Raw genomic sequence first — 105,747 nt, forward strand, 5'->3', positions numbered from 1 at the left:
TTGTGTGAATGACAGTGAGACATCTACAGACTACAGTTTCGGTTGTTTATCAACAAAGTCTGATAAACTCTACTGATCTCTCTGTGCTAAACCTGATAAGAAGATCCAAAACTGGATTTGTAGTTTGTCAAAAACAAATAGGAGCTGTTGCATTAAAAGCTGACACACATATGCCAATAATAATTATCATCTACAAATGAAGTAACTATATTATTACAATATTATTAACATGTTCTACTTTAATATATTTTAAAATTTAATTAAATCCTGTTATGTAAAGCTGAATTTTCTGCAGCTATTACTCCAGTCTTCATTGTCACATGATCATTCAGAAATCATTGTAATATGCTGATTTGGTGCTCAAGTAACATTTCTTATTATTATCAATGTTGAAAACAATTGGGATGCTTAATATGTTTGTGGAAACCGTGTTTTTTTCAGAATTCTTTGTAACAATGTAAAAGTCTTTACAGGCACTTTTGATAAAATGTAATGCATCCTTGCTGAAGAAAAACAAGTAAATAAAAAAAAAAGTATTTAGTTAAGGTGTTTAAATACTTCCGGTAAACTTGTACAACATTCAAAACACAATTATATGTGAGACTAGAGAAGTTGTTTTCAATGCCAGTTTAAAGATTTCACCTCAGTGCAACTCTCAAGCTGATTAAGAAATAAGTGAAATTGGGTTTGTAGTTGGTAAAAATGCTTTGAATTTGGCAGGAGGAAAAGTGTAGGCTATGTAAGGGGATGTGGATGTTCTCACTAAAGGATTAATGGCAGATAGGTAGGGAAATGAGAGTAAGAGGGGATTTACACACTAACACACTTCTGCCTTTAACTATCTAGTTATAGAATTCATTGTCTGTAGAGTCACAAAGGCATGTCTTGTCAATTTCTGGAGTCTGAGCGTGATCCCAAGTTCCCTTTTTAAAGCAATATAGACATAAATTATGCTTAGCATAAGTACACAACAGGAAGCGAGTGACGTTTAGTTAAAAGGCTGTAATTGCATAGACACACGTTGCATGTTAACGAACCGCAGTGTCTGGATTTGTTCAATACGGTTTGCAGCATGTGAGCTACATCAGACTAATTACCCTGAATGAAACCCTGTTAAAGGAATAGTTTGCCCAAAAATGAAAATTTACGTATCCTTGGGCCATCCAAGATGTAGATGAGTTTGTGTCTTCATCCAAACAGATTTGGAGAAATTTAGCATTACATCACTTGCTCACCAATGGATCCTCTGCAGTGAATGGGTGCCGTCAGAACGAGAGTTCAAACAGCTGAAAGAAAACATCAAAATAATCCAGAAGTAAAGCACATGACTCCATTAATTAGTCCATCAATTAATGTCTTGTTAAAGTAAAAATCTGTGTGTTTGTAATGAACAAATCCATCATTAAGATGTCGTTAACTTCAACAAAGCATTGCTTCTGGTTAAAATATGAGTCCTCTATCCATGGATTTCTAAAGTGAAAGAGAAAGAGAAATATGCACAGATCAAGCACCATTTACAAATGAAAATAGTCTAAAACAGTTCTAAACAGATATTTTAATGTGATAGAACAACAGGGGATGGATTTGTTTTCAGTATAGGACGCATTATTATGCAAGTACATTTTCAGCTAATTTGAATTTTTGGGTGAACTATCCCTTTAATATTCAACTGTTTTCATCTACAATGACAATTGTGGTTTCGACCAGGCATACTGTATGCTGTACAAAGCTCTAGTTCTGCCCCTGGTGTATGAGTGCCTTGAATCCTCAGCAAATATCACTTCCTTGAAAATGTTGCCACACAAACACGCTCAGAACTTTCCAACATAACCAAAAAAAGTTCTGCTGCTGAGATTTTATAAATACTCCCTTAACCAGAGGCTGGTGTGCATGCCGTGGCAATCCAGCCCGGCATCTTTACGTTTTATTACAGGGGCTCTCTGTGCCTAAAAAAACTGAAGCACGGTGAAATCATTCATTTTCTGGTCTGATGTCATCTCAGACTCTCCATAATTGCCAGAGTCCGGCGTCATGTGTCTATAATTGGTAGAGACACCGCAAACTCTCTGAGAAGACACTGTAGGTGGGTAATGGTGGATTCATTATTTTGACGTAAAAATTGAAGCGGGAGGTCATCAAAAGGAAAACCATTTTTCAAGTCTCTTCTTTTTTCTTTGTGGTTTGAAAACCAGGCCTTCCAGGCAAGTTCTACTTGTTGTCTGTCTGTTGCTGTTGAGAACCGGTTGCAGTTGCTGACTGATGTGGGGTGCTTGCAGAGGGTAATGATAGATCTGTTTTCCAGAAACCTGCTGTAATTCAGCACATTTTAAATGTATGTTGATAATTTTATATAATTTATGCAACCATAGAAACCACAGAGGTTATTTAGGGTGAAGGCATTGGAGGACGACAGGAAGTGCACACTTATAAAGGTAGTGACGAGGAAGTGGTGAATATTTGTGTATATACAAGCATGAAATGTTGCTGGTGTTATATTGAGGGTGCATTTTGCGCACATTGTGATGGGAAAAACGCCACAACATGTTTGCTTAGTTATTTTAGGACATATGTCATCTGAGGTCACCCCATATGGAATGAGCTTTATTAGTTTAGCTTCTCAAACATGCTTTGCACATTTGAATGAATAACAATAAAACCACACGTCACAATGTTCCTACAGAAAGAGTGTGATGAAAAGTGTAGGCGGGTTCATGAAAATTCAATATCACCCTCCCACAAGCTGCAAAATAAAGCCAAACAGTGCATTTTAAACAAATATTCAGGGTTATTTAAAACTTAATGTCTATAAAATGTATCTATATTACCACAGGAAATATAAAAAGTTAATTCGTCAAAAAGGAGTTAAATCTCTTTAAGTGAATAGAAAAAAGATGCAGTGGGAGTGAATAGGTAAGACTGACAGTCCTTAACATTCGGACAAGCAACTCGTTTTGTGTTCCACAGAAGAAATAAAGTCATGAGATGACATGAATGAGATAATATACATTTCTGGAACTATTTCTTTAGTCATTCTTATCTGTTTTGAGTCCACTGCACTGCTATCCCCCACATTGGGACGTTGATATTACATGACACAGTGCTGCCATCTGCTGCTCACCTGTTGAGTTTATTGTTCAGTAAATTAAATGCCCCAAACTATCTTTATTTTTCACACGCGGTCTGATGCTTTGACTTAATAACGGGGCTATCTATTAATAACTAAGTAATAGGCTTGCAATGTCCAGACAAATAAAAGTTGTGAAATATCGAGCTACTCAATAAACATTAAATAACATTCAGTAAACATACTTACAAGAACGCTAACATTGCTGCGAAATATTGTAACGTCGTCCTTTATAAAGCGTTACCACAGTGTGTTCTTATTGGAAAATGATGCTAAGCGATTCAAAAAACAGACCCAAGCTACAAAGTTCATAGTATGTCTGCTGCAAATGTCTTTCCTAAAAAACACTGAACTTTTATCGCCCCCCTAGTAACGTTTATATTTAGAAGTTGTCATAAATCCAGATGGATTTGATTGACAGCTCCGACTGTCTCGAAGGCCCCGCCCCCTCTGCTCTCCTGACCGTGCAGAAGCAACTTATGCGTGGGAACAAAACTTCTTACATTTCGCTGAATTATTAAGATTTATGTGACATAACGTATTATAAACACATCACTTTTTCACTTAAAGCATATTAATGCGCACATAATGACGCGAGAGGAGGACCTGTTGCGGATTGCTAAAAAACTAGACAAGATGGTGTCTAGAAATAACATGGTGAGATCCTAATTTTGATGCAACGCTTCACGCTTTGTTTGTGCGATCTCTGTTCATGCTTATGGATAACTCTTTTAAACTTTTTGCATGTGTATTCATGCTGTTTTAATAATGCTTAATTTAGATACAGGCGTGCACAAGCGTTGTTTAATTTAGTTTTTGAGACCGTAATGTGTGTGTGATAGGACTACAGAGACGCATGTGACAGCAGGTGTTGGCTGAGGATTGCGCAGATCTAACGTTACTTTAGATTTATTCAGGGCCGCGACAAGAACGAGGATCAAAGTGTGATCAGTATAGACAAAGTTTTGTTGACATGTTTGTATGCACGTTTTGTTAATACTTAACAACATGTATGCATTGGATTCCTCGTAGTAAATGGCACAAGGTCGTGGAGGCGGTGTGTTTTTTGGCCGACATAAGTTACATATTTTCACACGCACGGGCAGAGAATTTAAAGGGTTGGTTCATCCAAAAATGAAAATGAAACTTCTGCAGTAATTTACACACCCTCATGTTGTTCCACTATGACTTATGACTGTGGAACACAAATGCAAAAGTGCCTGAGATTTTGCAACAGTGACATTGAGTTATTAAAATGCATTAAATAATATTAAGAACAGAATGAATACAGCTATTAGGTAATTAAATAATTGTTGAAATAATTATCTATCTCCCTGTCTGTATAGGACGGAGCTCTAGATCTTCTGAGAGAACTGAAAGATTTCAACATGACACTGAAGCTTCTTCAGGTATGTTTGCTGGATCAGTTGTATTGATATACTTTATTGATTCCTTACGGAATTATAACTGCAAATCAAAAGTATCTCAAACAGCCTTAAGCACATGCAATGCAATCAATATGGACTGTGCAAAACAAAAAATCCATGGCAGAACAATATAGAATTATAACAGACAATTTTAAAATGATGATGATGTAAGAAAGACTTAATATAACAGCTAAGAAACATCAGATTGATTAGTACATTTTGCTGCATAAATGCTCTTATTAACATCACAGTAGGTTGTCTGATGTCTTGTGCTTTTGTCTTTGAGAGTCAAGATTTACTTTGTTCCAGGATACAAGAATTGGCATGTCTGTCAACGGAATAAGAAAACATTGCACAGACGAGGATGTTGTCAACTTGGCGAAGATTCTTATCAAAAACTGGAAGAAGCTTTTAGGTAGGTGTAATGATTTGATGAAATAATATAGTTTTTTTTAATTAGATTTATTAAGTTTAAAAAAGTTCATTTATTATAGTCTGGCTTAAAATGTAACGTTTTAATGAATTTATGTCTTCATCAGAATCGTCTCAAAACCAAAAGTCTGAGAGGTCGAATGAGGTGAAGAATGGCAACCATCCAAGCAAGCCATCAGGGTCACCCAACAGGACCTCTCCTCAGAGAGAGTCCAGGTATGTTTGCAGATAACAGGGTAAAACATGGAGCTATTCCAGACACCGCTTTTGTAAAGTGTATTTGACCCTTCACAAACAGCTGGATTGACAAGCAATCTGACCAATCGTAACACCGAATCCGCCATCTTGCAGACAAACAAATCAGACAGGAGAGTGGATTAATGTTGGTGGACTTAAGGTTGAACAATTGTGTATATTGATGTCTTTCCACGGTTGAAATATTCTCATGTTCATTTTATGCTTTAAGTAAATATGAAAAGACGGTCGGTTCACATGCCGCTTGAACTGAGGTGCTACAGCGATCTGTCACAAAAAAGAGCCACAAAATGGTATTTATTGTTTTAATTTCTTAAAAATTACCAAATTTGAAAGCTGAGTCTTTGTTTCATACTAGAAGTAACCTGCTCTGTCTTGACTGTCTGCGCGTTGTCTGTCTTCTCAATGTATTTTTTACTGTTTTTGCGAAGGGTCAATTGAAAGCTTTGGGAATCTCTTCCTATAAACGTACCAGAGGGTGGTCTATTTTTTATACTAACACTGATTTATGCAAAAGGGGAAATAAACAAAGACTTGTTTGCGTTATGAAGTACAGTATAACCTGTTTATCTTCTCAGTCCACGAAGGTCAACAACGGAATTTAAACCTGACTTAGACTCTAACAAGAAACTCGATGAAAAACACAGAAGAGAGAAACGTGATGCAGAGCTCAGGAACGAAAAACGAGAAAGTGAACAGAAAAAAGAGAAACAATCTATTAACAATAAAAAGGAACGAGAGAGGTGAGAAAATCCTGTCCTGAAAAAATCCCCTCTGGCCCTGCAAAACCGTGCCATTAGATTGAGTTTTATGTGCATTCTGTTTAGGAGAGATGCATTGAACAGTGATCATCTTCCCTCCCCAATGACGCATTCATCTCCGCCTCCCAAGTGTCCTCCGGTTGGGGAAGTGAAGAGAGAGAGGTTAGGGCTTGTGCATGCAGTTGAAGCATGTGACTGCGGTTAGGAGGAAGCACTTATACCACATAACAAAACATGCAGCCATTTCTGATGATCTAGAAAAAATATATTTTCTTTAAAATTTCACAAATTAATAACTGCATTTTTTTTGCACTTTTTCTACAACTGTGTAGTTCTTCTGCTGGTGGAATATAAGAATTGGCTTTTCAATTCATGTCCAACAGGATATTGAATTAAATTTAAATTAAACAGGAAGTGGAATTTACTGAATTAAAAAAAAAATCAACATAGTCACACAACAGAGGAATTTATTTTGCTATATAGCGAAACAAATATAAATGCATCATTAATTAATGACTAATTATGTCTGTTTTTTCACTGAATTGTAACATACATGTTTATGTTAACTGATTAGACATTCGCTACAGTCCAAATGTTTGGGGCGAGTATGATTTTAAAAAATATTTTTGAATAAAGCCTCTTATGTTTTGACTGTCACCTGATTAATTTAATGCATCCTTTCTGAATAAAACCTATAGCTAAATAATTGAAACAACAAAACAATCACGAAATGTCTGTCAATTTATAAAAAAATGACACTAGTACACATTCATTTCTATCTTCCTAAAATTCAAATTTGAATTGCAGTTGTGCATTGTGTTTGCTACATCCCTGGTGAAATTATTTTTTTTACGCTTTTGCCATGCTTTTGCTACCATGGTTGTCCAGCATAAAAGTGGAAACAGTAATGTAAGATGGATTTTCACTTTTGTTTAGGAAAGATGCTCCTGTTGATTTTTTCCCTCCTGCTTCGATCAATTCCCACCCTCCTCTAAGACGCTCATCAGTAGATGTAAAGAAAGAGAGGTCAGAGCGTTTTGCATGCTTGGACGTGTATTAGTTAAGAATGTGTCATTGAAGTGCAAAAAGTTCTACTTTCTAATGTAGTCTGTTGGTTATATTGCATACTACCTGCAGTGGTAGTTGATACAGCAACAGAAACCTTAAAACTGTTTAAAAGTTTGGGGTCAGTAAATTTTTTAAAGAAATTGATCATTTAAATTTTTTTAATTATATTTATATATATGTATATGACCTATAGATGACACATTCTTTTCAAAATATATATATTTTTTTACTAACCCCAAACTTTTGAAAATAATTTATATCCAGTTTAAATGCTAAATTTGATGTTTGCATCTCTTGTACAGAAAAGACACTCAGGGTCATTTACAGTCTTCTCTTCAGTCTCATCCTCATAAACGTCCCTTCATAGATGGAAAGAAAGAAAGGTTGGACACTGTGCTAGAAGTGCATGCAGTGTGTGACAAGAAAACATCTGCTTTTAAATAAGTGATCTGCTTCGTGTTGAATCAACATGCTTGTTTTCATGCAGGAGAGATGCACCTCATCCTCTTTTTCCTCTTCATCATCACCTTCATCCTCCACTTCCTCCTATTCCTATTCCTAAGCGTTCATCAGAGGTGAAGAAAGAAAGGTCAGGGTTCGAACTCGATAACATGTTCAGAATTTGTATTATTTTTAATAATTAAACATAGGGAGTCAGTTCCAAATATCTATCTTCACAGGAAAGATCCTCCTGAAACTTTACCTCCTCCTGCTCCTATCCTTTCTCCTCCTCCTCCTCCCAAACGTCCATCGCTAGAAGAGCCCAAAGAAAGGTGTGGGCACCTTTCAGTTAAAGTTTTTAAAGAGGGTTTGTGAGTGAATAGAAAAGCACAGTGTAATATATCATTATTGCTTTTGTTTTGGAAAATAGCAGTCTAAATAATTCTGCGTTCAATTGATGGGAAATTGTAAATTATCATTTTTAGTTCACTAGATGACCTAGTTTTACACATGCGCTTCAAGTTTCTCTTTGTAATGCCATGGTTTAATTATACATTTCTTGCCTAGGGCACAAAAAGCACCTGATCCGAATGCGCCACTTCCTCCTTTGCCTTTTCATCTACATCCTCCTCAAAAACGCGAGATGAAGAAAGAGAGGTCAGGGCTTGGTGTGTTGTCTTTTTGAGTAAACAAAGTACTGCTAGTCATTTTTAGCATAACACTGTGTTCTAACCAAGCCCAATGTTCCTTGTCTCATAAGTAATCGGTGACTTTCTTTGCTTAGAAAAGAAACAGCTGAACCCAGTGCTCCTCTTCCTCCTGTTCCTCTCCATCTTCAGCCTCCTACACCTACTAAACGTCCCTCATTAGACACAAAGAAAGACAAAGAGAAAGAAAGGTTAGGGTCAGGCGAACTGAAAAGCATGTTGATATTAAAAGCTGTGTGCCTGTGTTTTTACTTAATTACTTCATCACCTGAAAAATAACTAAAGCTGTTTTAATATAGAAAAGACACATCAGACCCGAAGCAACGGACTTCTGAACACAATGAGAAAGATAGGTCAGAAGCATGATGAATACTAACTAAGATCATTGTTGAGTGAAATTAAACTTGAAGTTGCAGTGTTTTGTCTTAACTAAACTGTTGATGTTATGAATTTAAAGAGATATTACCACCCAAAAATAAGGATTTTGATATAATTTACTCACCTTAATGTTGTTTCAAACCTGTATGACTTGCTTTCTTCTGTGGAACACAAAAGGAAAATCTTAAACATAGAGGTGTCGCTCTTTTCCATGCAATTCCAGTGAATAGAGTCTGGAGCTTTCCTGCTTCAAAAGGCATTTATAAAGTATTCCTTCTAAGTTGTGTGCTACATTCAAAGAAACTCATACAAGTTTGGAATGACATGAGGGTGAGTAAATGATGACAGAATTTACATTTTTGAGTGAACTATCCTTTTAATTTCATTTGGGTAAGTCTTTGTGGGGATAATAATTGATCACCATCCTGTAGCACTGAGACAATGCTTCTTTTTCAGAAAAATCACAAGCGACAGTAAACCACTCAAAAGGCCATCAATGAAGATCAAGATTGAGAGGTTCGAATAGATGTTTTGCAACAGAATGAAGGCACAGGGCAGCAGAAATGCATGCGTTATTCTCGTTTTGTCTTGGGTGTTTGAGGACAGTGGTGATTTGCAAGACTCATGGTTTCTTTGTGTTCATTAAAACTATACAAATTGTCACCTTTTTTCCCCCATTCTACTTTTGATTCTAGAAAAGACTCGACAGATTCTAAAAATCTCCATTCTACAAAGCTCAGCCTGGATGGACGGAGAGACAGGTCTGCTCATGCATCACTCTTCATTAAAAATGCTGAAAAGATCTATGAGATTTCCAGGGCAAAGAAAATCAGGTGTTTGTGTTTTACACTTTATCTGCAGTAAGGACTCTACTGACTCCAAGTCAAGCCATCACCTTTTGAAAAGACAATCAAGTGAACCTAAATTGGAGAGGTAACCTGCTACAGCAATGCAATAGTAAAGTATTTAAACTTACTGTTGTTTTTACAAAGGTAAAGGCAAGTTCATTGATGTTCGCCACAGAATGTTGCATGTTTATGTACTATAAACTCTCATGTCTTATATCTCCAGGAGAGATTCTACTAACTCAAGGTCTGCCAGCTCCCCTCAGGCCAGGAAATCTAGTGAAAGGCAAGAACTATATTTACAGTAGCCTCATTTAGCTGTGACCAGCATGCCATATGGTTTTATTATTCTTCAGGGAGTTCTCTACCAATGGTGGCATTGTGTTCTCTTTCTCATCGTTTTGGATGGGCTCAGATATACTTAAAATTCTGCCTGCTTCATGTCCCAGTTGTAGTGCACCACAAAATCCATTCAAAGAATAAATCAACAGATCACAAAAGTAATGTTGTTTCACAGATAGCAGTAATAGATAATACTGTTGGGATGTGCAATTTAAGTGTATTGTTTTAGTCCATGACTTTCACACTACATATGGTATATTTGTATTATTTTAAATTTAATCCTCATGTTGTGTTCTAGTCATTTTAACTCAGAGAGGATTTTCTTTTTCCCTGAAAATGCTAGTTAGTGTTATGGCATTGGACTAAAACCTAATACCTTTGCATACACAGGATATAACTTCCTCCCCAAAACAAATATTTTTTGTACTTTTTGGGGTGATCTTTTTTCTTTATCTCATTACACTTGGCGTAGTGTTCCTGGTCAAAAATAACCGGCCTACAAGAAATTACACAAATTTCTCATTATGCTATATTAAAGTGCCCCTATTATGCCTTTTCGAATATTACCTTTCATGCAGTGTGTCATGTAGCAGTATGTGAACATAAACTTTCTGCAAAGTTGTGAAGCACGATATATAAAGTTATTGTCTATCAGAAAAAAGAGTCGTCTCGCAATCGCCTAAACGAGTCGTTAGGAATTCGAATCTTATTCTGTTACGGCTGTACGTCACAAAGTAACACATTTGCATAATGTCCGCCCATGGGCTGTCATTCGCGCTGTACATGGTAGGCCAATCACAAAGGACTGCACCATCTGCCCAATCACAGCAGCGAGGGCTCACGGAAAGGAGGGGTTTAAAGAGACTGATTCTTTGAACTGCTTCGCACGAGTCGTTTAGGAATCATTTAGAAATTAGGTAAAATTAAAGCAATTTTTTGAGAAAACTAAAGTGTTTTTTGACCTTTGATGCATGTAAACCTAAAACAATATTAGCAACCTTAAAAATGGCATAATAGGGGCACTTTAATACCAAATAATGCTTTTTTCACTCAAACATTTAGGTGCATAAGCTCAGATTAATGATCATTTCCAAAAAGGAATACAAAAACCTGTGCTAATATAATAAAAAGTTGACAGAAAGATTAAATCCAAAATTTAGGAAAGTTAAATTAGGTAAAGGATTTTAAGTACAGAACAAGGGTTAAAGCTGGAATATACCGTACTAAACAACTTTTAAAATCTGTGCAGATTTGAAAACACTAGGCATCATAAAGTTGCTAACTTTGAAAAAGGTTACAAACTCGACATCATACACTAAACAACGTAGGATCAAGGATCAAGTCATTCTGGAGACAACAAAATCATGCAGAAACATGTGCCTTTTTGCCAGGAGATGCATGACAAATCAAAAAATCAAATATGTTTGATTATCCGCCAAATGGATCGAATCATTATCTGAAAAAAAAAAAAGTCTGTGTCCATCATAAATAATGTGATTTTGTGGTCTGTCAGCTCCGACTGACATTTGGCATCTGGAGTTTACACCTCCAAGCTGTAAATCGTGGCATAAATCTGCACAAAAGTTGTGTAGTGTAATCCAGCTTTAAGTTTAAATGAAATAGAATTGTCAGTTCCTGTTTTGGTTTAACTGAAAGTCCAATTGTCACATGGACATTAGAGAACTAAAGAGTCCTTCCTGTTTTCCCCATACAGCAAGAGTAAACCAGAGACCCCAAAGACGCCCACAACACCCACAAGCCCCCTCTCCCCATCGTTTAGCTCTGGTGTGGGTCCTTTATGTCCTCGTCTGCAAACTGGGGATCCCATCAGAGACAAATGCATCGAAATGCTGGCCGCTGCGCTACATACAGATGGTACACAAAAACAAACAATGACAAACACTTGACACCCACACAGACATGTTGACATATATTGTTTTGATGCTCATTATTTTGCAGATGATACTCACAATATGCTTTCCTTCTTAGATGACTACAAAGACTATGGGGCAAACTGTGAGGGCATGGCGGCAGAAATCGAGGATCATATCCTTAGAAAACATACGTGTTGACTAGGTCAAACTAAGTGCAGAATCTTCTTGAAAATGTTTAATGTTTGCAAGTTGATCTCCTTAACTGTGTTCTTCTGGTTACATGTCTACCAAGAGATAAAAGCCACAGATATGAAATACAAGAACAGAGTTCGCAGCCGCATAAGTAACCTCAAAGATCCCAAAAATCCCAATCTGCGTAAAAATGTCTTGGCTGGAGCCATCGAGTTGAGACGCATCGCCACCATGACTGCTGAGGTGGATTGCACAGGACCTCTTATATAACTGAATTCATTTGTAAAAAAAATTATATATAAAGAAAATAATTGATTTCAAAGAATATACACTACTTTTTTGTTAAGAAAAAAAATACAGTTTTCTGTGTCACATAATCTTTCAGAAATTATTCAGATATGCTGATTTGATACTCAAGAAACATTTGAAAATTTTAGAAACACCTTTTATAAATTTAATGCAACCTTGATAATTAAAAGTATTAATTTTACCAGACCTCAAATTATTAAACAGCAGCATATCTTCAAATTATGTTAATTATTTTTACCATATTTGCCCAAAATAATGATGTATTTATGCTTAAAACAAGAAAACAGATTATAAGAAATTTTTGTTTACAGTGCAGTTGCAAAAGTTAGCCCTTGAAATAAGGTGTTGACAAACAGATGATAATCTGAAACTAATGCATAATGTACTGTTTATAAATAAACACTATGTTCCTGCTGTTGTAGGAGATGGCTAGTGATGAACTGAAACAGCTGAGAAACGTGTTGACCCAGGAGGCCATCCGAGAACATCAGATGGCAAAGACTGGAGGAACCACCACTGACCTGCTGCAGTGTGGCAAGTGCAGGAAGAAAAACTGCACCTACAACCAGGTACATCAATGAAGCTTATTTTACAATTATTAGTTCCAGATATATCTAATGCATAAGAGCCTAGAAGAGTGTCTAGTCATAGTCTGAGCAATGCACTCTTAAAAAGGTCTTTCAGGTTGTCCCTTTTGAAAGTGAGTCCTCTTGAGCCGATTTTACAAAGAACCCTTGAGCCATTAAACGAGCCTGTGGTCATTTAAAAAAAAAAAAATCATAAAAAAGTTCATTTGTAACAAGAACTGTATCTTATTGAAGGGAAATGAAATGTGCATATAAATTATAAATTTCCATTTTTGCCTGTCATTATTTCATTTGTTGGGAAAATAAATATACTCATTAATGTTTTGTACACTTACAGGTGCAAACCCGCAGTGCTGATGAACCAATGACCACCTTTGTGTTGTGCAATGAATGCGGTAACCGCTGGAAGGTCAGAAATGTTATATTTTTTAATCTATGTTTTGGCTCATAGATTAACTATGTATTTCTAAACAAACCATTGTGCAGTAGAGCAATGGAAGTAACACAAGTGTCTTTTAATGTTTTTTTCTAGTTCTGCTAACCTGAAGCCAGAACTCCAAGAACAAAGACCATGTAGGATTCCTCATCTTTTTATTTTTTAATTTGGAAGAGAATGTAATATAATGGTTTATTCTACCAGCAAATGGCCCCGAATTTATAATATATAAATTAAATCTTTAGAGGAACACAACATAGCAAAGCGTGTGTTCTGTTTATTCATAATTGAAGTGAAAATTAATTACCTAGGAAATGTAAATCTGTTTAAATTGTACGCTTTTATACTGTTTTATGAAATGCCAGAATTTTTTATTTTTTTTAATTAATCAGTTTATTGTACAGAATCTTATTGGGGTCAGATGTTAAAAATTAAAAAGGAAATTCAAATTTGAACATTTTACAATTTATGAAGAGAATCCTAATCTATTTCAGATGTAGCAGCTATACTGTTTAGTACAACACAAATAATTATTTTAAATGGATCTAAAACTCTCTTTTTTAAATTATGGTGATGCATAAAATATTGTAGAGAAAAAAACTTGGTTTAATTCAAATAATAAATGTAATATTGATTTGAATAAATTATATTGATTTTTTTATTTTTTTTGTAGTAGTAGTAGCAGTTTTTCATAAAGGCCTAGGACCGTTCAAGCACAGCTATTGTTGTCCAAAGCTCATCATATAAGCTTGGCCTCTGTTCAGTCAGGTGTGCCTGCGCCAGTCAACCTGCCAGCCCTGTGAAAGCAGAAAATCCCACACATGTAGACGACACATGTTTTCTCTCTCTCACACACACACACACACACCTGCACACAAACAAACACTCAGAGAAATAATGAGATGCAGATCTGCAGTACTGATTGAATCAGCAGCTCCACATCATGCTGTGAAATTCTCAAAAATACAGAGCGAGTCACTGCTGGATTACATTTCCCAATGTTATTATTCTGTAGACAGTTATACTGCTGACGTATGTAAATTAAATACATGTAAACATAAGTTTATGATGCAATCCATTGTCGCAATTGCTCACGTATTTCTAAAAACATTCTAAAACAAAGCGTGTCGTTATTCATGGTCATTTCCTACTGCTGCATTTCTAGCCGAGCTAATGATGCCCCTGCCACTATATTTTGGGTTTAATAAGTACCCTGGTTTCTGCTATCCTCAATGCACTGTGTTTGAAATGAGATGAGTAACTCTGTGTGAAATTATCCCTTTTAGCTCCGAATCTTCACTCAAGTTTCATTACTCAGTTTGCCAGGGTGCCCACTCATTACAAGTGAATGGAATTAAAGGCTGTTAATGGATGTTCCACTTTTGACAGCATTTCCTGTGGTAAAAAGGAAATGCCATTGAGAGGACGGCATGAAGTAGTGGATAACTATGCCGGCGCTGTGCAGATTCTCAGAAGGCACAAGTTATTTCTCTCAGGCTTGAGCAGATAATTGGATGCCCTGCAGGTAAGAGAGCTCCTCAGTCATTTTAATGTTTAGATTGAGTTATAGTTATATTACGGCTTTGGCATACATGGAGAGCCATTGGTATTGCTGTAAGCATCAGGTGGTAAAATTGCAAATGAATACAAAAACAGATCAAGGTAAGATTAAAAAAATTTACACAAAAATTGGCGTAGGATGTACACTGATAAAATTTTTACTACAATTTTCACTTGGTAAATTTCACAAAAATCACAGATACCGCAAGTAACGTATTGAATTAAACATTACATTTTGAAGTAGAAAAGATTTAAATAGTTTTGTAAAACAATATTTGTTACGTTTACCGCTTCGAGTTTCCGCTTTATATTTTTCATTTTCTTTTCCCTATACATGTTTTTCTGTCCAAAGGCAACAACTAGGACTCATTTTGTGATTGTAGTGATAACCTAATAAAAAACCCATTAATAATACTTTAATATTGTTTTTCACCTTGTTGCTAGGCAGATTGTTTTTGTACATTGTAATGAATTGTAATGAGTTTTAGGATAATAGCATTAGAGGTAAAAAAAAAACAAAAAAACGCTTCAAATCTATATGTAATGTGCGCACATTTATTTATTTGTTGAGAAGCTGTGTAATAAGCGGGACTGAAAATAAAAAAAACAAAATCAGGTTGTTTTTACAGAATAAAACTGGCAGCTGTGGTTACCAAAATTAGTCAAATGTAAGTAACTTTACAGAACAACCTATAATTTACATTTTAGAACTTTAATTTTTTTTTATTTTGAAAAAAAAAGTATATCTACATGACACTAATACTAAAATCCTGATAGTTTAACATACTAAAACTGATCTGTTTAGCTGTGAATTTGTTGAATGAGCACTGTGCTACGTCCGAACTGACTGCACTGTATTTTATATATAATCATTTTTATTTCTAACTGTACTAAATTAATTTTAAATCAGATTTTAAATCATTTTAAACATTTTTTAATTTCTGGTTTTATTGTTGTGATTATTTTTTTTATGATTATGTAAAGCACTTTGAATTACCATTGTGTATGAAATGTGCCATATAAATAAACTTGCCTTCCCTTGCCTATAATGCAACTGCACATTTTCCAGTTTCCGAAACCTTTCCAGTCTCTAAAAAATGCTATTTTCTTGACTACATAAAAACTCTTGTCAGACCAACAAAATTACCCCAAATGTTGTCCCAACTAGTCAAACACAGTTGTCTGAACAAAGAATTTCATATTGTTGAAATGTTAAGGCTTTGTGAGTTCTGAAATCTGTTTTTGCAAATGAACTCTTCATTTGTTGATTGCCACCATTCTTGAGGTTTGTGTGTCTAGTTTTGGGGCCTAGAATATGTTCAACCACTTATATCCGTTTATTGGATATCTTAGTCTTGTAAGTTGTCTTACTGCATCAAGTTACCTTGTTTTTTTTAACGTTTTTTTTCAACTATTTATTTTTTACAGTGTACTGACAGCCACCATAAAAACACAAGCTGAGGTAAATACTAATTTATAGAAGGTACACATCATATCCACAAATACAAAACACCATCATGGTAACATGCATGGCACTAAAATAATACAGTAAAAATAACATCTATTAAATTTAAATGAAATCTATACATTACATTTTGAAATCTATTGGAAATAATTGTTACGAAGTATAACAGTTATTCAGTTTGTTGACCTTTGTGGCAATGAAATAAACAAACGCTAAAACACACACACACACACAAATGCTCATAGCACACACATAACCATTTCTAACTGTAGAGCTCTAGCCCCCTTGCTGAGAATGAAGTGAGTCAGCTGTTCCCATGACAACTACATTTCACTGAGAGAATCCATTAGGACCTCTTGGATCATTTTTGCAGAGGTATCAAAGGACTGAGACTCATTCTATCAAACATCTAATGTATTCCATTAGACTTTAGCCATCATGACTTTAGAGGGAGGATGATTGCTCTTAGTGCCCACTCATCTTTATAAAATATTAAAACCGGATTTGCTGAATCCTCCCTATAAAGATAGTCCCCTAGATGCATCTAAGATCGAAAATAAATACACTTGTGCTACTCAAAATCATTTAAGAGATTGAATTATTATAAATCATTGGTACAAACTGTCAGAGTTTGGCTGTGAAGGTATAAACTATGACTAGACTGGAGTCTGGCAGGAAAAAGGCGACACTATCTCACGTGAGAAGATAAAAGCCAATTAAATACGAACCAGATGTTCTGTTTAGTGCTATTTAAGGATTCAAATCATTACATTTTAAGTTTCTCCTGAAGGAACTAAAACAACAGCATGATTTAGCCAACTATCCAAGGCTTGAAGATGCTCATAGCCACTACATCTCTGCCAGGCAGACAAGAGCATAATTGACTCTCGGGCTTCTTTTCATCCCTAAACTTTAATGGCATGAAAAGCAACATCAAAATGCCTTTATGAAGGCACTTTAGTGACTTCTAGAAGGACACCTGTGGTTGTATGTCTATAAGAGGATTGTGATAGTATGGCTCAAAAACGAGTCACGATTGTATTGGAAACGTGCAAAAGAGACAAATAAAGAGAAGCACTATTGTGATTCTAGGCTGATGTTGGTCATGAGTTGATTTCTCCCCTGAATAGAGAAAAACATCATAGCTAAGAATGCTTTCTGAAATGCATATCCATCTAGATCCATCTAAGATAACAACAGAACAATATACTGTTGATGTTACGCTCAAAGATAACGAAACATTCAGAAGTTTTGATGCTGTTATCATCTCAAAGCTATTTTCTCCTTCACCAAATGCTATATTTCATTCTGGATGTTTGGAAACTGCTGGGAAGAATTGTAGTTTTGGGTGCTAAAGTGACATTGTTGAGTTGCACTCCTGTTTATCAGAGCAGAAAACTCTAGGCAGTAAAAGATAGTAGCTCACAACGGATGTTATGATGAAATGCAAGCTCAGAGTGATGAATATAAGGTTTTGTCCTTGGAACTAGGAAGGAATAGGAATAGTCTAAAAATGAAATTTACTCACCCTCAGGTCATCCAAGATGTAGACGAGTTTGTTCTTCATCAAAAGCAGATTTGGAGAAATTTTGCATTGCACCACTTGCTCACCAATGGTTCCTCTGCAGTGAATGGGTGTCGTAAGAATGAGAGTTCAAACAGCTGAATAAAAAACGTCCCCAATAATGCACAAGGAATCCACATCAGTTAATGTCTTGTGAGTTGAAAAGCTGCTTGTTTGTAAGAAACAAATGCATCAAGGCATTTTAACTTTAAATCGACACTTCTGGCCAAAAATATGAGTCCATTATCCATAATCTTTATTCTGTGGTAAACGCCCATTCTTTTTGGTCTCTCACACCAAAATCCACCAACATATTTGTTAAGAACTGTAAACAGTGCTTTGTCTGGGCATATTTCTCTCCTGATTCAGAAAATACTTTTATTTTAACAGGAGAAAGCAATATTATAGAAGACTCATATTTTAACCAAAGAGTTTTATAATAGAAGTATGTAGCTTCTCACTTAAGACATTAATTGATGGATTGGAGTCATGTGGATTAGACGTGGATTATTGTCACGCCTTTATCATTTTTTTGAACTCTCATTCTGACGGCACCCATTCACTGCAGAGGATCCATTGGCGATGTAAAGCTAAATTTCTCCAGATCGGTTCAGATGAAGAAACAAATTCATTTACATCTTGAATGGGTAAATAAGTTTTCATTTTTGAGTGAATTATTCCTTTAAGAACTATTCTAATGGAAGAGTGTGGTTGCAAGACCCAGAAGTACTGTATAGGCCTATATATTTTTGCTCTTTGATACCCTTTGAAAAAGTGGGGCAAGTGAGTGCATTTCTATAGCAGAAGCTCACCCCTGGTGTGAGAGACTGGATGGTCACATCTAGATGTAAATGAGAGGTGATAGACAGATTTCTCAGTCTCAACGTGTTGATAGCTGCCAGAAGATCTGTTCCAATATGTGGGCAGAAGGCTAGTTAGCCCCCGCTGGCCAGTCTCATCAATCTAATGCACCAGTCACCCGTGATCTAATCCAGCAGCCCTTCCAAAAACAAAAAAGAGAACCATCAAACTGTATATGATACATGTTTTTCTATGGAAATTTAATTTAGAAGGAACTTAGCCAAACAAAGAAACTTGTATAATGGACAGAATGGAGAGTCAATGATGCAAATAAAAACTGAAAGAACAAAATGGTGAGTACATATTACATACATTTTATTTTTTACATGCATTGCAGCCTTATAAACTTTAATTGCAATAAGAATGCTAACAACAGACATCTGCCTTTCAGACACGGATTGGAAAAAAACCCCCAATGTAGTCAGTCAATCACTCACTCACTAAAGGGAACAATTAGGCGGGGGCTTTATACTTGTTGATTATGGTAAATAAATAAATAAATTAAATATAATTACTCCCACTAGCCTGAATTTATAAGTTCTGCTGATGACAGAAACACTGATGAGATGCTAATGGCATTCGTGGCTTGTTCTGTCCCTCACATGAATGATGATTTAGCAAACCCATCTTCTTATCATGCACTGATCCTTGGGCAAAACGGGGCTTCATAACAATCCAATACATTATGCAATCTGGCTAACCACACTTAATGAAAATATAACAAGATTTACTTGCACATATTACTACATTGAATGAAATCTATGGTGTTTACTTATTATTCAGTGCTTGATGTTCTGTCTGCACTCTAGATGTATGATTTAATAAGGTCTTTAAAGACAGAATGATCTATCAGTTAATTCACATCAAGTGCTAATCTAGATAAGGCCACTTAAACTTACTTGGCATTCAAACCAGTGATAAATATAGCTGCAATTACAAATTTGTTTCCAGGTTGAGACCCTGCATTAAGCGTTTCAATCAGATTTGCATACATTCATTATAAAGCTGTGTCAATAGCTGAGATATGATTATGATAATCATTTGCTTTTGTTCTATATTTATTATTTGATCTAGTGTCAAACCACAGAGTAAGAGACAGTGTTATATTGAAAATAAGACTTGGTGGCACACATTGGCAGGTCGTGTGGTATTTTTTTCTTGGCAAGGATTCAGTTTTTTATGTCAAGACATCAAAATCATATGAACAGCCAGAAGATCAAGAAATATTTCTTATTCTGCCATTAACAGTTTTAAATATTATTTAAACATCATTCTAAAAGGCTGAGGATTTTATTTTGCCAATATTCAATCGTTTTTCTGTCTGAATGACATATGGTCAGTTCATTCACAACTAAAGGACGATTTGGCTTATGATCAGATGGTTTAATGGGTGCTTTTGGCTCTTGAACTTGTCAGACTAAAGCAGACTTCAGTCTGTTTGTGGCTAAGCTCAGCATCTGGTCTCTGACAAATCTGCCATAATCACACATACAGGTATAATAAGTTAGTTAAATTGAAAAAAGTAAGCATCTTTAAATTGTCTTGAAAAATTTATACTGAAAACGTCCAGGAATATTTTGTCGGAGAAGAAATGAAATGGTCTGTGTGAGTTAATGATCCAATCTCTCTCATCAAGGCATACTTATAGAGCCATCTGTAACAACAGATGCTCTCTCAGTTTAGATTTCTACTGGCCAGCTAAAATGGGGACCTATGGGGCATTAAGCAAAACAGCCTGAGTCCAGATCAAAGCTTGTGGTTGCTCTGAAAATCACTGTCTAACATCTATAATAGAGTGTCATTCATTATACTAATGTCATGCGAGTCAAATGTAATTTCAATCTCATCGAAAGTTGCCAGGACATGTTCATATGGCACTCAGAAACTGGATAATTCACTCCAAATTAATTGTATAGCACTTTTTGGCCTCTTAAATCATGGACGATTTCTGTTCTGTGTGAAATCATTGCAGAATGTTTCATCATAAAAACAGTAATCTGTCTATTTGTTCATCTTTGTTTCATTCTCTTAACAGCCTCCATAAAAAAAAAATAATCTTGTTTCCTGAGTGATACAAAGCTTATATATGCTTAAAATGTAATTGTAATATTTATCCTATCATGAATTTTGGATAAAAAGTACAATGTTACAACAGCAGAGAGCCATTAGAGAGGATATTGTCAAGTGCATGAATTTGATTTTCCTCTGTTATATAATTTCATTTCCACACAACCCCTGCGATTAGAAGTCACAGAATAGCGAAGATTCTTCATGGTTGAACTGATCATGTTATCACTTGAACAGGATTTCATGATCAAAATGTGTGCTAATTGCAAATTTAATGTGTTCTTATTCAGTGTTCTTTTCCTAAGTGGGATCTCAATGGGGAAATAACTTATTATGCCTCCGAGCAAGTGGTTATCATTAGTGTTTTACTAAGTCAGTTAAAGTTTGTACTTGTGAGAAATGTGACTTGGTACAGTGATGTATAGACAGAATAAATATAGACGTAGAGGAAAAATGCCGGCCTACTACAAGTTGAATGAACTCAATGTCTTAAGAGGTACTCAACAATGTCTTAAGAGGTACCAAAACAACATGCAGTAACAGCTTGCTACTATGACTTAAATACAAATCCTCCAGATGGCATCCTGTTTTTCAGGAAATTAAGCCAAGAGAAATGCTTGACAAAATCACAATCTTGACAAATCTGTCACCTCAAAGCAGAAAGGTCAAGAACTTATAAACCCCTAAATGCAAAAACAGCAAAGGTTAAACATGGGTCATATCCATTAATAATTATAATGTTGGAAGTTTGCAACATCACTGATTTATATGTGTTTTGGCAATTTTCTTTCAGGCTGGTGATAAAAATGGATCGAGTTGAATGAATTTATGATCGATACTGGGCTGTAATGATTAGTAATGGTATCTATTCAGTGTGTCATCAAAATGTCATAAATGTTGTCAATGTACCATACGACAGTCACATGGTATACCGTAATGTAAATAATGTGCTGTAATTTTAATGCCATCTGTCTCCCTTCTTCAGATGCATTTCTTATCAATCAGATGTTATCCAGTCAATCACTGTTTCCTCTCTCCTACTCTGACCTGCTCTATGTTCACAAACTGCAAATATCTTGCTTAAAATTTACAAATTATTAATTATATTTGGTTATTCCTATAGGAAAATGCAAACAAGTTCTTTAACTATATCTATAGAAACGTATAGATTTACCAAATGATTAACTGATTAAGTATCAAGAGCAGTTCTATTAAATCATAGACAAATGTATTAAACTGAACAAGAAGAGATGCAAATGAAAAGTTTGAAAGAAAGAGCAGTTATACTGAAAATTAAATGTTTATAGATTAATCAATTTATTTATTTTTGTAGTGAAAAGTATGCTTTGTGATTCTGTGTATTGTACTTACACATTTAAAAACTTTAATGTTTTTTTTAAAGTGCGCTTTTGATTATCAGTTGTGATATTAAAATCACATTCAAATCAAAGTTTTAAAAATGTAACACTTAGACCCTTGTGAAAACTGTAGCAACTTTTTTTTTTTTTTAATTTCTATTAAATTATTAGTCTGCCTTTACATTGCATAATGCACATCTACTCAAACAAATTAAAAATTTCTCCCATCCATTGCTATCGTTATCATTATGTCAATCACTGCAATTTCGAAAGAGAATTCCATTTCTATATGAGAGATTTTATGTCACTCCCGAAACATGTACAAGATTTGTGGCCATTGGTCCTAATAGCAGCATGAAAAAACTTTGATATGTAGCCCTCACTTTATAACCACTTAAAAGCTGTCACTCACTCAACAAGTTCCCTCAAAATCAATGAAGCTCCGTGCAATGAATCTCTTATTTGCATCGTGTCTGTATTTCATTACAATGAGAGGTTTCGCCTCTGTGAAGATAAAGATATTAGGCCTCATTCATGAAACGTTCGTAAATATAGGAGTAAATTCTGAGTAATTTGGGTAAAACGGACCTTCCCGAAAACTCTCCTCTGGATTCACAAACGCTTCGTAAACGTTCGATTTGATAGTTAAACATGCATAGCTGTGTTAATTAATTCCAATCATTCATAGATAGCGCGTGTGCAAACTCATTCACAATTACCATAATCCCCGCCTATGAATTACAGATACGCAAATTGCGTGTCCAGGAACGCAGTCTACTTCCTCAGGTTTGGCTCCAGTATATTGCATAAATGCAAAAAGACTAAAAGGCCATATGCCTAACAAAAAATATTAAATAACGCGTGTAACGTAACAAGTAATTAACTTCCCTATTGCTGTTCAGTTGTTGTAGTATTTGTCCCGCCCCTCTTCCATTGATTGGACGGCTGGCTAAAAGTGACAGTGACAAGCACTGCATTTAAACCAAAGCTAATCAGTTTATCAACTCTCAGCTACAAAAAAATAAATAAAAATAAAATACTAAGCAAACGAACTTGCAAAATATTATAATGGCCCAGAAATCAAAGGATATGTCTGTGATTGGCTACATTGCTCAACGCTACAAAAAGGCGTTGTAAATAGAAACTTTTGATGTTCTCCAGAGCACAAACACTAATATGCAATGGAGAGGTTTCGCCTACAGATTTGGCAAATCTTGCTTTTGTTTGAGGGTGCAGGAACAGTGTCAATTTCGAGTCATATGCTGAATGCTTGAGATTTGGCAGCCCTAAGATAGATAGATAGATAGATAGATAGATAGATAGATAGATAGATAGATAGATAGATAGATAGAAATGGAAAATGAACGCACTTATAATAGTAAAATAGCATGGCTAGTACACGTTTTTAGGATTGCGAGTGACACTTTTGAGTGCGGGTGCGCAGTTGCCATGTGTTCCGCTAGTCTTTCCATTGTAGCCTACTTCTGGAGAAAGTATGAGCAGCACTTGCACAGCTCGCTCAGTTGGAAGCCGAGGACGCTCCTGAGAAGAGCAGAGGAGAGGAGAAAAGGAGGGCTTTGATGAAAAGTGACCAGTGGAGTTGATGTCCTTACAGCTGCTTTTCTGTATCTTTCTCTGTCTTTTAGATTAAAGCTAAAGGCTACGCTTATAATCTTCTTACTTAATTAGAAGGCGTTTGGCGTTATACAGGGAAAGCGCATGATGGAGCCTCTAGCAGTGACTGTTGGTGATTTTTCCGAGCGGTATCCTTTAATTCTGCCAAACTCGAGCTTTATGGAGGAACCCGCGGGACTTCTGTCCAACTGGAGCGGAGGCAGCGAGCCGAAGGCGGTGAAAGACAGCACCGCGGTCGCTATCGCTGTGTGCATCACCGTGCTGTACTCTGTCATCTGCGTGGTGGGACTGTTTGGAAATATTCTGGTTATGTACGGTGTGGTCAGGTAAGAGAAATAGTTTATTTCAGTGAATGTACTTCAGAAGTCTCAGGAAGTGGGAATTTCATTATTTAATAATTTATCACATTTTGACATTAAGTACAAATATAACCCACTTTGCCCTAACTTTGTTGGTTTAAGTGCACAAAGTCTAAAGAGAAAGATGCACGCATGCAAATGTGTCGCTTAATATGAACCCCGGGAATGTAGCCTTGTAGCTACAGAGAATGTGGTGGAAATGGATTTTTGTTTGGAATCTAAGCAAGTGGTGGAAGATAAGAGACAGGGCTGAGGAATCAGATTTTGTGGTGTGCTCATTTGAGGGTGGCTGTGAGAACCTTCCACTCAGCACCAATGGAACAGAGAGCAGAGCTAACCAGTTCAATTTATATCACCCACAGGTATGCCAGTTTAACTCAGGGGTAGTTTTTGGAGGAAGAACAATTTTCACAGCATGTATAATTTAAAGTTTACTTGTGAAAGCTGGTGGTGGTGATGGCGCAGTGGATAAGCCTTTGGTGTGAGAGACCCGGGTTCGAATCCACTGTGAGACACCAATGTGTCCCTGAGCAAGACACTTAACCCCTAGTTGCTCCAGACCTCTGACATATATAGCAATTGTAAGTCGCTTTGGATAAAAGCGTCAGCTAAAATTAATAAATGTAAATATAAATGTAAATGAAAGCTGCTGTTAGAATCTGGTCTCATGTTCCTTTAATGTATCCTTACAGTGCTGGGTTGTAACTATGTAATCTGGATTATGTAATTAGATTACAAAATTCAATACTTGTAATTTGTTTATATTACTTTTTAAAGTACTCATAATCAGACCACAATTACTGTTTTTTTATTGATTATGTAATTAAATAATATTTTAAAATGGCAGTAAATTATTCATAATTTATTGATCCTCCCTAATTCTTCCTTTTATCTTCGTTTTTATAAGCCTATTGCTTATATATAGGTTTGGCAAGTCCTCCAGTTTTGTGGAACTGCACACAGACCAGCCACTAGTCAGGTGGCTGTAATTGCACAGACAATTGAGAGGCCTCCGAGCATATACAAATAAAATACTTTTACGCTTTCATTAATTATTAGCTTTTCATCAGTTTACAAATTACCTGCAGTTCCTCATAAACCCCAGTTTGGGAAAAAACTGATGTAATGTTTTTTTTTCAATTTGTATTGTTGATAACAAAGAACGGAATACATTTTCTTTCTCTTTGCATTTCATATCAGTATGGAACATTATTATCCTATTCAAATTAATGTGATGCACAAGGTAGGTCAAAAGTAATCAGATCATATTAACTAAAATGAGTAATGAAATAGATTACATTACTAACTAATTTTTCATCATCTAACTTGAATTCAATAACTGACTACAATTTGTCATCTTCCCAGCACTGTATATATATATATATATATATATATATACACAACCTATATAGAGAGATAGAAAGAATGAGTTTCTTATATTGAGGTTCAATACACAACTCCACAAAGCCAAAAGGAACATATTTGGCACAAAAGGCTTCATTAAGCTAAAAAAAATAATCACAAAATATGTCAATATCAAATATGGTACGCAATAAAACAAAAATACATTTCTGTTTAATGTTAAGATGTAATTTTTGAAACTCCTTAAAGGTTCTGTCACTGTAAAAATGAAAAGATTCTTGAAGCACCATTTGGGGCTCCTCAAAAACCCAATGTAGAACCGCTAAACCATTTCTAAATGTTATTTTTTAACTATTTTAAACAGAACCCATAGGTTCCTTCAAGAACCCTATAAAGACAAAAGCTCCAAAATCTGTCAAAAGCTCCATAAACTCAACCAAAACTTATAAAGAACTTCATAATACACCATTCAAATGTAAGTAACTTGGCACTACCAAACATTATTTTCCATAACAGGTCTGTGACAAAAATAAGTTCCCTGATACAATGAATTAGAATGAAACGTGATTCATGGCAGTGCTAAATAAGAGTACAACTGGACAAAACATAGCAAACCAGTATTTCCCTATATGAATAAGGGACTAGTGTAAAATTAGAGATGCAAACATGAGTCATGGATATACAACAAAACATGTTATACGCTCGGTACAAAAGACTTAATGGAACTTATAATAATGGATATATTCATCTCACCACACGTATAGCCATGTACAAAGAGAGGAATAATCTGTAGTGTCACTAATGGATGTGCTGTCTTCTCTCTTCTTCTCTGTGAGACTTCAAATGTCAAGTCCTCAAAAGAGATCACAGTGTGTGGGCACCAGACAAATCTCAAAGAGAGGATAATCAATGGATGCCAATTTATGCCTTTGGCATTGGATTTTTCTTTAGTAACTATGGTCACATCCTTTCAAAGGATACCCCATCATTCATCAGCCTACTACTAATTTGGATAAAAAGAGAGAGCGAGAGAGAATTATGATCTGATCATTGTATGATATCACAGAGAGAGACCTTCATTTAATGAAAGCATGTTGTTCGTACCTGCTGGTAGATGTTGTTACTACACTTTATCACAATTTCTGCACTGACAGCCATTCAAATTTTAGTTTTTAGTCATTATAGCCAAATCATCCATTATATCTCTAATAATAATAATAACTAAAATAATGATTGTTAAAAAAAGTGGCACAATTTTTTTTTTTTACTAGTAGCTTAAAAATAAACAAAAATATCCCAAAAACTTTGAAAAAATACTATATTGTGTAAATGTTGTTTTAATGGAAAACAAGCATAACAAACAAAGTTCTGAAAAAATAATATTTTATAATGGTTTTATCAAATCACCAGAATATAAAGAATAATGAATGTGCCAATGCGTATTTTAATTCTTGACATAAAAGTTGATTACAGTGTGAAAGGGTGTTAAAAGAGCACATATAGTTCTATTTTTTCAATTTTTGGAGTTGATCATCATGGTAATCATATCTGATATTTATAATGAAAAGGTCAAAACAGAGAAGAATCTCAAATCATGCACAATCAGTGCAACCCATTCATCTGCATCTGTATTCATCAGTGTTCATATCGTCATCGCAAACCCAGGTGCAGCAGCTCGATATTCAAAATTTATGAAGTGTTCATCTTGCTGAATAGCTCAGACTAAATGTCTCTCTTCTTCAGGTACACAAAGATGAAGACAGCTACCAACATTTACATCTTTAACCTGGCTTTGGCCGATGCATTAGCCACCAGTACTTTACCCTTCCAGAGTGCCAAATACCTCATGAGCACCTGGCCATTTGGGGAGCTCTTGTGTAAATTGGTCATTGCTATTGACTACTACAACATGTTTACCAGTATTTTCACTCTGACGATGATGAGTGTAGACCGTTACATTGCTGTGTGCCATCCAGTGAGAGCCCTGGACTTCCGCACACCCTTCAAAGCAAAGATCATCAACATCTGCATATGGATTCTCTCCTCTGCTGTCGGCTTGCCAGTCATGGTTATGGCCGTTACTAGAGTAACACCCACAGGTGAGAACAAAATGAGTGAAAAAGTATGGTATTCACCTTATATTAATTGTTTGATTCAATTTGTTAGTAAATTTATGGCCGTCACTCAGTTCGATCACACATAATTATAGCATGGTTATAATATTATTTTTTTAGCGAAGTGATCTAGATGTTAATATTGAGTAATATTTTAGATATACAGTTTAAAACAAAACCACACTGAATTGCATACTCTCAGAGCAACACATCATAGTGTTAATTTCCTGGATGAATTGTTCCCTTTAAACAAATCGGTTAAATTAATAATTCAATGACTCATTAGGACTTGGGTCCTGAATGAATCAGTTTTTTTTTTTAAACAAATCAGTTAATTGCATTAAATGACTCGCTCATAAAGTCAATATCTGTGTATGAAATTGCATACTGTCTAGTATAGGGGTCACAACACTCGGTCCTGGAGGGTTGGTGTCCTGCAGAGTTTAGCTCCAACTTGCCTCAACACACCTGCCTTGAAGTTTCAAGTATACCAAGAAAGACCTTGTTTAGCTGGTTCAGGTGTGTTTGATAAGGGTTGGAGCTAAACTCTGCAGGACACCGGCCCTTCAGGAACAAGTTTGGTGACCCCTGGTCTAGTAGGTACTACATTTGGTATGAAACTTTGTTTGCAACATTAATTCCCTGTTTTATTCTGTAAAGCTGCTTTGATACAATCTGAATTGTGAAAAGTGCTATATAAATAATGGTAAGGCTATGTCCTATATATTATGAAGGAAATTTGGACATGCTACATATATCACGTTGTCATTATCATATGACCTTTCAGCGTCCATTGTGTCGCTTTACTGTCATTCACAAATCCTCTCCAGAGGACTTATGGGACAGTAAAATGCCCATCAAATGCGCACTTAAGATTTTCACATACTGGTCTATGAATTCGGATATACTTGCCTCTCGCATACTATTAGTAAGGATGCAGGAAGTCACTTGTTGTCAACTTGCGCAATGATAAAACGTGCACAGACTAATAGATTTCAGTGCTCTTGGAATGCTGCATGGCCAAACAGATTTTAAGTAAATACTGGAAATAATTGTTAAAAACGTCATTGAATTAGAAGTGATCAGTAAATTCAACTAAGAAATGACTCTAGACTCTTACCTTCTTTTTACATACATTCTTCACAGGCAAAACAGTCTGCACATTGAAATTCCCAGACCCAGACTGGTACTGGGATACTGTGACCAAGATCTGTGTTTTCATTTTCGCCTTTGTGGTTCCCGTCTTGGTCATCACTATCTGTTACGGCTTGATGATCCTTCGTCTTAAGAGTGTACGCTTGCTGTCCGGCTCCAAAGAGAAGGACAGAAACCTCCGGCGCATCACCCGTATGGTATTGGTTGTGGTGGCGGCCTTCATCATCTGCTGGACCCCCATCCATATCTTCATCATCATCAAAACTGTGGTGGAGATCGACCAGAAGAATCTGCTTGTGGTCGCCTGCTGGCATTTGTGTATTGCTCTGGGCTACATGAACAGCAGCCTCAACCCGGTCCTGTATGCGTTTCTGGATGAAAACTTCAAGAGGTGCTTCAGAGATTTCTGCTTGCCCTTTCGTTCCCGCATGGAGCAAAGCAGCTTTTACAGAGCCCGTAGCGCCACGAGAGAGCCCATCTCGGTGTGCGCCAAGTCTGAATCGATGAAACAGCCCACATGACTAGACCTGGAACAGATGCCTCCTGATACACAACCAAAGACACAGAAAGATCTGCAGTCTGAGGTCACCCAGATCTCCACTACTGGGTTTTAAGCTCCTTTGAGGTAAATACAACTTGACAACAAGCCCATATACTGAAGGCAAAATGCCATGTTGGTTCATTAGTAATTTTTTTCTACCTTTCTTAATTTCACTTTGTGGAAAAGCAATGGATGGCTCGCTGCAAAATGTTTTCCTAAGTGAGGAAATGAGATCATTTGGACCAATGTACAGTAATCATGCTTTGAGAAAAAATTAAAACCATCAAAGACGTGGCCTTGAATGGTCAACAGGATATCGACATTCATTAGTGGTATATGACCCATCAAAGTGGATTCCCATAATCAGATTTTAAATGAAAATCAGTGCATTTCCTTGGAAATTGTGGGAACTTGTAACTGAAATACAAGTGTCCTAACAGTCAACTAAATACACAAATTCAATTTCTCAAGCAACAAAATATTCTGTAAGATTTTCATTTTAAGAAAGAAGCAATCTTGCTTCACTGAACAGTGAAAATGTACAGAGGTCTTTTTCCACTCCATAATAAAAGGATTTCATTAAACCTGAGGATAAAGATATATGGAGAACGAGAGAGGTGTCAGATACAGACAATGGAGCAAAATTTCATCTCAAGGTTGCATGGATGACAGGGCTCCTTCCCTCAAGATGGCTGTTAAAACACACTGTTATATAAACTCTCGCCACAATGTTCATTTCACGGTGCATTATAAGGTGTCATTTTGTAAATTTGTGCTACTAGTAAAGGTGTTCGATGACCTTTGACTATGAAGTTTACAGTGTTCATACTTTGAGCATACAGTATGTGTAGATGTGCTCTGAGACTATTACAGAGGGGCTTTTAGATATTTTCATCTTAGTTCTTTGTAATGAACTATTTAGTGCAACCGTTCTTGTATTTCATTGCCATTAGCACAGAATAGCTGTTTTTTTTAACCTTCTTTAAATTCCAAATTTGAAATTACATTTGAGTCATTTTGTGATATTAGCGATTGATTCTAAATGTCAGCTTTGTTGTAAAAGGAGAGTGAGTTTAGTTTCTTTAGCTGTTATAGACCAACTTTTTCCAGTCAAGGATGTTACGTATTAGCAGTGAGTATTGCTTTACTGTAGAACCTGTATGTACTTTTGTGAAACTGTTGGATATTTCCTCATGATTATATTTTTATTAGTGCTGTCAAACGATTAATTGCAATTAATCACATCCAAAATAAAAGTTTTAGTTTACATAATATGTGAAAACAAATACAAAATTAAAAATTTCAGTAGACGGCATGGATGTTGGGAAAGATAACCTTTATCTAAAAAATGTTCACTACCCACATGACGAGCAAGACTTCTAAGATATAAAGATTCATCATCTCATGAAGATTCATTTCAAAGATACATTTATCATGTCATTATTTATTGAATGATAAATAAGCCTGTCAAACTTTTAAGGTGTTTTAAAGATGAAATAAAATACTACTATGCTAATTTTCTGCAGGTACTTGTAAAGATTGGCGACTCAAGCACTGTTACATAATCTCTTCAGCAGACAACCTATAGACCCCCTGTTATGAAATAAACTGGATAAGTGCTTTTGAAACAAGGTAAAAATAAAAAGAGGTTGTTGTATAATGACTGTTGTATAAAGACAAAATTGTTTGTATTTTTGCTGAGTTTTGTCGTCTGTGTAGTCATAAGAAACAAAATGTCATTTTACCCAGGTTAGTAAAAAAAAAAAGGATCGTCAGTGAATAAAGTCATCTGCTTCCATTGTATGGAAAAACAATATAGTAAAACTGGGTGTAGGGTTTTTTTTAAACCTTGAATGATCAGTTTAAAATTCACTTTGGTTGTACACTTACTTTTAATGAGGTGAATGGCTTCTGTTTTTTCTCCCCCTTGCTCCCTCCTAAGGTCTTGGAATAGGCCCGTGTAAGTTTGGAGAGCGGTACGTAATTGCGAGAAATGGGCTTTAGGGGCAGCAACAAATGCACATGTACAGCCAAAGCCACTGGAAGACAAGCCTGCAACTTTTAGCAAAGTTTTAACTTTTAGCTGCCGCTTTGGCAGTACGCAGGGAAAGAAACCAGAGATCTTTTTTTGAATGGATGTCATTGGAGGAGCCTAAACCGCTTTAGTGAGGAAACAGCTTATCATTTAAAGAATCGACAGCCTATTGGCTAATCTTCAACTTGTTTGTCATTAAACGGTAGTTTTGGATTGAACTATTTTGAGAGTTTACACTGAAAAAAAGCCATTTTTTAAGAGAAGTCACTGACAGCTAGAATTTCTTTATTTCTATAGTATCCGTAAACAATGTGATTGTTTATCAAGGCACACGTAATCCAAGTTGACCATTACGCTTTCTCCAATGGTAATTAATACAGACCCTTGTAATTTACAATAATAAGACAAGGTAACATTACAGCTATCCACTGGAATTACTACAGTGCTATATTTACGACAATTACACTCACGTAACTGTAGGGGGCTCCAAAAGTCTTAAAATTCTACAACATACTGTCTATTAAACTTAGCGAATTTATTTTGTTCTTTGTATATTTAGTTATATTGTTAATTTGGTCAAATTAAATAACTAGTCCACATTTATGTCACAATGGAAAGAAACCAAAAATAAGGTATGAAAATCAAAGGGCTCCAAAGGATCTCTGCACTTTTCACAAACAGGATAAAAAAAAGAGGTCCTGAAAGTCTTATATGTTGATTGCCAGCAAGTCAAGAGGGAAAATATGCTGTTAATAAGCCCAAGATGGTTTATTTTTGCAACATAATTGAAAAGAGGGATCCTGTTTACTGTGACTTTCTAGATGCGAGAGGAGCGGAACAGTTCACTCGTTAGATTTGAAGTAGCACCCTGACATTTAAAGCACTGGCGTAGGCCTATTCCTTGTGCTATAGTAGGTATAATGGACTCTGGAAATGGCTATTGAAGGATACAGTCTCAACTGGCCAACAGACACAAATACAGAATCTTAGATGAGCAAATGGCCTGAATAACGAACAACATTATGGTCAGCAAATGTCGCTTATATGCGTCTCCGGTTCCTCGTGATTTGGCGTGTCAGTTACATAATGGCATAAACAGCAGATCAGAGAGCAACGCTGTTTATAGTGGGTGGATGGAGGCACAGTAATGACAAGAGACACAGCATGTCAGCTAGATTGATCAGGAGGATCACACTCTGCACTAAATTGCGCTCAACCCCATTCAGTGTCCTTATGAGATGCGTTATTAACAAGCTGCGGGCTAAATCAGAGTCAGTGTAGATTTTACCTTCAACTCACATTCTTATACATTTGGCAAGTGATGTATAACATGTCCACAGGGTAAAGTGCTAAATCAAAAACTTAAAGTAATATTTCTTTGGAGGAGAAAATGCTTAGCCTCTTTAGTTTACTTACTTTTTTTATTATATATTTATTGAACTGTCAACTGTCACACACAAGCTAAAGCAATGTGTGTATAAATATTAAATGCATTATATATTAGGTCAGTCATGCTCTAAGCTTAGCAGTTCCCATATAATTTATCTCAGGGAAATATGGTCAAATCATACGCATTTCCAGCAAGACCAATCTTCCATTAAGAGTTGCTCTGTTCAGTTTCCAGAGATGCTGTACAATAACGACTGGTCTAATGGTTAAAGGCATCCTGATGTTATAAACGTACAATGCACATATCATGCCTGAAAGAACAGAAAATATATCTAACCCCAACAATTACAGGCGAGCCAGTTTTCAATTTTGAAAACGGTGCACTCATTTTAATCGAAAATAAATAAAAACATGAAGCTTTCTGTTGGCCAACGTGGCAAATCCATGTGACCAACTTGAACCTGCTGCGAAATCTGTGAGGTGAGGAAATATTTACCACTCCAAATTCCTGATAGCATAGGATTGCTTTTGCAATTTCACCAGTGAAAATTTGCTTCAAGAAAAAAAAAAAAAAACTTTTTTTTTTTAAAAGAATTTAGAGACAAATACTGAGTACACCTTTAAAGAGCAGTGCTTTTAAACAATTAATGAACTGCCTGCTGTGAAACTTTTTCAGTTTTGGAACTGCATGGAAACAATGAGTCATTATACTTTCGCGAATAAGGACATCCCTCTCAAAACATTTAATGTAGCTTGCTGGCATTAAAAACAATATTTAAAGCCAGTGCCCTGTCCACTTCTCAGTGCAGCTGCCTCATGCCGGGCATCAGACAACATTGATGACAGCATTAAATGGTGGTCAATTAAGTGCTTGCAGAAGAGGCTGTTAGCATTTCAAAGCTTTCAGAGAAAGTGGGCCTTGAAGGGCTTTTCAACTGAAATACCCCACAAAGTCTCCCAGCACGACTCACTGTGGGCTGGAACATAAAGAGCAGACCAGGAGCACAATACCATTTCCCCTACATGGATGCTGAAGTGGTGCTTTGATCTGCAAATTTGATCAATAGTTACCAAACCATTTCCAGCCTCAAGTGTTTTCAACAATTTAGGACATACTTATGTAAGCATCAGCTCTGACATTTCATATAGCGGAGTATACGTTTCTTTTGGCTGCATGGGGTAAATGTAAACAAACAAAATCTGTATCTTGTTTTTCATCTGTGGAACATAAAAGTAGGCATTTCACAGACTGAGACAGCGGCTGTCAGGCCAATTAAAAATATAAATTCATGCTTTAAACCTTTTAAAGCAAAACACTTTGTAAATGTAAGCAATTAAACTGAAGAATGTCATGTTAATCTTGAGTGCATCGCTGCCATCCAGTGGATAAACAGCACAAAGAAACACTTAGCACTTCTAAAAGTGAAATGTTAATTTAAAAATATCCTTACTTTAAAGTGCAGCTACAAGAAATTATTGTAGAAACATTTAATAAATTTAATCCTTATGTCTGAAATTAATTGTAGAATAAGATGACAATGAAGATATCTAAATTCACAAATTAATAAATTTTCAGCCTAAAATCTAAATTTACTTACAAATATAAGCATACCATAAGACCCCACACACAAGACCCTGTAAAAGTAATAATCACTAGGTTTGAAACTAGACATTAAAAATAGACGTTTTTTGCTTTAATCTCCTCTAAACGTGCGCATGTTTTTAACGATTAATCATACATCAGATTCTGTAAAACCTCATTTTTATTAAGTGTCCACAGGGCCAGCAATGCATGGATAATGGATACAACAATTGTTTCATTTAAGAAATTAGGAAAACAGTTTAACACTGCAGAGTACAGGAAAACCAAATCGTTTTTTTTTTTGTGAGTGATATAGATTAGACCTATCGTAAACCTTTTATTGCTCAGACCAAAATGTGGAATTTAAAAAAACGTTTTCCAGGACTTATCTAAAAGACTTATTAAATCACCTTTCAGCTCATACATGCATACAATCACGACAGGCGGTCTCCAGGAAGCATACTAAAGATCTTTGTTAAAAAGAATTAAGATAAAGCAAAGAAAAAGTAACAAAGTCCATAAAAAAAGATCTTTGATCATCTACCGGACCGTATCCAGTGAATGTTTGGGCTTCCCATAAAGCGGGATAAAAGGTTTAATTAGATGATACTCATCCTACCCTTACCCTCATTCGCTGGCTTAGCTCAGCACAGGAAGCATTACCAACCCCAGACTGCCCCGATCATGATCAAGCTACAGGTTACAGATACCACTGATACAGTAGTTTGACTCAGCTGTCTTTCGTCGAGGAGATAAAGATCAGCTCTCCTGCTTGTCTTTGACCAGCAGGACTGTGTGCTGCCCTCCACTGGACACTGATAGAATTACACGGTTCTCCAGCTGCTTGCCAGTCATCTCCACTGGGCTCCATTCATCATCCTCTTCTCCTGTACCCAGCTGCAGATTGGTGCCCATGCCCCAGGAAAACACAGAGCCTGGCCAACATACAGCAGTGTTAGAAAACTAAAACACAGCTCTGATGATCAAAACAAGCCAACGGTACATTGTTATTTGGTCCTAAAAATAAACTGCTCTGATTGGTGCAATTAATGTAATGTAATAAGGTTGAAGATACATTTGTGAACACACACATTGCGTCATTTGTATTATTATGTTACATTATGTATTAAAATGTTACAAAAGATTTATTATTTCAAATAAATGTTCTATAAAACTTTCTACTAAATCAAAGAATCCTGAAAAGCAAAAACATTAAGCAGCACAACTTTTCAACATTGATAAAAAACATTTGAGCACCAACTCAGTATATTAGAATTTCTGAAGGATCATGTTATTTTAAATAGTAATTTTTCACAATATAAATATTCAACAAATAAATACAGCCTTGGTGTGCACAAGAGATTTACTTAGAAAAAGTGCCTAAAATAACAATGCCATTCAAAAGTTTTGGGATGGGTATGATTTTTTTTTTTTTATTTCATAGTAGAAGGACCTCTCAGATACAGGTTAGTTGCATTTATACACAATTTGTGTGTGGTTTACAATGCATTCCAGATTTTGCAAAAGAACTTGTAGTGGCTAAAATATTTAAGATTAGTCAAAACGAACCCAAAGCCAAAAAGGATCTGTTTTGGGTTAAAGTGGTCAGAGATCATTGAGAGTGAAATTTATAAGAACCAGGACAGGGTGCAGTCTCACCTTGTTTAGTGACAGCGTAGCTCACAGAGGCACCACAGGCAACCATTTGAACATCACTGATCCCGGTAACAGGTGTGGGCTCACTCTTCTCCCCCGCATCCTTCCCCAGGCCCAGGCGGCCATACTCCGCCCGGCCAAGACTGTACGCTTGTCCTGTGGATGAAGACAGCAGTTGAACAAATTCTGAACCACTGGTGGAACACATCATTTAAAATAAAATCCAATTTTAACGTAAAAGCAACACAAATTAGGTTCACGAATGAATCACCTTCTGAATTCAGGCACAGTGTGTGATGCTGCCCCCCAGAGAAACCCACCCAAGAGGTGGTGGAGTTCTTGAAAGAACTGAGTTTAACAGGAACAAAGCAGGTGTTTGTGCTTTGGGTGCCTGTAAAAAGGAGAAAGAAAAAAAATTCTCTAAAAATTCAGCAATAGACCATTTAATCTTCAGGACTGAATGAGCTAGAAGTCGTACCAAGCTGGTGGTAATTAGAAAGGCCAAATCCATATACGTGCCCCTCTTTAGACACAGCAAAGGTGAAGTACGCGCCACAGAAGACATCCGTAAAAACGACCTTCCCCCGTGGCTTAATGATAACCATCTGTGGCTCCAGCAGCCTCACTGAGGAAGTAGTAGTTATATAAACACCATCACAAGATATTTATAAGCATTACCCTTCCAAAGTTTTGGGTCAGTGAGACTTTTCTTTTAAAGAAATTAATACTTCTATTCAGCAGATGCACTAAACTGATCAAAAGTGCACAATGATCACAAATACAATAAAAACCAAACAAACATTTTCTACATTAACATATGATAAAAAAAAATCTAAAACTTCTGGCAAAATTGTACTACAGTACAGTTTTTTTTACAGTATATTTTATAACCGTCAACTGTCATTCAAATTCCAGTAGTGACAGTTCAGTCAAAATGGAGATACATACTCAATCCCTTCCTGCCTCCGCGGTTAGCAAAGTGCTCAGCCACACGACCCAGCTGTCCTTGTTCTCCACATCCTGAGGTGTACAGCTCTCCATTCACAGTCAGCATCACCAAGTGGTCATTTCCTTTAGATAGAATGCAAAAGATTACTATGCAGTTTACATAGACAATGGCGTAAAAATCTACAGCTTGAATTCCTATGACCCACCTGAGACTATTTTAAGCACGGGCTTGTCTATAGGAACTTTGACAGGCAATGTGCATTTTTTCATAGGCTCCAGAAGTCCAATGACACCATTATTGTCCTGCAATAGAAAAGATAGGTCAATCAAAATAATCACGAATGCTGCGTGATTATTTCCAATAATCAAAGTAAGGACTTAATCGCATTATGATGTTTAGATGTCAAGATCAAAGCTCTTACTCCCGTTTACATGCAATTTCCATTATTCTTATTCGCTAAGAATTGTGTTTTTTTTTTTTTTTTTACTGCCATTATTCACATAGGCTGCCCCACTGCACAGCACAAATGATGGACTCAGAAAGAGCAGGTGTGTTACTGGTTGCTGTTTTAATTTATTTACGTCTAATGCAAAACACTTTTGTATGGTTGTATTTAGTGCTGGACAATAATTCAATATCAATATGTATCGCAAAATAATTTCTCTCAATAACGGTGGTATGATTTTTAAACATTTCCGATATACATTACCAGTGTTTCCCATACATTGATTTGTGTGGCGTTTGACTTGGTTGAATAAACATGAGCACTGCATGTTTCAAAATCAAAACGCGGCGTGGGTGTTTTATATGAATGCATCTCTGAAGGGAACCGACTGTCTTCAGAATAGTTTTGATGGCATTTTCATTTTATCCGATAAAGTAGCGTTCATGAGCGGAGCTGCTTAGATTACAGCCATTACCAGGGAAACCGCTAGTTCTACTGCTCTCAACATTTTCAATAATGAGCCTGTCTCCAGCATGTTTTTGTTGTTGCTCAATTTTTTGTTTTCTGTAGCAACTCACTTTAAGTGTTTTTTTTTTTTGGGGGGGGTTATAGAAATTAATGCTTGTATTTAGCAAGCATGCTTTAAATTGATCAAAAGTGATGATAAAGACATTTATAATGTTACAAAAGGTTTCTATTTCAGATAGATGCTGTTCTTCTGAACTTTCTATTCATCAAAGAAACCTAAAATAAATTCTACTCCGCTGTTTTCAACAAATATTTTTTGAGCAGCAAATCAGCATATTAGAATGACTTCTGAAGGATCGTGTGACTGGAGTAACGATGCTAAAAATTCAGCTTTGAAATCACAGGAATAACTTGCATTTTAAAATATTTTCAAATAGAAAAGTTATTTTAAATGGTAAAAATGTCAAAATGCTACTGTTTTTGCTGTATTTAGGATCAAAAATGCAGGCTTGGTGAGCAGATGAGAATTTAAAAAAAAATCTTACCGTTCAAAAAAACTTTTGACTGGTAGTGTATGTTAGCATATAGTTTGAAGTTAAAGATATTAATATTAATAAGATGAGTCTGAGATGTTTATTTGACAGTGATTTCACATTTCTTGTTTGTATGAAGGCTAAATACAAATAAAAGATGAACATTAATTTTTGTGCTGTCCCCCCTATTATATAGTTTGCCAAATTCATTTTTCATAAGTTTTGTAGGTACAAACATATCTTGTGGGCATTCTTGGCAGTTTTTATGAGGCTTTTTTAAAATAGTGTTCATATCGATATCGGAATTATATCGTATCGACCGAAATTAAGAAATATATTGTGATATAAAAAAAATTTAATAAAACGTTTCTATGTGTACTGCGTTAGTCTAACTCAGACTTGTTATAGCACTTGCATGCTGTTGCTCTTTTGTGGATTTGATTGCTTCTAATGTCCTCATTTGTAGGTCCCTTTGGATAAAAGCATCTGCTAAATGACTAAATGTAATGATATAGATTTTGGCCATATCGTCCAGCCCTAGTTTCCCACGCTTTTTCACCACCATAGAAATGTGATGGCAATTCGTTTGCTTACGCTGCCATCGCGTTCTACTCGCTGTTTGTGGATGAGGGTAAGGAACAGAGACTGGTGGCAGCGAGTTGTGTTTTCTCCTAATGCAATGCTTTCTTCCCTGTCATCATTTCTAATCTCCGTATTATTAAAGGTGCACGTCACGTCATTAATGTATGTCGCATGTGCACTTTGGTCAGAGCGGCAATAATGCGATTAAGGCGTTTACATGCCTCTATATTTCGATTCAAATTGGCATACATTAATACGATTATGCTTGATGCGATTATGAGCTTCATCGTATTATTTAAATCGAAGTATCTGTAAGGATGAAAGAAGCTCAGATACTTTGATCTCCTGAGAAACAGACAATACAAACATGCACGGGCATCTTTGAGACAGAGTGGAGGTGCAGGAAACTTCCTTCCCTTTGGTCCATTTGTTTCTTCTTAAACCCCTCACCCATCCTTCCTTCTACTTAGCCAGCTCAAAACGGTCAATAGAATGTAATGTTCTACATTAATGCAAGTGATATTCACAGTCATGTTTGGTATCATTTGAATTGTCTCAGGGCAACTGGTACAATGTCTCATTCTTATAAGTAGTAAACTAAAAGGTAATACAGATCCTAAGAGTTTAGAGATATGTTGCACACTGTAGAGGGCGGGTCAGTTCCCAGGGTCTTTCATGTAAATTACCTTCTGTCCCAAGAAGTGATAACTCTACTTGATCAATGCAAATTCCAATTGTTAGCTCCTGTCTCCATCTCGGGGGATGTTGGTCTTGGTCTGAAGTACTTAAGGAAATGTTGCAAAAGGATCGGGGCCTTCTGTAGAATGAGCCCATAGGATGAAGTGTGTTCACACAATTCATACTATGTATTTTTCTCAAGTCAGGTATGCATGTTACTCTTAGATTTATTTTTGAGAATTTGATGTTTTGTATTGATATAATTTGATACCTTTGAATTGGCTATGTAATTGACATAATACATATTTACCTGACTGATAATAAATTGTTACATTTGAGTTTATTCTGACTTACTCTTAAATTATTTTCTCAAGTAGATTAAGTGAAGGCGTATGTTACCGCAAATCTGTGTCCAGGGTTAGTACATACTAAATCTCTGGTTAGATGGAGCATGGGGCACATCAAGTGAGATTATAGATTTCTGACTAACTGCTTGACTTTAGTTAAGTTGTTATAGAGTTACATTAACTATGGGGGGCTAGATAAAATATTATTGGAGTATTAGTATGGTTTGGGCATACTTCATAGTACTGGACATAATCTCTGGTTATTGTCTCAGTTTTAATTAAGTTGTACGTAGTTATATTAACTATCGGGGGCTAGATAAAATACTAGCATAACCTCTGATTATTGATTGAGCTTTAAGTTGTTACATGGGTGACTGCAGGGGGCTAAACAGAACCACTATTTAAATAATGGTAAGCATGGGCGACCTATTAAATAGTTAGTCATAACCTCTGACTAATGATCAGACTGGAGAGTTTGTGATCGTGGCGTGTGATACACCATGAGCGACAGATTCCGAATGAACGAATAAATATAAATTCAAGAATTAACAAGAATAATCAAATATCAGAAGAATACTAATTAGAAATAGACAAACAACCAATTTGCATTTCAACCTAAATACGAGGTCATAATAAAATGGAGTGAGATTTGAACTTAACCTAGATTTAATAGCTTTGCGCGCTGAAGAGACAGAACACGCAGGAAACCTTCACCCACGATTGGATACCGTCCTTGGACCAAATTCGTGGATCTTACAAATTGCATTTACATGAGGTAAAGTTTAAATCGCAATATTGCCAAAATCTCATTATAATCGCATTAAGAGGGTGCATGTAAACGCACTCAATGTTTCTACTCCGCTGGAGGACATAAAAAGGCTATACTCACCCTAAAAGAGCCCCAGACATAGACGGCCCCCTCCTCTGTGAGGGCAGCTGTGTGACTGTCCCCTGCAGAAACCTGCACCACTTTTTCACCAAGGTCCACCTTGGCTGGTACCATCTCTGAGCCCTCCTCAGATGCGTCACGGCCCAGAGCGCCCTCATCATTGCAGCCAAATGTATAAATCTACACAGGGATTAGAGGAAACAAGAAGGACATCAGAAAGATATGATAAAATAACATTGAACTGTCTTGTTAGTGGGCTCTGCACAAAGCTTGTGATTAATTTCTTTTGTACTCCGCTTACATTTCCTGTGTCGCTGAGGCAGACTGTATGCATTCCTCCAGCCACGGCCTGCACGATACCCTCAGGAAGAGTCACCAGAGCTGGTTTCTTCCTCTCAAGCACATCCTCTCCCAGGCCAAGCTGCCCAACATCACCCTGCCCCAGAACAAGCACCAGGCCCTTCTCCTGCCCATGACTACTGTGAGAAACTACAAAAATCACCACAAAAACAATGCATGAGATTTCAGATTTAAATATTACAGAAAAACAACTTGTGCATTTCTGTTATTATTTGACTCAATAAGACTGGCTGTGATCTGTAGTACCACATTCAGTCACTGATATGAAGCTCAATATTATAGCTATAATGGCAAAAAACTTCAGATGCTGTGGACTCTTGCATATCCATGGTAAGAATTCTCTTTACAACCATTTGTAAAGACTACCTCACAATTAAAACAAAGAAAGGTTTATCGTTTTTACTGTAGCTTAAGAGAATCTCTCCCCTAAATGGCACAAAAAACAATTGGCTAAAACAGCTACAATGTGGGTCAGTTTAATCAAAGATCTGGTTATATGAAAATAGAGGCTTGCCTTTTTGTTTTTTCACAACCGTTGAGTCCTCAGTTGCTGCAATTGTTTGTCTCTTTACAGATTTTTTTGCAGGCATGGTGACTCAATTCTTGACAAAACCTAAAACTAGAAATGTTAACAATAAAGCAACTTCCTATATACATATAAATAGAAAGAAACGGGTGTGTGTTAGTATATTAGATACACATATACACACAACAAGCCAAACTAAACAGCATTTGAGGCCTACACGTAAAACAGGCCTTGCTTGCTGAAATGTCTAAAAAAAAAATTATATTTTGCCTTCAAATCCTCAAACTCCTATGAAACAAATACAACTTTCCAGGACCTGCACTGCTGTACAGGGCTTGTATATTGACTGTATACCGTCTCAGCTTGTTTGGGCATCAATTGCTAAAATGTTGCCAAGTTAGGCATCTGGCAAGGTTTTGAGACAGCCATTCTGTTTTCTGGCGCTGACTTCAGGCTCTATGACTGACAGCAGCAAATGTTTGATGGCGGCTTATTGGCCAAACATGGCATTGGAAAGAACAGGCTCTTACTTTTTAGGGTTTACACATAATTCAAATGCAGGAAATGCTTTAAACATGGCGGAATAAGATCTGAGCTCAAGTTAAAGTTCAACCCGCTGAAAGTTTAAACAGATCAAGCCTTATGAAGTGACAGTGGCTACATGTTCAACCTCATAACCTTTGGTTTGCCGATTAATTATTTCAGAGATCACGTCTCATAAGATCGACTACAGTTTAAATAAGATTAAGATCAATGAATGAATTAAACCGGGTCAAACATGCTTGTTCTGCACACAGCTCAGTCCAAAGCTCTGTTTGTATTACATTTCCTGGGTTTCTGAGAGACTTCTACTTATTATCTTACCGTCGGAAGGCAGCTGAGATGAAAACCTACACTTATGAGTGAAAATTGCCCAGGTTCAACGCTTTTGCTTGTTCGAGGAGGTTTGTGAACATAAGTAACACGCGTGTCCCACTCCAGCACTACTTCATGTGTTTCAATGAAATCGCACTAATAAACAAATTCGCACGCGCCACCTATTGGAAAGGCGGATTGGAAAATGTTGTGCTTGATTAACAATCGTCATTTCACTTTAAAATGAAATGTTTTTTTGCCTTAATTTTTTTACATTATTTAATAGGCTTCAGCTAGTTATGGTCAATTATTTTAGAATTAATTATATACTTTTAAGGCATTCATTAATATTTTAAATTAAAAGTGTTTATATTTTCAATCAATTTAATTTAATAAATTTTTTGTTATTGTTTTTATTATTAGGCTATTATTATTTTTTTAAATTTGTTATTTAGCTTTAAAATATTATTTTTTTATTTCAGTTTTAGTAATTTAACTACTTCAAATTACATTTATTTCAGTTAAAAATACTTTTAGAAGCTGGAAATAAAACAAAGAATACTGGAGTATGCTTTAAAAGGAAAATTCTATTTCAGTCTTTCTACTTCAAGGTTTCATTCAGTGTTTAATTCACTATTACTTTCCATTTCTTTGTGAAATTTACTAGCAATTTCTGAGTGAAAATTAAAACTTTTTTCAGCATAGTTGCCAAGGCAACATTTCTCATTTTGATTTTTCATGTTTATTATTATTATAATTCTTTATTTCAATTACCCAAAATATTATATTGTTTTAGTTTTGGTTAACAATAACACCGGGTCAAACACCAGGAAGCCTCTACTGAAGTAAAATGAATAGACAATTACATAAATTAGTTCTCATACCTGTTCCTGGCCCTTTCTCTCTAAAACCTCAACACACACGTTTGCTAGTTGTGGCACATTGTTGTCTCTTTTGCAATGCATTATGCACATTTTTAATTGCAATTTTTCAACTGTGATGTCTCATTTGCAATATAATTTCTCATTATTTGGACATTACATCTCAGAACTGTGAAAAGAAGGGCCTACAAGCACCATAAATTGTCTTTGAGTAACATCTTTATTTCAGAGGTTCTGGACCCCAGAATATCTGGCTTTAGAAATTTACACCATTACTGTGTGCACAAAATGATACAATCAATATGTCATAAAGCAGGCATATAGAAGAAAAATGAGAGTGACACAAACATGATCAGTAAGCATTTTAATTTAGATTTAGAGGTGTTTACATATAAACAGCAAATTTACTGTCAGTTTCTAAAATTCACATATAATTAAAAAGCAAGAATATACAACGCTACATTACATTGTAGTGTTGAATAATACACTAATAATTTTGTGCTTAAAAAAATAGTAACCTATATGAGTTGCCATATATTTAAAATATTTTTCAAAATAAAAGGAAGACAAGATATACACAAACAGTCAGGTTCATCTACAGAATGGATCTGTACAGCAGAGCAATTCTTATTATCCTACTGGCCAAAAAAACAACATAAATGACAAAATAATTGAACAAAATTAAGAAGAGTTCCTGCCGCAATAACCTCCCTAGCAACAATACTTCACAAAATCTCAATTTTTAGAGCTGTATCAGTGCGTGTCCGGACTAAAGTCATTCTCCTTTTAAACGGGCAATAAATAATCAGGAAATCCTTTTTATTTCGAAATAAAATATTCTGTAAACACAACTTGGACACTTCTTAAAACTGAAATAGCTGGATCTCACTTTTACAGAAGGCAATATGATTAAAAAAAAGATCAAAATAGATCACAGTTTTGCTGTAGATCAATATTGAAATATGAAATGCTTACATTCTAAACTTGTGCCTTAAAGTTTCTAACATTATGAACGTTCCAAAGAGTCAAACTAAGAGAAAAATTACAGCAGCCTATACAAACATACACAAATACACAATTAACATTCAGGCTCAGGCCTTACTCTTGCAGTTATTCTGTCTGCCCCGCTATGCTCAGTAACTAACACTTACTGTAGTATTACTGTATTTATTATTGTCACATCATTATTATTACTATTATTTTTAACTTTGTTACACTTCCCTGAACGGAAATAATGTTTATCATAAGAAGTAAAAGCAGAAAAAAGGCCATTCAGAGAGTAGAGAGAGGAATATCTGCCATCGGCACAAGTAGCATCCTCTAATAAGTCCTTCATCGCCTCTCTGTCTTGGCACATGGGTCTCCTAAAGTCCAGGAGAAATACTGCATCTGTCCCCCAGAGGTCACCCGTCCCACACGTCAGTGGGTGGACAACTGAGAAACGGTCTGTTTTGTTTGTTTTGATTGGTTTCTGAATGCTCCAGGCGTTCCTGTGCATCTGAAGAAGTACATTCATAGTAAAAGCAGTCTGATGGGAGCTCTGACACCCTGAGGCTCCCCACCTAAAAAACAGCCATTTCTTCCCAATATCCACCGGCCTTTAAGTGCTTCATTTTCCAGTTAAAAGATGCTGTTAAGGACGATGGAATCTAGAAATGATATAAAAATTAAAATACATGGTTAGATGCTTTAAACAAGAACTTAGTGTATTTATATATGTTGCAAGTAACAAAACACTTGCCTTGTGTAAATTCTGCTTTCCTCATGCACTTCCATCTCGGAGCTCTTAAACTCGTTGAGCTCTTTACGAATAGCAGCCTAAACAAACAGGTTAGAGTAGGTTGATCACGTGTAGAGCAGATATAGATCAATAAGCAAGACATTTAAAAGAAATCAGTGCCTTTTGAGACTATTTATAATCTAAAAGACTAAGTCAAAGTCAAACGATATATAAAGATCTTTATATAGACACGTGTGTGTGGTTGCAATTTTTATTTTATTTTGTAGATGTACCTTGTCTGCGGGAGTGAGTTTGGTCCATGGCTTGTCAGCACGGCGGTCGTAGTCCTGAGCACATGTGACCTCCACGTACTCGTGGAAACGTAATATTTTTCGAGCCTGTAGTTCAGCCACAGTCGGTCGTTGACTCAACTAAACAAGAAAACAGACAAAAGGCATGTCACAAATGCTGTCAGTTTGATTAATATTCCTTAGAGCATTATTAGATTCATTCTCAATTCTCGATCAAAATCAACCTTAATATTATATTCCAGGTGAAATGTAGAGCGAGCAAACCGAATCGTACCTTTCTGGTGAGTCTGCGCTTGATCTCCCTGACCTCTGCTTGTCTGTCAGCTTCATTTTTGGCTGGAGAGAAATGAGAGATAACATCAATACCAATCAGGCTGATTCAAAACCAAATTTCATAGAAAAATTATGAGTATGATAAACTAGTATTGCATTAAAGTACAAAAAAGTGGAAAGCAAAGTATTTTGGATCTAATTTCACTTCCTACGGAGAAAATATCCAAACTAAAACACTTAGGCTCATTTGAGGACTTCACTCTATTTAGCAGAAAGTATCAGTAATGTCTGCCGGCATATGAAACCAATAGAGACAAATAAAATAAATATATGTTAAATATATGTAAAATATATGTTGGTCAGTGTCAATCCCTCAGTGAACACAGAGGGAATAAATGAGTAACTAATGAAACGAGGAAAAAGGAACAGAACAGAAGCAGGAAGATAAATCACAATACAATAACTGGATTGAGTATAAAGAGGCAATTTACGCTGGAGAATGTTTCTTTGTTCCAACTCCTCAGCCGTAGGTCTCTGGCTCAATCGCCTGCAGAAAATATAAAAAAATTATTAATATTCTCTTTGCACATTATACAATATTTAAGTACAAATTGATATCAATTTTAGTTATATTTAAATAATATGAATATCTATTTAAATACAAATTATAAATAATTTGTAATTTAATATTTATATATCGCCAGTAGGTGCATATACACCTGGATAGATTAGATAGATAGATAGATAGATAGATAGATAGATAGATAGATAGATAGATAGATAGATAGATAGATAGATAGATAGATAGATAGATAGATAGATAGATAGATAGATAGATAGATAGATAGATAGATAGATAGATAGATAAAATTACTCCAGACTACCTTCTTGTTTCTTGCACTACCAACCTACAGCTTGTATTCACAGCTGTATTCATATTCAGTACAACACTTTATATTCAGTACAACAGTTTTTCAGTGTAATTTGCATTTACGTGGGTGTGTGTGGCTGAGAGGGCTATTACCGTGTGAGTGCGGAACCAATCTGTGTGCGGATGGCCTCCCACTGCTCCTTGCTCTGCCACGACAGACCTGTGTGCTCTACTTTGGCTTGCCTCTCAGGAGCCTGCCTGTCTGGGGCAGAGGGCCGACTGCTCAACTTCAGCGCCAACGTGTCCTTCCTTTTCACCCTGCTGGCCAGAGCACCTGCAGCGAGCAAACACACATGCGCACAAGCATGTAGTCAGAAGTTCTGGCTCTCTTTTATATGGACAGATGTCTTAGTATACGATTCTGCTAAAAAAAAAAAAAACCCACTGAAATTAATACAGACAGCAGAAGGCACTTTCTAAACACACAAACACAAATGTATTTAAAACAAAATGCACTAATGTTATTTCAAACTTTATACTCGTATATAAAAAAAGAATGAAAAAATACAAATAACAAAAATATTAAGCAGTACAACTGTTTTCAACATTGATAATTTTGAGAAATGTTTCTTGAGCACCAGAACACCACATTGCAATAATTTCTACAGGATCATGTGACACTGAAGACTGGAGAAATGGCTTCTGAAAATTCACAAGAATACATTTCAAATATATTCTTCAAAGAGATAGTTAATTAGTTAAAGTTGTATTGATTTTCACAATATACATTTTTTTATTGTATTTTTGATCAAATAAATGCATTAGTCAGTCAGCACATGCAATATATAGTAATAAAAGCTATTCACATACTTGGTGGGCTGTCATCCTCGTCTTCATCTGATTCATCGTCCTTGTATAGCACGGGCCCGTCTGAGTCGCTCTCCTCCGGCTGTTGATCTTCCTCATCGTCCTCCTCCTCGCTGCTGTTGTTTCCTTCAGGGATGATGCTGATGCTCAGATCCCCCACCAGGCATCTGCGGCTACGAGGCTCAAGTTCTGGCTGGGACTGAGGGGATGGGAGGTGATCAGGTGGAGGTTCCTCATCGTCCTCTTCCTCCTCCTCTTCATCCGAGTAGTCATCTTCATCCCTGCATAAATAAAAATGTATTTCATATAGGATCTATATGCATGCAATAGAAAAAGAAAAATTAGGAAAAGGTCATCAGAGCTACATAACGCAGGACAGATTTGAACCAGCATCACCCAAATGTTTATGGATGGTTTTTTATTCATATCAAGAGGCAGCAAGAGCATAAAAAGGAAGGCCAGAAAAATAAGTTAATATTTCTAAAAGGTAATAAAAATAATAAATAATTTAAGTTAATAAAATTAATGTTATAGAACTACATTTGACTCACGTGATGTTTTGGCACAAACAATTCTGGGGACCACAAGGAGAAATTATATGATATCATGACCCCTTTTATATGTAATATATTATTTTCTTTGAGGAGTTTAAAATACAAGTAATTGTAAGTGTGTCTCTATATACAGTAGGTTTAGTAAAATAAGCTTGCTTTGTAATTTTTTAATAAATAATTGTTGCTGTTGCTTGTGAAACAGTTTACATTTACATTACAGGCCCAATTTTATATTTATATTTTATATTTATATTCCTCTTATATACACACAAAAAATATAAAACTACAAGCTTAAAGAGAAGGATGTGCTAAAATTTGGCTTCAGCAGTAGAGGCTGATGCAATGTAATATATTTTCAAGTTATATTAATTATACAAAGATGATCCGTTCACAATAAGATCTATAATACATTATTTACAAAATTGAGTGAATTTTCATTTCATGCCAACTTGAACGTCATTAAGATTTTTTTAAAGTGCTTTTTTCTTAGTTTTTTTAACAAAAAATTTTTTTTTAAATTTATAATTATATTTTTTGATTGACGGCTCTATTAATAAGTAAAGAAATTGCCCAGACTTCACTCACAGTTTGAGAGGCTGGATGGTGACTGGCAGTGGACGGCTGCCCTGGTACTCTGGTGGCGTCTCAAACAGAAGTGAGTGGGCACGCTGGGAGCCATCTGGGTGTGGGTGAGCGGGTCCTGGGCTACTGAGCGCCCTCTGGATCATGATGTGTAAAGGAACAGGGGCTTGACGGGCTGGCGGTTCCTCCGGAGGGCTGGGAGGGTCAAAGTGGACAGGAAGTGGCTGGGGCAGGGGGTAGGGGTAGGAGTGTTGGTGGAGGAGATGATGGGTGTGGGCCCGTGGTGGAGAAGGGGGGATATGTGTGGGGAGAGGTGGGGATGGGGGAGGTGGGGGCAGCTGGTAGCCCCCGGGGATGTTGGCCCTCATGTCCTCGGACAGAATGGAGGGAAGGGAGGAAATGGTCAGCGGGGAGTCCTCTGCATTGCGTTTGGTTACAGGCGTGGTTCTTTTTGGGGGCATAGGGGGCGAGGGCTTGGCCGGTACTAGGTTGCCACCTCCTTGTGTGAGTTCAGCTGTAGTATTAAATGCACAAAAAACATTGTAAATGCAAGTAACAATTTTCAAACATATGTCTCTGAAAAATGACTGTAAAATTACTCAACAGAATTACATGAACAGTCACCTAAAAATTATAATTCCGTCATCATTTACTCATCCCTTATGCCATTCCAAACCAGTATGCCGTTTTCCATTCTTTCAGACAAAAAAAAAAAAAACCCAAAAAAGGAAAACTGGTCAATGAAATGAGTTGATCCAGTTCACAAAACCAGTCAAAATAATTCCTTCTCAACTCCTTGACCAACTGATTGAGCTCCCAGGAGCAGTATTGTTATTTTTAACAAACTATTAAAATCATTTTCCTTAATTAAAATAAAGCTAAAACAAAGCAAGTGTAAACTTAAATTTTTAAATGTTGCCTAGGTATAAACAAAACAAAAAAACTTCAAAGCACACAAAATTAAAATTATTAAACTAAAACTGAATTGTAAATCAAAACTAAATAGAAGTAAAAACTAAAACTACAATGAAAACTGCAAAAATAGAGCTGTTAAAATCTTCAAGGACTCAAATCACCCTGGTAACCGTCTATTCACTTCGCTTCCATCTGGTAAGCGCTTCCGTAGCCTGATGGCAAAAACTGAGAGACTTAGGAGGAGCTTCTTCCCCCAGGCCATCAGGCTCCTAAACTCTAACTCTGTGTCATAACATCACTTGACTCCATGTAATATCACCATATCAATAAGTTATTCATAATTTTTCTCCACGTAAATATCATATATCAATAAGCTATTCTTAATTTTTCTCTACCTCATATTGCTGCTATTCAAATACCCTGTACAACTTTTTGCACATTCCTCTTATTACTATTTAAGTCAACAACATACTGACCTGCACATTTATATTTATATTTTTTATCTTATCTTATCTTTTATTTTATTTTATTCTTTTATTTTATGTTTTGTACTTTTCTCCTCCTTTAATATTTGTATTCTATATAATTGCACTGTCCTTGGAGCGGACCTGACCTACATTTCACTGCTGGTTATACCCTGTATAATTGTGTATGTGACAAATAAAAAACTCTTGAATCTTGAATCTCTTGAAAACTAAAAATATAAAAAAAACAAAATATCAAAATAAAAAGCCCCCCCCCCCCCCATTTTCGATTTTTTTTATTTCGTTAAGTGATTTAAAGCTTCGGTTCATTTTTGTGAAGCGCTCCTGTTCAAGACGGCAGAAAGCGCATCATGTTTGTTTTCTTTGTTTTATAAAAGAACTACCTTTTGTTGGCATTGTGAGTGCACACAAATACAAGTAGAACCCTTACAGTTCCGAATGATGTATTACTCTTACCTTTATCAAAAAAAAAAAAAGACGGCGTAGGCTATTTTAATTTGTTTCCACTGAAAACAACAGTGTTTGCGCTGGTGTCTCCATGTCCTGCAGAGCGCGCTTTAACTTCCACTCTCCGCACAAACTTAGATATAGGCTAGCGCACATTATTATTATAGCAGGTTTAACGTTTAAACATTGCTATATGCTTGAACTGTTTTAGTATATCTATAGATTTTATTTTTTGGGCAAGTCGTGATGATATGAGAAGGCTAAATTGATCAAACATAGGCTATGATCAGCTCATGCAGCTGGCCGCTTGGTCGTTACTTAAAAAAAAAAAAAAAAAAAAAAAAACTTATAGGCTATTTAACGAACAAAAATGCAGTTTTTCTAAATTAACTTAATAAAAAAAAACAAAACGAAATGTAATAATTTTGCCATTACACACAAAACTGAACTATTTCAAACTGTAAACTGTTTTAGGAGAAGGGGGGAAAAAAGACGGGCTCGGGGCGGTAATTCTGATAAGCTGTTGGACGTGGGCCGGGCTAGGGCCTGAGTGTTTCGGGCCAGGGCCGGGCTAGGGCCTAAATTTGAGGCCCGTGCAGGGCTCTAGTTATATATAGTTACCATATGATTTTAGAAGTCATATGGACTACAATTATGATGCTTTTAAAGTGCTTTTGTATAATTTTTGAAGTTTGAAAACTCAATGTAACTGCATTGTAAAAAGCATTCAGAACAGAAAAAAAACAATCCTTTTGTGTTTCATAGAATACACAAAAATCATACAGTTTTGGAATGACACGAAGGGGTGAGTAAATGACTGAAATTTCATTTTTAATTAATAGAAACTTTTCACATTTCAGATTAGTGGTATATTAGTAGAATCAAATGGCTCCCATCCCGACTCGTCAATAATATCACCGAAGACCAACTAACTCTTAAAGAGCACATTCTAAGCAAGCAAGTTCATTGACAAAAAAGCCATGTGACTGCTAAATCAATGCATTCCAAAGCCCGTGTCACATGACTTACAGATGATTGGTTCTACGTAACTGCCAAAGATATGGTGTAAGTATAATGAAGTACAGCGGCCAAACATTATTTCTGTGAAGGAAGCATAAGTTAAGCTAAACATGCTTTGGATTAGCCTAGCTGCCTCTCTACGAATCAAATGCATGAATTTCAGCCCTAAATCGAAGCAACCCGTAGGCTTTCAGCATGTGATGAGGTGGACTGGATTCATTCCTTGTTCTCTAATCTCACAGCTGCCTGTGGAGCAACTGTTGCCTGGAGTAGCTTATCCGAACATATGCTAGCATCTGCTTTGGCATGATGGGGCATTTCCAGCAGCGGTGGCTAAGATCGGCTCAATTCCACTTGGGGTCTTCTAGCCGTTTAAACACCTGTTAAATAATGTACCAAGGTGCTGCACGCTTGTGACAGCTTTAATGCCCGAAACATGCAGTTTTGCACTTGAGAATGTGAGTGAGAGAGAAAGAGTAGAGCAGAAGCAGCAAGGGGGCGCATTAGTCCCACACTCAGGTGGTGCACTAAAGGCATGCTTTGCTGAGAGTGAGAAAGATGAGGCTAGCGCACACGGCAGCAGATGAAGGACGCAGCTTTGGCGACAGGCCCGGCCTCGACGTTTACCTGTGCGCATGCCTCCTGCCCGCCGGCAGAGGTAGACAGGCAGGGACAGGTAGACGTCATGGTCACCCTCACGCTTCCAACAGGACCAGTAGAGGGGGAAATCGCTGCCGTCACCCCCATGCAGGGTGGAGGCTGGCGGTGGACAAAAACACACAGTCCCCGGGCGTCAAATAAACACATATCTTCACAACGCAGGGACGACTTATCCCTCTAAATGTCTGTAAACATCACGCCAGTGTGCATGACGGTGACACTACACACAGAAGATTTTTTAAAGTCAAAATTGAAATCAAAATTGACCTCATTTATTTGGTCTTAATGCACATTCCTGGTCTTATTGGTATTCATTCATCAGGCTAATCTAAAAAAAAAAAAAAAAAAAAGAGATCCTGATTTCTAATAATATTATTACATGAAAAACGTTCTTTTTTTTGGGTGATGTCACTTTTGCCAAGTGTTATCCACTTGTTAAGTCTGACTTCACGGTTCCCATAAATGGCTGAGATCATATTCTCAATAGAAATAGGCTTGGACTGGGAAATAACATTTGTCATGAATTAACAAAGAGGACTAGATAACATTAACCAATAGCCAAATAGATAGCTATTTGTTTTATACATTCATCAACCTTTTGGGCATTTAACAAAATTTGTCTAGTTTTAAAATAGAACCAATTCCTTGTTTTTGTCATTTAAATTTTTTTTTGTTAAAGGGGTCACAAACTGCCTTTATTATTATTATTATTATGTACTGTTCTCTGAGGGCCACTTATAATAAGATCAAGATTTTCACATCAAAAAACTCATAATTTAAAAGTAATAGGCTATTTTCTATCCTATTTTGACCCCCTTCATCAGAACACTGTTTGAATAGGCGTGCTGGATTGGAGCCTCGGAAATAAACGTCCACTGCTATGATTGGCTGACAGTTGTGTATGTTTGACAGCATACATCCTTCATAGATGGACGCTGCTGTGATTTAAAATCTCAAATACTCAGTACATATCAAACGATCTGTAATAACAGACAAAGCAATAGTGATCACGTAATAAAAACGGTTACTCACACTTGTGTGGTGCGACATTTCTGTCAAACTCAATATTGTTAGCACAGCATTATCTATCAGTTTCAATCTTTCTGAAAATCCTGCATCGAACTGTGCTTTGTTTGTAAACAAATCTGCGGTAAAATGAAGTGAACAAAGGACCAGGTCCTTACTGATGAGGTCTGGCACTTCATTAAAAATCTAATTCTTCTGCTCTTTCCTAATATTGGGATCAGAACGAAGGTCTGTGTTTCTCCACAACTTGGCTCTGCACAGCGTCTTGTTGTCTTCGGAGCCATCTTTATCATTTGGTTTCTGGGTAGACCGGTGTTTGCCGCTCTTGTCATTTACTTACTATGTGCACAAATCGGTGGGAGGGGCTAAACAGGCAGTGATGTAGAAGCAGGCGTTGATGATCTTCTGCGGAGGTGGTGTTTAGCCACACTATTAGTGGCTATTAGTGGCACATCCCACAGCCTATCATTTTGGCAGACTGGCATCAATATAAGCTGTTTCTAGGCTAAAGAAAAAGTTTTAAGTTCTGAAACTTAAAGAATGTTTTTATAGCACAATGACCTCTTATATGTAAAACGGATCAAGGGAATTTTGATTTCTCAGTTCATGACCCCTTTAAATATTGTTTCACTTGGAAATACGTCACATTATAAAAGCAAAATGGGTTGCAAATGGCAATTCATGTTGACTTTAAATGAATTATGCAAGATAAACAACCAGCTAAAGCCATAAATATGAATACCCAGATGATCCAAATATGTCAACAGCACCACTATCTTCAACAAGTTAGGTTGAGCTAACTAACAACTGTCATTATACCAACAAAAATGGTATGCCACAGCACTGTGCAACCAACCATGTTAGTTACTAACACAAATGGTGTCAGAAAGATCTATGTACAATATCTACTCTTATAATGCAGCAGAGCTACAGTCTGGTGGCTGCGGTTCAACAAAAAGATCTGGACCGTTCCAGTGTACTGTGACTCAGCACATTGTTTATAAGCAGTAAAACAACACACAAGTGAGATGTTCAGCTCTGCCTTTCAAAAGCACTGACTGACACGCTCATTGACTGCTTTCCAAATGGACAGCAGGAGGCAGTGTGGAGATTTAATGCTTGAGACACAATGTTTAGACATTTCAAACCATGAAAAGCTTGATGCTTTGGCATAAAAAAATAAAATGTACTCTGTGCCTACAGACAAATCACAGCCATGCTGATTTTCAATTCAGCAGGACTGTTGTGTTATACTGTTGTAATACACCATTCCTAAATTAAACTGAATGTATTGATTATATTTCATAGTTTAAGTCAAGCACTAATAAATTATATTCAACATCAGATACTGATATCAGCAAGATTAAATTTTGCATGCGGTTGTAAGCAGCACTTCTCATTTGATTTAACAAGCACATTAAAATGGACAAATTCTCCTAAATAAGAAAGTGTTCCCATTGAATTGGAACAAACATGCCTATTGTTTTTCTGCAATAATCAGGGACAAATGACAAATCCAAGATTACAGCATAAATGAAAACATTGTCTTTAGTAATAACTCAGAATCTCGCAATCAAAGACTACTATCAAGCTGATCAGCTTAAGGGTCAGAACCCCAAAAGAAAAAAAAAATTGCTCAGCAAGCAAAGAACAGCAGAAATGTATTAAATACATGGCTGAGTTCTCATGATGTACGACATGACACATGTACGTGGATTTAATGCGATTAACACTACAAATCATGTTTCTTTTTTTTGGCACCACTGCATGTCACACATGCTTAGAAAATATATGAAAGAAAAACAGACAAAGGAGTCTTGGTAAAAATGCTCCAACTAACGTATGTGACCCTGGACCACAAAACCAGTCTTAAGTCGCTGGGGTATATTTGTAGCAATAGCCAAAAATACATTGTATAGGTCAAAATTATCCATTTTTCTTTTATGCCAAAAATCATTAGGATATTAAGTAAAGATCAATTCCATGAAGACAGTTTTTTTCCTACCGTAAATATATTAAAACTTAATTTTTGATTAGTAATATGCACTGGTAATGGCAAAACTTTAAAGGCAATTTTCTTTATAGTATTTAAATTTTTTTGCACCCTCAGATTCCATATTTTCAAATAGTTGTATCTAAATATTGTTCTATCCTAACAAACCACACATCAATGGAAAGTTTATTTATTCAGATTTCAGATGATGTATAAATCTCAATTTTGAAAAATTGACACTTATGACTGGATTTGTGGTCCAGGGTCACATAAGCATCAGTGTGGTCTCTTTATGAGATGCTGTAGTGTGTGCCTGTGAGCAAGGGCAGCAGGTTTGCTTTCAATATTAGTTAGACTATTTTAAATATCCCTCAAACTACACTAATACACAGTTACAAACAGACAGAAATCATTAATACTGCAATCTTTATGTATTAAAGGATTTACTTGCTATACAAGTTGTCACAGTATCTAACAGCTGAAGTGTGAAAGCATCTGAATATTACTGAAATTCCCATTTTAATTCTAAGCTGCTTTGACTCACTGAGCACTTTACTCATGTCCTCATATTCACCATTACAAGTTTGCCTAAAACAGTTGCACAGCATTTTCACCTATATTGTCAACCAAACGTTTCTGTTTAGAAAAAGGATTTTCTTATATATAATTTATACACTAAAATATTTTAGAATATAAATACTGTAAATAAATATATAAATAAACATCATAAATCTAAGTATTATATCATAAGTAGTAATTCAAATATGTACATTTTAATGCTTGATGAGTCATCTGTGGTGATCTGCAATGTCCTTACCACCCAAATCTACACCCATGCCTGTGCATTTAATAGGGAGAATTAAATATCACAATTGTATCAGTGAGCTCACATGAGGAAGCAAATGAATTGTGTCTAGTAATTTCACTGACTTTTATAGGGGTCATCATGTTATCTTGTATGACATTTGTGACCACTCACCCAACATGGCGGGGTTGTTGCTACGGTTGATTGGCTTGGGTGGAGGGAGAGGGGGTTGTTTGTTGGGCTGGGCTGGGACATTGCCCATAGAGGATGGTGCTGAAGAGGTGGTAAGGGGAGCGCTGCTGGAGGCCTGTGTGTTGGCGCCTGCTGAGGATACGTTTCGTAGTGGTTTTCCAGCCGTGCTGACAGCTGAGGAGGAGGAGGAGTTGGACGATGCAGAGGAAGAAGAGAAAGCAGCTGCGGGGTTGTTGACAGGGGTGCGGGGCAAGCTGTCAGCACCAGGTTCTGGGGTGGAAGTCATCAGCCATTTGGGTGGCATGACGGAATGCTTGGGGGGCAGGGGCTCCCGCAGTGTGTCCCTCAGAACCTCTGAGTTAGAAACGTATTGACTGCTGTCAGACTCTGTACGGGAATACATAATATTCAGAAAAACCAATTAAAACGTTTATTTTGTGTTATGCTTAGTCTGAGCCTCATAATAACTCAAGCTGATCTGAAATTAGTGTAATGTTTAATAAGTTTCACAGTTGAACTGCTACAATGAACTGACTGAAAAACCTGATTCAGTGATTCATTTACATCACAGTGTTAATTTATTAAAAATAAAGTTGGACATTTAAAGATTTTAATATTTAACCTGAAAATTAGTAATGTTGACTTGGCAACTAACTGAAATTAAATGTGTAATCAGCAAAATTACTACAACTAAAAAACAAATTAAAACTGAATTATTTAAAAACAGAAATGATGAAAGAACATAAGAAAATAAGTAAAATAAAATCCAATTAAAAATATGACTAAATACCATAATAGTATATAAACAATAATCAGAAACGTCATTAAAACATTGACAAACGTGGCATATTTAATATATAAAAATGTAATAAAAATATATGCACAGGAGATTATGATCCGCACTCACGAAAACAGTTCTGTTTTTACATTTTATTTTACATTCATCGCTGATGGGAAAAGATATATTTTTAGCGTTATAAAAATATATGTACACACACACACAAACACACATATATATATAAAATCAAAATACTGAGAAAATCACCAGTGAAGTTGCCCAAATTAAGTCCTTAGCAAAGCATATTACTAATCAAAAATTAAGTTTTGATATATTTACGGTAGGAAATTTACAAAATATCTTCATGGAACATGATCTTTACTTAAGAAAAATCAATAATTTTGACCCATTCAAAGTATTGTTGGCTATTGCTAAAAAATACCCGTGCTACAACATGAGAAACTAATATTAAAAATGTGAAATTATTTAAAGAAAACCGGTGTGGCCCACATGCCTTGATTATTTTAACAAGAGAGTCATACTGTATTTGTCTCATTATATTAAAGTTTTAAGTGCAACAAAGGCTGGTTAAAATGATGATTGAAAATTAAATAATAAATATATATATATATATACACACACAAAAAAAGAGAGACAAGACATTTCAGAGTGTCAAAATGGATACTGAATATCATCAGAAATCTAAAAACACTTCTATAACTATATATAAACTACATTGCTCTAAACAAAGCAAAATTTGAATAGTGACTGAATAATTTAAATGAAAACTGTATCATCAGTCCTAGTGGAGGGCCAAATCTGTCTCCAAAGGACTAAATAATAATGTTCACTTTGATGAGGATTGAGGTGACTGTGGTTTATTAATTAGGAAAGAACAGGAGAATTCAGCTTAGCTGTGCTCAGTTCCTAAATAAGAACCTTAGCTGGAGCAGAACCCAAGGGAACAGACACTCGTCTCACTCCAGTTGGCCCAACAGAAGGTGAGGAAGTGATGGCGGAAGTGTGGAGAACAAAGAAGAGGAAGGTAGAAAGGGAACTAGAGAAAATGATTAGAATTGATCCCACAAACCTTGTCTTCCCCTTCCCTCTTCGACAGACGAGTGGCGAGGAAGCGTTGGCTTCCAGTCCGGTTCGGGGCGAGTCCTGCGCCCATCCTCAGAGGGGGCTTTCATTAGCCCAGGCCTCTTGTCCATTTCAACATGTAGCCTTCCTGCATGTCGGATATCATCTCCCTGCCAGGCCAGATTAGATTTCCAGTCCTCTGTCCCAACAGACCAACCACTTCTCCTGCCTTCATCCTGATTGGAGGCCCGGGGGCCCAATGCTCCGCGATGATCCCCGTCAGAAGGGGCACGACCTCTGCGGGCATCAGGCTGCGGCAGCCAGACAGGGTTGACTCTAAATTCGGATTCAGAGGGCGAGTGAATCTGCTCTAGCCCCAGACCTCCACCAACCCCTACAGGCAGAGTATGACCATTCTTCACATAAGGTATCTTGTGGCCATGGGCCTCAACTGATTCTGAAAACAAATGGGGAAAAATTATATATAACAGTATTGACCCGAATCTAAGATGACCCTGATTATAAGCAGACCCCCCCCCCCCCCCTTTTCCGTTTCACTGAGAAAAAAAATTAATTTTCTTAAATTATTTTCATATTGCATTTTTTCCCCATTTTAATTTTTGTTTTGAAAGTATGGTAAATACTGGTAAAATTGACCAATCACATTTAAAAATACACACTTTTTGATTTACCATAAAAATTACAGGTAGCCCATCTGAATTATAACAATTTAGGCTTTCCATCTCATAGTAGCCTAGCAAAATTTCATTAACAGTAGAAGTGAACTCTTATTGTAGTCTTCAAATCTGGGTACTGTCTTACGTTTTAAAATCACTTACAGAGGAAGTTTGTTCCCATCAGGCTAACATGACAGTCACGACTCGTGCCGCTGTAAGCTTTTCTTTTTCTTTTGTTTTCACTCGCGATCTTCTAAAAGTATTACAACTCACATTACATTACGTATTTCATGGCACATTCATTTTACGCGTATTTGGCGCCACATATTGTTGTGGGTGTATTATTGACAAGTCAAAGTTTAGACCCTGAATTTAAGACGACTGCATTTTTCTTATATTTGGGTCAATACGGTACATTTAAAAAAATATATATATAACATTTACATTTTTTAAATGTATTGTGTATTAGTTTTAATTGGTATGTGTATATACAGGTCCTTTTAAAAAAATTAGCATATTGTGATAAAGTTCATTATTTTCTGTAATGTACTGATAAACATTAGACTTTCATATATTTTAGATTCATTACAACACAACTGAAGTAGTTCAAGCCTTTTATTGTTTTAATATTGATGATTTTGGCATACAGCTCATGAAAACCCAAAATTCCTATCTCAAAAAATTAGCATATCATGAAAAGGTTCTCTAAACGAGCTATTAACCTAATCATCTGAATCAACTAATTAACTCTAAACACCTGCAAAAGATTCGTGAGGCTTTTAAAAACTCCCAGCCTGGTTCATTACTCAAAACCGCAATCATGGGTAAGACTGCCGACCTGACTGCTGTCCAGAAGGCCATCATTGACACCCTCAAGCAAGAGGGTAAGACACAGAAAGAAATTTCTGAACGAATAGGCTGTTCCCAGAGTGCTGTATCAAGGCACCTCAGTGGCAAGTCTGTGGGAAGGAAAAAGTGTGGCAGAAAACGCAGCACAACGAGAAGAGGTGACCGGACCCTGAGGAAGATTGTGGAGAAGGACCGATTCCAGACCTTGGGGGACCTGCGGAAGCAGTGGACTGAGTCTGGAGTAGAAACATCCAGAGCCACCGTGTACAGGCGTGTGCAGGAAATGGGCTACAGGTGCCGCATTCCCCAGGTCAAGCCACTTTTGAACAGAGAAGCAGCACTGGACTGTTGCTCCAAAGTACTTTTTTTGGATGAAAGCAAATTTTGCATGTCATTCGGAAATCAAGGTGCCAGAGTCTAGAGGAAGACTGGGGAGAGGGAAATGCCAAAATGCCTGAAGTCCAGTGTCAAGTACCCACAGTCAGTGATGCTGGTGTTGGTCCACTGTGTTTTATCAAGGGCAGGGTCAATGCAGCTAGCTATCAGGAGATTTTGGAGCACTTCATGCTTCCATCTGCTGAAAAGCTTTATGGAGATGAAGATTTCATTTTTCAGCACGACCTGGCACCTGCTCACAGTGCCAAAACCACTGGTAAATGGTTTACTGACCATGGTATTACTGTGCTCAATTGGCCTGCCAACTCTCCTGACCTGAACCCCATAGAGAATCTGTGGGATATTGTGAAGAGAAAGTTGAGAGACGCAAGACCCAACACTCTGGATGAGCTTAAGGCCGCTATCGAAGCATCCTGGGCCTCCATAACACCTCAGCAGTGCCACAGGCTGATTGCCTCCATGCCACGCAGCATTGAAGCAGTCATTTCTGCAAAAGGATTCCCGACCAAGTATTGAGTGCATAACTGAACATAATTATTTGAAGGTTTACTTTTTTTGTATTAAAAACGCTTTTCTTTTATTGGTCGGATGAAATATGCTAATTTTTTGAGATAGGAATTTTGGGTTTTCATGAGCTGTATGCCAAAATCATCAATATTAAAACAATAAAAGGCTTGAACTACTTCAGTTGTGTTGTAATGAATCTAAAATATATGAAAGTCTAATGTTTATCAGTACATTACAGAAAATAATGAACTTTATCACAATATGCTAATTTTTTGAAAAGGACCTGTACATACATACATATATATACATATACGCACATACACAGAGAGAGAGAGAGAGAGAGAGAGAGAGACAGAGGAAGAAAAAGAGGTTTATAGTCTATCAAGAAAAAAATACATAAAGCACTATTAGCTCATATGACTTTTGCGCTAAATTATATAACGTTTTCTTAAATCACACAATATCTTTGCATCAGAAAAGACTTGAAAATACCATTATTTTCTCCTCTGCTGTGTCTGAAATCTCATTTACATCACTTATGCTGTGTCAAGATGTGTCACACCAGGTGTGACATCAATAATTCCAAATATTGGCACAAAAGAGATTTAAGAGCTAAAGGGAAGGTTTCCAATGGAAAACAATAAAAGTTGCTATAATTTATGACTTCACAACAACTGAAATAAAGTGCTAAAAAAATCCATATAGACCTCTGTTATGGTGCTTTTCTGAATTTTACAACCGCTGGTCACCATTCACTTTCAATGTAAGGAAAAGTGAGTAACACTTTAGTATAGGGACCAATTCTAACCATTAACTAGCTGCTTATTAGCATGCCTCTTATTAACATATTGGCTGTTTATTAGTACATATAAAACACATATTCTGCATGACCATATTCTACATCCCTAATCCTACCCAATACCTAAACTCAACAACTACCTTACTAACTATTAATAACCAGCAAATTAGGAGTTTGAGTCGTAGTTAATTGTTTGTTAATAGTGAGAATTGTACATTAAAATAAAGTGTGAACGAAAAGAGCAGCATAACATCTTGCTTAACGTCTCCTTATGGTGGAAATAATGTCATACAAGTTTTGAATTTTCATTGCTTTAATGAAAATGTGCCATTACCATTTTGTATTATGTAGTAACAGTTTTCCACAGACATAAAAGGCATTTGAAACGTATTGTGAACATACACAAACACAGGACGTGCACAGACAGAAACGACGTGCTTCACCTTTTAAGTACTGTATTCACTAAACAAATATTTGTGTTTCTCTGGAAGCAACAGCCCTGCAAAAATGCAAAAGGATTAGCATTTTTATTTCTAACAGATCAGGTTTTCAAAACTAACGTGGTTTGCTTCTGAAGTTCGACACGAGTCTGTAGCTCTGATTAGCTCTGAAGTACAGGTTGTGTCTCCTCACACATCTCTCAATGGTTACAGGAGCAGCTCTCAAATAAATAGGCCTCTAAAGAAGCCGGTTCACAGCGCATGACTTTCAAAGCTTTTTGCTGCAGGGCACAATTTGCTCCACTTTCTTGTCTTAAGAAAAACTGCATGTCATTTCCTTCCCAAAATATGAAGAGACAAAAAAGTATCAAATTGAAATTTCTACCCTTCATCTGCCTCAAAAACTGCCAAATTTGTCTCAGCTCCCCTGACTGCTACCACATTAACAGAGCCTGAGATGATATACAACCTCGCTGAGCTGTCTGTCTTTCTCTGCTGGGAAGAGAGACGATGAGCTGAAATTAATGTATGGCACATGTATCAAAATAGCTCTGAGGCACAGAATTGTGATTCAGCAGTAATGTATGCCATGCATCTGTAAACTAGGGGAAAATCATTCCCAATGTTTATTTTCCTTCTGAGGCCCCGAGTTTTTTTTCTGTTGGTATGTCCAGCATTCTCAAAGACCACAATGACAGGAATGTAAGAAACACAGTGAGACCACTCAAAAGTTAAAGCAGCAAACCCCCTGCCTGACACACACATATTTGGGTGTTTCATCAACCATGGATGCTTTTTGTTCTGTTATATGGATTTTTAGAAACAGACTTTCTTAAAAACAGTGCTTATACTATGACTAATTTACTTAATATCTAACAATAGTGTCCAACAGTTAGTCATATACACTTCTCACAGGAGAGGAGTGTTATTTTAATAATTTTCCCTTAACCAACAAATGTCTTTTCCATCTTTTTCAAATTATGCATTCTGTGGTGTAAATAACATTTTTGGAAATTAATGGCAAACTCCTTGCTAATTTCCTACAGTAGCCAGCATTTTATGTACCCCAAATCGACACAAGTAGATAATAATAAAAAATATGTAGCTGCATGATTTGACCAAAAATTACAGCTTAACTGCAAATTACGGCAAACAACTGATAAACAGGCATGTGTATAATTAGTATAGAATATGAATATATTGATTTGGTTTATGATTATTATGATTATTTAATTTTGGTTTAGATCATAATAGTTTTAAATATGCAATAATCTCGCCCCAGGGTAGGGGTGTGCGATATGCCGATTTTTGATCGTGGATTATAAAAATCTCTCCACGATATTCTTTCGAAGAAATATCGTAGTATTGTGCTACAGTGTAGATTCTATCAATTACAGTTCTGGCGCCTCCATCTCTGTATACTGTACAACACGACATGCAGCAATAGAGTTACTCTGACAGGACACTGCACTTATTCGTGATCACTAAAGTACATTATTTACATACAAGCCTTGCCGGTTAAGTGTTTCATTTGCGCGCTGGTCTGACGTCCGCTTTTTCTGAGAGCATTCACGAGAAGTGAGTGCATTAAAACCCTGTCTAACAGCGCCTGATTACTGAACTAAGTTATCTTTTGCACTAATACTGTCAAAACACACAAGGTTTACATATAGACTTGGTTGTGTCTAAAATGAAAGTAAACTGTTGAGAGAAAAATGGATACGTTGCCTAGATATGTGCAGGTCTTAAAGGGAAAGAACTAAACATGCTGCTGACTGTAATTAAAGGGGTAGTTCACCCTAAAATGTCATTTCTGTCATTATTTACTCACTAACATGTTGTCCCAAACCTGTATTAATTTCTTTCTTGTGCTGAACACAAAAGAAGATATTTTGAAGAATGAGGGTAACCAAACAGTTGCTGGTCCACTGTGACTTTGATCGTAGGAAAGAAAAATCCTGTGGAAGTCACTGTGGACCAGCAACTGTTTGGTTTTCCACCTTCTTCAAAATAGCATTTATGTTCAGCAGAAGAAAGAAACTCACTCAGGATTAAAACAACTTTTGAGTAAATGATGGTGTATAAAAATAAAACACACACTATGACAGAATTGACAGAATTTTTTTTTTGGGTGAACTATTCCTTTAACGTTAATAAAAGAACAAAACACAAAGAGAAAAATCACTCACTGCTCTTGACTGAACAACTTTAATACAGTTGCTTTAGGAATCAGCCTATATAGTGTTTTATTTTTATATTTGTTCATTCAATTTCTTGAATGCTCCTGCTAAATCACCTATTGTACCTGGAAGTAAAGCATTGTTTGTTTTATTTGTATGTGTATCTTTGTTCTTATTTTTTATAAAAAAGATAAAATGACATAAAATGACATTTTTATCTTCACCCACTTTCGCCTAAATATCTACCATTCTTTTATTTTTTTGATAGCTTGAAAGGCTTTGTCTTTATAAAAGGGAAATTAGTTTGGTTGTAATGCTCAGACCACTTGCAAAATAGTAAATCCAACATGACAAAAATTGTGATTAAAAAAAAAAGTAGTGATATTTTTTCCATATCGCCCACCCCTACTTCAGGGTATAAACTCTTGGTACAAAATATAGTTAAAGCACAGACACACACACAATTCTCTCTCCTACCGTTGTCAGGAAGCTCCTTGAGCACTCCCTGTTCGATCAGTTCCTGTCTTGGCCTCCTCATCGACATCTTTCTTTCCAAAACTGTGGGGAGAACAAAAACACTATATATAAAAGATAAACTCACAATGGCACATGGTTTTCTACACCTTAATGGTTCTGAAAGCCCTAATTCAGGCTAATTCTGAATTTGAATAATATCCTTTGAATAACTAGACATTTAAAACACATTTGGGCATCAATAAACCGATATAAGGACAATTGTGTTTACTTTTGTTTAGGGCTGTCGCGATTCGTCGATTTTAGTCAACTAGTCTATTTCTAAAAATCATCGACTTCATTTTGCTCGCGTCGACTAACCGGCAAATTTACATTTTTCACCTAAATAAATTCTAGTAGACTAGAACACGTGGATATGTTGTCATCCTCACACTATAATACTGAACTTTGATTTCAATGATTTGGACTATGAGATGGACTCTTGCTTCATGCACTCTATGTTGCACTTTACTTTTGCTTTAAAAAAGGATTTCATAGAAACTTGGATTTCATTTGGTTTGATAAAATATTTTTAAGTAAAATTGTTGATATTTTTGCAGGATATTAATCGTTTAGATTAATCTAAAAATTAGTCGATAGATTAATCTAAATAAAAATAGTCGTTAGTGGCAGCCCTACTTTTGTTAAACATTTTAGTACTGTGTTGGGTCAGTATTTCATTTCAGATATTATAGAGTCTTCAAGTAAAACAAACTTGGCAAAGGGATTTTGAAATCATCTCATTATTTAAAACATCTGAGAAAACATACATAATCAACAAAGGAAAGAAAACATTAACAAACATTAGGCTGTGATTTAAGGAAAAAATTCAAGGAAAGGAAAGCTCTTTTCCAACATAAAAAGGAAAGAACAAAGGACCTTCTGAAGTTTCCTTAAACTTCTCGCTGCTTTTCTTCTTCCTCCACTTCCAGGGTTTGAAGATCTTACCCAGGGTAGAGAACTTGCCCTTGCACTTGGGAGGAGGGGTGCCATCCCCTGCCGTGCCCCCTTCCCTCCCTGTGCTGCTGTGCTGGTGGTCACCTTCATCTGGAGAAGAGACAGAGAATCAGTCCCCTGACTGACCCATCAAACACAGGGCATATCAATGGCTCCGAGAAGCCTTGGGTCAGATGGTTTGCGTAACTAAAACATTCTGTTGTGCAGAGTTTACGAAAACACACACATTATATATTATATATATATATATATATATATATATATATATATATATATATATATATATATATATATATATATATATATATATATATATATATATACACACATATATATATATATATACACACATACATATACACACACACACACACATACATATATATACACATCTCTTGCCACATCAGGATGAATTATAATATTGTGCCATCACACAGACACGACAAACATACTGTCCCATATGTGCAGCTGCGTCCTGTGCACTGGCTTGAATCCAAAGATGCTCTCATCAACAAAATACTTGATACCACAACCCTTCTCCAACCTCAATATCAAAACATACTAAACTGCTGAGCCTCCTTAGAGTCACTATTGTTTTAGACCCCAACGCAGAGTGTTTCCTGGCGGCTCTTGTGACAAGACGAGCGGATCCCCATTGCAGACCACAATCACATCTCAGCAGGGTGAGCTGGCCAGAGGCCACTGCTTCCCCATGTTACACACTCACATTCCTATCAGGTCCAGCACTGCCAAGAGACTCACAATCTCACATCTTTGGCCCATCAAGTGGGTGCTGAACGTGGCTTTGAACATTCCGGTTGATGGGGCTGGCTGGGCCTCACTGTACTCTCTTTTATACACTGCTGAAGAAGGTATGCGTCCCATAAGCACAGTGAGTTACAGTACCAAAACATATTTGCCATTTGGAGAATATCGGCCTATAAAAGTGCCTGTTAAGCTGTGACAATTATAAAACATTGTCTGTACTGAAATACTTTGAAGTGAATTTTAAGTAAATTTTTAAAGGATTTATTTACTTCTAGAACAAAACTTTTCAGATAATTTACTCACCCACATGTCATCCAAGATGTTCATGCCTTTCTATCTTCAGTCAAAAAGAAATGAAGGTTTTTGAGGAAAACATTTGAGGATTTTTATCCATATAGTGGACTTCAATGGAAACCAATGGGTTGAAGGTTTCAGTGCAGCTTCAAAGGGCTTATATCATTTTCTATATATTTTTTTTTTAATTCTATACTTTAACCACAAACGCTCATTAGGTAATCATGTTGGAAAGGTCACGTTCGTCTGTGTACTCCGTTTCAAAAAGGTAGGGTGAAAAACTCAATATCATTTTCTCCTCCAATTTCAAAATCGACCAACATCGTTGTTTTACCTTTTTTTTGTAAAGGGCATTTGATTTTCTTTGCACATTTGCTTTGTAAACACTGGGTTGGTACTTCCGATTACGTCACGGGTGTCCTTTCCAATGTGACTACGTAATTATGTATATACATTCTTATATTTCTTTTTAGAAAATGACCGTTTTGCCAGATAAGACCCTTATTCCTCGGCTGGGATCGTGTAAAAAACTGCAATTTGGACCTTCAACCCGCAGGGTTTCATTGAAGTCCACTAAATGGAGAAAAATCCTGGAATGTTTTCCTCAAAAAACTTCATTTCTTTTCAACTGAAGAAAGACATGAACATCTTGGATGACATGGGGGTGAGTAAATTATCAGGAAAAAATTATTTTGGAAATGAACTAATCCTTTAATAAATTAATACTTTTACTCAGGATAAAGGTGCATTGGATTGATCAAAAGTAAAAGTAAAACCTTTTGAGAATAGGGCCTATTAGTTTTTTAGGAGTATATTAAAATTGCATATTTACTATAGAAAGTGTGATATTAATGAAAATAATATTTTCCATGATTTTTCAGAGACAATTTCCTGATATTTTCAGGTTTTGCAATGGGAACCCTGTTGGCTGTTTTTCTTTCAGTAATACGTTTTTCTATAAAATATAGCATGTTAAATAACACAGATGAAAAAAACCTAAAAGAAAAAAGAATAAACAAAAAAATTTGATCTAGAAACCAGTCATTTTAATTTATTAGATGGTTGTTGGTCTGCAGAATGTCAAATTTAGTAACCTTCATTTGTAAAGGGCTTTACTGTAGTCTTTGGCACAGTGCAGCTGACATTCAAATATTTGCTAGATCACTACCTTTATACCACTTAATACTTCTTACTTGCATTAAAATGGAAAGCGTTTAACAAAGCCCAGAATGTCTCTTGAGACCTAATATTCTGTGTGTAAGATAAGTAAATATAAGCAACCAATAATCAACCCACCCGCAACCCACAAATCAACAGGGTGAAAAACCCATTAGAGCATAGAAGGCAAAACAGGCAACATAAAGACTCATGAAGCTCAACAAATTGCTCCTTAATACATTTTAGTGTGTGAAAGAATCAGTCTACCTGGACTCCAGCTGCCATAACAACTTGTTTGAAAGCAGCAAGCCATACAAGCGTCCACTTCCTTTCCTGTTTGGCGTTTCCAAATCAAGAAGAACGTGAGTGAAAATGTTGAAGTAGGAGCAGGAATGGAAAAGCGATAGTTCTAAAATACAATACGACTTAAAACCGACCATATATCCAACAGTTCAGATGGAAGAGTCTGAGGAACAGGCAGAGTCACAACTCCCAAAAGTGTGAGGACTCTCAGTTCCTTGAGAACATAAGAAGTGTAAAAGCCAGAATGTCTCAGAAAGGGAAACACTGCCATCCGAAAAAAAGAGCTGCACCCATAGACAGCTAAGAAACACCAGCAGTCGACCAAACATCCATAATCAGGTTCTAAAAGCACAGCGGGCGAGGAGTCCCAACTTTTGGAAAGACAATCAAGTGAATGACGCACATCCACCGAGTTCGGTGTGAAAACAGACCAATGTGTTATGCAGATACCATCCAGCTGCATTGAGCGTGAGCAGCCTGAGTCAAGATATTAGCCCTTAATGGATCAGACATCACTAATAGCGGCGAGATAAGTGAACTAGTAGGAAACAGATCCAGAAGACGGGGCTCAAAATGATACGCTGCGGAGCTAAAGATGTCACTTAGAGTGCGGGGAGTGAGGTGTTTAAAGAATGAAAGGCTGTGCATTAATGGAAGAGAGAGATTCAGATTGCCTTGGAAAACAGAGGGGGGCGAGGCCTGGGAAACAGAGGGAGGAAATGGCACTCCACCCTGATCCTGAAACGGGGAGAGAGAGGGGGAAGAGAGTAAGAGGTGAAGAGAACCAAAAACAACCCCCTCCCATTGACCGCAGCGTGAAACGGGAAAACGGACAACGGCAGATAAAACAAACACGACTGCACATCAATAAATGTTTGTCGAGTCCATGATAAACAGATGTGCTTTTACTTCAACTTTATTTTATCAGACATACGGATACTAACAGACTGCTGACACAATCATATATGGATATTGTTTTCTTACGTACTTCAGGGCATTGCATCAATATTTTTTATTTAAACTACCTTTCAAAAGTTGGGAGCCAATAGTATTTTTTTAAAATGTTTTTGGCAGCCTCTTCTGCTCATGAAGGCTGCATATATTTAATCAAAAATGCAGTAAAACAGTAATACTGTGAAATATTATTACAATTTCAAAAGAAATGTTTTCTCTTTAAATGCATTTTAAAATATTATTTATTCCTGTGATAGCAAAGCCAAATTACAAATTCAATATGCTGATTAGACAAGAAATATTTCTCAGGCACCTACATTTTGTGGAACAATATTTTGTGGAAACTACGATTCCTTTAAAAAAACAATTACCAAAGAATTTAAGAAATAAACCAAAATATAAAACAATAAAATATCAAATAAAACAAACTAAAATTAAAAAACAAAACAATAAAATAAAACTAAATATAGATAAATAAAACTAAATCAAATAAAAATGAAAAAAATATTAAAAGAAAGTAACAAAATAAAATAAATTAAATGAAAACAGCATCACAACACTGAAAAAGACAACATACAGGCAATTATTAATATTTAAAGAAAAAAAAAAGGGTTATAATCTTGCGCTCTGCTAAAATCTAAAAACAGGTCAAGTCAAAATGTATTGAGGCATTACATGAGGTAGCTGCCAATACCAGCACAAAAATGAAGCTAAATCTGGACACACTCCAGTTCTTCCCACAGAATGATCCCAGTACTCTCAAAAGATGTTTAACTGTTTCTCAAAGGATGTGGCACTGACTGCTTATTCCACTATAATGAGTTTGGCTTACCCTCTATTGGCCAAGTGATTTGAAGGACCTCTCAGCTACATTACCTAACCAGACTGAAACAATCAAGCACTTAAGCAGAACAGCAAGAACTCAAAACCATTTTACATAGCCCCACCACATCACAGAGCAAAACGAAATCCAATTGTCTTCCAAAGAGCGTCTCACACTGTTCTTGCAAGTCCTCTGCATTCTGTCACCCACCAAAAAGCATTTTTTTAACACATCTTATATAAAACCGATCCTTATGACCGATTAGTTGACTTGTCATTCAGGTAAACCACCAACTATTCGACTTTGAAAACATGCCCAAGCATGAGTGAACGTGTGCATTTGTACATGCAACTCCAGAGCCAGAGGCTTGAGGTGTATATGCTAAGCAGATGAGAGGAGGAGTGTGTAGGCAGTTGTGTTGTCGGAAATAAGGCCGGCATTCAGCCTAGAGCAGCTTGTTTCATTATGTAACAGTCTGTCTCCGCAGGGAGAAACTATGAAGAGTCAATCACTGCCCTGCCGCTACACACCACCCCCCTTATGCATTGCTGTATATGCATAACTAGTCTCTCATTCCAGACAGCCTTGTTTCTCAGACTTATTTAACGTATAGTTCTTCTTAAATCTCTGCTTCAAATGATCAAAAAAGCATATTAGGAAAAACACACACCAAATCGACTAGTGGATTGGCTGCCCGAATTACTAGTTGACATATCGACTAAGAATATTAGATGTGATTCTTAAGGGGCTTTTACATGAGATGGGTTCTTGCAATCACAAACAGGGCAAACAAATCCAAAAACACAAATGCAGCTCAACAAAGGAGCAGATTGCTGGAGTTGTAAAACCTGGACTATTTTTAACTTGAAACAGCATATTAAAAACGTAACACTTGGAACGTGATGCTCAAAATACTGCATGAGACATAATACAATGGCCAAAGAAAATTTACTAAATATGTATTGCTGATGTCTAGTGTATGGTGGTGTATTATAGGGCAGAAATAGAAAATACATGACATTTTCAAGAAGGTTTTACTGTGCAACCAGCTAATCTATCCGTTTTACTGTCCGACAGCTAATAAATAAACAAATAAATTATACATTAATACATTTTATAGCATACACATTTAAAATAATAATAATCAATATATATATTTTTATATATTATTTAAAATAGGGCTGGGAGATATTTTCACAAAAAATCAGATTTACGATTTAAAAATCAATCTGCAGATGACAAAACATTAAAAAAAAAAAGATACAAGTTTAACATCTTGCTATTCAGTAGATAGGAGGTAGTTCTGATAAAGTGCAAACAAAACATTCAAGAGCATTGGGGGATCACGTGACGCTCTCATGAGCCAAGTTGCACATTAGCTGAGCTCCATGTATATTACCGTCTTTTACTGTTGTTCGTCTTTTTTTTTACATTTGGGGTAATATTTTAGTTTGTCATTGGTCTGGAGAGGTCACACAGTCGGAAACTTGCTGATCTTTCACCATCATCCATGTGCCAATTAAGAAGAAAACAAAGCGATTTGAGGACATTTTGAAGGCTGAATTAGCAGCAATGCGCACCGAATTCGCCTCTCACATGACTTCAATCCAGAATATATGCTCTAAAGTAGATTTTTTGGTCGGGGAACAGAGAGAGCAGAAAAAAAGTGATCGGCGAACACACTGGCCGTCTAGATGCCCTCGAGCAGCAGGTGACTGATTTACAAAATCGCAGCGGACGCAGTAATCTCCGCCTGCTGAGATTACCTGAAGGGGCCAAGAAGGATGACCCGATCGGCTTTCTGGGACTGTCCTGCCGATCTGGATCCCATCACTTGCGGACAGAGATATCGAGATCAAACGCGCGCATCAAGTTTACTCCAGAGCTTCAACTGATCACTCAAACCGCGAGTGTTTCTCTTCAAACTGTTGCGCTACAATGACAGGAATTTGATTCTAAATGAAGACGCTGCAGTTCTGTGAAAGCGGGTGACGGTGCGATGTTGAGCTTTTTCCCTGACTTCTCTCCCACGACGGCAAAGAAGCGGAGTACCTTCAGTTCAATACAGAAGGAATTGAAAGAGGCAGGTCTGAAGCTACTCTGAAGATCGTCATGAAACACAACGAGACCAAACTAATGCACTCACCAGACGAAGCGCGTCAATTCCTGAGAAATCCCATTCTCCTGTGATGGACGTGGCATAAGGGTTTGATAATACAGAGAGACTCTACTTCTGATTTACTGATCTATATCAGTAAATATCAGCAAATGATCTATATCATATAAATGATCGATATATGCTATATCGTTGTGGGACAATATTGTGACGTATCTCAATTTAGAACTGTTTTTTCTGAGGCTTCAATTGGACATGTTGTAAGGGATAAAACGTTTCAGATGCTTCCAGCAAATTGACATTTTGCCGCAAGGAGAAACCCCAGCAAACAAATATATAGGCAGAGGCAACAGTGAGCAGAGTCCACTGAGAGAACAAAGAAGCCTGCATTGTGACATGAAACCTTGCCATGCTGTTTGGCTGAGGAACAGTAAAGACTTGATAGCTTCCTCTGTGCAGTAACTGAATGTCAGCTGCACTTTGTCTCCTTGTTTGTCATCACTATCGGTGGCGTTTCACACCCTGCACTGGGGGAAATAGTACAAAGATCATCGGGATTCAGACTGCAGGCTTTTCTCCACAAACAGAGGACGGTTGACAGCTGAAAACCCGATGTAAAGAAAGATACATGGCATTTTGAGACTAGCTCAACAGCACTTTAATCAAAACAAAGCAGCTAGTGACCAAAAATATGGACAAAAAGTTTGCGTTTCAAGCATGTTTTTCAAGTGTTGACTTTGCCTCCTGAATTAAAGTACAGTAACCATTGCAAAAGCAAAACTTATATTAAAAATGAACAATGATCTGCTACACAGGGAAGAACAAAGAATAACCACCAGATGACAGTCAGCTCAATTAATAATCACAGCTGAAAAAAGGTACAGTTCCTGTAACTTAACACGCAATGTGAAATCATGTGAGTTCAGTAATGAGGACCAAAAAAAACAATGCTTAAGAATTTCTGCACAGATACTCAAAGACCCCCACTGCTCTCCCGCTCGTCTCCATGTCTGGTTTCCTTCCACTCACAGTTGAGACCCACTGCTGAGTCATAACCAGTTCCTGTTGTGTTGAAGTCAACCTGAGGTAATGCTTGCTGAGATTAACGCTTCTAAAACCTAGCGAGCCGCCTCTAGGGATGGGCGATATGGCCTAAAAAATTTATCACGATAATTTCAGGTATTTATTGCGATAACGATACAAATGACGATAATATATATATATACACATTTATACATATACATATATGGCTATACTGCTGTGATCTGTTTCAGGCTTTCCATATCATAACATTTTAGAAATTAATTCATTGTAATATCTCAGAAATGGCATATTTAACAAGAACATCGCGGAGATTTAGACTGCTTTGCTGTTTGGGTCAGAAATGCACAGGCGGACTGAAGGAAAAATCGCCAAAACTATTTTAAATGTCATATAATGTTCATTGTTAATATTATTATCTTATCAAAACTTTTTATGTGTTTCAAACAAACTTGTGTCGCTATCTGCGTTGCATTCATGCAGAGAGCAAGATTTTGCGTGTTCGGCTCGCGCATGCTGTGTGAGACGCTCAAGAGATGTGGGCTACATCATTCTTATTTGTCTACATTTTTTTTTCTTCATTACAAATCTTGTTTGGTTTTATTTTGTATCATTGCATGTTAAAAATAATTCACTATGTTATGCAGATGCAAAACGCTAGACTGCGAATAAGATTAGCTACAGTTTCACATTTTATAAATATTTGAACAATATATTCAGCATATTTAACAACCTGTTTTGTATCTTTATTTAATGCATAAGCGATTTATTAAAACAAGTGTATGAGGCTATGCTCTAGAGTCTAGACTATTATTCATATGCAAGTGTTTGTGCGGAAAAGAATGAGCATGCATGACAGTGAGGTGCTCACGCGGATCACTTGCATTTTTTCCTGATAATGAAACAACTTAAAATAATAATAATTAAAAAAAGAAAACTTAAAATTGGGGCTCGTCACATACATGAGAAATATTTCTCAGGGCTCTATGCTTACTTTTCTTTTTAGGAGCGCTTGTGGAGGTAGCACACCAGACGCGAATGAAGCGTTAAGCACGAGTGATTTACATGTTAAGTCAATGCAAAGACGCGAATAGACATCCTGCCAGCGAAATTCTATACGCTCTCTGTGGCAGTCATACATGTGCGCCTGGCAGAAGCCCCGCCCATGACGCGAATTCGTGTCTGTTGTGCAGTGAATTTCACGCGCAAATGAAGCGAGTAAACCCAAAATGTTCACGCGTCCAACTACGCGCGAATAGCGCGATTTATTCGCGCAAGTAGCGTCCGGTGTGAACGCATTGTCAGCCTCACGTCCGCCTTCCGCCATGCTTGTTTTCACTCCGCACGTGAACAGTGAATCGGGCGCGCACAAAACTACGTCATCAACTAGACTTATCGTTATTATCGTGAGGAGACAAATTTTTATCGTGAGGAGAATTTTCAACGGTATATCGCAAACGATAAGATATCGCCCATCCCTAGCCGCCTCACTGCTTGCTGCCTACATAGGCATCTGCTTTTTAAGAGAGTTTCTTAGCTGCCTTGGAACCTCAAATCTTTGCAAGGAGATTGCCATTTGCATGTTGTTGAGCTAATGAGCATAAAAGACTTTTGAAAACATCAAGTCATACTGAGCCAGTATATAATTTTTTACTAATAATCTTCCCTAACCATTGTGATCATTTGACCATCTGACGCCGAATCAGTAAAAAAAAAAAAAAAATCAACAGTTTTGAGAAACTGGATCAGTGAATTCATTAACTTCTCAAAAAATTATGCGTTCACAAATTTAGGTTTCCTTTTCCATTAACAAAATGTGTTCATCTGTCATGATTTTACCTCTTTTATCTTATTTCTACTTTGCAAACTTCAAAGAACACATTATACTGGAAGGTCATTATACAACGTGCTCTTTGTTATGTTTGTTTGTATGATTTACTGAGCTTTTTGCAGTGCATTTTGGGATTGCATTGTCCAGAAAGGACAGCTATATGCAATGCAGCAGCATGATTAATCTGCCAATCTTTTGGAACTACCTTCATGCCTGAAGTGTGCCTATGATGCCTTAAAATGCTATGCCCATAGGCCTTTTCCTTGACTCACCCAAGTGTGCGCAGGAGTTTTGAGGTGCAGTCTCTAGAGGGAACGTCTGTCCCATGCTCCAGCCCCCAAAGGGCCTCCGTTTTCAGCTGCTGCCCAGGTGCACCCCAGTGGACAACAGCAGCAATCCAAGTTCCCCCAAATCTTCCGCTTTTCCTTTCAGCTTCAAAGAACCCCTTTCCTGTCACCTAGTGTCGATCTCATGTTTCCTTCCACCTTCCAAGCCAATGTTCCCAAACTCCTCTCTCCCTCTTCTTTGAGTGGATCTCATGCCAACAGCCCTTCTTTTTTCCTCCACTCCTCCTTCTGCAACTCTCCACCCCCTCTCCCTCTCTCACACGGGACCCTCCCTCCATACCACTTTCTCTCCCTAAACTTTATAAACGAGCTTGCAAAGCAGATCAGCATAGACGCAGACAGATGCCTATCATTCCTTAAAGCAGAGGTCAAAGTGTAGTGAGTGTGTGTGTGTTGCCGTCTGCTTGCGTATGATAATGAAAAGCAAAGAAAAAAAAGAGCAAGGGATTAAACGGAAGTTCTGCCAGTGGAGGGAATAATGGGTAACACTTCAGAATAGGGAACACTAATTCACTATGAGCTACGACTTTTCCCTCAATAAATTCCTAATTTGCTACTTATTAATAGTTAGTAAGGTAGTTGTTAAATTTAGGTATTGGGAAGGATTATGGATGTAGAATAAGGCATTAATATGTGCTTAATTAGTACTAATAAATGGCTAATATTCTAGTAATATGCATGAGTAAGCAACTAATTAAGAGACCCTAAAATAAATGTGTTCTTTGAGGTGTGTGATGTAGATATAACATAAAAGATGTACAAATATAGCTGATAGTGTTAACCTAAAAGAAGTTAACCTAAAAAATTTAATTCCATCATTATTTACTCACCGTTATATCACATTCTTTTGTGCAACACTGATGGGGAATATCCTGGACACTCTTTTTAATATAATAAAAGTGAATTGAGATTTGGAGCGAAAAAAAAAAAAAAAGAGTCCAATTTGTGAATAAATTGTTCATTGGAATCATTTTGATTAATTCATTGATCCAGTTGGCAAAACAGTTGATTTGTACTGATCCGGTTCTCAAATCAGTGGTCTGATTATAACAATTAACAGCCCACTAGAAGAGAACATTATTAGTAAAATATAATACAATATTGCTCAACAGTTTGGGGTAATGAAGTATGAATGTTTTTGAAAGAAGTCTCTTATTCTCACCAAAGCTGCATTTACTTGATCAAAAATACAGTAAATATAGTAATATTGTGAAATATTACAATTTAAAATAACCGTTGAAAAACATTTGTGCTGTTAAATTTGTTTTTAGTGGAAATGGCGATACATATAATTTTTTTTCAGAATTCTTTCAAGATTACAAAGCTTTTCAAATGGAATTTTTGTAACATTCTAAAAGTCTTTACTGCATTAATTTTACCGAATTTATAAAAAAAAAAAAAAAAACTTACTGAGGCCAAAACTTTTGAAAGCAAGCATAAACTTACAAAGTATAAACCGTCAGGCCAAAGAAGATGCTTACAGGAATGGGGACAGGTTCTTGTATAAACAGGCCAAATACACACTGGAAAAGGAGATCAGAGTGGCAAAGAGGAATTATTCTGATAAGCTAAGGATCCAATTCTCTTCCAGTGACACGGCTTCAGTGTGGAAAGGTCTGAAAGACATCACCAATTACAAGACACCATCCCCCAGCACTGTGGAGAATCATCAACTGGCAGACGATCTGAATGAGTTCTACTGCAGGTTTGAAAAAACACCATTAACACCTCCTGCAACCCCCACACCTGCACTGCAGATAAGAGAAGATGATGTGCGCCAAGTCTTCAAAAAGAACAAGAGAAGGAAGGCACCAAGCGCAGACGGTGTGACACCAGCCTGTCTGAAATCCTGTGCCGGCCAGCTGGCCCCCATCTTCACGCAGATCTTCAACAGATCACTGGAGCTGTGTGAAGCTCGGCCTTTAACACTATCATTCCAAACCTCCTCCTGCCCAAACTAACTCAGCTCTCCTTCCCCACCTCCGTCTGTCAGTGGATCAATAGCTTCCTGACAGACAGGCAGCAGCTAGTGAGGCTGGGAAAATACACATCCAGCACCCGTATGATCAGCACTGGTGCTCCTCAGGGCTGCGTTCTCTCCCCACTGCTCTTCTCCCTCTACACCAATGACTGCACATCTAAAGACCCCGCTGTCAAGCTCCTGAAGTTTGCAGATGACACCACAGTCATCGGCCTCATTCAGGACGGTGACGAGTCTGCTTACAGACAGGAGGTTAAGGACCTGGCTGTCTGGTGCAGTCTTAACAACCTGGAGCTTAACATGCTCAAAACAGTGGAGATGATCGTGGACTTCAGGAGAAACCCCTCTGCTCTCCCCCCACTCACCATCATGAACAGCACTGTGACTGCAGTGGAGTCATTCAGATTCCTGGGCACCACCATCTCTCAGGACCTGAAGTGGGACATTCACATTGACTCTATTGTCAAAAAGGCCCCGCAGAGGTTGTACTTCCTTCGCCAGCTGAGGAAGTTCAACCTGCCACAGGAGCTGCTGAAACAGTTCTACTCCGCCATCATTGAATCTATCCTCTGCACTTCATTAACTGTCTGGTTCAACTCAGCTACCAAATCTGACCTCAGAAGACTACAGAAGGTAGTCCGGATTGCTGAGCGAATCATTGGTACAACCCTCCCCACTCTCCAAGAACTGTACTCATCCAGAGTGAGCAAAAGGGCTGGCAAAATCACTCTGGACCCCTCACATCCAGCACCCTCCCTCTTTGAACTGTTGCCGTCTGGTCAATGCTACAGAGCTCTGAGCACCAGAACGACCAGACACAGAAACAGTTTCTTCCCTCAGGCAATCCATCTCATGAACATTTGAACTCTTAACAATAAACATGAAACGCACAACACTATCATACTTTTTATTTTTTATTTAACAGACATACTTATTACATTTTAAATTTGCACCTAACATACCTGTACATACTGAATTGTCTATTTTGTATATTGTGTTTGTGCTATTTTGCATATTGTCCATTTTGTATGGTATTGTTTTTACATTATTTTTTATTATCTGTATCATCTGTCATTCTGTCGCACTGTGGAGCTACTGTCACTAAAACAAATTCCTTGTATGTGCAAACATACCTGGCAATAAAGCTAATTCTTATTCTGAACTTTAGAATATTATGTACAAGTTATATGAACAACTATTATGATACTTTTGTGTCCTTTGTGAAGCTCCAGCCCCAAGGAGCAAGTCTTCAGCATTTTTCTTTTTGTGTTTCACAAAAGAATTAAAGTCAGACAGGTTTGGAATGACATGAGGGTGAGTAAACAATGACAAATAATTTTTTGGTTGAAATAACCTTTTTAGGATTTATACGGAATATTGGTATTTGCCCTAAACAAACCCTCTGTTTTACTTAAAAATTATATCTATTAGTATACACTCCGTGATCAGCAGATCTGGACTCCTGCCCTTTAGCAAATCTTCATCCACAGGAATTCCAAGAATGCAATTTTATCCAGCAGAGTACATTAGCAGAGAACAGGAATGTGGAAGTGTGTAGCTGTGTAACTTGACTACAGCAGATCGCACTCCTAACCCCATTTCTTACAGCCTGACACAACTTCTCATTCCACAGCATATAACAAAGTGATCCTGTAAAAAAAACCTTGAATTACACTGGTGTGTATATGAAAAGCTTTCTTTATATGGAAAACATCAGTCATGGACCAGATCCTTCCTATGATCAACAATGCTCCAGATCGTCGGCCACCATCCATGACCATGGGTGATCATAAGGAGGCGTTCACACAGGAAGTGTTCTTGTGTTCAAAAGCAGCCAGATGAAGCACAAAAGAAAGAAATATAACGATACACATTTAATTGATCTCATTTCCTGTCACATCTTAAATAGACGTCCAAGTCAAGAGATCAAGTAAAGTAAAGTAAAAGTAAAGTAAAGTCGTGACGTATTGTCAAGTATGGTGACCCATACTCGAAATTGGTGCTCTGCGTTTAACCCATCCAAGTGCACACACACAGCAGTGAGTAGTGAACAAATGCACACACACACACACACACACACACACACAGTGAACACACACCCGGAGCAGTGGGCAGCCATGCTGCGGCGCCCGGGGAGCAGTTGGGGGTTCGGTGCCTTGCTCAAGGGCACCTCAGTCGTGGTATTGAGGGTGGAGAGAGCGCTGGACATTCACTCCCCCCACCTACAATCCCTGCCGGCCGGGGACTCGAACCCGCAACCTTTCAATTACGAGTCCGACTCTCTAACCATTAGGCCATGACTTCCCCCGTGCATAAATGCACAAAGTGTACATTAATGCACAAATGAACAGCAATAAATTGCTGCAGGTGACTTCACCACAGTTGAAGGAAAGTAATTCAGGCTTCCTCAATTGCATGACTGATGATTTTACATTTATTATACACATTTTGGAAAACCCTTATCAGCATCTCAAAATTCATTAGAACAATATTTATTTGTTCTCATGCCAGCCTTGTTTAATAATTCACAGACTAAGTAGCAGTCTCCAAGATGAAAAATGTAAACTGTCAACTGAATAAAATCAGCAGCATAACGGCTATTTTTTATAGTATAGTGTGGTTCATGATGGTTCACCCAAAAATTACAATTCTGTTATCAATTACGCACCCTCAATGGATGCAATGTTGTTTGGACCTCAGTTTTCTTAGACCTAATCTGTCTTGAGGGTAAATAAATAATGGTTAACGAGGGTAAATAAATGATGGTTGATGAGGGTAAATTATGACAATGTTTGGGTGAATTATCCATTTAAAATGTTTTGTTAGTTTACTATAAAAAAAAACTCCAAATACCAAATGTTTATGGCCAGTTTGATTTAAAAAAAAATAAAAAATTCTATTTAAAATAAATGCTGTTCTTTTAAACATTCTATTAAAGAATCCTGAAAAAATATATCAGAGTTTCTGCAAAAAATAACCATCAAAACATTTTTCAAGATTTTTTTAATAAGAACGGTTTACTGAACAGCAAATCAGCATATTAGAATGATTTCTAAAGAATCATGTGACACCGACAACAGGATCAAAAGCTGCTGAAAATTCAGCTTCGCTATCTCAGGAATAAACTAATTTTAAAATATATTAAAATAGTCACGTTATTTTAAATTGTAATAACATTTCTCATTATTACTGTTTTTACAGTATTTTTTATCATCAAAAAAATGCAGACTTGGTGAGCATAAGAGACTTCTTTCAAAACTCTTACTGACCTCAAACATTTGAATGGTAGTGTAAAAGAAGAGCAAATTCATGTGATCCGTGATTAGCTAACAGCAGATGTAGTTAATGGAACCCTAGTTTATAAATGGGAAAATTATGCAAAAAAGGGGAATTAGAACAAAATGGGCTTATGCTGTAATAATCTTTGGCTGAACACATCTTTTAAACTATTTGAACAAAAAAATTAAATGTTTGAGGCTTCGATGAAGTAACAGAGAACCAAGAACAAACAATCCTTTTTTTCTGTGGTGCATGCCATATGAAATCCACAAACCATGCAATAATAATGCTGAAGTTGGGGCAACAGATACAAAAAGAGCAAGAGGGAAATACTGCAATGATACAACTCCATGAAACAGAAACAAAAGCAATAATGCAAGCAAAGGAAGAGAGCAGAGCAAAAATAGCTTTGTGCTACATGGTTCCGGCATGTTACATAAAATTTGTACATCTAAGTTGGATAGACCACAATCACAAAAGGAACTCTGACCTATTCATCTTGTAACTCAAGTCATTCCAAAATCTCTGATATCTTTGCAACCGAATAGAGAGAAGAGAATCAGCTCGTTGGTTCTGCCTACACCCAGAACCTGACATGACCTGGAAATCAAGCTCCACAGATCTGTTCAAGGAACTGCCTTCATGACCTTCCTAACGGGATGACACAGAGCTCTTTACTAGCGTTTTGTTGGCCAACAGGAAGCTTCAAACAATTACTTCTGCAAGAATCCCATTTAAATCAAATATAGTTGTTCCTCATCCATCCACTGACAAATAGCATGTTTGTCTACAATGGCTGCATCCCATTATGTAATAATTGTGATTTTGACAATAAATACTGTTGAAATGCACCAAGACGTGCCATGTTAAATCAAGATCGCACCTTGGTTTCAAGAGCTTAATCAACACAGTCTACAAATGGGACGTTTATTCTCAATTATTCAGCATCATTAGTATCAAGACATAGTATGGCATTAAAATACTCACCTCGATTTTCCATTACAGAATCTGAGACTCAACGATAAATGGATCCTGTAATTAAAGCAAAACAAACAGATAATAACATAAGCAGCCCATTCATTTACAACACCACTCATTACTAATTATTATAGACAGATGACATGGCATTAAAATGATTTAATAAAGCAATAAGCCACAAGAGGCTGTGCATTAGCATTACAGTCAATTTACCACAGGTAAGGAGCGTCCTTAAGCATAATGCGATTCAAATTCCCTGACCTCTGGCAGAATTCAATGTCAGAAATAAATATATTTAATTTAAGTGAAGGTTTAGTGTCCAAAAAAATATATTAAAATACTAGAGATGTTCCGATACCCTTTTTTCCTTACCGATACCGATTCCGATACCAACTCTGTGGGACTATGGTATAAGTAAATTCAGCTGTATAACGGTTTCACTGTGATTCATGTTATAATGTTAGAATTAAAGAACAATAAACATAATACATATTATCGTTGCACTTATCTGTACATAGTAAATGCAGTAACGCATGGATACGCTCTTTCCATTCAAATCAGCGTAAATAAACGTACAATATGTATCCATGCGTTACTGATGACAGAGAATAGCATACGCACTTAGCGCCATTTTGAAAAGCATCCGATGGACGCAACGCCGACACAGAGAGACAGAAAGGAGACGAATTGTTGAATAAATGTCGTTACTTTTTATTTTCTTTGCGTACAAGTAGTATTCTCGTCGCTTCATAAAATTCAGATTGACCCACTGATGGCAGATGGACTATTCTGACGATGCTTTTCATACTTTTATGGACCTTGACAGTGTAATTTACTATGCAGTCAATGTGACACTCACAAGGCCTCCCGGTTTTCATCCAAAATATCTTAAATTGTGTTCCGAGGACGAACAAAGCTTTTACGGGTTTGGAACGACATGGGAGTAAGTGAATATTGACAAAATTTTCATTTTGGGGTGGACTATCCCTTTAATGGGTCATGTTTCAATCAATATTTCATATTCATTCCGTTGTCTGACAACAGAAACCGTAAAATATATAAATGAAAACAGTTTTATTGAGAATTTAGCTGCATCAAAATACAGTATGTGGGCACAGAGAGAGAAGCAAACAAATCTAATAATAAATAATAAATGTACATTTTCCATGTTCAGAAGTGAGCTGCCCTGTCGTGCAAAAATGTAAACAGGTTTGTGTAAGTAAATTGCTCAGTGCAAAGAAAGAAGTAACGGGAACCTGGTATTTCTTTTTTCATGTGTCTAATAGACATGAACAAGTTCTTTGAAAAACATCTATGACCTTTGAAACATGTCTAGTCTTCATGCTCTATGTTGACTATGGTTTCAATAATAATAAACATACATTTGCATAAAGCATCCATATTTGTCCATGCCCATGTTGATTAGAGTATTAAAAACTAATTTAAGGTACATTTAGAACAAATAAAAATGTGCGATTAAGTTGCAATTAATCGTGAGTTAACTCATGACAATCATGCGATTAATCGAGATTTTTTATAAATATAAATCGATAAATATATACATATTTTAATCGATTGACAGCCCTAATATATACACACACACATACATATATACACACATATGCATACATATATATATATATATATATATATATATATATATATATACACATATACATATATACATACACATATATACATACACATACATATATATATATATATATACACATATATATATATATATATATATATATATATATATATATATATATATATATATACACATATATATATATATATATATATATATATATATATATATATATATAGACTGGCGAGTTAACAAAAAAAATATAATATATAATGTTTGGAAAATGGCACAGCTTTTTAAAGAAGTACACTCTTAACATCAGTCAGTCAAGCATTATAAATATATTATGATAATCAAGTATTTAGTGATAGATCTTGGCGGTGGTGCTTTTTTGGTCATTCAGTGTTTCTGTAAAAAATGGGATAAAAACTATCAATAATACTGATAAGATAATAATCATACTATGAATTCTACTAAGAACAATATAAAACACACTAAGGATTAACGAGCTACTGGATTCATGAATATTAATCACATTGTCTGCATTGGCTTGAACTGATTTGCTAAAAATCAAAATCACGGACGATAATAGGTGAGCGCCAGCCAATGAGATTGTCGTTTGCGCATTAGCTCCGCCTACTACCAGAGAACCCGGTAGTTCTTAAAAGCTGAAGAATTCCAAAAGGAACTCCGTTATTTTTATTTATTTTGTCTTGTTTAGGAAAATGGTATCGGATCGGTACATAGGTTCAAGTACTCACCGATACCAATGACAGAATTTTTTGTGGTATCGGTGGAATTTCCAATACTTGTATCGGAACAACCCTATAAAATACACACACACACACAAAATAACAATGAAAATAAAATAAAAAATCTAAATAAAATAAATTAATAACAATTATAACAAAATTATTATAACAAAAACAGTAAAATAATAAAATTAAATGATGTGTAGCTTACAAGTGCATAAAAGGACACACGTCTCATGAATCACCAATAGGAGCTTCAAATCAATCTATTCAGAATGAATGGACAAACTTACAATGGTGAAGGTCATTGGCGTTGTAAGGGGGTGGTCGTCCGTGGTGCCTCTATTCGTCTATATTAAAGTGTTCAGAGCAGCAGACAGGGTGCATATGCTCATCTCCAGGGGTTTCCTGTAATATAGAAAGAAAATGAAAAACTCACTTGATTGGAAGTCAGCTGAGGCCAAACATCTCAAATCCAGGTTCATGAGAGCGATCAGTAAAGTGTGTTATCCTCAAGTACCCTCATCATCCTTGAAAGCTTCACTCCCATACTCCTTCATATGCTTGTTATTTCACTTTAAGTGTTATCTTTGAGATTTGGTGAGATTTGAGGTTCCTACACTGATTACTTGCACCATTAAGATGGCAAAAACATCATTAACATATTTAAAAGCAGGTGTCACACCTTCAGGTTGCACAACTGATAGGACAAAAACCGTAGCGGTTCAATTAAAATGGCACCAGCGAGATTGAGAAAAGAAAAGCAAATTGACGAGAAGAGGAGCGCAAGTAACGACCGCAAAGAGAAGACAGGTAATTATCTGAAAGGCGTTGATGGAAAGGACAGATAACACACACAAATAAATGAGCGAATTTCTAACAGAGGGATACAAAAAACAGACAGGGCACATCAGACTGTAATGGACTGTCAGGAGGACTGGAGGATGGATGAATGTAGGAGAGAGAGAAATGCTAATGAATATCTCCAGGGGCACTGATCGATTAAACCGAACGCAGACAGACAACAGTCTCACCGCACTTAGACTTCTGCTTCATCGCAGTGAGAGATAAGAACAGAAGAAGCCTGCACGACATTTACCTGAGCTCAGCTAATGTTATTTGTGCCATATGTCTCATTTAAAAACAAAAACCAAGTTGGCACAAAATACAGTCAGTACCATTCGAAAGCCAGCTAAAACAAAACAGATACGGAAAACAGAGTCAGGGAAGGGTGGTCATTGGAGAACATAATGAAAAATACAGTAAAAAAAAAAAGAAAAAAAAAAAGGTAATATTGTGAAAAGTCTACAGAATTTGCATCCGTACATTAATCAGGCAGGAATGTGGTAAACACGAGACAGGCAGTGCTAGAGTTAAGCAGCCTATTTCAGCTATGATCATTATCCCCAGCAGCCTCACATTTTTGAGGTTTCAGACACCAAAATAATCCTTAAACTGTGGTCATTTGTGCTTGCGTCTTCCTCAAGAACTATGATCAAGCCTAAAGCACATGCTAGACTCAAACTACAAAAGTAAAGGAAGCAAGTGCAAATTAAAAAGTACACACAAAAGAGATGCTTTTCTTCTGGTAATTTAGGTTTTATAAAAAAGTGGAAGTTTTACATGCACAATTATGGTTAGTTTTAAAAAGCAAAACAAGCTCTTACATCACCCCTGCTGGTAGTCGGATCATAAAGCTAGCGTTCTCTTATCACACTGTTCTTTTATGATGGGGAAAACAACACAAATATAGCAAAATATAGACTCTCAAGAGAAAGGAGTATTGCTATTATTGTTGCAGATGTGGCCACTATAAAAAGCTCGTCTGCAGGGAGCCCACACTGGCCCTTATGCAAATCTCATTGAGAACAACATGGTATACCGCTGTGACGATGCAGTGACCAGGCAGCTGGAATACTAATACTGTGCAACATGCTCTCCAACTCATTCGTGTGTGAAAATCAAGGAGTGTTTTCACAATGTCGAAATTGATCTTTGTAAACCTAATAGTTTCATAACTGTTGTTTTTATTTGTGCTTTTGAAGCGTGTCACTAAGGATTTAAAAGCAGATTTATTTTTGGCTTGTACAGGAATTCTTGGTGTGTTTATTGTTGGTTGGTCTCTCAAGCCTTACATTCTTGTTTTGGACCAAGTGGTTAGCATGGTGTGACTGTAGTATCAAAACCACAGAGTAATACTGACCAAAGCTATGCATAAATCAAATAATCAATCCTTCCATGTGGTCGTATATGGCCACTGCAACAAACTAGTTACAGTGTTTTAGGTCTCCAAGCCTAGGTATCTACATCAAAATCACAAGAACAAGATATTCGCCTCAAGCCACCACTTTTATACCACAAGAATACAGAAAAACCTGTGGTCTAATTTGGAAGAGTATACTCTAGGGGTGTAGCGGTACACGTATTTGCACCGAATTTAGCTGTTGGCATGACAGATCGTTGTATAAACGCCTTGGAGAGCCGCTTCTGGGACAGTTCAGAAACGTGCAGGTATAAACCCAACACAAGCATTGACTAGAGAGGCCGCGATCAGCACCGGTTTCCGTGTCTGATCCGTGACGCGCCACAAACTTTTGCAGAGCGGAGCGCGAGTGAACGCGATCATTCCTTCCTCTGTACTAGGGCTGCACGATTATGACAAAAATCATGATTGTCGATTATTCCCTTGAGATTGTACTTGCGATTATTAATAACGATTATTTTGAACAGATTTATGCCATTGTTTGAAGCTGCATGCCATATTTTTATATAAAATATATTTGAAAAAAGTCTGAAAACACTCTTCGTGAACTTTTATTGCTTTTCTATAGCCTTGAGCCTCAAATGTCAACTATACTAGGGCTGTCGCGATTCGTCGATTTTAGTTGACTATTCGATTTTTAAAAATCGTCGACTTCATTTTGCTCGCGTCGATTAATCGGCAAAACACCGGAAGCGGCGCATTTCACGGATGAGAATCCATAAAACACATTATTAGACTGTTTTTCTAGGCTCCATGATATATTGAACCCATTAAAAATCATAATTAAGCATAATTGTGAATTCACAAATGCTACGATTTAAATAATTATACGCGATGCAGTTCTTATACAGTATATGCGCTTTAATTATTTCCATGCGCGTAGGTTAAGTGTGTGCGTCTCACTAGGGCTGGGTATCGTTCAAAAATGTTCGATATCGATACCTTGTGTTCGATACCGGTTCCTGAACGATACTTTTTTCGATACCAATTTTATGAAAACAGTTTTAACAATTATCTCAAAAAACTTTGGTTTTATTTTTTTCAGCTTGTTGACATGTATACAGACTCAAAGACTCATCTCCTGAGCTGCACAATGGAACAAAATATAGCAACACAATAAATCAGTACAAATAATTTTAATACAGCTCAAATAGTTTTCAGTTTACACTAGTGCGTGCTCGTTTTAAAACGCATAGCTCAGACAGAATCATCATTTCTATTCATTTATTCTAGGTTGTTAAAGACTTCAAGAAATTTAAAATCTTTATCCACTTTCATAAGTGGGCGTTTTATTTTCTTTCACAATATGTTTTATTGTTATTAAATTCTGTTGTAGTATGCCTAATTATTTGAATGCATAAAAACTACTTAGTTTATTCAAATTTATTCTTAAAACAGCCTTATGAATTGTTTTCTTTTTCCTCAGAAATTCTGTGTTCTGTATCTGGTTTTCAAATGAAGGCATAAAACATTAATTTAATTTTTCTTTTAAATTATTGAAAATAAAATTTATTTAGGCAAACAAAATTTTACTATTAAAATTAAAACATGGAAGAAATGTTGTGTGATCATTAATTAAAAAATAAGAGTTTTAATAATTTTAATAGTAGCCTAGTAGTAGCAGTATGTACACTCTGCTGAACAATATTAATATATTTCTGCCGCAGTGTCTTCCAAGTTAATCCGAACTTTTATTTTGACGGGTTGCCTGGAATACCTTTACAGTTCTGTGTGTATATGATATGATGCAAGTTTTACTCAAATCAAACGGTAAAATGCTCATGAAGTGACTCTCAGAGCAGTTCTGGAGCTGTTGTTCATGTGTTTATGTCCTCATTTAGTTAGACGGCAGACGCTGAAATGTCACGCGAGCTTCAGTCTGTGTCAAGTAAGCGAAACTGCACGATATAGAGAGCAGACTGCTCCGTACACTTTCGAAACGCTCTCGCGGATGTCAAACACTGATCAATCAGCACCGCGTCACTTCTAGTCAAACACACCTAGTGGCTCACTGACGTTAATGAGATTAACCCCTTAGTTATCGAAATTTGGTACCGAACGACAAGACGTTGAAAAAAAGTATCGAACTCGATACCAGCCCTACGTCTCACAGCGGCTCCATTCACAGTAGCTCCACAGAAACTGTTATTTACATGTGGAGCGTCTCATACTCCATCTCTGCATGTTGTTTTGAGTTTATTATAACATTCATCTGGGAACGCAACATATGCCATTTCATCAGATTTGTGAGGTAAATCATTTATAAACCAACGTAAACACAGGAGAATACATCGCAGTTTCAAAATAAAATCTCAAACCCTCACTCTGAGTTTACACGTTTTGATGTCCACATATTCGTTTAATTACAGTTGCTATAGCATTTCTGTCCTAAAGAAAATATTAAAGATTAAGTGGACATTTGAATTAAATGGTGCTTTGTAAATATTAAACAAGGATTAGATCGCGCAGTAATGTGTAAAAAAAATCATCAGGCCGTTGGCGCCCCCTGCAGGCCTTTGTTGTAATGCATAATGCACATTAGCGCCATTGTTTATAATACATTAAGTATTTTAACAGTTTTGTTCAATAATACCATGTGAATTCTTGCTTTTGATACTTTATTTGAACTAATAATTATTGCCTCATTGCTATTTTTTATGAATTTTAAGTAATTTTAAAGGCTATTGTTCACTTACATCTATTTTTGTTACCACAAATTACCATTATAGGGCCCTATGCAATCCGTTTTACTTCCAAATTCAGTTTTTTCCATTTGTAGACTAGAACACGTGGATATGTTGTCATTCTTACACTATAATACTGAACTTTGATTTCAGTGAGATGGACACTTGCTTCTTGCACTTTATGTTTTAAAAAAGGATTTCATAGAAATTTGGATTTCATTTGGTTTAATAAAAGTTTAATAAAATAGTCTTAAGTAAAATTGTTGATTTTTTGTGGGAAATTAATCGCTTAGATTAATCGATTAATCAATAAATTAGTCGATAGATTAATCAAAATAGTCGCTACTGGCAGCCCTAAACTATACATTGGTTTGGTTTCTTCTTTAAACAAAAAAAAGGTAAAATTATGCAGGTATAATAATGTTATACTAAAAGAAAAAAAAAGTTTACTAAAGCTATATTTTTCATTTACAATTAAACGGACGAAATTTCAAATTACAGTAACATTTTACAGTACAATTTATATTATCAGGGCTCCAAACTAACATTGGAGAGCAGTGGCACCAGCACCTGATTTGGTAGCACTGAACATGTAATATTACAAGTTTTGTCTCTTAGAAATGCACATTAGAACAGGAGCTTGAGTTCAGAGTAGCAGGAGCTCGAGTTGGGATGCAGATGTACATTTGACAGTACCATTGTGAAAACTGTAACAGCCTCATATTTTATACATAACCAAAAGTACAGCACCTCATCACCTGAGCACCACTGACAAACATTTAATCTTGTAAAATGTGTGGTAAATACTGTTGCTCCATAGCAGGGCTCGCAAAATCGCTAGCCCGACGTCCCGGGGCTATTGCGTCTTCCAGTCTGGCTACCAAAATATATCACTGTCCTGCCCGACGGGCTACCTTAAATACAGGGTTCCCACGCCCTGCCAACGACGCTGTAGAAAGATTTGTTGACGCTCTGACGATCGAACGCTTGGTCTTGTATTTAAAGGAGCCGCAAAGGAAACAAGCAGGTTGATCTTGTGTAAACTGACCACAAGGGTAGGTTATAAGTTAACCTCATGAAATCTTTTAATTGTGAAAGTAAGAAATTGATTGATAGAAACGCACAGTTATTAAATTCTTTTTAAAGATTAACGTTAAGTGAGTGTTAGAGAATGGCAAAATTTATTCCAAAATGATATACATTTGATATACATCCAATAAATCAACCAATAAAAATAAATGTAAAAATTAGGGATGCACGATATTATCGGACTGATATCGAAATCGGCCGATAATGACTTTAAATGTAAATATCGGCATCGGCCTGACATGCAAAATTATGCCGATAGGTCTTGCCGATAAGGGGAAGGGGTTAACTCTCATGTGCTCAGGGTGTGCTAGCGATTAGATCACGTCAGCAATGTGGCTCATTCTTGAAGCAAAGTTTTGTCTGAATGATGAATAGATTGACTGTTTTGGATCGCTGCATTTAATGTGTGAAGGCATGTACAGAATGACGCGTTCGGTGTGGGATAGAGTAAACAGTTATAGCACAAACAGGGGCAGCAGTGACAGCCTCCCCCAGGTCCTAATGCCCGTTCGGTAAGGAGTTTTAATAGTAGGGGCGCTGTTGGCCTACTTCTAATTAAATTAAAAGTAAAATAGCCTACACAAATAACATTTAGACTGTGTTTCTGATTAAATAAAGCAGTAATTGATGTAATAAAATAAGTATGTTTTGATTTAATGGTCAGAAGCTATAGCTTACATGAAAAAAAAAAAAAAAAAAATCACAAACATGACACTTGTAAATTAAATAATTTTATATATACTGATTTATTCATTAATGTGTAACGTTTTATTTTTTAAACAAATCATGAGCTCTAAAAGATTTTCAGAATTTTTACAACTCTTTTGTTTTAGACCATCTACAAATGTTAAATCTTAAAATAAAATATTAGGGTTAACACTGCATCTTTCTGGGGGAAAAAATGCAGCGATTGATATAGTTGATTTATATTTATTTTCAAAGCTTCAATGTACTGTTAAAAAACCTTTTATTATTTTTTATTTAATTCTAATAAATAAGTTCTTGTTAAAAACTAACCAAAATTAATAATATTTTGCTTATAATTTCTGCACAGGAGAGACTTGGTGTTGTTTCCAAACAAAAGGAAATATAGCGGTATCGGCAGCGATATCGGCCAAAACGAGTTGAAAAATATCGGCATATCGAATATCGGCAGAATTCCAATATCGTGCATCCCTAGTAAAAATAAATAAACATTACTTTCTGAAATAACTCAAATGTAAGCCATTCACTGAATTTGACCATTTCAATGAGGTATGTAGCATAATACTGTTTGAAACATTTCTCATTGGATATCGTATGCTACTTCAGACACTACTCGCATTTGATTTGAAGAAATGCTGCTGCTGTGGCTTCATGTTGATGGGGAATGGCTTAGGCATATGTGCTGGATGGGCAAACGAGCTGAAAGAATGAATTGTAGACACTTCAGTGCCTTAACGGGAAGCAGATGTTTATGTCTCAGATAAATCCGTTCTCACACCTCTGGACCAGAAGCATCAACGGCAGTGAGTCACACTGTAAACTGGAACAATGTGCAGGATACTTCCATAAAAGGTGAGAATGTATGCATGCATGTAGCATTCATGTGTGTAGTGTTTATGAGATAAATGTGAATATGACCTAAATGTGTGTATCAAAGCCACTATAATAGCACAGGAATAGAAAGGGAGCATGTTGTCATTTTCCAAATGCAAAGAGTGTCACCTCAAAAACCTGACACTTGGCGATACCTAACACATGCTAATCCCCGACACACACCCATCCTCGCAGCCTCCCTCAGGACATGAAGTGTGAAAAAAGGATGTAACTGTCCTATTTCTTCTTTGGGTTCTTAACTCCTCAGCCTCCGTCTTGCACCATTTAGGATGTGCACTCAGGGAACTAAAATCCTTCATACTGTACACATGGCAAAATCAGTGTGGTAACAAACTGTTCATGTGCTGACCAATAAAAGCAAAATAAAATAAAAAACAGATTTAGATGGAAATGTTATTAAAACGATCTGTCGTTATTAAAACGACAAATGTCATATGACCTTGCAAGGCACTTCATTTCGCACATCACTAACGGTAAGCATTTCTTACCGTAAAATTCAATCACTAAGCAAGAAAACTCTGGAGGAGAAATAGAACAGATGTGCACTCTATTATTGCATCTACTGCGTGTCTCTGACGCCTCGCTCTCCTTCAGAACCAACGCCAAGGCCAGTCCACACTCTGAACAAAAATACTCTTGAGCCAGAAACAAAAATATGCAAAAAAAAAAGCTCTTCATTTGGTCCAAAGTAGTGCAGTACAAAACTACAAAAGTAGAACTGAGCTTTCAAACTGGGGTCAGGCCACAGGACAAGGTAAGGTAAGGTCAAGTAAAATTTACCAAATTTCTAAACACTTGTCATGAAGCATGAGATTAAATCACAAATAATATTATTCTGTTGACATATGAGATGCAAAAAACTGTGAACTGGAAAGAAAGTTAATATATTCAAATCTAAATATTTTACATATATTTAGAATACTTCTAAAAATGAGTTTATATCTTACCAAGCTTATCTTGAATATATAGAGCCACCTTTATATTTAAAAAGGGAGGTCCCTTGCAACAGGACCATCAAAAAGGGATATCAATAAGTCATCCGCTATAAATAAGACATTATAAGAAACAGCAAAAACGAGGGCAATAGACTGTAACACTGCACAAGACACTTAAAAAAAAGAAAGAAAAAAGTAATTTCTTAAAAACAACACTCATGGTGAAATGCTCCAAAAATATCATGAGATGTGATGCAAAATGCAACAACCAAAGACTTCCATCTAAATGTGGATGGCTGCAGGAGAGGTGCTTTAAAGTTGGCTTTTATGAAGAATTGTCACTAAAAATATCCAAAAATACACCTACCTAAATATATATATATATATATATATATATATATATATATATATATATATATATATATATATATATATATATATATATAAATAAATAATCAAATATTGAGATCAATTAAACTTCAAGGTCAAATGGTCCGTTTTTGGATCAATCCAAAAATCTCTGATGTCCCTTAATGACTGAAATGATGAAACCATAATAGAAATTGTATCAGAGCAGATGGCACACTCAAACACATCCCCAAAGCTCGCTGTTAAAAGAGTGACACTACGGCACCACCCTCTCATGTATAAAACTAGGCCTACAACTTGACTGCCTAAGAATAGCTTAACACACATAAAAGTGGGTTTAGTGTCCTACATCAAGCTGCCTGGAGTACCACACGGTTGATTCTCCAAACACAAGTGACAGAAAAGAATAAAGGATGACAGAAAGTAGAGTCCTCTTCTATAAACAGAACTTTCAAATCTAAGGACGAGTTCTTCAACTGGATGTGCTGATTCAATTACGTAGCACGGAAATGGGAGCAGCTGGTACGCTTCTGTGATCTTTAAATAGCATCCCACCTCTGTGCGTAGAGGCTCACTCGTGTGTTTAGGTTTGGGCAGAGACAGCTACTGATGGCTGAGAGAGAAATCGTTACATGCACTGGAGGTCAACAGAGAGTTTCGATTTCACAAACTTTTGCCAATTGCAGGGGAAGACTGTATCTACAAAATGTAACCCAAACGCAATCTTAAATCTTCAATTTAAAAAAAAGAAATTGCTCTAGAAATTGGCCTACCTCTCTAGCCGAGACCTCAACCAGAATGGAAGATCTCCGTTGAGGGAACTATGAAGCGAGACCTGTATTTCCTACCTCCAGACCGCATATCACACCCCCGGCTCCCTTCAGAATGACTGGACGGTGCTGTACGTTCCCATTCCGAACCACCTGTACGTCATTGCCACGCCTGCCCCAGAAAAGCTTTGCTCACCCCAGGGACCTGTGGCCCACTTTTCAAGGAGCCCAAAACGCTGATCTTCTACACTGCCTGGGAAACTAACGGCACACGCAAACCTTGACTGAGTCATGCTTCATGGAAAGGATGTCAATCTTTGTTTCCTAATGAAATTCTGTTTTATAGAGTTGGGGGAAAAGCACTCTCCATTTCCCGCCACTGAAGTAAGATCTTGTGACTGAATCCTGATAACTGGCAAACTGGATTTAGTGGGATGAGATCTTCTGGACACAAACTAACTCAATCAATACTGGATGAGGTTTAGGGGGTAGAGCAGCTCAGAGTGCCACACACTCTCATGGTAAATTGTAACTAACTTTACATTTTGGTGGCTAATTCGTATGAATTTTTACGATCTCATTTGTATGTTTTCTTACAGCTCACTGACGGTTAGGTTTAGAGATGGACATTCACGCATTTTTTTTTTCGTAAATTTTTTCAATTCTGTATGAATCACTTATTCATACAAAATCACTACATTATAAAAAAAAAAAAAGAAACTTTTCTCATGAGATGGGGTTGGAAACATGGTCAGGCCTGTTTCACTCCAAACGCAGCACATATTTATTTCGACACCCATATTAACTAATATTTGGCTTGTTACTATGGTTTAGTTCTTGCTGGAAAATGTCATAACTAAATCACCTTGCTGAAGAGAGGTTTTCGCCAGGTAAACCATGCTTAAATAAGCAGAACATACAGTAAAATGCACTATAATACTATTTATAGACACAATCTTTTACAAAATAGTTTACAATGAAGCAACATAAACCACTAAAGTACTCGCCCAATTACTCACCGAGGACAGATGATTCAGGTTCCATTCTATTTATTAGATTATTTATAAATTGGATGTAAATGTGATCCACCTCCTCTTATGAATTAGACTTCACAAAGATCAAGTTGGTCATAAATCTCAATGGCCTACACCAGATAACCTTTTGTAATGTATGGTCATTATTAAATGAAACATTTAATGCAGTAACCCCGAAATCACTTTATTCTCTGCATAAAGCCACAGTTTCATTATGTTGCAGATTCACCATGAGAGTACAATGCGAACCTGCTGTTATAGTTACGCCGTTGCTACGCTCACACACTACTTGTGCATGCGGTGTGAAACAGGCTGTCCTAACAGAAGTAAAAAAATAAATAAAACATTTTGCATGCATAGACAATACACATTCTCATAAGCAATCAATCAAAAGCAAAAAATGAAATGACAATTTGCCATTTAAAGGAAAATTAGACCATTCTATCAACATACCTTACCAACTAAAACCACCTCATGTCTTCATCTACACATCTCTCTGAAGTAACCATTTAGAATTACTATGAAAAGCTTCTAAGATTTATTCATTTTTATACCAAAGAGTTTAAACCAATGACTTGACACATGAAAACTGTATAGGCAGAGTATAATAAATAACTGTACTAAAGACAAAATATACCAATCTCTAGCATACCCAGTAGATCCATATCTAGAAGAAAATTACATTAATTAAAAATTACATTAATTTCTAACTAACTAAATGTGTGTTCAGCATTATACTACGTTTTTAATCAAAGTTATTATAAAGAAAACACAACATTTCACACTTCTTGGTTTGCTTAGTGTCTCTGTATCTATAACAACTGATAAACCCTGATATTTTGACTAAAGCACGTTCTTGTCAGCGTTTGTGTCCTCCTTGAAAAGAATACCAACGCGAGTAAAATAAGATGGTCCGCACTGCAACCACATATTTCATGAAATTAAATTGCTAAACAAGTGTCCTTCACCCTACCTTGCAGCCGCCAATCCATCTCAATCTTTCACTCAGGCACACGAGAGAAATTAGAGCTTCACTGGAGCAATGAATGATGGAGCTCCGAGCTGATCAAGTCCTCAAAACGACTCGCGCACAAAGAACAAATTGCATGCTCTCAGGATGAAATCTTCCTCGATGTTACGCAAGCTGGCAAGATCAATCTTTGCATGTAATAAGGATCAGACACTTGCTCTCGTAAACGGTTGCGATAGATTTTGAGTAACAATGGAGAAAAGAAAAGAAAAAAAAACAAAGCAGGCGGTAGATGCGAAATGCTCACTGCGAGTGCGGCGCGTGCTCCTGATCGCTCAGATTTCAAATGGACCTGAAAATGAGCGGTGATACATTCGGAAAGCACGGAGTATTGTCTGTCAAATTACAACGAGGGGCTTCGGTCTCCATATATTTTCCGTTGGGAAAATCCCGTAAACAAATACAGATTCGTAGAAGCACAGCTCTCGTGCATTGCTGAAAAGTCAGCTGATCATCCTAACGGCAAACATTCTCACATGTTCTAGGTTCACTGATATTCTCAGTACTCAATACCAGACTAAAGGGGAAATGCACGATTCATAGTGGTTATCACAAGCATTAAATGCATGCAATTGGGGGGAAACGGAACGCAAGCGTGCAGACATGATGCGGAGCATCACGATGAGCGCAGCGCCGCAACAACTTTGAGCACAAGTAACGTTACTGATGCTACTGATACCGATGCACTGTTTTTTCTCATAATAATAAAACATACACGTTTGGCTGTGCTTGAGGGGGGAGGGGGGGGGGACACATGACAAAAATAAATTGTATGGGCACGAGCAACTCACTCCAGTATAACACTTACAAAAGCTGAGATTTGCATTGCAACAACTTTATTTCCAATGCGGTTCACCTGCGCGTGCATCATCTGGTTAATAGGTAACATCTCTTACCTTCCCCTATTACGTCTAAGGCACTGGCCCTCCTCTTCCCCCGTCTAGTTTCACTTCATGTACACGACAACACGGATACTTTTTCATTACTCTCTTTTTCCAACCCCCATTGAAACTTTTCCCAAAGATACCGGAAACCGTAGGACAGGAAGTGTGGTAATTGTAGTTTACAGTTATAAGAACCTCTGCCCGCTTGCATTGTCAGCGTCAACATAATTGACTACATTACCCATGAGGCGCTGCAGGGGAAACCAAACGCTGCAACTCACGCTCTCTTTATAGTTTTTTTAATGCATGCATCTGAATATTTAGTCTTTATTATTTGTATTGTTAAGAATTGTTCTAAAAAACGCTCCGCTACGCGATATCTTATCGTTCAAGTTTATTAATATATCGGAATGAAACCGACGCGACGCGAAATATTTAAAAACTTAGCAACAACAAGAAATTGAAATGGGATTTTTTTCTTCTTCTTATACTTCAGCTAAAGTGTTGATCTGTATGTACTACTTAATAGGATATGTAATAGAAAGCCTTAGAAACAAGGTAGAAATTAGCCTACTGAATGGTGCAACCATTTTAATGGTCAAAAGAATAGGCTATTTAGGGGCATTTATCTTGATGAATATCACTGTCTTACATGTAAGATGAGACAAGATATACTGGGTAAACAGAGTAAAATAGATCAAATAAATATCCTAATGAAAGTTTGTAGTCTGTGGATGTAAAAAATATTCCATCCCTACAGTATAAATTCAGGGTATCTCTTGTTCTTGGAAACCACAATAATGGGGAACACTGCTGACTTGGCAATAATCCAGAAGACGAACCTTGATGCCCTCCACAAAGAGGATAAGTCACAGAGGGTCATTACTGAAAGGTGTGGCTGTTTACGGAGTGCTGTATCAAAGCATATTAAATGCAAAGTTGACTGGAAGGAAGAATTTGGGTAGGAAAAAAGCAACCTGGGCTTCCATTACACCTGAGCAGTGCCACAGGCTGATTGCCTCCATGCCACGCCGCATTGATGCAGTAATTCATGCAAAAGGAGGCCCAACCAAGTATTGAGTGCATAGAAATGAACATACTTTTCAGAAGCCTGACATTTCTGTTTAAAATATCCTTTTTTTTATTGATCTTATGTAATATTCTAATTTTCTGAGACACTGAATTTTGTGTTTTCATTATCTGTAAGCCATAATCATCAAAATTTCAAGAAATAAAGGCTTGAAATATTTCACTCTATTTGTAATGAATCTATATAATATATGGGTTTCACTTTCTGATATGAGTGACAAAAAATATTGACCTTTTTCATGATATTCAAATTTTTTTAGATGTACCTGTAGTATTCTAATTGTTTGGTGTAGTAATGTTTGGTCAAAGTTTTTTTGTGGTTTTCTATCCCAGTGGACAATCAGTCATTTGAGAAAACAGCATAGATTAGTAGCTATAGTATAGTGTGCCTAAAAGCACAAAACTATATATTTAAAAAAAGAAATCCACAAATCTGTCATTTTTATTACTTTAAAGAACACGTCATAGAAAAATAGCCAGAGGCCTGTAAAAAAATGATTGGATAAGGAAAATCATCATTTTCATCTGCATGCGACTAAAATAGGTCGTAATCACGCACTTGGCTAAATTTTGCAATGACTTGTGAACTTTTCAACCTGTAATGTATAGTGTGGTGATTCGGTGAAAATTGTATAGTGAGATAACCTTAGTAGTTAAAGTGGTCAGATGGGTCAAAGTCAGGCTGAAACCCCATGACTCCATAAGTGATTCATTCAAAGTAATCATTTACATTTACATTTATCATAATCATGCATAAACTAGAATTTATCTTACATGTAGACTCTACTGTATTACTCTAGCTTGTGATTACTTTTAAAAATTGTTTAAATGACAGCTGTAGATTGCTAAGTGCCATTGTAGATGTATAGCATTAACAACAATGTAGTTGAAAACCACTTAAAATTCAAAGGTTCAATATTGGAACTGTGATGTCTGTGCTTTTCAGATTTTAAAAGTCACAACTAATTAGGATTGAATATCTGCTGACATCCCAAGGTTTTATTTAACACAGCATGGAGCTCACATTTAACTACACTAAAATGAAAAAAAAAAAGATAGGTTTGTCATGCAAGTGTTGTCTTTTAGAAGTCATTCCTGCTGGGAATTGATAGTAACAGAACACTGCCACCCAGTGGAACGCTAGAGAAGTGCTAATAGAGGCTTTTTATGCATTTGATTATTTCTTTGCTGCTCTTGAACACCCATTTGTCTTATGCAAATGTAAATTAGAAAAGTAAAGTTAAAGGATGATGTGTTTATGACCATTATACTATTTTTTTAGATACAGTAGGCATACAATAAAGCAATTGTGGAACGTTAGAATCTGTTGTAAAATAAAGTGTCCAAATAAACGTGAGGAAACCCCTGTGCCATATCATTTATGTTTCAGGGAGCTTTCCTGATAAATTTCTTACACATAAAATATTCAGTTTACTAATGGAAAAGGAAAGTAAATAATTTTTGCAATAATTCTGGAAGACCGTTTTGATTTTTCCTTTAAATAAATCTATAAGCATTTTTTATATTTCTGATTCAGTTCATTGGAATGTCAAACACCCACAATTGCTTATCTAGAGCCATGTCAGTAATAAGGTGAGGAATGTTTTATATTTTACCAAACTTCATTTGGTAACCAAGACACATGAAGGTGTAATCTTATTTGCAAAGTCATGCATGATAATTTTATAATTTAGTTACTCAACATAACAAATCAAAGTTCATGCTCAACAACTGACAACGCCTCGTATGACTGAGGCAATAGTTTTAAACGATAATGAAAAACACGGTGTCATGCTTATTGCTGAAAAAGGTGAAATGTAAGATACTCTGTTAATGTAGAACCTCTTTAAAAGCACTACATATTCCGTTTCAAATATGCGGGTTCTCCTCCATGAGAAGGCTGAAGTTATATTTGAGAAAGTCAAAGACATCAAACTGACACATAGAATACAAACTTAACTCAACTATCCAAGAAGAAAATTCTAGAGGTGAGCACGACATCCATGAGTGAACCACCAAAACAGGAAGGGCAGTGGGTTGGCTTCTGGTGAAATGTTCTCAGCCAATCCTACTCCAGGCTGTAAAACTCAAGCCATCGAAAACATTCCATGCAACTTCCAAAATGAAGATCAGAACAATGGGAGTAATGTTAACATGATTTATTCCAGTAATAGTCAACCATGGAATTGATCATATGTTTTCCACTAGCTGATGTCTTTTGTGCTATAGAGTCTTTTAGAAGCTGCATTTCTATTTGATAATCTCTTATACTGGTACTGTAAAGTCATCCAGGGTACTGGTACTGCTCTGATAAAAGTGTGTGCACTTTGCTCGGATCTATGAAAACAGGGATCCGTGGAGACAAAAAGCTCTTTGATAATGTAGCATTTATTAGCATGTACATAATGTTAAACAAATGTTATCATGCTCCATGCGCATGGTCACTCCATGTGCTGGAACCTGTGTTTAGTGGACACCTTTTGGAGATCTCTATACCACACAGCATGTATGGTTACTGTAGTGTAATAAGAGCTTGACATATATCCCTGATGTAAGACGATTCCTTGATGTAATGTAGCCTATGATTTCACTTATGGGTCTCTAAAACTGATAGGAGATAGATTGATATGAGGGCAAAAATGCCCCATACTATGGGTTTTTGTCTCATGCTGGGTTAAATACAACCCAGCGCTAGTTAAAATATGGACAAACCCAGAGACTGGGTTGTTGACCTAGCAGTTGGGTTAGATGTTTAACCTAACTTTCTGGGTGGTTTTATTCAGCTCAACTATTGCTTAAAAATGACTACAGGTGCATCTAAAAAAATTAGAATATCGTGAAAAAGTTCATTTTTTCTTTCATATATTTTAGATTCATTACATGTAAAGTAAAACATTTAAAAAGTTTTTTTGTTTTAATTTTGATGATTAGAGCTTACAGCTCATGAAAGTCAAAAATCAGTATCTCAAAATTTTAGAATATTTACATTTGTGTTTCAATTAATGACCATCCCTACAGTATAAATTCCGGGTATCTCTTGTTCTTTGAAACCACAATAATGGGGAACACTGCTGACTTGGCAATGATCCAGAAGACGAACCTTGATGCCCTCCACAAAGAGGGTAAGTCACAGAGGGTCATTACTGAAAGGTGTGGCTGTTCACAGAGTGCTGTATCAAAGCATATTAAATGCAAAGTTGACTGGAAGGAAGAATTTGGGTAGGAAAAGGTGCACAAACAACAGGGATGACCGCAAGCTTGAGAATACTGTCAAGCAAAGCTGATTCAAACACTTGGGAGAGCTTCACAAGGAGTGGACTGAAGCTGGAGTCAGTGCATCAAGAGTCACCACGCTCAGACGTCTTCAGGAAAAGGGCTACCAAGCCACTTCTGAACCAGAGACAACGTCAGAAGCGTCTTACCTGGACTGTGGAGAAAAAGAACTGGACCGTTGCTCAATGGTCCAAAGTCCTCTTTTCAGATGAAAGTAAATTTTGCATTTCATTTGGAGATCAAGGTCCCAGAGTCTGGAGGAAGAGTGGAGAGGCACAGAATCCATGTTGCTTGAAGTCCAGTATGAAGTTTCCACAGTCAGTGATGATTTGGGCTGCCATGTCATCTGCTGGTGTTGGTCCACTGTGTTTTCTGAAGTCCACAGTCAACGCAGCGATCTACCAGGAAATTTTAGAGCACTTCATGCTTCCTTCTGCTGATAAGCTTTCTGAAGATGCTGATTTCATTTTCCATAAGGACTTGGCACCTGCCCACACTGCCAAAGGTACCAAAAGCTGGTTCAATGACCATGGTGTTACTGTGCTTGATTGGCCAGCAAACTCGCCTGGTATTGTCAAGAGGAAGATTAGAGACACCAAACCCAACAATGCAGATAACCTGAAGGCCGCTATCAAAGCAACCTGGGCTTCCGTTACACCTGAGCAGTGCCACAGGCTGATTGCCTCCATGCCACGCCGCATTGATGCAGTAATTCATGCAAAAGGAGGCCCAACCAAGTATTGAGTGCATAGAAATGAACATACCTTTCAGAAGCCTGACATTTCTGTTTAAAATATCCTTTTTTTATTGATCTTATGTAATATTCTAATTTTCTGAGACACTGAATTTTGTGTTTTCATTATCTGTAAGCCATAATCATCAAAATTTCAAGAAATAAAGGCTTGAAATATTTCACTCTATTTGTAATGAATCTTTATAATATATGGGTTTCACTTTCTGAAATGAGTGACAAAAAATATTGACCTTTTTCATGATATTCAAATTTTTTTAGATGTACCTGTATATGGCTAGCTATATACGTCATAGTTTAGTAATATCACACAAGCAAGAGTGCTGTTTTTTGCACTCTTCATGATTGCAAATGTGATATTGATTTTTTCAATAAAGCTGTCACTGGAGCAAAGAGTATTGCTAGCTTAAAGGCACATATAGTACCTAAAATGCACATATTAGTGCCTAAAAGGTACAAAAATGCAACTTTTGAAAAGGTACCGCCAAGGGACGGCTTGGTACCTTTTTTTCCTAGAATGTAATGTTTTAAATTTTAGACACAATACTGCCAGCCTATTTTGCTCTACGAAAATAGCTCCAAACAAAGCCACAGCAGAACTGTTGTGAATCAGTGTTTTTGAATGAATCAATGACTCAGTTACACTCCACCACACACACACAGATGTCTATGTATAATGTGTTCTGTAGGTCATTTCAGGCTTAAAACATTATTTGACCCAAAAATTCCTCACCATGAAATATCTCAAAGATGCTGTACCCCCCTTGCACCTGCTGCGCCCCGTACTACATACCCTGGGCCCATGCTCCAAAGACCACAAAACACCACACAGATGACATTTTAATACATGGGGAAGGGAATTCTTTACGTTCTTGCATTTTTATTTAGAGATTGGCCACATGTTCTGTTCTTCGACACTTCTGTCATGACTGATTGAAATAAAAGTTATTTAAACGACTTCTGCCAATAAAAGAACATAAGATGTTAAATAAAAGCTATAGAAGCTAAACAAATGTGTCTTGGGCACCAAAGCTATAAATTAATCAGAATTATTGATATTATACGCTAGGGGGCGCTGGTTTATAATCTGAGTAATGTATTAAAGACATTACTGATCTGAACTGCCTCATATATCACGGGGCACCTGAACCGTGTCTAATTTCCCTCGGGACTGATTCAGTGTGTCAATATTTCAAACAATTGCTTAGTTGATTGTGTGCTATAAAATTATTGAACTAAGGTGGAACATTAAAAGCAAATTCACATGAACTTCATGCATCTTTAAAATGCGCAGTATTCATCAAACTGTTTAGTTTCTTTCTTTTTTTTCTTTTTTTACTGGAGCACGAGCCTCCAGTAAAAATGGGCTTGTCTATGGGCTTGTCATTTTCTTTGATATTATTGCAGCAATTAAGTCCTGTGCGTTTTCAATCAGCTGTTTAGTATCAAAACTAGCGATGCTACATTCTTGAATTAATTACTTAGGCTATTTGATCTCATCGGTCAAACGGGTTTGCAACAAGGTCTGGAATTGTTTGCGGTTCAGGTTGATTCATTTGGACAGTTCGCTCACGCACTGAATAGTTCAATCGAAATCGTTAAATCGGGATATTTTATCGAGCACTGGGTGTGGTGACCTAAATGGTTACACAAATCTATATTCAGTGATCTAATATGTAATCAAATCTATTTAAAACAAACTAAATCCAATATTGAATTGACAAATATTAATTAGTTTACAAATATTTAAAACGGACAAAATGAAAAAAATGACCAAATGAAAGAAATGGACTCCGGTCACTATAGGCTTCAACTGTATGGTAGAGAGCAGCGTGAACATACTTTAAAATCTCTCTTTTTGGTTTCCACAGAAGAAAGTATGTCATCTGGGTTTTAAACAACACGAGGGTTAGTAAATGATGACAGAATCTTTATTTTATTCCTTCAAGACAGCTGCTCATAAACTAGCCTTATTTGCATAGTGCTGCAATAATGATTTTTCAATACCCAGTTAAATATTTCATTTAGTTAAAACCCTCAAGCACAGGGCTAATAAAAAAAGACAGATATTTCATCAACCAGACAGCACATATTGATGGAAAGGTATTTATCGGCAAGGGAACTGTGATTAGGAAGAACTGTTTTTGTTTGTTTGTTTGGATCATGAAGGAAACAGCTACTTCCTGATGTAGATATACAAGTGAGAGAGAAAAGTGAAAGGGGTTGATTGAGGCCAGTCCCACAGTACATAAAAACTGCCTTTGACAAATGTCCCAAATGATACAAAAGATTCCTAATTTAAATATATCCTGTTCCTTTCATCAAGCTATCTATTCATCAAAAGTATCACATTATCCACAACAACATTAACCAGCATTGATAATAAAAATGTTTCTTGAACACCAAATCTCTATCCTCATATGCTAAAAATTCAGCTCAATTATATTTTAAAACATATATGAAAATATGAAGTTATTTGTAATAATATTTCCCAATATTACTGTATTTGTGATCAAATAAGCTTTGGGGAGCATACGAGGCCACTTTCATAAACATCTGAACAGTACTGTACACTGTATACAGTGGATTGTGTTATTGATTGTGAACTCATAAACACTTAACGTTTATGGAATTAAAACACATCAACAGAAGCATAACTTCGAAGAATTATTAAAGCAGTCTAACAGAAGTATTTAAACAATTAAAACACTCCAACAGAAGGACAAAAACAAAGAATTGAATAACTTCAACAGAAGTACAATACACTGTGTAGTATAAAAATGTCATGATTTCCTATGATGTGCCTGCTTGTGTGTGTGTTTAATGTGTTTTTATCTGTGTGCTTAAGTGTGTGTGTAACACGTTTTCAACTTAATATTCACACATTTCTATTTTTATTCACCCCCCCCGTCTTCTGCCTAGAGTTTGTGACACTGTAAAACAATACAATTTCTCACATTAAGCAATGTATTGTCTTTTAATTTATAGGGATGTCCCACCTTAGATGGATGCTACTGTCCCAATTTATCAAACATGTTCAGGTAAATTGGGATGGTAACAAAATGTAATATAAAAAAAAATAAAAATTAAGATATCACTTCTGATATCACTCTACTACGTAAATATCTCCTGATCAGTTATAATTTGGTGTCAGTTATCTTTATCCGAGAGTTTTTAGATACAGAACACACTGCCATCTGACGTTAACCCCAGATTAACCAGGTCATGACCAGAGGCTTCTCTGAGATGCTAAGACTAAAACTGTCGATTAAGAACACAACAATTCCATTCCAATTCCATTCCACAATTCCATCCTACTGTTCGTGCCTACAGCTGTGACTAAGGGGAGAAAACGTGCCAGTGTTTTTTTATGCTTTCCCTTATCAACAGTAGTCTACTTTATATCACTTCCTCTGATTTACCTCTGATGTGCCTTTCCTGACATTCTCCTCACTCAGAATGCGATATGCAGTTGGGATGGAATGTCTAAAGGCATCCTGTTTTTTGAGCGGGACAAAGATGGCTGTTGGCGGCGCAACAGACCTTGAGCTCAAGGGAGAGATGGACACTGCCATTGTTTCAAATATGAATATTGTTGGGAGCATAAACCTTGTAAACTTACTAAATACTAATTTAGTATTTGTGTGTCTTGAAATAATATAAATTATAATTTTTTTTATTCTGTAGGCCTAATCATTTACTCACCCTAGCTGCAGTTGAGCAGCATCATAAAAGTAAGCCTATCATAAAAGTGGCTCATATTTTGTTTTGTATGGGAAGACTTTTGACACCATCTGATCGTAACTCAAAAACTAAATCAGTCCGGTTCACGAATGAATCATTCAAACTCAAATGAATCGTTCGCAACTTGGAACTTACAGCAAACCACTTCCAGTCTTTTTGTTACATAAACCTTGGCTTCAGAAAACTTGAAATACATAAAAGTGCACAAGTCATAACATATATACTGTGATTTGGTGCTTGACTGTCCCAGTCAAGATTATTTTGTAACAAGTGGCCAGGAGAAACATCAAATTCTGTCGTAGATAAGATATTTATTATTATTATTATTGAGTTCCTTTTGTTTTAATTTTATTTTATTGGAATTTTTGTTGCAGACTTCCCAGGGTCCATCAAGTTGTTTTACCCGTGTTGCTCAATATTTGATAATTATTGAAAAAAAATCCACTCAAATGAATTGTTTGCGAGTTTTTCAGGAATTACAGTGAATAACAACTTTGGAATATAGCGTTCAAGTCACAATAACTATTGTCATTTGGTGCTTGACTGTCCCAGTCTTTATTTTGAAAAGAGTGGCCAGGAGAAACAACTAGTAAATGATGAAATGCTCCATGCTCTCAAAATCCCAGAGGTTTTGGTTGTTCAGTATTTCATTATTAAAAACAGTTTTATAAGGCTTTCCATACCAGTACAATGATGTAATGTTGACGTATATGTTTCCCC

At 36.6% G+C, this 105,747-nt stretch overlaps 4 protein-coding genes across 11 annotated transcripts; 2 read left to right on the top strand and 2 right to left on the bottom strand.

The window, feature by feature from the left end:
• The first annotated feature begins 3,561 nt into the window (after nt 1-3,561).
• Nucleotides 3,562-14,292, top strand: LOC306877638 (transcription elongation factor A protein 3-like). 2 transcript variants are annotated; one of them, XM_079429505.1, is made up of 23 exons: nt 3,562-3,781; nt 4,471-4,533; nt 4,861-4,966; nt 5,091-5,199; nt 5,817-5,981; nt 6,066-6,161; nt 6,936-7,025; nt 7,370-7,450; nt 7,555-7,656; nt 7,748-7,840; nt 8,076-8,165; nt 8,293-8,406; nt 8,515-8,568; nt 9,050-9,109; nt 9,289-9,354; nt 9,455-9,526; nt 9,665-9,724; nt 11,495-11,655; nt 11,770-11,826; nt 11,935-12,089; nt 12,578-12,724; nt 13,080-13,151; nt 13,275-14,292. In XM_079429505.1, the coding sequence occupies exons 1-23, from the start codon at nt 3,713-3,715 to the stop codon at nt 13,281-13,283; spliced, it is 2,091 nt and encodes a 696-aa protein (XP_079285631.1). In that variant the 5' UTR covers nt 3,562-3,712; the 3' UTR covers nt 13,284-14,292. The 2 variants fall into 2 exon arrangements, with proteins under 2 accessions (XP_079285631.1, XP_079285632.1); XM_079429506.1 differs by lacking the exons at nt 5,817-5,981; nt 6,066-6,161 and having other exon boundaries at nt 3,563-3,781.
• Nucleotides 14,293-23,521: 9,229 nt separating this feature from the next.
• On the top strand, nt 23,522-30,909 carry LOC306877853 (delta-type opioid receptor-like). Its single transcript, XM_079429849.1, has 3 exons — nt 23,522-24,014; nt 27,153-27,508; nt 28,670-30,909. Exons 1-3 carry the CDS (start codon nt 23,773-23,775, stop codon nt 29,197-29,199), a joined length of 1,128 nt encoding a protein of 375 aa, XP_079285975.1. The 5' UTR covers nt 23,522-23,772; the 3' UTR covers nt 29,200-30,909.
• A 3,408-nt stretch (nt 30,910-34,317) lies between these two features.
• LOC306877611 (regulator of chromosome condensation-like) lies at nt 34,318-42,671 on the bottom strand. 3 transcript variants are annotated; one of them, XM_079429469.1, is made up of 10 exons: nt 42,523-42,660; nt 41,647-41,751; nt 41,074-41,261; nt 40,773-40,952; nt 37,036-37,132; nt 36,830-36,952; nt 36,360-36,506; nt 36,153-36,272; nt 35,885-36,037; nt 34,318-35,160 (listed from the first exon to the last, which is right to left on the bottom strand). In XM_079429469.1, exons 2-10 carry the CDS (start codon nt 41,720-41,722, stop codon nt 34,985-34,987), a joined length of 1,260 nt encoding a protein of 419 aa, XP_079285595.1. In that variant the 5' UTR covers nt 41,723-41,751; nt 42,523-42,660; the 3' UTR covers nt 34,318-34,984. The 3 variants fall into 3 exon arrangements, with proteins under 3 accessions (XP_079285595.1, XP_079285596.1, XP_079285597.1); XM_079429470.1 differs by having other exon boundaries at nt 34,391-35,160; nt 41,647-41,745; nt 42,523-42,671; XM_079429471.1 differs by lacking the exon at nt 41,647-41,751 and having other exon boundaries at nt 34,391-35,160; nt 42,523-42,652.
• A 932-nt stretch (nt 42,672-43,603) lies between these two features.
• LOC306877826 (phosphatase and actin regulator 4B-like) lies at nt 43,604-96,314 on the bottom strand. 5 transcript variants are annotated; one of them, XM_079429808.1, is made up of 16 exons: nt 96,183-96,314; nt 83,807-83,921; nt 81,177-81,221; nt 65,217-65,384; nt 64,302-64,382; nt 57,984-58,433; nt 56,098-56,502; nt 52,067-52,198; nt 48,576-49,086; nt 47,440-47,717; nt 46,723-46,903; nt 46,190-46,245; nt 45,700-45,761; nt 45,408-45,545; nt 45,136-45,212; nt 43,604-45,043 (listed from the first exon to the last, which is right to left on the bottom strand). In XM_079429808.1, the coding sequence occupies exons 3-16, from the start codon at nt 81,187-81,189 to the stop codon at nt 45,028-45,030; spliced, it is 2,568 nt and encodes an 855-aa protein (XP_079285934.1). In that variant the 5' UTR covers nt 81,190-81,221; nt 83,807-83,921; nt 96,183-96,314; the 3' UTR covers nt 43,604-45,027. The 5 variants fall into 5 exon arrangements, with proteins under 5 accessions (XP_079285934.1, XP_079285936.1, XP_079285932.1 ...); XM_079429810.1 differs by lacking the exon at nt 52,067-52,198; XM_079429806.1 differs by lacking the exons at nt 81,177-81,221; nt 83,807-83,921; nt 96,183-96,314 and adding an exon at nt 74,855-75,147.
• Between the last annotated feature and the right edge of the window lie 9,433 nt (nt 96,315-105,747).

This window comes from Barbus barbus, assembly GCF_936440315.1.
Source record: "Barbus barbus genome assembly, chromosome: 12".
Taxonomy (NCBI): domain Eukaryota; kingdom Metazoa; phylum Chordata; class Actinopteri; order Cypriniformes; family Cyprinidae; genus Barbus; species Barbus barbus.

Coding starts and splice junctions, on each gene's coding strand:
- LOC306877853 (XM_079429849.1), top strand. CDS start 23,773: ATGATGGAGCCTCTAGCAGTGACTGTTGGTGATTTTTCCGAGCGGTAT. Junction 24,015..27,152: donor GTTATGTACGGTGTGGTCAG/GTAAGAGAAATA, acceptor TCTCTTCTTCAG/GTACACAAAGATGAAGACAG. Junction 27,509..28,669: donor TACTAGAGTAACACCCACAG/GTGAGAACAAAA, acceptor CATTCTTCACAG/GCAAAACAGTCTGCACATTG.
- LOC306877826 (XM_079429806.1), bottom strand. CDS start 74,909: ATGGGACAGACGTTCCCTCTAGAGACTGCACCTCAAAACTCCTGCGCA. Junction 49,087..52,066: donor GGCAGGAGGCATGCGCACAG/GTAAACGTCGAG, acceptor TTAATACTACAG/CTGAACTCACACAAGGAGGT. Junction 46,246..46,722: donor ATTGGTTCCGCACTCACACG/GTAATAGCCCTC, acceptor TATTTTCTGCAG/GCGATTGAGCCAGAGACCTA.
- LOC306877611 (XM_079429469.1), bottom strand. CDS start 41,722: ATGCCTGCAAAAAAATCTGTAAAGAGACAAACAATTGCAGCAACTGAG. Junction 40,953..41,073: donor GCCTCAGCGACACAGGAAAT/GTAAGCGGAGTA, acceptor ATCCCTGTGTAG/ATTTATACATTTGGCTGCAA. Junction 36,953..37,035: donor CGTGCTTAAAATAGTCTCAG/GTGGGTCATAGG, acceptor TTCTATCTAAAG/GAAATGACCACTTGGTGATG.
- LOC306877638 (XM_079429505.1), top strand. CDS start 3,713: ATGACGCGAGAGGAGGACCTGTTGCGGATTGCTAAAAAACTAGACAAG. Junction 7,657..7,747: donor TCAGAGGTGAAGAAAGAAAG/GTCAGGGTTCGA, acceptor CTATCTTCACAG/GAAAGATCCTCCTGAAACTT. Junction 8,569..9,049: donor GAACACAATGAGAAAGATAG/GTCAGAAGCATG, acceptor CTTCTTTTTCAG/AAAAATCACAAGCGACAGTA.